Source organism: Microcaecilia unicolor, chromosome 7 (genome assembly GCF_901765095.1).
Source record: "Microcaecilia unicolor chromosome 7, aMicUni1.1, whole genome shotgun sequence".
Classification (NCBI taxonomy): domain Eukaryota; kingdom Metazoa; phylum Chordata; class Amphibia; order Gymnophiona; family Siphonopidae; genus Microcaecilia; species Microcaecilia unicolor.
The window spans coordinates 24,994,603-25,138,781 of record NC_044037.1 but is presented as its reverse complement, the minus strand read 5'-3'; the positions used below and the strand labels follow the sequence as shown (position 1 = coordinate 25,138,781).

The window sequence follows — 144,179 nt, the reverse complement described above, 5'->3', positions numbered from 1 at the left end:
GTGGTTAATGCCTGGAATGCCCTCTCGTGGGAGGTGGTGGAGAAGGGATCTGTGGCGGAATTCAAAGGTGGCGTGGGATGAACACAGAGGATCCCTTATTAGAAAATGAATGGTATAAAAAACAAAGCTTAAAGATTTGCATATGTGTTTGAGTGTCAAATGGTGCTTAGATGGGAACTCTGGCTATATCAACTAAGGCCGGTGCTGGGCTGGCTTGTATGCTCTGAGTCACGCATATAGCAATCCAGCTTAGGATGGGCTGTAGAGAGCTTCGACAAACTCCAGTAATTTGAAACGTGAGGACGGTACCGGGCAGACTTTTACCTTCTGTGTCCTGCAAATGAAAAGATGAATTTGAATAGGGTTTGATGGCAACTCCTGTAGTTGGAACATAACGACTTCTACGGTCTGTGTCCCTGAAACAACAAAGACCATAATGAAGTATATAATATCATGTTCATTGTTGATTTATTTATTTATTGCATTTGTATCCCACATTTTCCCACCTCTTTGCAGGCTCAATGTGGCTTACAATACATCATGTGTAGTGGGAATATGCTAAAAAAAAATAGACATTTAGTGTTACAGAAGGATATTGGGCAACATGATAATGATAAAACATGAAAATAATGTAACAATCAGATATTGTAAGACAGTTCTAATATGTGTAGGAGTTGTGTATAATCACATTGGTTGGTCTTTGAGGTATGCCTTGTTAAAGAGATGGGTCTTCAGTAGTTTGCGGAAGTTCGTTAGTTCGTGGATCGCTTTTAAGTTGCGCGGCAGTGCGTTCCATAGCTGTGTGCTCAGGTAGTTAAAGCTTGACGCGTGCATTAGTGTTTATTTTAGACCTTTACAGAATTAATGAGAGACTGTTGAGCAGATTGGATGGACCGTTCAGATCTTTATCTGCTGTCCCTAGTTACTGGATAGTGTAAAGTTACCAAAGAAAGTAAAAATTCAAAAATGTAAAAATCTTAGGAGATAAATATAAAAACATCTAAAGAGCTTTCTAGATGCCTCAATTGTAATTGTTTCCTAAATAATTTATGGGAGGATATCCATTCATTGGTTTTGGGGGGGCGGGGGGAGTGAATGTATAACTCCACTATCAATGTTTTGAAAATTAAAAGGATGATAATGGGCTGTTTACTAAAGTGTGGTAAGTTTTTGCATTTTTTGTTTCTTAGCAGCAAATATTAATATGCAGTAAATGCAGAAGCTTGTGAGTAATTTGTTGAGGACGTGAGAGGGTGGTTGGTTGTTTGGGGTCCAAGTGGTGAGGTGTGTATGTGTGTGAGTTGTTGAGGTGTGTGGGTGTGTGTGTGTGTTTCGGCTCCCTTGTACCAAAAGGTCAGTGACGGGAGGCACAAATTTGCCGTTACTCTACCACCTTGGGTAGGATTGTGGGGCTTCCGTTTGCAGCTCTCTAGTATTCCTTATTCAGTTTACTCAGCTGCCCGGTTGTGTATGTTTTCTAATGTTTGTTTCTGCACTTGTTCATTGCAATAAAATTAATATTAAAAAAGGAAATGTTCTTTAATGCACGTTAGGACTGTTCGAAATTACTACTACTACTACTATTTAGCATTTATATAGCGCTACAAAGCGTACGCAGCGCTGAACAAACATAGAAGAAAGACAGTTCCTGCTCAAAGAGCTTTACAATCTAATAGACAAAAATAAAGCAAGCAAATCAATTAATGTGTAGAGGAAAGAGGAGAGGAGGGTAGGTGGGGCGAGTGGTTACAAGTCAAAAGCAATGTTAAAGAGGTGGGCTTTAAATCTAGATTTAAAGATGGTCAAGGATGGGGCAAGATGTAGGGGCTCAGGAAGTTTATTCCAGGTGTAGGATGCAGCGAGACAGAAGGAGCGAAGTCTGGAGTTGGCAGTAGTGGAGAAGGGAACAGATAAGAAGGATTTACCCATAGATCAGAGCGCACGAGAAGGGGAGTAGGGAAGGACGAGTGTGGAGAGATACTGGGGAGCAGCAGAGTGAATACATTTTATAGGTTAGTAGAAGAAGTTTAAACAGGATGCGAAAACAGATAGGAAGCCAGTGAAGCAATTAGCAAGGGTGCCCCAAACGCAAGCAGCCATGCTAACTGTAGAAATAACAGTGAATGCTAATTGTTGTACATTAACTGCAATGTGCGGACCATGTCCATTCTTTGCCCATAACCTGTCCCATTTCCACCACCAACACAGCATGTTGGACAGCAGTGGAGGAGGATTGCTGCCACCCAGGACTATCGTTCCATCAATACTAATTTCTGGGGGGGGGGGGGGGTAGGACTCTGAAAGGGCAGTATTTTCTGTCAGGGGGGTGGGGCTTCTTGAAGGGGGGAGTGGTTGATGGTTTGGGGGTTTTGGGGGTCTGATCATGAGCTCAGCAGTTTGGGAGGCTGCCTGCTGCACCTCCTTTGACAGGACTCTGCACTACCAAACTACCAGTAGCTCATCTGCACTTAACGTCTCCTCTTGAGGTGGTGCTAAATTCAGCTGCGTTTTTGGCAGTTATGTCAACTAGTAAGCAGCAGTAGCAATCCATGCACTAGCTGTCACAACTGATCACACCTCCACGTCCATCTCCCATCTGTCTTCCACGTTAGGCAGCTAACGTCGTGGGATCTGTATCACCAAAGCTGCCTTTTTAGTGCAGTAGACATTAGTGCAGCTTCGTAAAAGGGCCTATAATTTTTGCAGTAGCCATTTGCCTTATATTCTCATGAAAAACTTGCATGTGGCATTTTCTGTTCAATAATGTCAAGCAGTAATTTAGTTAATCTCAACTCTAGTCATCCGTTAAGGCCCAGACCATCAAAATACACCTGCAAGTGGACTGTTTCATCTTATTTAGAGAGATGAATGTTTTTTGTTTTTTTTTTGTCTGTATGATGTACTTAACTTCTTATCTTAATTTTGGCTGGCAGGTCATTTGCCTGCTTGGATCATTGCCCTGAGCCTTTCGCAAAAAGGGATACTTCATTAGGCCAATTACTCACATTTAATACTTCATTAAAATGAACCATTTGGGCACAATGGCTACGAGGCAAGAAAATATCATTATGTTGACTGGGCAGGGAAGCATTATTAATTGTTTTTAATTGGCTGGTATTTAAAACGTTCAATTGTGTTAGGTGTCCCTGTGGAGCTGGCAAGGGAATGACAAGCCAAAATCTGTAGAAGTATTAACACAGCACTATTACAACTTGAAATAAGAGGGTTCTTTAATTGCTGTAGCTGTTTCCCAATCTTAAAATAATTTCTCGCTAGTATTATCATGTGTTTCACTCTCTTTTCTCTCTGGCACATGCATTATTTGGACAGCTAATTCACTCTCAGTAGTTTGTTCCTCTTAAATCATTAGCTGTTTGTGTTCACCAAGCATAAACAGCGCATTCACCTCTGCTCTTCTGAGGAATCTTGTCAGAAAGACATTACTTGCAGGAAGTGTTGTCCAGGAATTCAAGAATACTGGGGTCCATCGGTGCCAGCTCTGCGGGTGCTGCAGGACACCCAATATTGGGCAAATGCCATCACATTGTCCAAGGAGGGGTAATTTGTAATGGGTTTAATACCCCCTGATCATTCTAAAAAGTTGGCTTCTCTGCCCAGGCCGATGGAATTTTTACAACTTTCGTACCTATTCCTTGTTTTCGTAGTCCGGGCAGATAATTCCATATTTCAGCACATATAGGGGGTGGTTTTATAATATGGAGCCTAAAAAAAAATGGCGCTGAAGTCAGTGCCAACCAAGCGTATTCTACAATCGGCACTTAGATTTAGGCGCCAATTATAGAATGCACTTAGTTGATATTTCAGCGCCTAAATCTACGAGCATCCATTTACACCAATGAAAATGTGGCGTAAATCCTGGCATGTAGATTTAGGCACACTGGGCCATATTCTATAAGTAGGTGTGTAAATTCAGAGCACCCATGAAACGCCTATTTCCCCACCTATAACCATGCCCCTTTTGACCAGTTGTGCACCTAAATTCTAATCAGTGCCAATTAGTGCTCATTATTGCTTGTTATGTGCTGTCATCAGCTCTTATTAGAATCCACGCCGATTTCAGGGGTGGATCTCTAGGTGCTCTATATAGAATCTAGGGGATAACGTGCACATTGCATGTCTATGTAAAAATAAACTTGTATAATGCACATACATATATGTGCTATACCAGTTTTTTTTCCTAAACGTGGACGGGCATTATCGAATGGGAACGACCATCTCTAAGGACGCCCATCTCTGAGGACGTCTCCGTGAATGGGTGGGGCATCCCATATTATCGAAACAAGGTGGGTGTCCATCTTTCGTTTCGATAATATGGTCGGGGACGCCCAAATCTCAACATTTAGGTCGACCTTAGAGATGGTCGACCTCAGTTTTCGCCGATAATGGAAACCGAGGACGCACATCTCAAAAACAACCCAATCCAAGGCATTTGGTTGTGGGAGGAGCCAGCATTCGTAGTGCACTGGTCCCTCTCACATGCCAGGACACCAACCGGGCACCCTAGGGGGCACTGCAGTGGACTTCAGAAATTGCTCCCAGGTGCAAAAAAAAGTCCAAGTGCAGAATGCACAAAATCAAGCCATTGGGATGTAGGAGGAGCCAGCATTTTTAGTAGACTTGTCCCCTAGACATCCCAGAAAAGCAATATAGCACCCTAGGGGGCACTGCAGTGGACTTTATAAAATGATCCCAGGAACACATCACAGCATTGCTCCCTTTTTTTTTTGGGGGGGGGGGGGGTTAGTGACCATTGGGGGAGTAAGGGGAGGTCATCCCTGATTCCCTCCAGTGGTCATCTGGTCATTTAGGGCACCTTTTTGTGCCTTATTCTTTGTAAAAACAGGTCTAGGTCAAAATGTCTTAATTTTAGTCCTGGTCAGTTTTGTTCCATTATGGCTAAAATGCCCAGATCCTGCCCTTAATACACCCCTGACACTCACCCCTTATGATTTGAACACACTCCTGATGGACTTAATCGAAAAAAACGTCTAAAAATTGGTTTTGAAATTACCAATTTGGATATTTTGAGAGAAAAATGTCCAAATGCGCCTCAATGGGTGGTGGTAAGTGCTCCCCCCCCCCCATGAAATGGGCACAAAGCAAGTGGTTCACCTGCCGCATGGCCATTTCTTGAAGAAAAGGGAAACCTTACTTTTACCTGCTGCAATAAAAGGGGACCTCGGCCTGCATCAAAAACCGGCCCTCTTTTGCCGCAGCTTTGTTCCTTAATTCATTCTTCTTCAGTGGCGTTCTGACCCTAGCTGACACCTGGGGCGGATCACCGATGCGCCCCCCCCCCCCGGGTGCAGCGCGACCCCCCCCCCCCTGCGAAATGACCCCCCCCCCGGACCGCCCCCACCGCCCCCCCCCCCCCTTGGTACGCCACTGTTTTTCTTGGTCATCTAGTTTTATAAATTCTGACACTGGCATGTAGGTTGCAAAGTTCATTGCTAACATGTGCCAATGCACTTGCAGAGTCCCCAGGGATGCCACTCTTGCTCTGAACATTTGATTAGTAAAGTAGATGTCATCGCTGAATGTGCCTGCACTTAGATGCATATTTCCCTGTGTCCTTATATTACCAAAGGCTCTACATTTCCCTATCACAACTGTACAATAGATTTCCCTAAATCCCAGTTGCTCAGTTGCTCCAAAAAAGGGATGATGCTGCAGAGCAAAGTTTTGATGTACAGTATGGAAATGTTGGAATGCACCATGCAAAGACAAAAATCACAAAAAGAAAGATGTGAAGATGAGATATCCCACCTCCCCTGCACACTAACACTATACAGGACATGGAGCAACTACTGATCACAATAGCTCAAAGGCAAGGCAAAAATACATAAAACACACAAGACCAGAACACAAGACTCCATCACAAAGAACAAAGTCCTATCATGCACCCTATCAAACACAGCCCACTAGCAGCCCAAAGTGAATTGACACCATAATGAATACCGCCAATCTACTCCTAATCTCTGATCCACCTAACACTTACCACCTTACTCGCAGAAAGTAACATCATACCCATACTGCATAATCATCAAAAACTGATTAGACATACCACACCTTCTCAAACAGACAACAACCAAAACAAAGGAAGAACACTAACATGCAGACAACCTCAACAGAAGGGAAAGAAAGGCCATAATAAACTAACAAAGAACTGACAACAATCCACAAAACACCAAACACAGAAGACCCATACCAAAAAATTCAAGTGGGTTACATCAATGCCAGATCCGTAGTAAACAAAACAACAATAATAGCAGACTGGATTATGTCAGAAAACCTTGATCTACTTTTCATCAATGAAACCTGGATCCATGATCAAGTGGACCCAATAATCCTAAACCTATGCCCTCCAGGATGCAAAATCACTCACTGGACTAGAAAGGAAAAGAGAGGTAGAGGTATAGCACTAATCTATCGATCCTACTATACCACCGAAACCACTGCTGAGTCCATAACATCCCAACTTGAAATTGCCTCAATCAGAATCCACCACAAAACCCTGCTTGATCACCTAAACTGTGTCTTGTTTTATACACCACCTGGTAACTGGAACGTAAGCCAGTCAAACTTCATGGACTTCATCTTAAATGGCCATATATGCAAGCAACCCATGTCAAAGGGCACACACTCGACCTCATCTCACACAAACTGTCCACAGACCAGAACCTAATAATAACAGAAATCAAATGGACAGAAACACCATGGACGGACCACTACAAGCTAAACCTATCCCTAAAATGGCGGAAAAAGGGTTCACACCTTATATAAGAACACACAACCTACAGTACAAGAGGCCAAATAGACTCGGGAACATTCTGGCAACAGATATATAATAACGATTGGACAGCACAAACGGACTCCATATACTACCTCTCAGAATGGGATAAAAGATGCAGAAGCATACTGGATGAAATAGCACCCTTTCGAACAAGAACCTCACGTAGGCATAACTCAATACCGTGGTTCAACGAAGAACTGAAAAAAAAACACAATCCAGGAAACTCGAACGTGCTTGGAAAAAAAAAAAAGACGAACACACACTCAACGCATGGAAACAAATACAAATACGCAATAAGACAGACCAAAAGGTCATACTACAAAACTAAAATAGGGCCAGATTACAAAGACATGAAGAAATTATACCAACTCGTGAACAAACTACTAGACATCACCTTGGTCACCACAACCAATACAGACATTCCATCTGCAGACAACCTTGCTAAATACTTCAATGAAAAAATTGTAAACCTACATAACACTCTACCGCAGGACAACACCAATATCAAAAATTTCATCACTGGCTTGGACCCAACCCCTGGTGAATACCCAGCGGACCGAACCTGGTCAAACTTCGCTCTCCTCACCGCCGAAACAGTCACCCAGGCGATTAATAGGTTCTCCAACTCTCACTGTAAACTGGATACCTCCCCCAGCAACCTATTAAAATCCGCCCCCCCCCCCCCCACTGCTTCATAGCAGACCTCACATCCCACTTAAACTACATGCTTCAACAAGGTCTCTTCCCTAAGGAAAATGGCAACATCCTACTCACCCCAATACCAAAATATCCCAAGAAAAAACAAACAAAATCACTAACTACCGCCCAGTAGCATCAATCCCACTGGTGGTAAAACTGATGGAAAGCATGGTAACCAAACAACTTACTGATTATATAAACAAATTCACAATACTACTTGAATCACAATCAGGATTTCGCCCCCTCCATAGCACTGAAACAGTACTAATTACCCTCCTAGCCAAATTCAAGCAGGAAATAGCAACAGGTAAAAGCATACTTCTCCTCCAATTCGGCATGTCTAGCGCGTTCGACATGGTAAACCATAAAATACTACTAAGACTCCTAGATTACTTTGGGATTGGCGGACACATACTTAGTTGGATCAAGGGTTTCATAACCACTAGAACATATCAAGTGAAATCAAGCTCAAACATATCATCACCATGGAAAGCAGAATGCAGAGTACCTCAAGGATCACCACTATCACTGATCCTTTTCAACCTAATGATGACCCAACTAGCCAAGTCCTTATCCAACCAAGGCCTTAATCCTTTCATCTATGCAAATGATGTTACAATATAAATTCCTTACAAACATGATCTGAAAGAAATCACCAACGAAATCAAGCTCAGCTTGAATATCATGAACTCATGGGCAAATGCATTTCAACTAAAACTCCACAGAAAAAAACACATTGTCTCATTCTCTCATCCCAATACAATACGAACAAACCCACAAATATAAACACCCCAGCCTATACCCTCCCTATCTCAGACAGCCTGAAAATTCTCGGTGTTACAATCGACCGTAACCTCACACTAGAGAACCAAGTGATATCTACAACAAAGAAAATGTTCCACTCAATGTGGAAACTCAAATGCATGAAACCATTCTTCCTGAGGGAAACATTTCGCAACTTGATACAATCAATGGTACTAAGCCATGTAGACTACTGCAATGGAATTTGTGGGATGCAAAGGACAAATTATAAAGAAACTTCAGACCGTTCAAAACACGGCAGCCAGGCTTATATTTGGAAAAACACGATTCGAAAGCGCTAAACCCCTCTGAGAAAAACTGCACTGGCTCCCAATCAAAGAACGTATTGCTTTCAAAATCTGCAACCTTGTTCATAAAATTATCTACGGCAAAGCCCCGGGATACATGACAGACCTCATAGACCTACCAACCAGAAACACAACAGGATCAACACGAACATACCTAAATCTCCACTACCCAAGCTGCAAAGGACTCAAATACAAATCAACTTATGCATCCAACTTTTCCTACATAAGCACACAACTATGGAACGCATTACCAAAAACTGTGAAAACAACGTATGATCACCTAAACTTCCAGAAATCATTAAAAACTAACCTGTTCAAAAAGGTATACCCCACCGACCCAACTTAAATGCCTGGACCTTGCAACACAACGAAACCAAGGCTTGTAATGGACATATAATAACTCTTCCTCTCTCTGATTCTCTTCCGCTCTACGATTCCCCAATGTGTCTGTTACACATGAACCTTATTCTACCACAACATTACTGTAATTGTTCATATTGGAATTGGCGAACACCTCTACGGTACTATGTAAGCCACATTGCGCCTGCAAATAGGTGGGAACATGTGGGATACAAAGGTAACAAATAAATAAATAGCCAAGCCTCAGCACTTGAGAAATTTAACATTCTGTCTGCTGCTTATTTATCTATTTTTTGCTTATGGTGTTCCCTTACTTTCAGTTTGAAGTACCTGTACAGGTTTTGCATGGAATGGCAGAAAAATTTGTTTCTCATACAAATTCATTGGGGTCAATATTTAAATTGTGTAGTCAGCAGCTGGCTGCTGGTTTAATGTATTCACATATATATAGGGCCGCTATGGACTAAATTCAGTAAATGGTACCTAAATTTGGGTGCTGAAAAAAAATGTGAGCTTTGCGCTATTTTATAAATGGTTTGTAGAGTACTTCGTAGGTTGGGATCCGCGTACGTTTGTAGAGTACTGTGTAAGTTGAGATCCACGCCCAACTTTTAAGCGTGAGGATTTATACCAGCTGAACCCTGGTGAAAATCCCCATGCCTAAATTAGGCATGGATCTTTAGTGAACGCCCCAACCTACTCATGCCCCTCCCATTGCCACACCTCTTTCCAGTTGCGCTCTAAAGGATTTACCAGTGCATCCTTATAGAATAGAGCTAGCAAGATGAGCACGTAAATCCAAATTGTTATCCTTTAGTGCCAATAATTGATTGTTGGCACCCAATTCTATTTTATTCTATCGAAGTCTCGTATATCGCTATAATCCAATTGAATTCAAAGCGGTTAGCAAATTAAGCGGTACTTCAAAAATAATGAAGGAAGAAAAACAAATATAAGAACAATTATTAGCATAATTAAAATCACTGTTCAAACAGGTAAGTTTTTTAGTGGCGATAAGAAGGTACTTGCCTTACATTAAGAGGAAGTTTGTTCCATAGTCTGACTCCTGAAAAAGGAAAAGAGGCTTCTAAAGAGGGATTTAAGCCAAACATTTTGCAAAGAGGGGAAACCTAGGCTACAAGTCACAAGGAAACCTAAGGTAATACCCATCGAAGGGAAAACCAATAACTCAGACCCTTGGAATTTAAACCACTTAATGATTTAAAAATCAAACAAAGCGCCTTAAAGTTAACATGCTTATTCACTGTCAACCAATGACAATTATTAGCACAAACAGGCTTGTTAATTAAATTGGGCTTGCTTCCATTTTTGGGCACGCAATTTATAGAATTCCCCTGTACAAGTATTTTCATTAGCACTGAATACACTTATGAGAGCTGAGCTAAGTATAGCAACAACAGTCCAATATCATCCATAGAGCTAGGTGGTCGAAGTTAAGACAGCCTTTTTGCTGGCCTAAATTAAACACTTTAGCTATGCAAGTAGCATCTGAATATCAACAGCTATCTGTATAGCTGGTTGGAATGACTATGAATTACAGAAATACGGTATAGTAAGTAAAAGAATCTATAGATTTTGGGACAACTGAAAGAGGAATTCTTGGAATTTTAATCTGGCCGATGTTGAATTCTGGTGGTCAGTTTTTAGGCAAAACTCCAGCTGTTGTGATTAAAATGAAAACAGATATTCAGCTTGGTGCCTGGCTGTCAGCCGCCGCTGAATATCAGGTTTCAGTGCCAAACCTGGAAGTGCTGATCACATAGCCAAAGGGATAATTACAGGTGCTGTTCCAACTTAACTGGTTAGTGATCTGAATATGGCCACTGACCGGATAACCTCTGGCTCTACTCAAGCTCTGCCCTTTGGATTTATTTTTTTATTAATTTAATTTTTGTTACATTTGTACCCCGCACTTTCCCACTCATGGCAGGCTCAATGCGGCTTACATATTGTATACAGGTACTTATTTGTACCTGGGGCAATGGAGGGTTAAGTGACTTGCCCAGAGTCACAAGGAGCTGCCTGTGCCTGAAGTGGGAATCGAACTCAGTTCCTCAGGACCAAAGTCCACCACTCTAACCACTAGGCCACTCCTCCACTGTTGCTACTATTTGAGATTCTACATGGAATGTTGCTATTCCACTAGCAACATTCCATGTAGAAGTCGGCCTTTGCAGATCACCAATGTGGCCGCGCAGGCTTCTGCGAGTCTGACGTCCTGCACGTCAGATTCACAGAAACAGAAGCCTGCGCAGCTTTCTACATGGAATGTTGTTGCTAGTGGAATAGCAACATTCCATGTAGAATCTCCAATAGTAGCAACATTTCATGTAGAATCTCCAATAGTATCTATTTTATTTTTGTTACATTTGTACCCTGCGCTTTCCCACTCATGGCAGGCTCAATGCGGCTTACATGGGGCCATGGAGGGTTAAGTGACTTGCCCAGAGTCACAAGGAGCTGCCTGTGCCTGAAGTGGGAATCAAACTCAGTTCCTCAGTTCCCCAGGATCAAAGTCCACCACCCTAACCACTAGATCACTCCTCCATTTCCCTGGCACTGTCCAGATAATGCTGAGGCGGTCAGAGGAAATATTCAGTGGCACCATCTGGTTAATGTTGCTTAATATCCCTCTCACTAGCACTTATCCAGCTGTTAGTTAAAAAAAAGGAGAATGTTTCCGGATATTGGGACTGAATAGCCTTTGAGAAGGTTTTGGGGTAAGTGGCTCTTTTAAGACTTGGAGGTGGTGCTGATGACGTTTTGGATGTTATTAGATGGGCGAAAGTGGATGAATAAGCAGGGTTGGCAAGTTCGATGATATAGGTTATGAATTATGCTGATGTTGGTAAAAGTGATATCGTTGGATAACCTGATATAAACTGGGCTTAAGGATGTGGAAACACATATTGTGATTTTTTAATGTCTTTTATTGTTTTAATTAGGCTCACATTTCTGAAGTGGGCTGTAAAAAAACTCTAAGGCTTTATATAGCTATTCTGCATGCTGATTAGATACTTCAATTTGTAATTTTTCAGTTTGTATTCTGTATTTCTTTTTGTTACTTTTTATTCTTTAATTTTTAAGGCTACATTTTGATTAAAAAATTGTAATGTTTATTTTTTCCTATGGCAGCTCTTTGTGACTCTGGGCAATGGAAGGTTAAGTGACTTGCCCAGAGTAACAAGGACCTGCAGCAGGACAAAAACCCATACCTTTAACTGCGATTAAAATTTAAATCAAAATGCAGCCCTTTTTATAATTTGTTTTGATTGTAATTTATATTTTACATTTGTGAGCCATTTTGATTTTATGACAAAAACATCTTACTGGTAAATATATTTTCCATCCTCATTCTGCCCTGACATTTGAATTTGAATTTATTATTTCTAATCTGCCCTTATTGAGGGCAGATTATAAAAATACATACATAAAACAGCTTAACAAAAACATAATAATATACAATCACAAAAAAGAGCATCCAGCAAAGTGCAAACAAAAAAAGATCTTTCAAACTTTTCTTAGATGTAAACAAACAGGTTTCATTTTTATGCCGCAGTGGTAGGCTATACCACTCATTATCCATAATACTGTGAACAATTCGTGAATAGGACTAACCAAACAGAGGAAACTATAATCTCCAGAAGATATCAAGCAGTCCACAAGAAGCAGAAGACACGTCTTCTAGTGTTGGAAAAGCTTTTATTCCAATCAGTCTGGAATATACAACGCCCGACAAGTTTCACCTCCTAGAGTTTGCATCAGGGACTTGGACTAAACATCAAAACATAAGGAAAATTAAAAATCAAAAACATGTCAAACATACATACAAATCATATGTAAGCATAACCTATATATATTAGAAACCTAATTGTAAAAGCATAACTATAGAAACTGTTAGTCATTAAAACACATATAAATAATGAGTTAATACTTAGAATGGAATGGATCTAATTATACTACTCAGTGTATTTGAAGTAATATTTATGTTCTAAGTATTAACTCATTATTTATGTGTTTTAATAACTAACAGTTTCTATAGTTATGCTTTTACAATTATGTTTCTAATATATATAGGTTTTGCTTTCATATGATTTTTATTTATGTATGTTCAATATGGTTTTGATTTTTAATTTGCTTTATTTATTTATTGCATTTGTATCCCACATTTTCCCACCTCTTTGCAGGCTCAACCCTCCCCCTCCGTTGCTCGCCTACCTTCGCTGGCGGGGGACCCCAACCCCCGCCAGCCGAGGTCCGCGTCCTCCTGCCGCTGCCGGCTGCCTTTAAAGAATTCCGTCAGCTGGCGGGGGACCCCCAACCCCCGCCAGCCAAGCCGAGGTCCTTTCATTTTTCCACTGAAGCTGGCGCCGACGAAAGTTTCTTTTGAGTCTGATGTCGCTGCACGTTGTACGTGCAGGACGTCAGACTCAGAAACAGCTTCATTCTGTTTCTGAGTCTGACATCCTGCACGTACAACGTGCAGCAACGTCAGACTCAAAAGAAACTTTCATCGGCGCCAGCTTCAGTGGAAAAATGAAAGGACCTCGGCTTGGCTGGCGGGGGTTGGGGGTCCCCCGCCAGCTGACGGAATTCTTTTAAAGGCAGCGGCAGGAGGACACGGACCTCGGCTGGCGGGGGTTGGGGTCCCCCGCCAGCGAAGGTAGGCGAGCAACGGAGGGGGAGGGTTGGCAATGGCAGCGGCTGGGGGGAGGGGGATCGGCAATGGCGGGGGGGGGCTATAATGTGCCCCCTCACTCTGGCCCTGGCCCCCCCTACCGCCGCAGTTCAGATACGCCCCTGGCTTACATGTTTTGGTGTTTAGTCTAAGCCCTTTTCACAGCCTCTAGGAGACGAAACAATGTTCCAAACTGATTAGAATAAAAGCTTTTTCCACACTAGAAGATGTGTCTTCTGTTTCTTGTGGAATGCTTAAATTCATGGATAGGACACTTATCTATATACTGGTAACCACTAAGGGGGAGATTCTATATGTGGTGTCTAAAAAAAATCAGTGTGAATATCAGTGCAGACTAAGCATATTCTAAAAGTGGCACCTAGAGTTAGCACGGTATATAGAATACCCTTAGTTGGGATCCTAGTGTGCCTAAAACTATGTGCATCCATTTACACCAACGGAAATGTGGCATAAATCCTGGTGCATAGATTTAGGCACACTGGGCCATATTCTATAACTGTGTGTGTAAGCTTCAAAACACCCACTAAACGCCCACTTCCCCGCCCCTAACCACACCTCTTTTTTCCCTGTGTACATTAGAAATTAGGCGCACTACATTACAGAATATGCTTAGTGAGTTGTGCGCGTAAATTCTAATTAGTGCCAATTAGTGCTCATTATTGCTTGTTAAGTGCCGTGTTTCGCCCACAGAGGGCTGCGTCAGGGGCTAAAATGTGTCCTCCCGAAAAGAACAACTAAAATGTATCCTCCCAAAAGCACAAAGCAGTACTCCGTCACTGAAGCTGTGGGCGAAACACGGCCTGTGTCGGGCAACTTTCTTATATACAATATCTCTAATAAAATCCTTTGGTTGTTACTTTGATCTGCTCATTTATTCTCCACGTTGGATCTTGCAGATCGCTTGCCTTGTTGTTTTTTTGGGACCCCCGTAAGTGTCTAATAGTCAGCCTGCGGAGGTAAAAGGCTTGTAAGTCATTCCCAGCCATTGTCTGAATTAACCTCAGATATTCAATTCATTTTTGCTACCCTAACTTTATCTGCTTACTTTTAACCAGTTAGTGCACTGAACGTCACTGCTAACCAGCTAAGGTAGTGACTCTTCTCTAACTCTGTCCCCAGGACTATCCCTAACCCTAGCCAGTTAGAAAATGGCACTTACAGTGGGGGAAATAAGTATTTGATCCCTTGCTGATTTTGTAAGTGTGCCCACTGACAAAGACATGAGCAGCCCATAATTGAAGGGTAGGTTATTGGTAACAGTGAGAGATAGCACATCACAAATTAAATCCGGAAAATCACATTGTGGAAAGTATATGAATTTATTTGCATTCTGCAGAGGGAAATAAGTATTTGATCCCCCACCAACCAGTAAGAGATCTGGCCCCTACAGACCAGGTAGATGCTCCAAATCAACTCGTTACCTGCATGACAGACAGCTGTCGGCAATGGTCACCTGTATGAAAGACACCTGTCCACAGACTCAGTGAATCAGTCAGACTCTAACCTCTACAAAATGGCCAAGAGCAAGGAGCTGTCTAAGGATGTCAGGGACAAGATCATACACCTGCACAAGGCTGGAATGGGCTACAAAACCATCAGTAAGACGCTGGGCGAGAAGGAGACAACTGTTGGTGCCATAGTAAGAAAATGGAAGAAGTACAAAATGACTGTCAATCGACAAAGATCTGGGGCTCCACGCAAAATCTCACCTCGTGGGGTATCCTTGATCATGAGGAAGGTTAGAAATCAGCCTACAACTACAAGGGGGGAACTTGTCAATGATCTCAAGGCAGCTTGGGACCACTGTCACCACGAAAACCATTGGTAACACATTACGACATAACGGATTGCAATCCTGCAGTGCCCGCAAGGTCCCCCTGCTCCGGAAGGCACATGTGACGGCCCGTCTGAAGTTTGCCAGTGAACACCTGGATGATGCCGAGAGTGATTGGGAGAAGGTGCTGTGGTCAGATGAGACAAAAATTGAGCTCTTTGGCATGAACTCAACTCGCCGTGTTTGGAGGAAGAGAAATGCTGCCTATGACCCAAAGAACACCGTCCCCACTGTCAAGCATGGAGGTGGAAATGTTATGTTTTGGGGGTGTTTCTCTGCTAAGGGCACAGGACTACTTCACCGCATCAATGGGAGAATGGATGGGGCCATGTACCGTACAATTCTGAGTGATAACCTCCTTCCCTCCGCCAGGGCCTTAAAAATGGGTCGTGGCTGGGTCTTCCAGCACGACAATGACCCAAAACATACAGCCAAGGCAACAAAGGAGTGGCTCAGGAAGAAGCACATTAGGGTCATGGAGTGGCCTAGCCAGTCACCAGACCTTAATCCCATTGAAAACTTATGGAGGGAGCTGAAGCTGCGAGTTGCCAAGCGACAGCCCAGAACTCTTAATGATTTAGAGATGATCTGCAAAGAGGAGTGGACCAAAATTCCTCCTGACATGTGTGCAAACCTCATCATCAACTACAGAAGACGTCTGACCGCTGTGCTTGCCAACAAGGGTTTTGCCACCAAGTATTAGGTCTTGTTTGCCAGAGGGATTAAATACTTATTTCCCTCTGCAGAATGCAAATAAATTCATATACTTTCCACAATGTGATTTTCCGGATTTAATTTGTGATGTGCTATCTCTCACTGTTACCAATAACCTACCCTTCAATTATGGGCTGCTCATGTCTTTGTCAGTGGGCACACTTACAAAATCAGCAAGGGATCAAATACTTATTTCCCCCACTGTAAATGCCGCTGAATATCAGTGGCTGACTAGCTCAGCGGGGTTTAACCATGCAGGAGGCGCTCCTGTCCTCTGGAAGATAGTTAAATATTGATCCCTAAGGCAGCAATTCTCTATAGGGTGCCCTAAATTAGACACTAATGAGAGGCACCCAACTGTAGGCATGCAAATAGGAGATAATGGCAGTTGAGTACCAAAATGGGGTTAAAACGTCTGTACACTTAGGTCCTATTCTGTAACTGGGCACCTAAGGGTTCTCGCATGTTGCTGCAAAGAGGAGATCCCATGGGCAGATCGTAGACATTCCAACTGTTTTAGCACACGCTTTATTTGCATGTACAACTGCAGCAGTTAGGCGTGCCCTTTTACACCAGCCATAGGCATGGCACAAGTGGTCGCGCCTCAAGTTGGGCGCCTAAATGTTGACTTATGCTACTGTTCTCTAACAGATTCTTTGCCCTGATATGCCAATTATAGACTGCTAGCTGAGAGCCCTAATTTTAGATGCCCTTTATTCAATTGACCCCTAAGCCCTGAATTCTATAAAAAGCACAAAAAAATTACGCATCCACAATTTTATTGAATAACAATCCAATTAGCACCGATAATCAAGACCTTAGCAAGCAATTATTGGTGCTAACTGGAATTAAAATTTACGCACAGGATCTGCATGTAGACGCGCAGGGGCATGTCCATGGGTGGATCAGGGGTGTTCTTTTAATTAATTTATTTGTTACAATTGTAACCCACATTTTCCCACCTGTTTGTAGGCTCAATTTACATGCATTGTTATAGAATAAAGGGAATCCACACCTAATTTAGGAATGGGGATTTACACCAAGGTTTTGTCGGTGTAAATGGTCATGCCTAAACGTAGTCGCCATTCTAAGCTCTAAGCGTGTTCTAAAAATGGTGCCATTTATAGAATAGTGCTTAACCGCTATTTTTTTCATCGCCAATATTTCGGTGTCATTTATAGAATTTAGTCCTAAATATAAAAGTGCTTTTGAATATTTGCCAAGTGGCTTGTAGGTGATGAAAAGCGTTAAGGGTAAGTGTTTTAGTGAATGGGGAGAAAAGGACAATTCAATGGGGTCATGCTGTGATGTATAGTCTCCTAGAGACCTTGAATCCTGTGCAGAAGGAATGGATCCTCAGGAGCTTAGCTGAAATTGGGTGGCGGAGCCGGTGGGGGGGAGGAAGGGTTGGTGGTTGGGAGGCGGGGCTAGTGCTGGGCAGACTTCTACGGTCTGTGCCAGAGCCGGTGGTTGGGAGGCAGGGATAGTGCTGGGCAGACTTATGAAGAGAGGCTGAGAAGGCTAGGGCTTTTCAGCTTGGAGAAGAGACGGCTGAGGGGAGATATGATAGAAGTGTATAAAATAATGAGTGGAATGGATCGGGTGGATGTGACGCGACTGTTCACGCTATCCAAAAATACTAGGACTAGAGGGCATGAGTTGAAGCTACAGTGTGGTAAATTTAAAACGAATCGGAGAAAAGTTTTCTTCACCCAACGTGTAATTAGACTCTGGAATTCGTTGCCGGAGAACGTGGTACGGGCGGTTAGCTTGATGGAGTTTAAAAAGGGGTTAGATAGATTCCTAAAGGACAAGTCCATAGACCGCTATTAAATGGACTTGGAAAAATTCCGCATTTTTAGGTATAACTTGTCTGGAATGTTTTTACGTTTAGGGAGCGTGCCAGGTGCCCTTGACCTGGATTGGCCACTGTCGGTGACAGGATGCTGGGCTAGATGGACCTTTGGTCTTTCCCAGTATGGCACTACTTATGTACTTATGTACTTATAAAATGACAGATACAAATCAAGGTAAGGTATACACAAAAAGTGGCACATGTGATTTTGTGTTGTTGGGCTGACTGGATGGACCGTGCAGGTCTTTTTCTGCCGTCATCTACTATGTTACTATGTAGAGAAGAAATCATTATGCTTTATTTCTATAGGAAACCATTCACATGCATAGATTCGTAGATGCTCAGTTTCTTATTTTCCATTTGGACTGACTTAATTTTACTTCGTGCAAGAGGTGTGACATTTTGTCAGTAAGCTGCAACACTTGGTTTTCACAGACTATTCAGTCAACATAGAGGTGTCCTTTGTGGGATTCCACACACAATGTAACTGTTGGACACTTGTTGTAGACATGCTAAAAAACCACAGAATGGGTGAAGCAAACAAAAGTCAAAACAGCACAAGAAAATGGAAAGAAGGCGAGGGCCATTCTTAACCTGAGAGATCTTCTTTTTCTGACCTGGGTGTTGGATTTTGATTTGAAGACAGATGGACTGTATGGTTTCATCCTCCTTATCTGTGCCATTCCCATTTTTTTTTTTCCATGGCATCCTTGCAAAGGTTTGGTTGTGTTACTTGAACTGTGCAGTTAAAAAAATGCTGTTAGAAGAATTATTAAACACAGTTTCTTCAAACTAAGAATGCAATATTCTGTATGTTGTCTGTTCGTAAAGGCTGCCCTATCGATTGTCATCCACTCACTCGTAACGTCAAGTGCTGCAATAGGCTTCTACATGGTGCAAGAATTACCGATATCAGACGCCTGCAAATAAGTGGCCTAGTGGTTAGGGTGGTGGACTTTGGTCCTGAGGAACTGAGTTCGATTCCCGGCACAGGCAGCTCCTTGTGACTCTGGGCAAGTCACTTAACCCTCCATTGCCCCATGTAAGCCGCATTGAGCCTGCCATGAGTGGGAAAGTGCGGGGTACAAATGTAACAAAAAAAAAAAAAAAATTCAAAATAGTGACAGAGTTGAGAAAATATGATCATGTGACCTTCCTCCCCCTTGGGCAAAAACACTGGTTGCTGGTAATCCGTCGGATTCCTTTTAAAATCTTGTCACTTGTACACAAGGTACACTACTCTACTTCTCCCCTGTAACTTCTCTCATCTGTTAATTCCCTGCTCTCTACCTAGAACCCTTAGGTATTCCCAATCACACTGTCTTGCAGTACCATCAATCAGATACATTTGTTTTATTACTTATAGCACCCCTTTATCCAAGGTGGGGTAACAATAACATAGTAACATAGTAGATGACGGCAGAAAACGTCCTGCATGGTCCATCCAGTCTGCCCAACAAGACAACTCATGTGTGCTACTTTTATGTATACCCTACTTTGATTTGTACCTGTGCTCTTCAGGGCACAGACCGTATAAGTCTGCCCAGCACTAGCCCCGCCTCCCAACCACCAGCCCCGCCTCCCAACCACCGGCTCTGGCACAGACCATATAAGTCTGCCCAGCGCTTTATTTAAATGATCGATTTAAATGATGCAACACCCTATTATGATTTCAGCGCTAAGGACAGCTTGTTCCACTTTGAAAGGCTGGATACAGAGGACGTACCAGTTCTTATGATACCCCAGGTGCAAATTTAACTTCAACATGGCAAGTGTGCAGGCGCTTTCTGAACGCAGTAACCTATATCAGTGGTTCCCAAACCTGGTCCTGGAGGGCACCCCAGCCAGTCAGGTTTTCAGGATGCTTCCAATGAATGCATGCAGATCTATCTCATGAATATTCATTGTGGATATACTGAAAACCTGACTGGCTGGGGTGCCCTCCAGGGCCAGGTTTGGAAACCACTAACCTAGCTGGTACTTATCGTTGCAAGACACTACGTAGGTAAAAAGAAGAATCCTGATATAACCTCAAATGAATGAGCAACAGCAATTTAAATTTGATTCTCTGCACCACAGGAAGCCAGCATAACTGTTGCAGCAAAGGTGACACACGTTCAAATTTGTTACATTTGTATCCCACATTTTCCCACCTATTTGTAGGCTCGATGTGGCTTGCATCGTACCAGAGAGGCTTTTGCAGACTCTGGTGTAAACCAGGGGCGTATCTGCTATGGGGCCACAGGGGCCTGGCCCCCGCAGATTTGCCCCTGGACCCCCTTACCAATGACACTCTCAACCCCCCTCCTCCTGCCGTCACTCCGCTGTTGCACCTCACCTCCCTTTGCTGGCGGGGGACCACAACCCCCGCCAGCCGAAGTCTCCGTCCTTCCTTCCTTCCTTTGTTTGAGATTGGTGGTTTCTGACGTCCTGCACGCACGCACGTACAACGTGCAGCGTGCAGGACGTCAGAAACCACCAAACCCAAACAAAGGAAGGACGGAGACTTCAGCTGGCGGGGGTTGGGGTCCCCCACCAGCAAAGGGAAGTGAGGCATGACGGCAGAGTGACGGAAGGAAGGACGGAGACTTCGGCTGGCGGGCCAGCCCCCGCCAGCAAAGGGAGGTGAGGCACGACGGCGGGAGGAGGGGGGGTTCAAAGTACATAAGTACATAAGTAGTGCCATACTGGGAAAGACCAAAGGTCCATCTAGCCCAGCATCCTGTCACCGACAGTGGCCAATCCAGGTCAAGGGCACCTGGCACGCTCCCCAAACGTAAAAACATTCCAGACAAGTTATACCTAAAAATGCGGAATTTTTCCAAGTCCATTTAATAGCGGTCTATGGACTTGTCCTTTAGGAATCTATCTAACCCCTTTTTAAACTCCGTCAAGCTAACCGCCCGTACCACGTTCTCCGGCAACGAATTCCAGAGTCTAATTACACGTTGGGTGAAGAAAAATTTTCTCCGATTCGTTTTAAATTTACCACACTGTAGCTTCAACTCATGCCCTCTAGTCCTAGTATTTTTGGATAGCGTGAACAGTCGCTTCACATCCACCCGATCCATTCCACTCATTATTTTATACACTTCTATCATATCTCCCCTCAGCCGTCTCTTCTCCAAGCTGAAAAGCCCTAGCCTTCTCAGCCTCTCTTCATAGGAAAGTCGTCCCATCCCCACTATCATTTTCGTCGCCCTTCGCTGTACCTTTTCCAATTCTACTATATCTTTTTTGAGATACGGAGACCAGTATTGAACACAATACTCCAGGTGCGGTCGCACCATGGAGCGATACAACGGCATTATAATATCCGCACACCTGGACTCCATACCCTTCCTAATAACACCCAACATTCTATTCGCTTTCCTAGCCGCAGCAGCACACTGAGCAGAAGGTTTCAGCGTATCATCAACGACGACACCCAGATCCCTTTCTTGATCCGTAACTCCTAACGTGTAACCTTGCAAGACGTAGCTATAATTCGGGTTCCTCTTACCCACATGCATCACTTTGCACTTGTCAACATTGAACTTCATCTGCCACTTGCACGCCCATTCTCCCAGTCTCGCAAGGTCCTCCTGTAATCGTTCACATTCCTCCTGCGACTTGACGACCCTGAATAATTTTGTGTCATCGGCGAATTTAATTACCTCACTAGTTATTCCCATCTCTAGGTCATTTATAAATACATTAAAAAGCAACGGACCCAGCACAGACCCCTGCGGGACCCCACTAACTACCCTCCTCCACTGAGAATACTGGCCACGCAATCCTACTCTCTGCTTCCTATCTTTCAACCAGTTCTTAATCCATAATAGTACCCTACCTCCGATTCCATGACTCTGCAATTTCTTCAGGAGTCTTTCGTGCGGCACTTTGTCAAACGCCTTCTGAAAATCCAGATATACAATATCAACCGGCTCCCCATTGTCCACATGTTTGCTTACCCCCTCAAAAAAATGCATTAGATTGGTGAGGCAAGACTTCCCTTCACTAAATCCGTGCTGACTTTGTCTCATCAGTCCATGTTTTTGTATATGCTCTGCAATTTTATTCTTAATAATAGCCTCCACCATCTTGCCCGGCACCGACGTCAGACTCACCGGTCTATAATTTCCCGGATCTCCTCTGGAACCCTTCTTAAAAATCGGAGTAACATTGGCTACCCTCCAGTCTTCCGGTACTACACTCGATTTTAGGGACAGATTGCATATTTCTAACAGTAGCTCCGCAAGTTCATTTTTAGTTCTATTAATACTCTGGGATGAATACCATCAGGTCCCGGTGATTTACTACTCTTCAGCTTGCTGAACTGACCCATTACATCCTCCAAGGTTACAGAGAATTTGTTTAGTTTCTCCGACTCCCCCGCTTCAAATATTCTTTCCGGCACCGGTGTCCCCCCCAAATCCTCCTCGGTGAAGACCGAAGCAAAGAATTCATTTAATTTCTCCGCTACGGCTTTGTCCTCCTTGATCGCCCCTTTAACACCATTTTCGTCCAGCGGCCCAACCGACTCTTTGGCCGGTTTCCTGCTTTTAATGTATCTAAAAAATTTTTACTATGTATTTTTGCTTCCAACGCTAATTTCTTCTCAAAGTCCTTTTTTGCCCTCCTTATCTCCGCTTTGCATTTGGCTTGGCATTCCTTATGATCTATCCTGTTACTTTCAGTTGGTTCTCTTCTCCACTTTCTGAAGGATTGTTTTTTGGCTCTAATGATTTCCTTTATCTTACTGTTTAGCCACGCCGGCTGACGTTTAGTCTTTTTTCCCTTTTTTCTAATACGTGGAATATATTTGTCCTGAACCTCCAGGATGGTGTTTTTAAACAGCATCCACGCCTGATGCAAGTTTTTTACTCTGCGAGCTGCTCCTTTCAGTCTTTTTTTCACCATTTTTCTCATTTTGTCGTAATCACCTTTTCTATAGTTAAACGCTAGCGTACTTGATTTCCTAGTTTCACTTCCTTCAATGCCAATATCAAAACCGATCATATTATGATCACTGTTATCAAGCGGCCCTCGTATCGTTACCCCCTGCACTAGATCATGAGCACCACTAAGGACTAAGTCTAGTATTTTTCCTTCTCTTGTCGGCTCCTGAACTAGCTGTTCCATGAAGCTGTCCTTGATTTCATCAAGAAATCTTATGTCCCTTGCGTGTACAGATGTTACATTAACCCAGTCTATATGCGGGTAATTGAAATCCCCCATTATTATTGTGTTGCCCAGTTTGTTTGCGTCCCTGATTTCCTTTAACATTTCCGCATCCGTCTGTTCGTCCTGGCCAGGCGGACGGTAGTACACTCCTATCACTATCCTTTTCCCCTTTGCACATGGAATTTCAATCCACAGTGATTCCAAGGAGTGTTTTGTTTCCTGCAGAATTTTCAATCTATTTGATTCAAGGCTCTCGTTAATATACAATGCTACCCCTCCACCAATCCGATTCACCCTATCACTACGATATAATTTGTACCCCGGTATGACAGTGTCCCACTGGTTATCCTCCTTCCACCAGGTCTCAGAGATGCCTATTATATCTAATTTTTCATTTAGTGCAATATATTCTAACTCCCCCATCTTATTTCTTAGGCTCCTGGCATTCGCGTATAGACATTTCAAACTATGTTTGTTGTTCCTAAGTACATCATGCTTAGTACTTGACAGTATTAATTGGCAATCTTTTGTCTGATTTTTATTGTTATTTAAAGATACCCGATCTACTACAATCTCTTTTGCAACCTCACTATCAGGATACTCTATCTTCCCTGTTATGGTGATATCTTTGAAAGATACCTTATCCCGAACCATGCTCTTTTGAGCGACTGTCGGCCTCCCCCCATTTCTAGTTTAAAAGCTGCTCTATCTCCTTCTTAAACGCCGATGCCAGCAGCCTGGTCCCACTCTGGTTAAGATGGAGCCCATCCTTTCGGAATAGGCTCCCCCTTCCCCAGAATGTTGCCCAGTTCCTAACAAATCTAAAGCCCTCCTCCCTGCACCATCGTCTCATCCACGCATTGAGACTCTGGAGCTCTGCCTGTCTCTTGGGCCCTGCGCGTGGCACAGGTAGCATTTCAGAAAATGCTACCCTGGAGGATCTGGATTTCAGCTTTCTACCTAAGAGCCTAAATTTTGCTTCCAGAACCTCTCTCCCACATTTTCCTATGTCATTAGTACCCACATGTACCAAGACAGCCGTCTCCTCCCCAGCACTATCTAAAATCCTATCTAGGTGTCGCGTGAGGTCCGCCACCTTCGCACCAGGCAGGCAAGTCACCAGGCGATCCTCACGTCCACCAGCCACCCAGCTATCTATATTCCTAATGATTGAATCACCAAGTACAACAGCTGTCCTAACCTTTCCCTCCCAGGCAACATTTGGAGATATATCCTCGGTGCGAAAGGATAATACATCCCCTGGTGGGCAGGTCCTGGCTACAGGAGTACTTCCTACTTCACCAGGGTGATGCTCTCCTTCTAGGAGACCTCCCTCCTCCAAGGTAGCACAGGGGCTACCTGACTGGAGGTGGGACTTCTCTACAACATCCCTGTAGGTCTCCTCTATGTACCTCTCTGTCTCCCTCAGCTCCATCAAGTCTGCTACTCTAGCCTCAAGAGAACGGACACGTTCTCTGAGAGCTAGGAGCTCTTTGCATCGGAGCTGTCTTCCGCGAGAGGGGGGGTTTAAAGTAGTCAGGCGGGGGGGGGAGTGGTGGCGTCTTCGTCTTCGTCTTCAGCGAGGGGGGGGTCAGTGCCGCCGGGGGGGGGGCCTAAAATGTGCCCCCTCTCCTCGGCTCTGGCCCCCCCTACCGTTGAAGTTCAGATACGCCCCTGGTGTAAACAAATACAAAGTGATGATGTGGTAAGATAAAGTTCATGTGGTACAGCCACATTAGGGAATCGAACAACAGAAGAGTTGTCTTATGTCCATTACGTACTTTAGTTTTGTTGTGTTGCAGAGATCAGGCATTTACGTTGGATGGGTAGGGTATGCCTTTTTAAACAGGTTAGTGTTTTTTTTCCGGAAGTTTAGGTGGTCGTACGTAGTTTTCAAGGCATTTGGTAATGCGTTCCACAGTTTTACCAAAGTCCAAACAACAAATGTATGGCAGAATTCTGTACCGTCTGCAGCACCTGTATACAACAAACTGGTAAGCCCAAATACACAATGTCACAATAATCCAAAGTGCTGAAAATAATATCACCCCTAGTTAGCATGTGCCGTAACTTACTCAATAGTTATAACTTAGAGTAGGAATTTTTTAATCACTGCTTGGATCTGGGATCCAAAGAACAAGATTGAGTCCAAAAGGACTCCTAGGTTCTGAACTTCACGAGAGACAGCAACGGAAATTCCAGCCAGGGAAATAGTTGGGGGGGGGGGGGGGGAATCTGAAGCAGAATCAGAAGAAATGAATAACATCTCTGTTTTACTCACATTCAACTGCAAGTGGTTGTCCGTCATCCACTCCAGTATCCCCTCAAATACCTTCTCTAATTTTGCTATAATAGTTGCCATTGATGACATTAATGGACCAAAAGCTGAATATCATCTGCATAGACTCAATAGGACACTCCAAATGACTTCAGCAGTTTACCTAGGGGGGGGGGGGGGGGGGGGACATAGGTACAGACTGAACAATACAGCCAAGAGTGCGGAGGCCTGAAACATTCCAGTCTATAACGCATGAACCTGAGACAAACGGTCCTCAATATGGGACCACCTGTGTTCTTCCTACAAGAAATGACTGGAAACCACTGTAGCATGGTTCCCACAAGGCCACATTCTTGCAAATGTTGGAACAAAAATTTTTAGCTTTGTAGGCCCTTCATTATGGAAGGCTCCCCCTACCTTACAACAATCCACTTTAATCCACATCATCATTACTGAACATTATACCTTGTCTTACCCCCACTCACATATTCCGAATTACTTACTCATTACTTTTAATTTACCTGTTTTTCTTTGTACCTTATTTGCAACAGTGTTTTGTATTCTGCTAATGATGTCCGCCTTTGCGACATAATGTAAGCCACATTGAACCTGCAAATAGGTGGGAAAATGTGGGATACAAATGCAGCAAATAAATAAATAATCCTTTGATTAATTCAAAGTTGGTCTAAACACATTTCTCTTTTCAGATGTGTTCGCTCAGTGTATTTTGGGCCCAGACTCAGAAGATCTGGGGGAGAATAGTTGGCGAACTGTCCTATAGCAATGCTGTTAGTTTCATGTCGTCAGAATGCATGCTTACAAGCTCCCCCCCCCCCCAGACACAGGGCACAAGGGGGATGGAGGTCCTTGCCCCCCCCCCCCGGACAAGTTTCCCTGGTAGCCAAGTGGTGCGCTACTCCCTTCTAAAGGTACAGGGGGAAGTTTGGGGGGCACTAGGCCACCAGAATGGTTGGGGGGGGGGGGTTGGGATAGGGTTGCCCACTGGGCCACCATGGACAGTTTTTTGGTGTCAGGGAGGGGTAGGGGGGCTAGAGATCCACAGGACCTCCAGCCCCCTTGTATCCTCGTGTCAGGGGTTGGGGGGAAGGAGAAGGCCACTGGGCCATCAGGGAAACTTGTCCAGGGAGGGGACTCCAGCCCCTTGCATGCAGGGGGTGCGACACCTCCTGTATGATAGGTCTTTTTTTTTTTTTGACAGGCCAGACCTGTCAAACAACTTCTACAGGAGGATTGTGCCTTGGGGGCATGCCCAGGCACAATCCCCCCCCCCCCCCCCCACCATGATCAAAACTAATAGTGTGCATAAATTTGCATGCTATTAGTTTTGATCATCGGGGCTTTAATTCCCTGTGCTGTTTCAGCGCTAATTTTTCAGTGCTGTTCAGAACAGTGTGGGGAATTTGATCATCGGCCCCACTGAGACTGGCTTCTGTGGTCTGCCAACATAAGCGATAACCAACCACTAAGTGAACTGGTGATCTTGTCAAAGGGAACTGATAATCCTGTCTGCTCCCACAGCAGGAGGGAGGGATATAGAGAACTGTGTTTGATCTGTAGGAATTGGGAGTCCTCACATAACCCCCAGCTCCTCTCCAGCACCGCCCCCAGTGCCCCCCTTGACCTGCCCACTGTGGGGATGCTCGATGGCACTGTCTGGTTAGATGCCGTTGAATATCACCACTTAGGTAGAGGTTAAGCGATTTAAGCAGGCAAGAGAGGATCCTGCCCAGTTCAAGCTCCTTGAATATTGGCTGGTGTATTTCCACATTTATTTATTTATTTGTTACATTTGTATCCCACATTATCCCACCTTTTTGCAGGCTCAATGTGGCTTACATGATTCCGTAATGGCGATCACCATTTCCGGAGTGAGAAATACAAAGTAATGTTACAATAAAGTTCATAAATGTGAAAAGTAAATTATAAAGTAGTGTGTCGGGGACTAACTCTTCCCAGAGCTCGCTAGAATATTTTGTCTTTCCAAGATTTGCTGTTATTGCTATTGGAATATTTGCAGCACAATTTCTGCCTGGCATAGGAGGGATTCATTCTATTCATCTTACAGTAGCTATGGGATCAGATGCATAGTCAGGCTGTGACATCAGGGGGAGGAGACGGTGCCAGCGTCAGTAGGTTTTTAAACCCACATAGGTGCCGTTTTCATCGGAAGTATGTTTGGGGCAGTGGCGTAGCCACAGGTGGGCCTGGGTGGGCCAGGGCCCACCCATTTAGTGCTCAGGCCTGCCCAACAGTAGCACACGTTTAGCGATAGCTGGTGGAGATCCCAAGCTCTACCAGCTGAAGACTTCCCCCTGATGGTAACAAAAACGCTACTCTCCACGATACTGGCACCTGCACACGCTCAGTTTTCAGCGCATGCCTGCTGCATACTGCCAAGGTGGAAAGAAGCATTTTCCAGCCAGCTGAAATATTTTTTTTTTGGTGGTGGTTGGGAGGAGGGAGAGCACATGGTTCCCACCCACCTCTTGCCTAGGCCCACCCAAAATTTGTTGTCTGGCTACACCCCTGGTTTGGGGGAGCAGCCACTCCCCTTGCGCCCCCCCCCAGCTACGCCTCTGTATGTGATGCCTGCAAGCTCTGGATCCAGGGGCAGGAGCTGGAGGAACATGCCTGCGTCCACATCACTGCAAACTGTTCAGGCATGAGTGTGTTTAGAATTATAAAGAGAGCATCACCTAACCAAAGGTGGGATTTACCTTCTCCTCACCATCTGAGAGTCTTTTCTTGTCTCTTGGACTGAAAGCAACACACATCTGATCCATGACCTTCTCTTTTATATTTAAACCTGAAACTTGAAAAGAAAAACCTTTCCTTAAAGAGCTCCAGGGCTGTTTGGCAGCTGGTAATTACTTAGGTGACTTGGCATCTGCAAAGCTGAATTTCTGCTAAATGGAGCTCTAAGAGATCACGGTGGAATGATTTGTAATGTATTTCAATAGGACAGGAAAATCATCCTTTATTCAGTCTATTCCTCACAATTTGCCATTTAGTTTAGTGTACTGTATACTTTGTCCCAAAAGAACTTTCGTCTTAGATACTGTGACATTTGAAATTTGGAGGTGTGTAAAATAATAAACCATCAAAGTCAAGTTTCAGAATACTGAGCTGTGCATTCATTTAAAATGCCTCAAATACCAATTTTTACTGCATGACTAGAAATAATACTATTGGCCCCATCATTTTTACTGCCTGATTTTTCAGCTGCCGCAATTAATCTGGATAGAGAGGAGAGCACCACCAAATGGTGGCGATGCTGAGACCACTAGCTAGTTAAAGTCAAGACAGCTGTTTTTCTGAATATGGCCGCTCGCTGGATAAATTCCAGCTCTGCCTTCACTCTGTCCATACGCCACTCCAGCACTAGCCAGAGAGTGACAAAGTGCTCTAAAAATATTCAGAGGCACTGAAATATCAAGGAATCATTAAAAACCATTAATCTGGATAATGGGCCCTTAGAGTTTTCTTTCTTTGGTGATAGCACATCCTGATTGTAGACAGAGGGGCCCTTTTACCAAGCTGCGGTAAAAAGGGTCCTGTGGTAAGGGCGGCAGCCGTTTTTGCCACATGCCAGGGTCCTTTTTACCGCTGCAGGTAATAAAAAATGCTGAAAATCGACATGGCCATGCAGTAAAATTGTATTTATCTCATGGCCATTCGGGGGGGGGGGGGGGGGGGGGGAACACGTACTGCCACTCACTGAGGTGGCGGTAAGGGCTCCCGCAGTAACCCGGCGGTAACTGATTACTGCTGGATTAGCGCCGTGTTAATAATTGCGGAAAAAATTTCCATAGTGCCAGAAATGGTGCACGCTTGAGGCGGAACTACTGCCAGAAGCTACGTTAAGCTGGCCGTGGTTCCCGGTTGCCTTGCGGCAAATACTTTAGTAAAAGGGCCTCAAAGAGAGTTAACGCGATGGCACGTTTCCCAGATCAGCTTGATTAACTTCCCTCTAGGTAATCAAACCCTCAATTATATGATAATATGCTCATCCCTTTACTTTCCGTTGTTGATCTTCATTGGATAAACCCTACTGTAGTCTTTCCTGTGCCCATATTTGGGAGAACCTAACGGGATCCAATTTATGTATTGTTTCTTTAAGGTTTTGAATAGGTTCTGAGATGTCCTTTTACTCTGCTACGATTAAGGAGCTAAGTGTGGGTTTTACTGCACAGTAGTCATGAATGTGAATCCATGCTAATGGCTACCACATGTTAAAAACAGCCAGCGCAGTATTAAAACTTGCGCTAGTTGCTTAATACAGGTAGGAGCAGGTCTTAGATATGGCATGTCCTAACTACCAACAATGTGTTTACATTTAATATCACCTCAAGAGGTGGCATTAAGTGTAATAACACTACCAGCAGTCTGGTAGTATGACCACATCCCTGGGAAGACTAACTCCCAACAGCCCTCCCAATCTACCTCAACCCCAGTCACATCCCCCCTGATCAACCTCCAACCCTGGTTACACTCCTGCTCACCCCCCAAACCTGATTAACCCCCCTTGGATTATACCCCCACCCCAATCAAGGCGCTTCTGCTATGTTCCCTTGACTGGGTACCCCTATTACCAAGCCCTGTCCTTGTTGTCAAGCCCCATCCCTTTAGCCAGTGACCTCAGTGACACCCCCTCCTCTGTGCATACCATGCGACTACCACTAGAGTTCAGATCTGCTTTTTTGAATCTGAAGCTCAGCTGGAGCAGGAATGGATGGGAACTGCTCCTGCCCCGTAAACTGGACATCAGAAAATGTGTGGGTAAGTGGTTGGGGTGGGGGGAGGTAATTCAGAGTGTACGTTAGCGTCACTGGCTTTAGGGATGGGTGTGCTCCCATATGTTTTAAGTTTTGAGCTTCAATAATGGCTCAGGCGTTGGTTTGGAGACAATGGTTCCAGGTCAGAACCTTGGCAGTAAAACCACCACCCAGAGTTCAGCATTTCCTGGTTCGGATTCCAGGTCATTGTATTTTTTGGTGGTAACTGTTTTTTTTGCCACATATTCAAGCTACAGAATGTAATAAATAGCCCACTCTGATGATGTCTATGAATTGTGCTGAATAATCTTGGGCAGTTGAAGCTGAGCTGCACCTTGTGGCCTAGTTACAAAGGAAGGCTTATGGTGCTAAAGGCCAACAGAACTGGAAGTTAAGATGACAGAAATGCGAGAACACTGCTGAATCAAAAGAAAAAGATAAAAGGATTCATAAGAAAAAACACGAAACTTAGATAACCAAATACCTAATGATTAGTACAGTGAGCTGAGAACCTGGGGAACTGGGTTCAATTCCTGCTGCAGCTCCTTGTGATCTTGGGCAAGTCACTTAATCCTCCATTGCCCCAGGTACAAAACTTAGATTGTGAGCCCATTAGGGACAGAGAAAGTACCTGAATATAATATGTAAACCTCACATATTTTTTTGGTCATTCAGTCTACGAACCCTTATTTTTCATGTAATAACATAGTCAAAAACCATCAATATGGACACAATTCAGATCATAAAAGTAACCACAATCCTTAATAGTAACATAGTAGATGACGGCAGAAAAAGGCCTGCACGGTCCATCCAGTCTGCCCAACAAGATAACTCGTATGTGCTACTTTGATTTGTACCTGTGCTCTTCAGGGCACAGACCGTATAAGTCTGTCCAGCACTATGCCTGACTCCCAACCACCGGCTCTGGCACAGACCGTACAAGTCTGCCCAGCACTATCCTCACCTCCCAACCACCAGCTCTGGCACAGAAAGTACAAGTCTGCCCAGCACTATCCCCGCCTCCCAACCCCCAGTCCCGCTTCCCACCACCGGCTCTGGCACAGACCGTATAAGTCTTCCCAGCACTATCCTCACCTCCCAACCACCAGCTCTGGCACAGAAAGTACAAGTCTGCCCAGCACTATCCCCGCCTCCCAACCCCCAGTCCCGCTTCCCTCCACCGGCTCTGGCACAGACCGTATAAGTCTGCCCAGCACTATCCCCGCCTCCCAACCACCAGCCCCGCTTCCCACCACCGGCTCTGGCACAGAAAGTATAAGTCTGCCCAGCACTATCCCTGCCTCCCAACCACCAGCCCCGCTTCCCACCACCGGCTCTGGCACAGAAAGTATAAGTCTGCCCAGCACTATCCCCGTCTCCCAACCCCCAGTCCCGCTTCCCACCACCGGCTCTGGCACAGACCGTATAAGTCTGCCCAGCACTATCCTCACCTCCCAACCACCAGTCCCGCTTCCCTCCACCGGCTCTGGCACAGAAAGTACAAGTCTGCCCAGCACTATCCCCGCCTCTCAACTCCCAGTCCCGCTTCCCACCACCGGCTCTGGCACAGACCGTATAAGTCTGCCCAGCACTATCCCTGCCTCCCAACCACCAGTCCCGCTTCCCACCACCGGCTCTGGTACAGACCGTATAAGTCTGTCCAGCACTATCCCCGCCTCCCAACCACCAGCCCCACCTCCCGATCTTGACTAAGCTCCTGAGGATCCATTCCTTCGGTACAGGATTCCTTTATGCTTATCCCACGCATGTTTGAATTCCGTTACCGTTTTCATTTCCACCACCTCTCGCGGGAGGGCATTCCAAGCATCCACTACTCTCTCCGTGAAAAAAATGCTTCCTGACATTTTTCTTGAGTCTGCCCCCCTTCAATCTCATTTCATGTCCTCTCGTTCTACATGAAATGAGATTGAAGGGGGGCAGACTCAAGAAAAATGTCAGGAAGTATTTTTTCATTAATTCAGAATCAACAACAACAAAAAACCCCCATAAACATTGTGCCTCCTATTTTCTGTTAAAAAATGTAGTACTGGGTATTTTACATGGTAAGCCCACCTAGATAGGTTGCGTATACCTACTACATCCTATCAACCCCCAAAGGAAGCTCTTTTTGGTACAATGCAAGTACAACAGCAAGCATGAGCGGTAAATTCAAGAGACTGAGATTATACTCCACATACCCTGGCTTAGGAGTGAGGTTCATTACTGTTGGAGTGTAGGCAAAATTAACCCATTTGGAGATGTTGACCGCAGTATTCTATCCAGAACCAAATTACTATTCATTTTTTAAAAGGGGGGGGGGGGGTACATTGAACTTGAGTAGGCACCCTACTCTTCCAGCTCCCCTTTCTGCTTCCCTTACTCCCCCAAATTGCCTTAGCTGATGGGGATTCCTAAGTCCTGCAATCTGAAGAAATCCAGAGCTGCCCCAATCAACTATAGTGTGGCTGTCAGTGGTTCAAAATGCCTCCACTGAAGCAGCCATCATGAGCATGCTCAGTTCATGTGTGAGAACTGAAAATGTTTACAGTGCTGGATCAGCGCTGATAGGAGTGGCTCTGGGGATTTCTTTAGCTGGTGGGGTGAAGTGATTAAATTTGCAGATGACACAAAACTATTCAAAGTTATTAAAACACACGCAGATTGTGAAAAATTGCAGGGAGACCTTAGGAAGTTGGAAGACTGGGCATCCAATAGGCTGATGAGATTTAATGCGGACAGGTGCAAAGTGATGCACATTGGGAAGAATAATCCAAATCACAGTTATTTGATGTTAGGTTTCACTTTAGGAGTCAGCAACTAAGAAAAAGATCTAGGTGTCATTATTATTATTAGCATTTGTATAGCGCTATCTGACGCACGCAGCGCTGAACACCTGATACAAAGAGACAGTCCCTGCTCAAAAGAGCTTACAGTCTAAATAATACAGACAGACAAGACAGTTACGGGTGAGAGAAGTAATGGGTGAGATACATAGTAACATAGTCGATGACGGCAGAAAAAGACCTGCATGGTCCACCCAGTCTGCCCAACAAGATAAACTCACATGTGCCATTTTTTGTGTATACCTTACCTTGATTTGTACCTGTCTTTTTCAGGGCACAGACCGTATAAGTCTGCCCAGCACTATCCCTGCCTCCCAACCACCAGCCCCGCCTCCCACCACCGGCTCTGGCACAGACCGTATAAGTCTGCCCAGCACTATCCCCGCCTCCCACCACCGGCTCTGGCACAGACCGTATAAGTCTGCCCAGCACTATCCCCACCTCCCAACCACCAGCCCTGCCTCCCACCACTGGCTCTGGCACAGACCTTATAAGTCTGCCCAGCACTATCCCCGCCTCCTAACCACCAGTCCCGCCTCCCACCACTGGCTCTGGCACAGACCGTATAAGTCTGCCCAGCACTATCCCTGCCTCCCACCAGAAGGAAGGAAGGAACAAGGGGAGGGCAATTGAGTAGTGGCTAGGAGTTAAAAAGCAGCAGTGAAAAGGTGGGTTTTCAGCATAGATTTGAAAACAGGTAGAGATGGAGCTAGACGTATCATGGAGAATACATTGTAATCTGCACAGTGTGTTGGTGGTCAAAAAAAAATCAAACAATGCTAGGAATTATTAGGAAAGAGAGAGAAAATAAGACAAAGAATATTTTAATGCGTCTGTATCGTTCAATGGTGCGACCACGCCTTGAGTATTGTGTGCAATTCTGATCACCGTATCTTTAAAAAGATATAGCAGAATTAAAAAAGGGTCAAAGAAGGGTGACCAAAATGATTAAGGGGACGGAACTCCTCTCATATGAGGAAAGGCTTAAGAAGTTAGGACTCTTCAGCTTGGAAATGAGATGGATGAGGCGGGATAATGATAGAGGTCTACAAAATACTGAGTGGTATAGAATGGCTAAACATAAATCAATTTTTTACTCTTTCACAAAGCACGAGGAGTGGCCTAGTGGTTAGGGTGGTGGACTTTGGTCCTGAGGAACTGAGTTCAATTCCCACTTCAGGCACAGGCAGCTCCTTGTGACTCTGGGCAAGTCACTTAACCCTCCATTGCCCCATGTAAGCCGCACTGAGCCTGCCATGAGTGGGAAAGCGCGGGGTACAAATGAAACAAAGACTAGGGGACACTCAAGGATGGTACTACTTTTAAACTGAACCGGAGGAAATATTTTTTGCTCAATGAATAATTAAACTCTGGAACCTGTTGTCAGAGGATGTGATATCAGCGGTTAGAATATCTAGATTTGGACAAGTTCCTGGAGGAAAAATCCATAGTCTGCTATTGAGATAGACATGGGGAAGCCACTGTTTGTCCCTTGGGATCAGTAGCATGAACCCAGCTACTGTTTGGGATTCTGTCAGGTAATTGTGCCCTGGATTGGCAACTGTTGGAAGCAGGTTACTGGGCTAGATGGACCATTGGTCTGACCCAGTATGGCTATTCTTATGTTTTTAAATGTATAAACCGTAGAGAAAATGAAGAGAGAGAGTGATCACCTGGGACATTCCTTCATGCCTCTTTAAGGACTAGTTTAAATGTATTGCTTTAAAGAAGGGAAAGACCCCAGAAGTTCTTAAAGCCACTTCTGTGAGTTAAAATAGACTTCCGAATTGGTCATCAGTTTAAACAGTCTCCTTATATCAAATTTCAGTGCTGCTTCTTGCAACTGCCATCTGCTTCTTTTTATTGCTTTTTTCTTCTCTTTAAAATTTCCAAATGTCATATATGGACTAATGAAGGAGTGTTGTGAGCCAGGGGCGTAGCCAGACCTTTCATTTTGGGTGGGCCCAGACTTTGGATGGGTGGGCCTTCCAAAATCCCCCCTCCGTTGTCGTGCATCTTTCTCTCTCTCCTCCACTCCCAGATCCTGCATTCCCCCCTCCTCGAGGCCCAGCATCTCCCCCTCTCTGAACCTACCCTCATATACCTCAGTACTTTCGACAACAGCAATGTACATCCACTGCCTGGCCAGCCCCGCAGGCTTCCCTCTGCCGCGTCCTAACAGGTAGGGAAGTGAGGGAAGGGCAAAAGAAAGCATCTAAATGTGACAGAAACATACATCGTGGCGGCTGCTGAGGAAGAACAGAGAAGGCAGATGCTGTGGAGTTGCAAGCGGGAAGCAAATGCCAGATCCGGGGGCGGAGGAGAGGAAGAGAGGGGACTGAGGCAGCCACTGCTGAACTATTTTGGAGACCAGACAAGGTGGGCCTGAGCAAAGAGTGGGTGGGCATGTGCCCACCCAGGCCCACCTGTAGCTACGCCACTGTTGTGAGCCCGATTCATGCTAACATATTCCTAGAACACCGGCTCACAAATGGAACAAACTGGAATGTGTAAAGAAAGACTGACATATGTAGGATCTTGGGATGTCAACTTTCCTACTGCCAACAACATTCAAAAGACTTGCTGTGAAAGAGTAGCCTGAGAGCCACTGACCCTTCTTCTGATCTGGGGCAAGTCACTTAACCTTCCAATGCCTTAACTATTGCCCCTTGTGTTTTTCTTAATTGTGTTTGCCTTCTGGATTAGCTAAAAAAACACACACATACGTGCACAAACACACATACAGAACTTATTTTTCCAGTAACGTCGCAATGAATGTTATTTTGCTTACCTTTGCTATTAGCTTATCGGTAATCTGCTGAAGTTGTTTTGAACGCTGTATGTCAAAAGCTAATACTAAAAATGAAAGTTAATGCTATGTAAATTACATAGAAAATTGATACAGGCTTCTCTTTCATGTGGGTTTGCAGACTGATTAAAATAAGAAGCGATGGGAATTTTTATTTTTTTTCAATTTTCGAAAAACCTGCATTTGTCGTTTCAGAAGTAGACTGTTTTGCACCTATAACCCAACATTTTGTTTTTTTTCAATCAGAGGAACTCGAATGTGCACAGATTTGCCCTACTTTACTGTTCATACAATATGTTCTTGAAACTCACTGAGCGGTGACATTAGTTTCAGTAAGATTCTAAAGGTCACCATAGCGAGAAGTTTTGCTATCTTTTAAATTTGGTACTGTGGCTGGATATATAGAAATAAAGGTCAGTAAACAAGATCTAGGTGAAGGTTTCTTTTTTTTTTAATATTGGACTAAGTTTACAGTATACATTTGTTACTAAAAATTTTTAACATCTGGACTCCAGTGCAGAATCTGTGCTATCTTTCAAGCATGATTTGGACTGTCCATGTTGGCAAAGTAGAAATGGTTCTGGAAGGTTTAGAGAGCTAAACCACATACCTATAAAAGCACAAAATCAATCGGTTGGATCTGTTACCGGAGGATTTGGTCAAGGCGGTCAATAAAGTAGGATTTAACAGAGGATTGGGCAAGTTCCTGGAGGAAAAGTCCATAAAAAGTATTAGCCTGGTAGACTTTGGGTTTTTTTTTTTGTTACATTTGTACCCCGCGCTTTCCCACTCATGGCAGGCTCAATGCGGCTTACATGGGGCAATGGAGGGTTAAGTGACTTGCCCAGAGTCACAAGGAGCTGCCTGTGCCTGAAGTGGGAATCAAACTCAGTTCCTCAGGACCAAAGTCCACCACCCTAACCACTAGGCCACTCCTCCTCCTATGTTGCTACTGTTTGAGATTCTACATGGAATGTTGCTAGTGGAATAGCAACATTCCATGTAGAATCTCCAATAGTAGCAACATTCCATGTAGAATCTCCAATAGTATCTATTTTATTTTTGTTACATTTGTACCCTGCGCTTTCCCACTCATGGCAGGCTCAATGTGGCTTACATGGGGCAATGGAGGGTTAAGTGACTTGCCCAGAGCCACAAGGAGCTGCCTGTGCCTGAAGTGGGAATCGAACTCAGTTCCTCAGTTTCCCATGTAGAAGGAAGTCGGCCCTTGCAGATCACTAATGTGGCCGCGCAGGCTTCTGCTTCTGTGAGTCTGACGTCCTGCACGTACGTGCAGGACGTCAGACTCACAGAAACAGAAGCCTGCGCAGCCTTCTACATGGAATGTTGCTAGTGGAATAGCAACATTCCATGTAGAATCTCCCATAGTAGCAACATTCCATGTAGAATCTCCAATAGTGTCTATTTTATTTTGTTACATTTGTATCCTGCGCGTTCCCACTCATGGCAGGCTCAATGCGGCTTACATGGGGCAATGGAGGGTTAAGTGACTTGCCCAGAGCCACAAGGAGCTGCCTGTGCCGGGAATTGAACTCAGTTCCTCAGGACCAAAGTCTACCACCCTAACCACTAGGCCACTCCTCCACTTGGGAGAGCCATTGATTATCTCTGGATATTAACTGTGGGAATTCACATTGGTAGCGGACAGATACTTGAAACCTGGATTGGCTTCTGTAGAAAGCAGATGTTGGGCTTCAAGGCTCTTGATCTGATTCAACATGGCTTTTGTTATGTTTTTCATAAATTCAGTCCTTGTGCATGGGAGCCGGTAGGTTCGTGCTCTTTAGCTCTATATGGGGTCAATGATAAAACTGTTGCATCTGTGTATCTCCTATAAACTTTACAAGGGGGTTGAATCACCAGAGAGAGAGAGAGAGAGAGTACAAATGCTCTCTGAGCACGGGCCAAGCTCTAAATCCTGGAGAAAATAACTTTTAACAGAAAGGTGATTTTCACTCTTTCATATTATATGCTGCAAAATGTTAACACGGGGAGTAATTTTATAAACATTTTCCACATGTAAAACCCTGTTTTATATGCATGTAGGGGGGGATTTTATAAAATTACCCCCACTTGGTATTCTTGTAAAAGAATATGTGATGTCAAGTAGGTGAGTGTTCTTATGTTCACATGTGTAGCCATGCTACTACTAATCATTTCTATAGGGTTAGTACATGTATGCAGCGCTGTACACATTATATGCAGGTACTATCTCTGTCCCTAGAGGGCTCACAATCTAAGTTTTTGTACCTGGGGCCAGTGGCGTAGCTATGTGGTGCCATGGGGGCCTTGGCCCCCCCTAAATTTCCTCTGGGTCCCTGGGTTTGCTGGTGTGGGGGGTCCCTAACCCCTGCCAGCTGAAGCATTGCTCAGTGTCGGTCTCTGGCACCGCTGCATTGCCTGCCCTGTCTTCCCCTAACGTCCTTTTAGTGAAACTGAGCGGGGGGGGGGGGGCAGTGGTGGTGGGGTGGCAGGGTGGCAGATCAAAATGTGCCCCCCACCTCTGGTTCTGGCCCCCTCCCACTATGAGATCTGGCTATGCCCCTGCCTGGGTCAATGGAGGATTAAGTGACTTGCCCAAGGTCACGAGGAGGTGCAGTGATTCTGGGGCAGAGTCATGATTTAAACACGCAGTTTATAAAGTATGCGTGTGCTTTATATGTTGACATTTATACCTGCATCAATATCAGTAGCTTCAGTTTAATCATGATTTCTGTTGTCTTGCCTCTAGTATTTTAGAAAAGCACAGAGGTTCCTCTGTGTGTCTTATAAAATTGACTAAAAATAAGACACCACCTCAACCTCCAAATTTAGGTGATCTAAAATGTCGTCTTCAGCTCAATGCACAGGGTAAGTCTGGTCGCATCTCTCAGCTGCTGAGAGATGCGACCAGAGACTTACCCTGTGCATTGAGCTGAAGACGACATTTTATAAGCTCCATTGTCTGTCAGTATATATTCTGTGCAACCACTGATCGACCCCTGATGAAGGCTTTTTTAAAAGCCGAAACACGGACCGTGTAGGGTCCCTAATAAGGCTTTCCTGGAGCATCTCACCCCTTGACTCGGATTGATCTCTTGAAGTTGTGTTTTTCCACTTTTTTCTTTTTTGTTTTACAAAGCATCTGCACCAGCCTCAATAGATTCAGAATGTTGGAGAAGGACTAACAGAAGGTTGTAAGTAACGTGATCACAATCTCACCATTTTTGCAAAAACTTCACTGGCTAACAGAATAATAGAAGACTCGATTTAACATTCCTTGCCTGTTCTTCAAGGATTTTAATGGAAATGGGCCAGAATACTTGAAAAACAGGATCTTTCTCTACATACCTCCAAGGTCACTAAGGGGTCCTTTTACTAAGGTGCACTGAAAAATGGCCTGCGGTAGTGTAGGCGTGGGTTTTGGGCGCGTGCAGAATAATTTTTCAGCACACCTGTAAAAAAGGCCTTTTTTGAAATTTTTTTCGCCGAAAACGGACATGTGGCAAAAATCAAAATTGCCACGCGTCCATTTTGGGTTTGAGACCTTACCGCCAGCCATTGACCTAGCGATAAAGTCTCACGCGGTAACCAGACAGTAATGACCTACGTATGTCAAATGCCACTTGGCGCATGTCCGATACACACAGCAGAAAATAAAAATTATTCAACGCGCGCCAAAAATGAAATTAGCACAAGAGCCACACGATAGCTGCATAGTAACTCCATTTTGGCGCATGTTGGGCGCTCGTACCCGCTTACATGGCTTAGTAAAAGGTCCCCTGAGGTCCTCTCAGGGAGTATCCCTAATCATACCCTCTTCAAAGGACATCACGTGATGTGATACCTACCAATGAGCCTTCACCAGAGTAGCCCCCACTCTGGAATGTACTCCCTGAAAGGCTCTGCTTAGCACAAGACTATCTCCACTTCAGGAATCAGGTGAAAGCTTGGTTCTTCTCCCAATAAAAGAAGCAACTAACTTGCTAGTCACACACACACAAGGAGTAGCACTGGCTTCACATACCGTAGCAGTACTTGCTTATCCACTCCTTCCCAGGCTGAGATTATGTTCATGCACCTTTCTGACTTCATGTGCAACTTTCTTTAAGCTGGTTCCCTTATTTTCTGTGTAACTCCTGTTACAGTATCTTATCTGTCTACACGGTGTCAGGGGAAAAATAGGACCCCTTATGTAGTTTCAAAATACTTTGCAATTGTTTAAACATGTGGTGGGGCATTTTCAATATGATGTCAAAACCTGATTTTGGACGTTTTGCAAAAAACATCCAAGAATCCAGTGCCAAACAAGGTCATTTTCGAACCAGAAAAACATCTATCTTTTTGGTTTGAAAATCACGGCCATTTTCAAACAAAAAATGTCCAAGGGAAAACACACACAAAAACAAGCCATCGGGATGTCTGGGGGCCAGCAGTCTTACTAGACTGGCATACAGACATCCCAGCAGAGCAGTGGGGCAGCCTAAGAGTCACTGCAGTGAACATCGCATAAAAGGTTCCAGATACACATCACATCACATTACAACCCCCATATATTCTATGGTGAGTCCTCTAGGAATAGCAAAAAATGTACTGCCTACAGATGTCACCTATATGTGGGTTCAGTAGGTATTTTGTTGTTTTTGGGGTGCTCATGTTTTCCACCACAAGTGTACTAGCTAGAGTGGGTTATGGACCTGGGTCCCTTTCTCTGCAGTCCACTGCACTGATCACTTGGCTACTCCAGGGACCTACTTGCTGCTCTAAGAGAAATGGCTGCCATAGAGCCTGGTGTGTATTGTCACGTTCACCTCTTTGGGGGGGGGGGGGGGGAAGGGGGTCAGTGACCACTGGGGGATTAAGAGGGGGGGTCTGAAGATGTAAATAAATACAGTAGGGCTTTTGTGTACTGTAGGGTCCTAGTTCTTCTGTTGATGTGTATCTTTTAAGATGTTTAATTCTGTATTTTGTTATACTGTGCTATAATATGTACTGTTATTTGAATATTGTTTCTGCTGAAGTTGTTTCTTGCTCTTACTGTACATTGCCTTGGTTGAATTTCTTCAAAAAGGCAGTCAATAAATAAAAACAATTATAAAACTACTTTCCACTTGCTCAAAGCTAGCATTTTACCTGGCTACACAACATTTTTGAGTTACTTTTAATTTCTTTTTATTTTTTTTTTAATCCATTTACAGTATATATTAGCTAGAATGGTGCTGGGCTTCTCCTTGGATAGAAAATATAATAGTAATATCTAAATTATCATTTATATATAGAGAGGGAAGGATGATGTTAAATAAATGTGTCTGACAGAAGAAAAGAGCAAAATGTGTAAATCAGTGCTGGTTTTTCAACATTTCAGAATTTGAAGATTCTTAAAACATTGCTATGAATCACTTTTGGAGCAACATGAAAAAGTGACACTGGCTTGGACGGTGTGTGCATCCCCTTTCAGGAGAATCACTTGGTTTAGTTCGTCCCTGGCTGTAATTAGCATTGTTTTGGTGAAGAAAGCTGCCATGTCAGCGCATTGGAGCCGACTCTGTGGGTGCTTGAGTACCCCCAATATTGAGAAAATTGCTTGTAGGGGTCCAGTGAGGGGTTATTTCCATTGGGCGTAGCACCCCCAATAATTTTGAAAAGTTGGCTCCTATGTGTCAGCGGGTGGTTGTCTTTTTTCAGGTAAAAGCCATGGTCCATGTATTACTAGTAGAGACATCAGCCTTTTTTGTCGAGAGACACGAAATCCTCCACAAACAGTGAACTAAAAGAAATAATAGGATATTCTTGGTCAGGTTTTGACAGAAGCTAGTTGAAATAGTTTTTGAAAATCTATTGGATTTTCCAGTTCTCATCAGAAAAAGGAGTCTAAGTGAGGCGGGAACCAACAAAAGACCTGGCATGGTTGTATTTTTACAAACTCTTGAGTAATGCAAGGTATTCATTACTATTCACTGCTCCCCCTACCTAAGTTCAAAGCTCCCCCAAATCTGATCCATTCCCACCCTAGACCAAAGGCCCACCTCCCAATCCAATCCTCTCCCTACCCCTCCCCAAAGGCTTATAACCCCAATATAGCCCTTTCACACTCTGTAGGCTGCCCCAAGCCTATGGGTCACCAGGGCATGAACGTGTCACCCTTGATCCTGCCCATTGTGGCTACGTAGGCAAAATGGCAGCCTGCCGCAACCTTTAGTGGCAACCTCGCGGTACTTGCTGGTATCAAAAGACTGTCATTAGAGGTTGTGGCAGCCATTTTGCCTATGAAGCTGTGACAGGAAAGAGTGAGAGGGGATCATGCCTGCCCTGATGACCCCTAGGCCGCCATGAATGTTAAAGGTAGGCCTGGGAGGAGGGCCTAAGGGGTGTGAAGTGGGTCTATGTTGGGGATTAAAAGTCTTTTGGAGAAGGAAAGTGAGGAGAATCAGATCAGGGGGTAAGCCTTTGGCTTGGAGGGCGGGCAGGGGAGTGAATGTGGGGGGGATTGGATTTGGGTGAATATCAGCCAAGACCCACATAAGTTCTGGTGGCTAGCTTCAGTCTGGCCAGGCCTGGAAATTTAATGCATTGAATATCTGGGGCTAATTTAGCCAGGTACAGTCAGTGCTTTAAAAAAAACGCTGACTGCCACTGACTGAAAATTGACTGGTTATGTTTGTAGAAAAAAAATATATCGATATATATACACATACATAGTATAAAATGTGTGACTGTCTCTGGAAAACGTGATTAAAGTAGCTGATCCAAGATGTTGAGAGTGGCTAATTTTTCATGTCAGTCTGAAAAAAGTAACACGTTTGAACCTCTGTTGTTTTTTTTTCTTTAAGAAAAGAGTGAGGTTTATACTATTGTATTACAAATTGTTTGCTCTAACAGAATTCATAAAAACCTCATTCTTTTGTTTCAGGTAAATATATTTATTTATAGTATTTATACCCCACATTATCCCAAACAAGTTCAGGTTCAACGTGGCTTACTTCAAATTTTAAAGCAAAGTACAATAGGATTAAACAAAAGTAAAAGACAATAAGAGGTATATAACATCATAGTACCAGAATGACTCATTTGAAAATGACAAACTAGCTCAGAGAATCACAGTGGTTAACAGTGGCAAGGAATTCACTAAGGGGGGCTTTTACTAAAGCTTAGCTCGAGTTATCTGCAGCAGGGCCCATAGGAATAAAATGGGCCCTGCTTCGGATAACTCGAGCTAATCTTTAGTTAAAGACTCCCTAAATAAAGACGCTTTTTCAACAATTTACGAAATTTTAATTAAATGAGAAAAATAGAACTCTTTAATATAAATCCTACGCATATAGAATCTAATTTATTAAAAATGCTTTAAATTGCAGTGCCTTAACTAACTTTAAATACTTTACCCTGTTCTGTTTTCAAAAGTAAATAAGGGTGTAACAGGGTTGAATTAAAGACTAAAATTGGCTCTGGTGTTGATATTTTTCTGATCTAACCTTGTGAGAGACCTACCATATATTCGTAATTTAGGTTTGACTCAGCTTCTCCTGTATTGGATTCCAGTTAAGGCTCGTATTGTTTTTAGACTGTGTACCATGACCTTTCAAATCATCCATGGTTTCTCTCCAGAGAATCTAGTTAGCCTTGTACGATATTTGGCAACTAAGGTTTAATCCCCCCAAAATGCAGGGTCATGCACTTGGGTCGCAAAAATCCGAGGGAACGGTACAGTATAGGGGGTGTAGTGCTTCAGTGTGTGAAGGAAGAGCAGGACTTGGGGGTGATTGTATCTGAAGACCTTAAAGCTTTCAAACAGGTAGAAAAAGCGATGGCCAAAGCCAGAAGGATGCTTGGGTGCATAAAGAGAGGCATGACCAGCAGGAAAAAGGAGGTGATAGTGCTGTTGTATGTCTCTGGTGAGGCCTCATTTGGAGTACTGCGTGCAGTTCTGGAGACTGCACCTATGGAAAGATATAAACAGGATGGAGTCGGTCTAGAGGGCGGCTACGAAGTTAGTAAGTGGTCTTGAATGCAAAAATTATAGGGACAGGCTTATGAACCTCAACGCTGGAAGAGAGGAGGGAGAGAGGAGACATGATAGAAACGTTTAAATATCTCAAGGAAATTTATGTACAGGAAGAAAGCCTTTTTCAAATGAAGGAGAGCTCTGGAATGAGGGGGCATACGTCTAAATTGAGAAGGAATAGGCTTAGGAGCAACCTGAGGAAGTATTATTTCACAGAAAGGGTGGTGGAGGTGTGGAATGGCCTCCCGGTGGAGGTGGTGGAGTCGAGGACTGTTCCAGAGTTTAAAAAGGCATTGGATAAGCATGTGGGATCGCTTAGGAACAGGAAGAATTATAGATTACAGAGGACCGGCAGACTGGATGGGTCATATGGCCTTTATCTGCCGTCATGTTTCTATGTTTCTATCTCACTTACAAGAACAGGGCTCTTTCAGACAGGTTTCCTTTATTATTGCAAAATCCAAGTCCAGAACGTGTAGTCTATAGGAAAGTATTCAATGGTATGTTTTCATTCCAGTCCACCTATTGGTGGAATTTTTTGCCATTTAGTATCAGGAAACTTACTCATTATAATTCCTTTAAAAGGGCTCTCAAAACTTACCTGTTTTATCAAATTATTTCAATAATGTATTTTAAATATATAATTATTAGATTTAATTGTATTTTTCCTGGGAATGCCCAGCTTCTTTGACTTGTAGACCACATAGAACTCTTTGGGAACTTGCGGGGTAGAAGTATTTACTGTATTGTACTACACCATAGATACAGAGAATGTGATAACAGATAAAAGACCATCCAGCTTATAATCGAACGAGAAAAACGCCCAAGTTCCGACCTAAATCGGGAGATGGGCGTTTATCTCACAAAAACGAATAACGCGGTATAATCAAAAGCCGAATTTGGGACGCTTTCAACTGCACTCCGTCGCGGATGCGGACAAAGTGGACGGGGGCGTGTCGAAGGCGTGTCAAAGGCGGAACTGGGGCGTGGTTATCACCCGAACAGAGATGGGCGCCCTTCGCCGATAATGGATGCGTTTGTAGCTAGAATTTAGGGCACTTTTCCTGGACCCTGTTTTTTCACGAATAAGGCCCCAAAAAGTGCCCTAAATGACCAGATTACCCCCAGAGGGAATCGGGGATGACCTCCCCTGACTCCCCCAGTGGTCACTAACCCCCTCCCACCACAAAAAAATGATGTTTCACAACTTTTTATTTTCACCCTCAAATGTCATACCCACCTCCCTGGCAGCAGTATGCAGGTCCCTGGAGCAGTTGTTAGGGGGTGCAGTGGACTTCAGGCAGGTGGACCCAGGCCCATCCCCCCCTACCTGTTACAATTGTGCTGCTTAATGCTTATTAGTCGTCCAACCCCCCCAAACCCACTGTACCCACATGTAGGTGCCCCTCTTCACCCCTTAGGGCTATAGTAATGGTGTAGACTTGTGGGCAGTGGGTTTTGAGGGGGATTTGGGGGGCTCAACACCCAAGGGAAGGGTGCTATGCACCTGGGAGCTCTTTTACCTTTTTTTTTGTTTTTGTAAAAGTGCCCCCTAGGGTGCCCGGTTGGTGTCCTGGCATGTGAGGGGGACCAGTGCACTACGAATCCTGGCCCCTCCCACGAACAAATGCCTTGGATGTATTCGTTTTTGAGCTGGGCGCTTTCATTTTCCATTATCGCTGAAAAACAAAAACGCCCAGCTCACACATTGGCGAATAAAACATGGGCGTCTATTTTTTATCGATAATACGGTTCGGTCCGCCCCTTCACGGACCCGTTCTCGGAGATTAACGCCCATGGAGATAGGCGTTTCTGTTCCATTATGCCCCTCCACATCATTCATCTGCTCAGTTTCATTCCTGGTTATTATTTATTATTATTTATTGCATTTGTACCCCACATTTTCCCACCTTTTTGCAGGCTCAATGTGGCTTACAGAGTGTTATTATGATGTGGTCATTACATGGTCTTAAATACAGTTCAGTGCCATGGACCCTAGTTAATATGCGACTTTTCCCTCAGTTCATCACCAGTAGGGTTCTTTCTTTGTATTTTGGGCTTTCTTACTGTATATGCCACTGGAAACTGCACTGGAACAAAAGGAAGATTTAGGGCTGTGGTTCTCAACCAGTGTGGCCCCAAGAGGTGGGAGGTGTCACAAAAAATTTGGTGTACACAGGATCAGTACCCGCAAGCTGGGGAGACCAGCAATCTTGAGAGTCAGGTTCTTAAAATTCTCACAACTGGCCCCTATTCCTGCTTCCCCACTACCCCCAATAATAACTACTGCCTCCAGCTCCAACGGAAAACGTTGTAGGCCTGCTGTCCATAGGTTCTGTTTGCTACATAGTTTCTGAGTGGCATATTTGCAGGTTTTTGTGTTGCTTTACAGTATCTGGCAGCGAAGGGATTTTGTGTTGCTGTTACTGAGGTGTCACCAGAATTTGAATACATACCGTATTTTTGCGAATATAACCCGCCGGTTATGCAAGTTTTTACTTATCGTGACTACCTCGGATTAAACAAGGGTGCGGGTTATGCAAGTCATTACATTTAAAGGTCAGTGTGGAGGAGGCATTCTTTATATAGAAAAAAAAAACCACAACTCCTGAAATGATTGCAAAAAAAATACTTTTATTACAAGAAGCATTTAGTAAGTCCTCATAGGTACTTTTGGTAAACAAAACCCCAAAATATAACTTCCAAATGGTTAGCATAAAACAATTCTTATTAAAAGATAGAAGTTTATGTCATCAATACTTCATAGTGTCTCAAACATGATCTTGTTCATCGCTAGAAGGAAAACCTTCAAAGTCTGTATCATCATCGTCATCATCGATGTTGTTGGAATGTTCTGCAGGAAATGCCTCCACTTCGTATCATTGTTCCTCCTCATCAGTAGAATCATGCAAAGTCTGTTCTCCAAGTAAACCCTGCTTTTTGAAATCCGTTGATAATCAAATGTGGTTTCACTGCCTGCCATGTGGTGTCAATCCAGCAGCCCAGACGTCTACATAGGTAGCACGTTTCTGTTTCCCTGAAGGAGTAAATGAGTGTGTGTCCTCGTGCATCCATTTATTATATTCCTTTCTCATTTAAATGCACGGTTAACAGCTATGTCAAGAGGTTGTAGCTTGCACATTAGTCCACCAGGGATTAATGCAATATGGGCTCCAGCAGCAATCAACATTTTTTTAACTGAGTCCATCATGGAATTGAATATTAACAATGATTTCTTGTTGAAAAACCCACCTGAGCAAGCACGAAAGCATGCATTTATCCAGTCCTTCAAAATATCCTCATTCATCCATCCCGCTTTGTTGCATGAACAACAACGGCCTTTGGGAATCGTTCCCATGGCATAGTTATGCGTTTGACGGTAACAAGCAGTTTCAACTTGTTTCCATGATGGCACAACTATGAAACTTGTCCTTAATTGAGCGTGCATGGGGAATACAGGGGTGTGGGCTATACAAAACCTTTTTTTTACTTGGTTCCTTCTTTTCCGTAGGATATACATGGGTGCAGGTTATACTTGTGTGCACAAAAATACAGTATTTGGGTTTTTTTTTGTATAAGTAACAAATCTGGAAATGATATGTTGCATACATATCATAAATGATATCTAAGCATACAGTTTTTTTTAATATGGGGTAGGCAAATTCATAGTAAACTTACAGTCAAACAATGAAATATTTAGGTGTGATTTCTTCAGCTGTGAATTTTAGTGTTCCGTGTGGCTCGTATACGAACATGTTCGGTGTATCATTGTCTGTCAGGTGTGTCACACCAGAAGAAAGGTTGAGAGCCACTGACTTAGAGTATAGCTTGTAAGTCACAGGAGTTTTGCTTGACCAGAATGGCTAGGCAGCCTTCCCGTTGCTGAGGATTTACATACTCCATGCAACCAGTTTTGATTGGGCTCCAGCCAGCTCGGACAGAACTCAGTTTGCAAGTAAAGGAGCAGTGACACCCTCTAACTTAGACCAGTTCCCCTATCTTATTCAACTATACCGATGAATGTTTAATTTGCCTTCAGTTTAGCCACCCATTGTGGCTTTGCAACTAACCATTTTGTCCCCATTGTACATATCTCAACTGCACTTGTTACTTCACTGTAGTTAGCATCATTTGAATGCTTTTTGAATGTTCTAATGTGTGAGTATTAAGTATTTCTTATCTGTGTTATTTAGTTGTTCTTCCTTGCTGTCTATTATGGTATCTATTTGTATTGTACCAGCATTCAGCATATTTATGTTATATGATTGTTCTATAATGCTATTAAATGTTTATATTTCTAATATTGTATCACGTTAGTCCTATTAATAGGTTTCAGTTGGCTACTTTCAAGTTTATTTCATTGATTGTATTTTATACTTATGTTTGGTTATTGTACTATAGTTACTCTGTTAACAAAATTGTAAGCTTTGTATTAAACTCAGGGCTTTTTTTTGAAGGGGTACTTGGGGGTACTGAGTACCGGCACTGTTTCCATTGTCTGCTAAAATTCACCCATGGTCCCCACGTTTTAATGAAAGAGCTCAGGCTCTACACACCAATTCTGCCTTGTCATAAATTCTGTGACTGGTTGCAGGGGGCCTGGCTGTTGTGGGGTGTGTCCCTCAGTGATCACCCCACCCTTGAAGGGTGGCCTGTCATTTGAGTACCGGCACCTTTTTCACTAGAAAAAATGCACTGATTAAATTATGCCTGCTGTTCACTGCCTGGAGTGAAATTCTTCATAAAGGTGATTAATAAATCCCAATTAAAAAAAAAAAAACAGAGAGAGAGAGAGAGAGACAAACAGACAGACATCAACCAAAGCAAATCCCAGCAAATAGTCTATTCAATTCCAATTGTGATTGTATCTCAGATGTAATGACCCAACATGACTATGTTTCAGCTAAATGCCTGCCCTGGGGTCCAAAAAGTTGATGAAATATAGCCAACAAAGATAGATATCTAAGCATGCCAAATAACTTAAAAAGCGTACTGTTTCAGACGCTGTACCAGCTTCCTAAATGCTGTCAGACTTCTTAATTAGGCCCTTTATTTAAATATTTATGTATTTCCAAAGGGGTCCTTTTATTAAGGTGCACTGAAAAATGGCCAGTGGTAATATAGGCACGTGTTTTGGGCACACGCAGATCCATTTTTCAGTGCACCTGCAAAAAAAATGCCTTTTTAAAATTTTTGCCGAAAATGGACGGGTGGCAAAATTAAAATTGGCACGTGTCCATTTTGGGTCTGAGACCTTACCCACCAGCCATTGACCTAGTGGTAAAGTCTCACGCAGTAACCGGGTGGTAATGACCTACGCTTGTCAAATGCCATTTGGCGCGTGCCCGATACGTGCGACTGAAAATAGAAAAATTATTTTTGGACAGGCGTATTGGATGCGCACCAAAAATTAAATTAACACAACAGCCACGTGGTAATCGGGTGGTAACTCCATTTTGGCACGAGTTGGGCGTGTGTAGACGCATACGCGGCTTAGTAAAAGGGCCCCTTAGGCTGCAATCATAATGTGATATTTGATTTCAGATTTTCTTGTTCTCATTCACTTTCAGGGACCCCCCCCCCCCCCCCCCCATCTGTGGTCTGACTGGACATTTTCAGCTTTGCTGCCTTTAGAATTGGCTGATTTTATATTTTTGTTTGTGGTTTGTCATATTTCTGTTGGCCTTTCTAAAATTTGTAAATGCATAATAAAAAAGTTAGATTTATGAACTGCTCATCTGAATAAATATTTGCTCCCAGCAGTATACAAAATAGCATAGAAATGGCAATGACAGAAGAAAAACAAATCACAGGAAAAAATTGGTGCTAAGCACAATTTTATAACTCGGTGTTATGCACACACTCTATAGAGAATCGCGCATGGCACCAATTCCCGCACCAGACTTACGCCTGCTGAAATCTGGTGTAAATGCTCTGCTCAAGTCAGGCATGCTGAGGCCATATTCTAAAAGCCTGCGTACAACTTTTCGGAACACCCCTTCACGTGCCCATGGCCACGCCCTCTTTTGAATGATTTATGCATATATTTATTTATTTATGTAGCAGATTTATGTTCTGCTCCATCCACCGTTCTGGGCGGGTTACAGAAGATACATACACTATAATTAAAAGTAACATCACATACAATAACAGCATAAATAAAACAAACACAGATTTTTCAATACCATACTAGTCACAACAGATACCTTGATTATCTATGTTTGTGCAGCGCTGTGTATGCTTTGTAGCACTATAGAAATGGTAAATAGTAGTAGTAGTAGTAGTAATAAATCGCAATACCACAGGCCTCTTGAAAAATGTTAATAACTTTCCTAGTCCATAGGTTTTTGTCACAATCTGATTACAAAATGGTGATATATGAAAGGTGTTCCAATTGTACTATTGCTTTTACTTTGAAACGCATTATATTTTTTGATGCTTTTTCTTAGGATTGTAAGACAACACTGAAGTAATAGACACCATGCCTTATAGAATAGCGTACAGCTAGATCTGCATGCAAGTTTTAATGAGCACCAATTAACATCAATAACTGCTTGTTAGCACCCAATTATTGGGGTTAATTGGCTCATTAATTTGCATTCACATTTTGGGTATACATTCAAATTTGGGTGTGCAATTTTGGCTGCTATATATAGAATCCGGGGGTTAGTGCTGAAAAACAATAGAGGGTCTTTTACAAAGGTGTGCTAGCATTTTTAGTGCGCACTGATTAGCGCACGCTAAACGCTAGAGATGCCCATAGGAATATATGGGCATCTCTAGCATTTAGTGCATGCTTATTTTTAGCATGTGCTAAAAACGCTAGTGCGCCTTTGTAAAAGTGGCACTCAGTGCGTAACTGCAAGGGGGGGCATGCGATCTAGAATACTGTTAGTTATGCACGTAACTACATTTATATACAGTCATTGACAATGCCCTTACTGCCACCTCAATGGGTGGTGGTAAGGCAGTGGCGTACCTAGGGTAGTTGACACCCGGGGCCGGTCATTTTTTAACACCCCCCCCCCCCCCCCAAATCCAGTACTAGGCATGCCGAGAATACAAAACACTCAGGACCTATAGAGCAATTCTACCATACCATAAGCAGTCATTTCTACGAGTCACACAAGGAAAAGGAAGGCATCTTAAACACTACAGTGAGCACTAGAACATCAATTCACCTATTGTAAAACGAAACCAGACAGAATAGTACAGATCGTAGATCCTGCACAGTCAATGCCAACTGAAAGCCATGTCTTTTTCACAAACACAGATACACCCTAATCCACTATAGAATAAGTAATCATAAACTTTCTATTTAGACAAAAATTAAACTGAACCCCCAATGCCAGACTCTGCATACAATGCAACACCACAGAAACAGAAACTGTCCCCTAGTACTGTGCAAAATATAAAGACAGCAGATGTAAATTTGAAAAAAACTAACAAGTACCAATCACCACTTTACAAATTAACAAATAAAAATAAAACAAATATAGAAAGTAAAATAATACCATTTTATTGGACTAATACATTTAGCTTTCAGAGGCCAAAACCTCTGTCCTCGGGTCAGTACAGTATAGTGCTGTTACAGTATCTTATCCTGACCTGAGGAAGGGGGTTTTGTTCTCCGAAAGTTAGTCAAAATGTATTAAAATTAGTCCAATAAAAAGATTACCTTATTTACATGTTCTATTATAAACATTTAACACATCTACAATACTTTATCCTAAAGCAAAAAAAATAAAAAAATATATTTTATTACCAGTTTGTTGTCTCTGGTTTCTGCTTTCCTCATCTTCTTTTCACCGTCTTCCTTCCATCCAGCATCTGTCTTCACTCTCTCTCTCTCTCTCTGCCATCCAGTGTCTGCCCTCTCTGCCGTCCCTTCCATCCACTGACTGCCCTTTCTCTCTGCCCCTTCAATCCACCATTTGCCCTCCCTCTCCCATCAATCCAGGGTCTGCCCTCCCTCTCGCTCCCCCTTCCATCTAGGATCTGTCCCCTCTCTCTCTCTGCCCCTTTTTTCAGCCCCCAGTTCCAGACCCCTTCTCCCCTCTGAACACCCCCACCCCAGTCCCCTTCTCCCCTCCCCTGTGAGACCCCCACCCCAGTCCCCTTCTCTCCTCTGAACACCCCCACCCCAGTCCCCTTCTCCCCTCCCCTTCCCTTCTCCCCTCTGAGATCCCCACCCGTCCCCTTCTCCCCTCCCCTTTTCCCCTCTGAACACCCCCACCCCAGTCCCCTTCTCCCCTCTGAGATCCCCACCCCAGTCCCCTTCTCCCCTCCCCTGTCTGAGATCCCCACCCCAGTCCCCTTCTCCCCTCTGAAGACCCCCACCCCAGTCCCCTTCTCCCCTCCCCTTTTCCCCTCTGAACACCCCCACCCCAGTCCCCTTCTCCCCTCCCCTTCCCTTCTCCCCTGTCTGAGATCCCCACCCCAGTCCCCTTCTCCCCTCCCCTGTCTGAGACCCCCACCCCAGTCCCCTTCTCCCCTCTGAACACCCCCACCTGAGTCCCTTTTGCCCCTCTCCTTCCCCACCTCAGTCCCGTTAAAACCGGCGAAGCAGCGTCGCAGGCAGCGCCTCGTGCCGTGCTTGTAAAAAAAAAATCAAATTACCTTCCTTCTCCTCGTCTTGACGTCGACTCGGGCCTTCCAATCAAATTGATTGGAAGGCCCGAGTCGACGTCAAGACGAGGAGGAGAAGGAAGGAGATTAGATTTTTTTTTTTTTTACAAGCAGGGCGCGAGGCGCTGCCTGCGACGCTGCTTCGCCGGTTTTTTTTAATGTGCGGCACCGCGGGAACGGCCATGGGAGGCGGCGGGAGCGGAGCACCCCCCACCCACTGGCACCCGGGGCGGACCGCCCCCACCGCCCCCCCCTTGGTACGCCACTGCGGTAAGGGCTCCCCCGGAAATGCTTTACTTGCCGCCCGGCCATTTCCTGTAGGAAAGCGAGACTTCCCTTTTACCAGATGCGTAAAAGGGTGCCTCGATGCTCATGTAAAACTCACACCGGCCCCCTTTTGCTGCAGCTTGGTAAAAGGGGTCGTAGGTGAGGTTGAAAACCAGTCTCTAAATAGAAGATCTCTTGACTACCAATATAACCAGGGCGTCTGTGGATAACTCCCAAGTCTTCTGCCTCAGGCTTAAAAGTCAAAAGAATTTCATGTAATTGTAACTGTAAATTAGGCTTTAACCCTGCTTCCTTTGAGCTGTCCCAGGTTTGAACCCTGCAGGTGCTTTCCCCTGACGACATTTCTTTATCCACTTCCTTTCTGTGCACCATCTTTCTTTTGCACTTATGCTTCCTCTTTCTCTATACACTTCTTCCATTTTTTTTCTCTGTCCTCCTTTCTTTGCTTTTTCCTTTCTCTCTCTCCTTCATCATTTTTCTCTTTTATAAACTTGTTATTGCAGTTGCAAAACATTACATAAATATAACTGAGGAGAACACAATAGCTTTTGTTTCGCATTTATTTTATTCTTCTTCAGTTTGCACTATTCTCCCAATCCATTCTTTCCCAAATTTTTCATCCTTCTCTCTTCTACAGTTTTGTCTCTGTCCAATTTTCATTCTCTATGTTTTAGCTTAGTTTCTCTCTTTCTCCTTTTTCCTACCATTCCTTCTTTGCTTAAGCCTTTTTGGACTTTGTCTATTTCCAATTCTCACAGCTCTGTCTTTTCTACCTTGCTTTTTCTCTGTATTTTTTCCTCTTTATCTCCCCATTTTTGCTTCTTTTTCCTCAGTCATCTTTTGGTTTCTCCTTTTTTTCCCCTCTTCCTGCTTGTGTACAGTATTCCTCTAGTTTTATAAACTTGAACGCCCAACTTTATGCTTTAGTGTGCAAAGTTGCATACACAATTTACAGAATAAGGTCAGTTGTGCATACTGTGAAGAATAAGAGGTGGTCCTATCCTGGGCAGGCCCCTAGATGGTGCTGTTCCCCTAAAAATGTCCAGGATGTCCGGGTGAGCCACTAGGGGCCGGGATAGGTGGAGGTTGCTAGGACCGGGGAGAGTCCTGGGATGGCTACAGGTGCAGGCGGTTATGGGCTGGGTCCTGTTTAGCTATTAACCACTTTTATACCCTACCTGAGTTGTGAAAGGAAGAAAAGGGAGCTGGTAGCTGAAGAAAGAGAATCTCCCTGGAAAGAACTGGCTGAACCCTATGGACTTCTGGTGGACTGTGTGCTTAAGGAAGAAAAACAGGCTGGGGTAAGAAGTCCCTAAAGCATTAGTGTTGGACTATGTAGCCTCAATACTTAGAGGAACTGTGTGTTCACAGAAAGGACTATGTGTCCAAAGAAGGAAGGACTGGGTGTCCAGGACTGTGTGTCCGAAGAAGAAGTAGAACTGTGTGTTCCAAGGAAGGACTGTGTGTGTCAAGCAGTGGCGTAGCTACGTGGGGCCTGAGGGGGCCGGGGCCCCCGCAGATTCACCCCAGGACCCCCCTCCCGGCGAACCCGCCCCCGCCGCCGCCTACCTTTACTTTTGCTGGCGGGGGATCCCACTCCCCGCCAGCCGACGTCTTCTCAGTCCTTCCTGCACTTCAATTTGTTTGCTGACGTCCTGCACGTAATTATACGTGCAAGACGTCAGACTCAGAGAACAGTTCTGTTCTCTGAGTCTGACGTCCTGCACGTACAACGTGCAGGACGTCAGCAAACAAATTGAAGAGCGGGAAGCGACTAAGAAGAAGACGTCGGCTGGCGGGGAGTGGGATCCCCCGCCAGCAAAAGTAAAGGTAGGCTGCAGCGGCGGCGGGTTCGCGGCGGGAGGGGGGGCGGCAATGTCGGCGGTGGGGGGGGCGGCGCCGGGGGGAGGGCTAAAATGTGCCCCCTCCCCCCGGGCTCGGACCCCTCTCCCACGGAAGGCTGGCTACGCCCCTGGTGTCAAGTACTGAGAAGCAGGCTGCAAAGCCTGGGGTTTGAAGTCCCCAAAGTATTGGAGTTAGTACTGAGCCCAGGTATCTGTGTGGGGAGGCTCAGTGTGAAGATATGGGAATGTATAAAAGATTTAAGCTAGAAGAAGTGTGCCCAGGGGCTGGAATAAAGAATGGGCTGAGGAATATGCTGTTGTTGAGACCTGTTTAATTTTTGCCTCTGGAGAACCAGGTCACCCTGAGCGAGAAAGGGTAACATGCGATCTGCATACAATTTGCATACTGAGAATCAGCTCACTGTGAGTGAACAAGGGGCCCAGGAGCTTGAGGTGAGATTGCTCAGGATGCTGGTTAGGAAGAGACTGATTGGAGTTCTGTTCAGAGGCCACAGGCCAGTGAGGCCTGCTGAAAAGCGGGAACAGAAACCTCATCTTCATAGTACAACCTAATTCAATAATTGCCTGTTGATTGGAGTTAACAGTGAATTATTGTCTATAAATGACTCTAATTGGTGCTAATTGGCATGAATTAGCAGTTACATGTGCAGCTGCCTTTGTCACTATTCTATGAGTTGCATACTGAAATTCAAGGGGAAAGAATCAGGTAGTTAAGCACGCAGGTTATAGAATACTATCAATTATGTGTCTAATAATTGCCTACCAGTAGGCGTGACCGCTTGCACCAACCTTTGACCTGGCATAAGTACTACCACATATGCACTTATACTAGTATTGCTATTACAGCAGTTTTGTGTCGAACTATCATTATAAAACTCGCGCTCAGTGCACATTTTTATTTTTTTTAATTTTTATTTTGTTACATTTGTACCCCGCACTTCCCACTCATGGCAGCTCAATGCGGCTTACATATTGTATACAGGTACTTCATCATCCCATTAACACATTTCTTTTGGCATGTCTTTGCCGTTCTCTTCCAGTGGTGTAGCTAGGGTTGGGCCTTTATGGGCACAGGCCCACCCAGTTTAGTGGCCCCCAAAACACCTCATTGGTGGTGCCTCATCCTCTCTCTTTCTCTTCTCCGCTGGAGGCATGGCATCTGCCCATCTCTCTTTGAACCTTCCGCCCCCCCAGTCTACATTCAAGCCATCGCCTGCAGCGATTCCTGTAAGTAACCTGCGCTGGCCCTGCAGGCTTCTCTCTACCACGACCCGCCCTCAATGATATCACTTCCTGTTTCTTCACTAGTGAGGATGCAGTAGACAAAGGCCTGCAGGGCTGGCGCAGGTTGCCTACAAGAATAGGTGCCAGCAACAGCTTGGAGGTAAATCATCCTGGGGGGGGGGGGTCAGAGAGAGAGAGAGAGACGGGTAGATGCTGGACCGGGGGAGAGGCAGATGCCGGGATGTGGAGGAGAAAGATGATGATATGTGAGAAGGAGCAGAGGGGGTGGATGGGAAGAAAGAGAGGGAGATGGGACGCAGGGGCAGAGGAAAAAGTTAAAAAAATGTATGTAAGCACGGAGGTGGGAAGGGCCACCCGAAATGGTAGGTCTGGCTACACTCCTGTTCTGTTCCTTTCAATCCTTCCCAATTTGTCAGTTACCCAAATTCAGTTCATTTTTCCTTTCTTCTCTTTCTACGTTGTTTCTTTATGAAGGGGTCTAAATGTTTCCACAGAGACACATAGCTATGAAGTCAGAGAGCTGATGGTAATAGTGAGACACATGCCAATGAGAGGGATCTTATGATGTTGGTAGTATTTAGTTCATGTCTTTTCATTGGTAGCTCAAGGTGAGCTGCATTTCAGTTACTGTAGGTATTTTCCTGTCCCCAGAGGACTTTAGACTGCTACTCCACTCCAAGAAGAGAGAGAGAGAGAGCACATAAGGACCACATGGCCTGTCAATTATGCCCAGTTCGCTGTTTTTCTCATAGCCCCTGCTTTTTTGTCTGAGTCCTCAGTGCTTCTCCCATGGCCTCTTAAACTCTGTTAAAAATATTTGATGAAAAATTAATTTAAGCATCCAAATATGTTAGGAGTAGATCCCTTCTGTTTCTTTGACTGTAGTCAAATTTACTTAATTCGTGATTCTAAAAGAGGTAGTCAGCCTGAAAAACAGTGGGTGGCATAATTACATAGCACACTCTATTATTAACTAAAAAAAAGGAACTAGCCAAAAAAATAGTAGAAGCTGTAATTATCCGGTAATAATTTACAGTTCTTTTACATTTTTAATGATTTTTATTCCTATGTATACAATGTACAACTGCAGAAAACTTTTTAAAGAGATATTTCAGCATATTTCACTCAAAGTATTTGCCAGAAGAAATGCTTACTGCAGTTCTACAATGTTAAAAAAAAAGTGTGATAATCTTTTAAACTGAAAAGTTAATTTTTCTGTGACTTTGGCACATAAGGAGAACAATCAGTTTATACCTGATCCTTGCAGGGAATTGCCAGTAGCTAGAAATGAAATTCATACACATTCTCCGCTATTCCCCTGTTCTCTGGGTGCCATTTTTTTTTGTTTTACTCAAGTAGCTTTATTCCTTGCAGAGGGGGGAGTAAAACTAAATCAAGCAAAACAGATCAGAATATTTTGTAAATGCCTGGGAGCTGCAGGGGCAGCCTGAGGAAAAAACACCTAAACAGGGTGTAAGGGTAAAGTGGGGAGGGGTATTGGGACCCATATCTTTCAGGCAGGGTGTTGCAGGACTGAGCCAATGCCTCACCCAGTGGACGCTAAAAAGTGTGACTGGGGACAGTGGAGTCATGCTTAACTAGGTCCGGTCCAGGGACTGGGTAACCTGGGAGCAACTGTTAGGCTCAACCTCACTGTATGGCCTCGGCCAGCAGAGCAGGGAGCTCACCAAGGGACCAGGAGCACCAGTCTGAACACCCTACCATCTGCTGAGGTAGAGAAAAATGCTGGAGATTTCTATTGAGCATTATGAGGTTATACCGGTGAAGATCAGTTTTTTTTCTCTACCTCCATCTGCTGGTAGGAAGGGATAACACTCACTTATTCAGAATGGTGCAGCCAGACAATAAGGAAATGCCAACTATTCTGCTATGAGTTATTCTATAAATACACAGGTATCTTCAATAGCGTGTACTTTGCAGGTGGGCATTCACATGGGCAGAGTCTGAGTAGCATGTAAGTGGGGATATGAATAGCTGATAGAATACTATATATGGATAAAAAAAAATTGGTGCAAAAAAAAAAAGCAATATTCAATAAACTGCACTTAACGCTAGGCGCAGTTTATAGAATAGCGCTTACGCCCAGGGGTCATGCATAAATATAGGCGCTGCCATTTGCACCAACAAAAACATGGTGCAAATGTCCATATCTAATTTTATACGTGCAGCACCCATATTTTATAACTATGCATGCAACTCAAAACCACATTCCTGATCCACGCCATAACACCCATGACTCTCCCATTTCTGCACCCCAATTTTGGGCCACACTTAAAATTTAGGTGTGTACCCATCAATTAACTCTAATTAGTGCCAATAATGGCTTGTAAAAGTGCTAATTATTGGTGCTAATTAGCTTCTTATTCAATTAAAATGCATGTGCAAATTGGCATTTGCCCACATTTGTGCGCAAGTTTTACAGAATTAGGGGATATGTGCGTATATCCCGAATCTAAGCATGATTATTTACACCAGCTCTGTGGCTGGTAAAAGTGCTCGCACCTAGCCGCATGCGTGCATATATATCTGGTTATCCTAGTATTCTTTAAAGGACAGTATATATAAAAGGTCCACATAGACATTCGTCATAGAATTGCTCTCCATGAATTTTTATTTGCAACAACTTAAGAATTTCTGCATTTGTATATCACCTCAAATTTACTTTAGTCCATTCAGTGAAGCAACATTTCTTGGACAGGAGCCATACCCCAGGCCCTTTCCAGAGCCCTGCAATTATGGATCCTAAATCCAGCTACCAGGGGTTGCTATCACATTATCACAGCATTCCCAATCCTGGTTAACTTCAGCAGTGTAAGACATGAGCCAAGAATTGAATCCAGGTCCCTCTGCGTGGCAGCATGCAACTCTGCTGTTGAGCCACCAGGCTGGCCTCAATACAATGACTTTTTGAACAGCAGAAGTACATAAGCACTGCCATACTGGGACAGACCAAAGGTCCATCAAGCCCGGTATCCTGTTTCCAACAGTGGCTAATGCAGGTTAAAGGTACCTGGTAAGACCCCAAAAGAGTGAAATAATTTGTGCTGCTTGCCCCAGGAGCGAGTAGTGGAATTTCTCAAGTCCACCGTAATAAGGATTTATGCACATTTCTTTTCGGAACTTGCTAACCACTTTTGCCATATTTCTGGCAATAATTACAGAGCTTATTTACTCTTTGAGTGAAGAAATATTTTCTCTAATTTGTTTTAAATATATTACATAGAAGATTCATTGCATATCTCCTAGTCCTAGTATTTTTTGAAAGAGTAAACAAGCGATTCACGTCTACCCATTGCACTCCTCTCAGGATTTTATAGATGTCTATCCTCTCAGCCATCTCTTCTCCAAGCTGAAGAACCTTAGCTTCTTTAGCCTTTCCTCATAGTGAAGTCATCCCATCCCCTTCATCATTTTTCTTGCAATTTTGGGTGGGTGTGAGGATTCCAGGGTAATAGGTGAGGAAGTTGCCAGGGAAAGTAGCAGGAAGGGAAAATGTCTCCCTGAAAACTTAAAAAACTACAAATCCCAGGTTCCCTGGGGTAGATGTCCTGCCCCTCCTCAGGGATACAAGCAGCTTATTTCCTCTGAGATTGAGGAAGACTACAGTTCCCAAGAGCCTCTGGATAAAACTCCAGATCCTATTAGGAAGAGAAGCAAGAACTACAGGTCTCAGGCTCCTGGTGAGGAGGGAGGGGACTGGTTCAGAGATGCTAATCAGGAGGATTTGGGACAGCTGGGAGATACCCAAGGAGAAGAGCTGATGGACTGGCAGCCAGGGGCAGGAGTTGAGTCGTCCCAAGGGGGAGAAACGGCTGGGATTGAACCTAAGGATATCTCTGCCCTGGCTCAGGTACAAGGGAAAAGGCTAAAAGGGTTTATAACAACCCTATTTTCTAGCTTGGGTGGGAAGTGGAAGAGTGCTTGATAGCAGGAACTCTGGACGTGTGAAAAGGGAAGTCTTGGTGAAGCTCTCTCTACAGAAGCTGGTATTTGTGCTGAGCAGCTGAAACCTGGCCCATGTGTGTGGAATACAGGTGCTAGAAGCTGGTAGTAAGGGAGGGGGGTCCCTTCAACCTCTGTATGAAGGAGAGGTGACGGAAAAGAGGTTTGAGCTTGAAACAGTGAACTGTGGTATTTAAAAAACAATCTCCAGAAGAACTGCATTCTGTGGGAATCAATGAGATTTGGGGCCCATGGGGGGGGGGGGGGGGGTTGCTTAAATTCCTAAAAACTGAAAAGCAAATTAGACCCAGTAGGCCGTAGGGAAGGGGTTTTTTGTGCTTGCTGGGTGCGGCCCAGAGGGAGTCAGTAACACCTGACTCAAGATCTGGAGGGACATTACTGAGCTATAAGAAAGAAGATGCATTTTGGAAACTAGGGGAATTGCAGCCCCCATAAACTATTTGTGTTTGGAGATGGACCATACCTTGGCGTTACTAAAGAGAATCTCACCAAGCCAGGTGTGCTGGAGTTGAGTTGCGGAATCGTCCAGGACAAAGCGGAGGTGACATCGGCCCCGGGAGGGAGGCATGATGACAGTGGGTCCTTGAGCCCAGGATTTCTTTGTTCCTTATTTTCAGCCAAATTATAAGCCTAAATCAAAGGTTAGAATTCTAAAAAGTTATGCTCCTAAATTTAGGCCTGCCATTTGTTTCCCTACATTTAGGAGCCTAATTTGGGGGGTGGGGGATAATTACTAAAGTGCAGTAAATGTTGGTCTTTTACTCTACTTTAGTTTACTTTAGGAGTCACTAAGATGTGTTATTCATCCTGCTTGGAAGCCTGATGCATCCAGGCGGCATCTTAAAAGGGTCCGAGTAGACCTTGTTTCCCTCTTTCCCCATTCCTTACATGGCAGCTTGATACCTAGAGGTAGTACCGTGAGACTGCTGCTAGGGGTCACCAGTGGCATTTTGAACCTGGCACTCACAGGGGCAGAACTGATTAAGAACTAACTACTCTGCCCTGGAACTGCCAAGACCACCAGAGATTAGGAGTAGGTCAGGGGGAGGGGGGCTCTACAGAGGGGTGTTTCATAGGAAGATCTTTGGGGGAGAGGTCTCTTCAGAAGAGGAGAACAAGGTCTACTGCATCCCTTTACGATGCTACTTAGGAGCACTCGGCTATGGGTTAGTGGCCTGATGCTTCCAGGCAGTAAAAGTACAAAGAATAACTCCAGCTGTATTTATTTTATTTTTGTTACATTTGTACCCCGTGTTTTCCCACTCATGGCAGGCTCAATGCAGCTTACCTGGGGTAATGGAGGGTTAAGTGACTTGCCCAGAGTCACAAGGAGCTGCCTGTGCCTGAAGTGGGAATCGAACTCAGTTCCTCAGTTCCCCAGGACCAAAGTCCACCACCCTAACCACTAGGCCACTCCTCCACTGTTCCGAGGTTCTACATGGAATGCTGCTATTCCACTAGCAACATTCCATGTAGAAGTCGGCCCTTGCAGATCACCAATGTGGCCGCGCAGGCTTCTGTTTCTGTGAGTCTGACGTCCTGCACATATGTGCAGGACGTCAGACTCACAGAAACAGAAGCCTGCACAGCTAGTGGAATAGCAACATTCCATGTAGAATCTCCAATAGTATCTATTTTATTTTTGTTACATTTGTACCCTGCGCTTTCCCACTCATGGCAGGCTCAATGTGGCTTACATGGGGCAATGGAGGGTTAAGTGACTTGCCCAGAGTCACAAGGAGCTGCCTGTGCCTGAAGTGGGAATCGAACTCAGTTCCTCAGTTCCCCAGGACCAAAGTCCACCACCCTAACCGCTAGGCCACTCCTCCACATAAAATACAGACAGAGCAGGCACTGCAACATTAATATAACACAAATACAACTATGTGCTTCCCACTGTCTGTTATTGTCCAAAATTTTCCTCCTTCCCCCCCCCCCCCCACCCAACCGACCCAACCTCTACCTCCCCCACCCGATGCCTCGCAAATATTTAACCTGTTATAGCTGACTTACTTTACAACAAATTCCAAACTAACTTCTAGATATGTACAAGAGTAATGTTATTTTATGCAAACTGTATGTCTATTAACACCCCTCGTCTACCTATCCCCCTGGTCTGATCCCCCCTCTTCAACTTCAGACCCTTGTTATATGCCTCCCTCCCTGACTCCAGCTGTATTATTTGATTTACATAATAATGAGCAGTTGCATGCTTTGCATTCATTATTAATTTCATGTGGTAACCTAAACTATTGCGCATGATGTTAATATAACACACATTATTGCCATTTAATGTAGGTTAATGAGCAAATAACATGTTTGATTACCTTAAGTAGCCACTTCCCTAATTTATTTGCCTACTCCCCAGATTCTATATAATACAACTTAAGTGGCGCGCACAAATCCGATCCTATTCTGGATTTGTGTGCACAACTTAATTGGTTAACAAGTCAATCAATGCTGATAATTGCCTAATTAACAAGCAATTATTGACACTAATGCATCCACTCTATGACCCCTCGTTACCTCTCCTCTCTCAGCTCTCCCTACATTCCTCCCCGTGAACTCCGCTCTCTGAGCAAGTCTCTCTTGTTGTCCCCCTTCTCCTCCACCGCTAACTCCAGACTTCGTTCCTTTTATGTTGCTGCACCTTATGCCTGGAATCGTCTTCCCGAGCCCATACGTCTAGCTCCATCTCTACCTGTTTTTAAGTCTAAGCTGAAGGCTCACCTTTTCACTGCTGCCTTTGGCTCCTAACCCTACTCATTTGCCCTCCTCCTCCCCTGTTCCTCTTTACTCTGTGATTCCCTTGCCCGCAATGTCTTGTCTGTCTGTTTTACCTAGATTGTAAGCTCTTTGAGCAGGGACTGTCTCTCTATGTCAAATGCTCAGCACTATGTGCGTCTGGTAGCGCTATATAAATGCTATTAGTAGTAGTAATTGGCATTCATTAAAATTTACATGCAGAACTGTCTAAGCATATTCTATAACATGAGCTGCGTAAATTGTAAGTCGCCTAGTTGAAAAGTGGGTGTGGCCACGGGCAGGGCGTGGGCATTTCTAAAATCTAAGCGCGTCATTATAGAATACGCCCAGTCCGCGCCTAATTTAAGCACCAGCATTTACACCAAGCTTTTAGTCATGCAGACGGGCGCTCAGCGTATTCTATAAACCGCATGCATAAGTGTATTTTGTTTCAGCGCTGACTTTTTAGGCCGTGATATATAGATTCTCGTCCCTACTGCTTAAAATCAGCAGCAAATACCTATCTTTTTTTCACGGCCTTAAATCTGCCCTTGTTGCAACCCTCTTTCTAGGCTCCTAAGTTTAGGTGCTTAGTGAAACCAAAAGCATAAATTTAGGAACACTCAGCCCTTCCAAATGAAAGCCTAACTCTCAGTTGTGAGCCTAAACCCTTTGAATAGTACAATTAGCTTCAACATTTTCTAAAGCTCAAATACAGGTCATTATTCTTTTTGACTTCATTGGACTACAATGGCACAAAATCCAGAAACAAACAGCAACCTTATCCATCTAGACGTGGAAATATTTAGTAATCGGTGTTCTGACCTTAATCCTTGCAGCGCTAGATGACAATCAAAGTTTCGTGTTCTGTTTCCTCACTGACTGCCAATACTTCAGAGAATTACACATTCATGCATTTCTACAGCTCCTACCAGTAAAGGCTGTCACATTTATGCTTTGTAAGATAGGTGTCGTGTAAAGGCTATGCATTCTTGGTGTGAAGCAGTTCCTGTTTGCTCCTCTGTGTGAGATATCCTGTTAAATCAGCCTGTTTTGATTTTATGTGCAGCTTCTCTCCTGAGCTATTCTCAGTTTGAGGGCTCCAGCCTTGAGTCATCCTGGCTTTGGCCCAGCGTGCAACATTGGGTTGTTCTGTTTAGAAATGGAGTCCATATCAGTTTACCATGGGAAGGTCAGCCGGGAAGCTGTGGAGAAGGTATTGACAGATGCAGGGAAGGATGGCAGCTATTTACTTCGAGACAGCGAGAGTATCCCAGGAGTCTACTGCCTGTGTGTGCTGTAAGTATACAGGTCAGATCCTGGGACTGCCACTTACATTGACTTAAACCGTGTTAAATTTCATGATTAAACTTAAGCTTTCCTAGCAACGGGCACAACCGTTCTGATGATATCTTCCAGAAGCAGGAAGTTTACATGCAATTTCTCAGCCTGGCTGTTCACCACAGGCAACATGATCAGTTTTTTTTTTAGAGAGAGACTGATCAGATTTCACAGCTGAGATGGATTGGTTGTGATGTTAATGTGGCAGAAAAGTGCACTATATGAATTGATGATTGGGAAGTTCGTTTAGAATTAGAGTTTTGGCGTGCACAGCTGGAAGGTCTAGGAGGTACATAAGTACATAAGTATTGCCATACTGGGAAAGACCAAAGGTCCATCAAGCCCAGCATCCTGTTTCCAACAGTGGCCAATCCAGATCACATATACCTGGCAAGATCCCCAAAAAGTACAAAACATTTTATACTGCTTATCCCAGAAATAGTGGATTTTCCCCAAGTCCATTTAATAATGGTCTATGGACTTTTCCTTTAGGAAGCTGTCCAAACCTTTTTAAAACTCCGCTAAGCTAACCGCCTTTACCACATTCTCTGGCAACGAATTCCAGAGTTTAATTACACATTGAGTGAAGAAACATTTTCTCCGATTCGTTTTAAATTTACTACATTGTAGCTTCATCGCATGCCCCCTAGTCCTAGTATTTTTGGAAAGCGTAAACAGACGCTTCACATCTGCCCGTTAAACTCCACTCATTATTTTATAGACCTCTATCATATCTCCCCTCAGCCGCCTTTTCTCCAAGCTGAAAGGCCCTGACCACTTCAGCCTTTCCCATCTCCTTTATAATTTTTGTCGTCCTTCTCTGTACCTCTTCTAATTCCATTATATCTTTTTTGAGATGCGGCGACCAGAATTGCACACAGTATTCAAGATGCGGTCGCACCATTATAACATCCTCATTTTTATTTTCCATTCCTTTCCTAATAATACCTAACATTCTATTTGCTTTCTTTGCTACTGCTGCACACTGAGCAGAGGGGTTCATTGTATCATCAGCGATGACTCCTAGATCCTTTTCCTGATCGGTGACTCCTAATGTGGAACCTTGCATCACTTAACTATAGTTCAGGTTCCTCTTTCCCACATGCATCACTTTGCACTTGCTCACATTAAACGTCATCTGCCATTTGGCTGCCCAGTCTCAAAAGGTCCTCTTGTAATTTTTCAACTTTGAATAACTTTGTGTCATCAGCAAGTTTAATTACCTCACTAGTTACTCCCATGTCTAGATCATTTATAAATATATTAAGCAGCAATCCCAGCACAGACCCCTGGGGAACCCCACTATCTACCCTTCTCCGCTGGAAATACTGGCCATTTAACCCTACTCTGTTTTCTATATTTTAACCAGTTTTTAATCCACAATAGAACACTACCTCCTATCCCATGACTCTCCAAATTCCTCTAGAGTCTTTCATGAGGTACTTTGTCAAATGCCCTTTGAAAATCCAGATATACAATATTGACCGGCTCACCTTTATTCACGCTTGTTCACCCTCTTCAAAGAAATGTAGTAGATTGGTGAGGTAAGATTTCTCTTCACTAAATCCATGTTGGCTTTGTCTCATTAATCTGTGTTTACGTATATGCTCAGTAATTTTGTTCTTTATAATGGTCTCTGAAATTTTGCCCAGCACTGACGTCAGGCTCTCCGGTCTGTAATTTCCCAGATCACCTCTGGACCCCTTTTTAAAAATCGGCGTTACATTGGTCACTTTCCAATCTTCCCCTTGGGTGAACAAAGAGCGTAAGTTTGGTACACGTGCAATGTTCGTCTAGCTACACATTTTCTGGGAAGTTGCTTCAACAAGGCCAGTAGCATGCAGCTATGTTTTCAATAATGCTGCAAGCACATGTTAACGTGCAGCTCTTGAACAACAAATTCTGACAGTACGAACAGAATAAAACCTGTCGGTTCAGGGATATGACTTTAAACCTCAGGGAAGTGTTGATGCTTTCTTTCTAACCCACTTTTCATTTTTGTATTGCCTGTGGTACTCTATATGCAGTTGAGTCTCCATCTTGAATATATGCCAAACACAGGGCACTATTTACTAATTAATGTCTGTTAACAAATTAACTTGCATTAACGTGAGTTAGGTGCATAGATGGTAAAGGGTGTAGGGTCATGGATTTGATATACCGCCTTTCTGTGGTTTACATATATTATTTACAGTACTTTTTCTGTCCCTATTGGGCTCACAATCTAAGACGGTTCTAGATCAGTTCCCACCTAGGACAATTCCCACTGAACCAATTCCCACCACACCAGGAAGGACAATTCCCACCCATAACCCAAAAAATACAAAACACACAAGGCAAGTAATCTACTACTACTTAACACTTCTAAAGCGCTACTAGGGTTACGCAGCGCTGTACAGTTTAACAAAGAAGGACAGTCCCTGCTCAAAGGAGCTTACAATCTAATGGACAAAATTTGCGGTCAATCAAATTGGGGCAGTCTAGATTTTCTGAATAGAGGTAAAATGGTTAGGTGCCGAAGGCAAATTTGAAGAGAATAATTGAGCTTATGTTATTCAGGGACCTTTCCACTAAAGGGGTCCTTTTACTAAGGTGCACTGAAAAATAGCTTGCTGTAGTGTAGGTGCGGGTTTTGGGCGCTCGCAGAATCGTTTTCAAGCACATCTGTAAAAAATGCCTTTTTAAAATATTTGCCGAAAACAGACGTGTGGCAAAATCAAAATTGCTGCGCGCCCATTTTGGGCTCGCGACCTTACCACCAGCCATTGACCTAGCGGTAAAGTCTCATGCGGTAACTGGGTGGTAATGACCTACGCATGCAATTTCCATTTGGCGTGCGTCCGATACGCATGTCCGAAAATAAAAATGATTTTTTTCGGCCATGCGTATCGGACATGCACCAAAAATGAAATTACCGCAAGAGCCATATGGTAGCTGGGCAGTAACTCCATTTTGACGTACGTTGGGCGCTCATGGAACCTTACGTGGCTTAGTAAAAGGGCCGCAAAGTGCATTACGTTTTGGGCTTAATGTGCTATAATGCAGAATTTGAATGCACAGCAACAGGACCGCCGAGAGGGAGGGACAGGGGGGACAAAATTCCCTGGGCCCAGGCCTCTGGGGGGGGGGGGGGCCCGGTGGCGCTGCCACCGCAGTCCGGCCCGCCCGCCCTCCATCGCTCCCTGGCATTGAATTTAAGCGCCTCACCTTCGAAAGCGCAGCAAGCAGCGGCAGACCACTCCTTCCTTCCGTGTCCCGCCCTCACCTGATGTAACTTCTGCGAGGGCGGGACACGGAAGGAAGGAGTGGTCTGCCGCTGCTTGCTGCGCTTTCGAAGGTGAGGCGCTTAAGGTCAGTGCAGAGGGCCTGGGGGTGGAGAAAGGGCCCGGCAACCTCAGGTGGGAGGCCCCGGGGGGCGGCCTTGTCCCGGGCCTGGCCCTGTACAGCAAGCCCAAAACTAGCACATCAAGAAGTGGCATTCTCAGTATTTTGTATTGCCGGTCATGAGTTAGCATTCAGATTAAACCTAGAACTAGAGGACATGAATTGATGTTGCAGGGGGGGCCGACTCAGGAATAATATCATGAAATAACTTTTCACGGTGAGGGTGGTAGATATCTGGAATTCCCTGCTGCAGGAGGTGGTGGAGATGAAAACCGAAACGCGTGGGATAAACACAAAGGAATCCTGTATAGAAGGCATGAAACCAAACAAGATTGGCGGTTATTAGATTGCAACACCAGTAATTTGGAAACAAAGCCCGTTCTGGGCAGACTTCTATGGTCTATGCCCTGAAAATGGCAAGGACAAATCAAGATCAAGTATACATATGTAGTAACACATCATACCTTATGTTATGAATTTATGTTGTTGGGCAGACTGTATGGGCCATACAGCTCTTTATCTGCCGTCATCTACTATGTTACTTTGCTAAACCGTGGTACCCGCTCCACGTTAATGCAGAAGAACTTAGTGCTAGCTGGCTAATGCTTCCACTCCTGCTTTCGGCCCATGTCACGCCCCTTGGCAGAAAAAGTTTGAAAGATTCGTTGACACACATTTTACTGCACGGAAATAGGTAAAGTACCATAAAAGCCCTTAACACGGTTGCACAGTAGCCTGTTTCTGCACATTGACCCCAGATTCTATAAAGGTCACCCAAATCTGGGTGCAATCCTGAGATGTGCATGCAACTTAAATGGTTAGCGAGCTAATTAACAGCAATAATTGGGCGCTAACAATCAATTATTGATCATTGGCACCAAATAAGATTTGCGTACGTATCTGAGTGCTCGCTATTCTATTAGGCGGTGTGCTTAACTCCCATAGAACGTAGTTCGAAAGGTTGCGTGACTATGGGAGGAGCATGGGCATGTGAGGGGCATTCTGAAAATTTGCACATGTAGTTGTAGAATACTGGGTCAGTGCGCCTAACTTGGGTGCCAACATTTACACCAGGGTTCAGAGGTCATAATTCTGGTGTCCACAGTTAGGTGCAAGATCCAAACGTAAGCATTTTTGGCTCTTCCTGACTTATTTCACGCCTGCTTGACAGCTACTAGGGATTGTGCAATTTTTTGGCACACGCCAGTTCTTTTGAACCGGTTCATAAGTACATAAGTAATGCCATACTGGGAAAAGACCAAAGGCCCATCAAGCCCAGCATCCTGTCCCCGACAGTGGCCAATCCAGGCCAAGGGCACCTGGCAAGCTTCCCAAACGTACAAACATTCTATATATGTTATTCTCGAAATTGTGGATTGTTCCCAAGTCCATTTAGTAGCGGTCTATGGACTTGTCCTTTAGGAAACCGTCCAAACCCTTTTTAAACTCTGTCAAGCTAACCGCCTTCACCACGTTCTCCAGCAACGAATTCCAGAGTTTAATTACGCGTTGGGTGAAGAAAAAGTTTCTCCTATTTGTTTTAAATGTACTACACTGTAGTTTCATCGCATGCCCCCTAGTCCCTCTATTTTTGGAAAGCGTGAAAGCGTGAACAGACGCTTCACATCCCTTTAGAGGTGAGATGAAGAGTCTTTTTCAAAAGATTAAGATGAAGTTAAAAACATATTTTGTTTTCAAGAGGTCTTTGCACTGGGGAGCTGATCTGGGGTGGCGGCATAGGGATGTCTGTGGAGACACTAAGGTTGTGAGTTTTTATAATTATTGTTTTTAATTGTGTGCATGGAATTTGAGCGAGTCTTTCCTATTTGTGATTTGGCTTTCTTTTCCATATTTTATATTTTTGAGTATGTAAAGCACCCTGACTTTTTTTTTAGAAGGATGGGATATCAAAAGGCATATTTTCAAAGCACTTAGACTTACAATGTGACATAGAGGCATATTTTCAAAGCATTTAGACTTTTAAAAAAATGACAAAGAGGTGTATCTTCAAAGCACTTAGACTTACAAAGTTGCATTGTAAGCTATGGAACTTTATAAGTCTAATGGTCTCTTTTATCAAGCCAGGCTAGCAGTTTCTGCACAGCGATGCTGACGAAGCTGGGCTTTGTCAGCATTACTGCACCGGAGATTGCTAGTGTGGTTTGATAAAAGAGGGCCTAAGTGCTTTAAACTATTAACGTAGAAACATGACGGCAGATAAAGGCCATATGACCAATCCAGTCTGCCCATCCTCTGTAACCCCTAACTCTTCCTTTTCCTAAATGATCCCACATGCTTATCCCATGCCTTTTTAAATTCTGACACAGTCCTTGACTCCACAACCTCCACCGGGAGGCCATTCCACGCCTCCACCACCCTGTTGGGAGAATCTTTGAGTAATTTTGTAGATTTGTATTTTCAATGGAAGAGGGTATTTAGCTCGGTTTGTGTGAAGAAGTTTTTTAATCTCTATTATCACAAGAACAATTTACAAGATAAGGGATTATTTTTGTTCTTTATTCAGTTTCTCTGATTATTTTAAGGATTGATGATTATACCTTGGGGTTCAGTTATTTCCTGTGATCTTACACTGATATCCCCTCACATATGATGGTCCATATTTTCATTTAAATGGGCTTTTGTTTTTGATTTTGTAATTGTGAGGTGGAGTGGTATTTTAGATACATAAAAATTGAAGTGGGAAGAAAATTTTCACAATGCGTAGTCAAACTCAGCCTACAGCATGCAATAGTATATCAACTTAGTAATAATGGAGTCAGTATTTAGTGAGGTTTCCTACCTGGATAAGTCCCAATAGAAACATAGAAACATGACAGTAGAATCATGACAGCAGATAAAGGCCATATGACCCATCTAGTCTGCCCATCCTCTGTAACCCCTAACTCTTCCTGTTCCTAAGCAATCCCACATGCTTATCCCATGCCCTTTTAAATTCTGGAACAGTCCTCGACTCCACCACCTCCACCGGGAGGCCATTCCATGCCTCCACCACCCTTTCTGTGAAATAGTACTTCCTTAGGTTACTCCTAAGCCTATTCCCTCTTAACTTTGTCATATGCCCCCTCATTCCAGAGCTCTCCTTCATTTGAAAAAGGCTCTCTTCCTGTACATAAATGCCCTTTAGATATTTAAACATTTCTATCATGTCGCCTCTCTCCCTCCTCTCTTCCAGCGTATAGTGTGTGAACCCTTTACAGAATAGCACATAGCACTGATTTTTTCCAGCGTCTAATTTGGTGCGCCGTGTATAGAATCCAGTCCTAAGTGCTTAACGCCTTTTGGTAAAAGGGGCCCTTAACCTGTGTTAAATCACATTAACCATGTTAACATGTCTTAATGTGCCCTAACCTGTTAATATATGTTAGTAAATAGAGCCTATTAGATTGTGCCGTTCCATACATATATTGTCTATAATATTGCCAAAATGCATACAACTGTTGTTGATTTCCAGTAGGGTTTAATTATATTATGCAAGTTTATTAACAAACATTTTAGAAATGGCATGTCATGGAATTACTAGGGATTTTTCTTTCAGTACTTAATGAAGAAAACTTATGACCTATCTTTTTAACGCCACTTGAAGTGATCAAGTCGACCCTCGTTAATAAAGACAGCCTTTACTTTGCTCATCATTCTCACAGCATTCAGCCTGTTAATCTCTTTTTTTTCTCCATAACTTGCCTTCATATTGCATCACTGGGCAATGTTGTAAACCGAGCATACCACGTTGACTTGCTAGAGGACCGTGCAATGCAGTACAGTATTGAAAGACCAAACGAATCTCAAAGAATTGGAGAGGTTAAAGTAAAACACACTCTTATTAAAATTGGACAATTTTTTTGTTAAGCATCTTTATTGTCATTATGATAAAGAACAATTGCTAAGTTGATAACTAAAAGCATGGAGGGGCATTTTCGATATGATGTTCAAATAGTGAAATAAAAAAAGAGGGAGAGCGACCAAGGATACCAAAGACTGGAAGATGTATGTAGATAAAGGAGTTTATTGAAGCATGGAGACTCGACACAACGTTGTGTTTCGGCCGTTAGGCCTGCATCAGGAGTCTCTTCCGCTTCTGAAACGTGATGGTGAATAATCTTCAGAGTAGCAAAATAGTCTTTATAAAGACTGTTGTAAAAGTAGATGCTTAGGTCTGAATGGACTTCTGCACGCACTGCAAAGTATTTGTATATTTTGCTACTCTGAAGATTATTCACCATCACGTTTCAGAAGCATTCTGTGGAAGAGACTCCTGATGCAGGCATAACGGCCGAAACACAACATAGTGTCGAGTCTCCATGCTTCAATAAACTCCTTTATCTACATACATCTTCCAGTCTTTGGTATCCTTGGTCGCTCTACCACTTTTTTTTGTTGTACTGTTGTATTTACCGTGGGGCGCTCTGAGTTCTCCGTCTCTCGGCGGATTTCTTCTCAAATGGTGAAATAAACATTTACTGGAAAACATTTAAAAACACAAGTCCATAATGGAAGAAATAAATAAACGTGTTATGATATTCGAAAATACACACACAAATATCATAGATGTTCTGAGATAAACATCTCCGCCAATCTGAAATACACGTGCAATGGCGGTGCTGGTCCCCAAGTTGAGAAAAAGTCCATGGCAACAGCAGCACATTCCCTCCATATGCAAAACATTCACATATACCTCCTGCACATGGAAAAACGTTCCTCAGTGTGGCCAGTCATGTTTTTTTTTTGGAGGGAGCCTAATTTCAGGGTACCAGAGACAGAGCTCCTGGTCCTCCTGTCCTCCGGCACAGGAGAGAAAGTTTCAAGCACCTCCACTACCTGCCACCCCACAATGTCTCCATGAGGTCATGGAGATCCATTACAGGCATCCTGGAAAGGTGAGTGCGAAGCAGTGTCCCCCAGGATCACAGCACCACTCATCTAAGTACATAAGTAATGCCACACTGGGAAAAGACCAAGGATCCATCAAGCCCAGCATCCTGTCTTCGACAGCGGCCAATCCAGGCCAAGGGCACCTGGCAAGCTTCCCAAACGTACAAACATTCTATAGATGTTATTCCTGGAATTGTGGCTTTTTCCCAAGTCCATTTAGTAGCGGTTTATGGACTTGCCCTTTAGGAAACCGTCTAACCCCTTTTTAAACTCTGCTAAGCTAACTGCCTTCACCACGTTCTCCGGCAACGAATTCCAGAGTTTAATTATGCGTTGGGTGAAGAAAAAGTTTCTCCGATGCAAACACCATACATTGGCAGGGCACATACAATGAGGTCCCTTTGTTGAAATACATGTTATGTTGTTTTTTTCTTATGAAAATCAATAAAATTGGTGAAATCAGAATGCCCAGAATATCCAGTGCCAAGTAATTATGGGGCCCCCTCCACTAACCATTCAATGCTGAAATGAGGGGCTGCACTTACCAGGACTCCCGTCCCACCATTCCAGTGCCAGCACCCTGCCCCACACCTACATACTGATGGGACTGTTGGCAGCAGCTCACTAAAGTACAAAGGCTCACCTGCTTTACCCCACTGCCAATCTCCATTTCCCAGCAACAGTGCGTATGCTCTACAGAAAAGCCACCATGCCATCCTCTGTCCCCATGGCCACTTCAGCTACACAGCACCCATGCTTGTGTATTGCATACACACACACCCAGCAACCCCTCCCCCCTCAAATCTGGCTGTAGCCATCTGTGTGAGGAGGAAGGCACAATATGTTCACAAACATTTCTGTATTGACACCAAGAAGGCCCATTACCTGAACCCCGTCTGCACCAACTTCAGTGATGTTCCTTAGTCAGCTGGCACCTGGGGCAGATCCCACTGTGCACCCCCCCCCCCCCGGCGCATCACCTCAAGACAACCCCCCCCCCCCCCCGGCCCCGGGTGCATTGCCTTTTAGCTTCTGGAGTGCTGAGAGCAGCTGCGCAGCTGTAGACTCCGCTGGTTCCCTGCTCCCTCTGCCCCGGAACAGGAAGTAACATCAGAGGGAGCAGGGAACCGGCGGAGCCAACAGCCTCGTGGCTGCTCCTTACACCCCCCTGCAGCGTGCTTCCAGGGCGCACCACCCCCACCGCCCCACCCTTGGTACGTTGCTGACCAACTTGTGTTTTGTAGATGATTCAGCATCCACAGGCACCTTTTTGAGGCTTGGTGGCAAGAAGAAATGGAGCAAGTAAAGTCACCCAAGTGCTCGTCAGGGATGCCCTTATTTTTTCCCTTATCGGCCGAGGACGCCCATGTGTTAGGCACGCCCCAGTCCCGCCTTCGCTACGCTTCCGACATGCCCCCGTGAACTTTGGTCGTCCCCGTGATGGAAAGCAGTCGAGGGCGCCCAAAATCAGCTTTCGATTATGCAGATTTGGGCAACCCTGGGAGAAGGACGCCCATCTCCCGATTTGTGTCAAAAGATGGGCGCTCTTCTCTTTCGAAAATAAGCCTGAATATACCTAAGAACATATTGTGCAATGTATAATGTAATGACAGTTTTATAATATAACCCTTCCCCATCCTCCCCGCTCCCCCCCCCACCAACCATCCCGCCTGTTAAAGCAGAAAAGAGCTCCTCTGTTCAGTCCTTTGAGGACCTCTGTTCTCCACCAGTCTTTCCATTCTCACAGATGCAGAGTATTCAGAAACCCTGAGTGAACTCACATAGTTAAAGTGTTTAGATATTGAGTCCAAATTTTAATAACTTTTTCTTTGCTTTTCTGCCTTTACCATTCACTAACAGTCTCTCAATTTGCAACATCTCATGCATCTTTTTTCGCCAGTGCAGTAATATAGGTGGAGAATTCTGTGTCCCTTGAAGCATAAGGCACCTTTTAACAATCAAACAAGTTTAAAGCAAAAATAATATAGAAACTTGGACTCCCTTAACAATGTCCTTCATTATATCTAATAGACTTCATTGTGGGGTCGTGTCACACACTCGGTTATGCATATCACTCAAATCTCTACTATAATAAAAGGCACCTTCAACGTTCTGAAGCTGACTCCTTGGCTTCACTGAAGTGAAGGGTTCGTAAGGATCGTTAGGTTCGTCGCTCTGTAACCATCTCTCTCTGCCCCGCCCTCGCGCCTCTGACAGGTCCGACGTCATCACGTTTTGACGTCCGCGACGTCATCACATTTTGACATCGAGAGCGGCGGACCTATTAGAGGCGCCAGAGCAGGGCAGAGAGAGATGGTTACAGAGCGACAAACCTAATGATCCTTACGAACCCTTCACTTCAGTGAAGCCACGGAGTCAGCTTCACAACGTTGCAGGTGGGTGGCTGGAGGCGAGGGGGGGGGGGAAAGAGAGGGGGCAACTACCCTGGAACTGGGTGGGTGGGTGGGAGGGGGGACCGGATCCTGGAACTTGGAGGGGGGCCAGGCTGACCCTGAAACTGGGAGGGAGGGGGAGGGGGAAACGACCCTGGAACTGGGTGGGTGGGAGGGAGGGCGGACCCTGGAACTTGGAGGGGGGGTGGGAGGACCCTGAAACTGGGTGGGAGGGTGCCCCTGGCACACACTCTCATTCTCACACACACACCCACTCTCGCTCTCTCTGTCACACACACTCACACATTCACTCTCTCTGTATCACACACTCACTCTCACACACACTCTGTAAAACACACACACTCTGAGGAAAACCTTGCTAGCGCCCATTTCATTTGTGTCAGAAAAGGGCCTTTTTTCCTAGTATCTCCATAATTTAAGCCAAAACTGATGAATCATCAGACACTCCGAAATGCAATGCTTATTTGAAACATCCGTATGACCACATTTGGGGCAGTTCCTATCTGTGGGTAAACCTGTTTTGTTTTGTTTTTTTGCAAAATTGGGTAGTTTTAATAAAAGTGTGTTTTACTTTATCCTCTTTGATCCATTGTTTTTCTTGGCTATTACGATCTGTTTATCATGACTGCTTCTTTTGTGTTGATACCAATCAGATTTCAATATATGAGTCTATGGCTGATGTTTTGGATTTCTAGACATTCAGAACGCTTTACACATTCAAACATTTAAATATACTTCAGATTTTAAGTTGGTAGACAGATTTTAGGTTCAGTCACGTTCAGTAGATTCCTCTTTGTATATGATGGGATAATAAGGTAGTACTAATCACCAGCTACAATCAGATGACTTTCTTAACGCTAACGTCCAGGAAATGATAGACCACACTTTACTGTGGTTATTCTTTATATGTACCGGCTTGAAACCCACATGCTTATGAATTTAAAATATGGTTTACATGGCTGTGGTAAGGCATAAAAGACTTTAAAAGTCTTTAATCACTAATTTGAAGACCACACGAATTAGGGTAGTAGCTGATGCTCTTGGCTTGTAACAGGTCAAACCTTCTCAAATCTAATAAACAAAGACAAAATACATTAACTAAACTGAGATATAATGAACTTTAGGCTTAGAGTTACTAATGTGTATTACTGGTTTTGCTTGAGTCAGTCATTGGTTTAGAAACATACACATGGAAATAGCTGCATATACATACACATAGATTGCATACATATCTAAATACTGATTTCAGAAAGCTGCTAGTTATATGTAGATACCTACATCATATAGAAATTTCAAGGGGGTGGGGTTTGGGTGGAACTAAAATCTACTACTACTACTTATTTCTAAAGCGCTACTAGATGTATGCAGTGCTGTACACTTGAACATGAAGAGACAGTCCCTGCTCGACACAGCTTACAATTTAATTAGGACAGACAAACAGGACAAATAAGCGATAAGAACAAAGATTCCATGCAGAATCCCAAAGAATAGCAAGATTCCGTAATCACATAGTAGCAAGATTCTGTGTGGAATCCCAAAGAGTAGCAAGATTCTGGAATCCCAAAGACTACTACTTATCATTTCTATTGCGCTAATAGACGTACGCAGCGCTGTACACTTGAACATGAAGAGACAGTCCCTGCTCGACACAGCTTACAATTTAATTAGGACAGACAAACAGGACAAATAAGCGATAAGAACAAAGATTCCATGCAGAATCCCAAAGAATAGCAAGATTCCGTAATCCCATAGTAGCAAGATTCTGTGTGGAATCCCAAAGAGTAGCAAGATTCTGGAATCCCAAAGACTACTACTTATCATTTCTATAGCGCTAATAGACGTACGCAGCGCTGTACACTTGAACATGAAGAGACAGTCCCTGCTCGACAGAGCTTACAATCTAATTAGGACAGACAAACAGGACAAACAAGAGATAAGGGAATATTAAAGTGAGGATGATAAAATAAGGGTTCTGAACAAGTGAATAAGGGTTAGGAGTTAAAAGCAGCATCAAAAAGGTGGGCTTTTAGCTTAGATTTACAAAGGGAGTACACAGGTATGGGGAAATATTGCCATGTTCGGATTTGCTTGAAGGCACATGCAAGTTTAAAAAGGTGTTCATTTTAGCCAGGGCTTTACTTGAAGGATTAAGGCCATCATTTTCCTTAATCCTATGTAGTTTATGTCTGCCCTCAAAATGAAATCACATTAAAATTGTGTCCTCACTACTTTTTTGGCAGCATCTACACATGTAGGTTTGTAAAATGGGAAAGTTATGTGTGGAAGCGTTGGCATTCACACATGGGAGTAGAGGGGAAGAGAGATGCTAGCAGAGGGGTATTGAGTAGAAGTGGGGATGCTTGAATTCTGGAGGGGAGGGGTCATCTAATGTGTTATTACTTGATGTACCTTCTTTTCGATTGATCAGACTTGGAGAATGTAGGGCAAAGATTTTTATGTGGCCGGGCCTAAATTATGGAATGAATTACCTTTTCGGGTTTGTTCTTTACGTCTATTTTGAAATTCAAAAAGATGTTAAAGACAATTCTTTTTCAGCAAAGTTTTGGAATTGAGCCTAAAATGCATAAGACATGGATCACTGGTTTATATAGAGGTGTATTTTCAAAGCACTTAAAATTACAAAGTTACATGGAGGGGCATAATGGAACAGAAACGCCTATCTCCATGGGCGTTAATCTCCGAGAACGGGTCCGTGAAGGGGCGGAGTGAACCGTATTTTCATAAAAAAATAGACGCCCATGGTTTATTCGCCAAGGTGTGAGCTGGGCGTTTTTGCTTTTCAGCGATAATGGAAAATGAAATCGCCCAGCTCAAAAACGAATAAATCCAAGGCATTTGTTCGTGGGAGGGGCCAGGATTCATAGTGCACTGGTCCCCCTCACATGCCAGGACACCAACCGGGCACCCTAGGGGGCACTTTTACAAAAACAAAAAAACAGGTAAAAGAGCTCCCAGGTGCATAGCACCCTTCCCTTGGGTGTTGAGCCCCCCAAATCCCCCTCAAAACCCACTGCCCACAAGTCTACACCATTACTATAGCCCTAAGAGGTGAAGGGGGGCACCTACATGTGGGTACAGTGGGTTTGGGGGGGTTGGACGACTAAGCATTAAGCAGCACAATTGTAACAGGTAGGGGGGGGATGGGCCTGGGTCCACCTGCCTGACGTCCACTGCACCCCCTAACAACTGCTCCAGGGACCTGCATACTGCTGCTTGGGAGGAGGGTATGACATTTGAGGGTGAAAGTAAAAAGTTGTGAAACATCATTTTTTTGTGGTGGGAGGGGGTTAGTGACCACTGGGGGAGTCAGGGGATGACCTCCCCTGACTCCCCCTGGGGGTCATCTGGTCATTTAGGGCACTTTTTGGGGCCTTATTCGTGAAAAAACAGGGTCCAGGAAAAGTGCCCTAAATTCTAGCTACAAACGCATCCATTATCGGCGAAAGGCGCCCATCTCTGTTCGCCCGATAACCACGCCCCAGTTCCGCCTTCACCACGCCTCCGACACGCCCCCGTCCACTTTGTCCGCATCCGCGACGGAGTGCAGTTGAAAGCGTCCAAAGTTCGGCTTTCGATTATACCGCTTTATTTGTTTTTGTGAGAAAGACGCCCATCTCCCGATTTAGGTCGGAACTTGGGCGTTATTCTCGTTCGATTATAAGCTGGATAGGGGCTCATTTTCAAAAGAGAAAAAGTTTAAAAAGTGGCATAAATCTGTAGTCGGATGTTTTTCTCACAAAACATCCAAATTTGGTATTTTCAAAACCAATTTTTAGACATTTTTCTATGAAGTCCATTGGATGTGCGTTCAAATCACAAGGGGGCGTGTCAGGGGCATGTTAAGGGCGGGATCTGCCATAATGGAACAAAACAAAAACATCCAGGGCTATAAGTTGGACGTTTTGGTTTAGATCTATTTTATTAAAAAATAAACCAAAAATGTGCCCTAAATGACCACTGGAGGGAATCAGGGATGACCTCCCCTTACTCCCCCAGTCATCACTAACCGCCTCCCAGCCCCCCAAGATGTGATTAAAAACATTATTTACCAGTCTCTATGCCAGCCTCAGAAGTTATACTCAGGTCCATTAAAGCAGCATGCAGGTCCCTGGGATAGTCTAGTGGTGGGTGCAGTGCACTGCAGACAGGTGGACCCAGGCCCATACCTCCCCCTACCTGTTACACTTGTGGTGGAAACTGTGAGCCCTCAAAACTCACCTTGATGCGTAAGATTCTGCATCACCTTCCTTAATACTCAAGCTACAGTACCTTCTCCATAGCTCCCGATAGGTCTTATGTCTGCCAGACATCGAAAACGAATATTGCAGTGAAATCCATTGCTCTATTTCCTTCATTAGGGAATGCCATCTGGATAATGAAGGGGGAGCAGGATCCGCCCACTGTTGCAAAATACATTTTTTGACTAACAAGATAGCTTGTAGGATAAATCTGCATTGTGTTTCGTTAAGTCCCTCGTCCTGCAACTGCCTGTCATCACACAATAAGATAGTGCTATAGGACCATTCAAACGGACGTCTCAGGATTCCCTCAACGACCGCCAAGGACCCCTGCCACACCTGCGCAAGCAATGGGCACTCTAAAAACGAGTGGATGAGGCTGCCCACAGCTACGTGGCATTTAGTACACAAGTCATCATCCCATAAGTCTAACATTTTCCCCTTCTGTCTGCTGATATACACTCTATGCAAGATTTTTTATTGTATGACCTGAAGTGCAGCATTCACTGTAATCCTAGGTGTTATCTCAAATGCTCTTTTTAACAAGTCCTGAGAAATTGTCTCACCCAGGTCCAGGCTCCAACACGTTGCCAGTCCCTCCAAATAGGTTGCTGTCCTATGATCCCCTGTTAGGTGCCCCCACTGAGAAAGACTATTGGATGAAGCAGGCAAGCTTAAAAACAGTGTCAAGTTTAGTAAAGGCCACCCGAGATCCCACCAAGCATACCACTGAATTGTAATAATCTCTAACTTGCAGAAATTGGAAAAATTGGGAATTGGAGAGGTTCCACACCCGCTTGACCTGATCAAAGGATGGCAAACTCGACCCCCCCCCCCCCAATTCCAGCAGGTGCCCAAAATATCGACAACCTTCCCTCGCCCAACGATGAAAATTGCCCTGCCCCATACCCGCCGGGAAATCCGGATTGTTTATCAAAGATAAGAATGGATAGCCCTTCCCCGCACCCCCTACTGTGATCCTCCACCATTTCCAAGCCTTACTCAAAGCCATTACAAACTTATTCCTCCCCGCAGCCAACGTGTGTATCTCATGCACCTACTTCAACAGCGAGGTCACATTATAGAGCCTAAGGCCTGGAAGACGTATACCCCCTTTGGCTCTGTCCTGAGTCAATTTAGCAAAAGCAATTTTGCTAACTTGGCCGAGAAAATAAAGGCCAAAGAGTTGGCGTTCCTGAAATACAGAAAAACTCAAGAAGAGGAACACGGAGAGGAATACCGGATGAAACTGAAAGAAGCCAAGAGAGAGAGATACGTCTGGCGAAAGCGCAAGTGGAAGAAAAAAATGGCTAGAAATGTAAGGAGGGATGACAAAAATTTCTTCAGGTATGTTAGTGAAAGGAGGAAGACTAAAAAGGGAGTTGTGAGACTGAAAGATGCTACGAACCGCTATGTAGATAATGATGAAGAAAAAGCAAATTTGCTAAATAGATACTTTTGTTCTGTTTTCACAGAAGAAAATCCTGGAGAAGGACCGCGATGGACTGGCAAAAGTACAAATGAGAATGGAGTGGATATAGCACCATTCACGGAAGAGAGTGTGTATGAACAACTTGAAAAGCTAAAGGTGGACAAAGCCGTGGGACCGGACCGGACCAGGTCCATCCCAGGATATTGAAGGAGCTCAGAGAGGTTCTGGCGGGTCCTCTTAAAGATTTGTTTAATAAATCCTTGGAGACGGGAGAGGTTCCGTGGGATTGGAGAACGGCGGTTGTGGTCCCTCTTCACAAAAGTTGTGATAGGGAAGAAGCTGAAAACTACAGGCCGGTAGCCTCACTTCGATTATTGGAAAAGTAATGGAAGCGATGCTGAAGGAAAGGATAGTAAATTTCCTGGAAGCCAATAAGTTGCAAGATCCAAGACAACATGGTTTTACCAAGGGTAAATCATGCCAAACGAATCTCATTGAATTCTTTGGGTGACTGGAGAATTGAATCAGGGACGTGCTGTAGACGTAATCTACTTAGATTTCAGCAAAGCTTTTGACACGGTTCCCCACAGGAGGCTCTTGAATAAACTAGACAGGCTGAAGATAGGACCAGACGTGGTGAACTGGATTAGGAACTGGTTGACGGACAGGTGCCAGAGGGTGGTGGTAATTGGAATTCGTTTGGGTGAGGGAAAGGTGAGCAGTGGAGTGCCTCAGGGATCGGTGCTGGGGCCGATTCTGTTCAATATATCTGTGAGTGACATTGCCGAAGTGTTAGAAGGTAAAGTTTGCCTTTTTGCGGACGATACTAAGATTTGTAACAGAATGGATACACGGGAGGGAGTGGAAAACATGAAAAAGGATCTGCGGAAGCTAGAAGAATGGTCTACGGTTTGGCAATTAAAATTATAGAGGGTGTAAGGAGTATTTTGTGCAATCTAGTCTGGAGCGAGTACTCTGGTAATAAAATGGAAAACCTCAGGTAGAAAAGAAATTAAAATTCAATGCAAAGAAATGCAAAGTGATGCACTTAGGGAATAGAAATCCACGGGAGACATATGTGTTAGGCGGTGAGAGTCGGATATGTACGGACGGGGAGAGGGATCTTGGGGTGATAGTATCTGAGGATCTGAAGGCGACGAAACAGTGCAACAAGGTGGTGGCTGTAGCTAGAAGGTTGCTAGGCTGTATAGAGAGAGGTGTGACCAGCATGAAAGCTGCCAGGTCTATGATGATCATTTTTTCATGTCTCTGTAAAATGGCTGTCCCTACTGCAAATGCTGGCAAAGGTGCAGTGAAGGGCGACTAAAATGATAGCGGGGATGGGACGACTTCCCTATGAAGAAAGACTAAGGCGGCTAGGGCTTTTCAGCTTGGAGAAGAGAGGTATATAAAATAATGAGTGGAGTGGAACAGGTGGATGTGAAGCATCTGTTCACGCTTTCCAAAAATACTAGGACTAGGGGGCATGCGATGAAACTACAGTGTAGTAAATTTAAAACAAATCGGAGAAACTTTTTCTTCACCCAACACATAATTAAACTCTGGAATTCGTTGCTGGAGAACGTGGTGAAGGCGGTTAGCTTGGCAAAGTTTAAAAAGGGGTTAGACGGTTTCCTAAAGGACAACAAGTCCATAAACCACTACTAAATGGACTTGGGGAAAATCCACAATTCTAGGAATAACATGTATAGAATGTTTTGTACGTTTGGGAAGCTTGCCAGGTGCCCTTGGCCTGGATTGGACAGGATGCTGGGCTCGATGGACCTTTGGTCTCTTCCCAGTGTGGCATTACTTATGTACTAAATGTACATGTGTATTCCTTCAGGTATTTTAGAAAACTCTCTACACTGGGAGATCCTTTTCTAAAATCTGCTGAATCGACTTGGATGAACTTCCTCTATTAAACATGCAAAAATTGTGACAAATTCTAAACAAGTTAAAAACCCGCCTGGTTTGATTTTCAGTGTCAAATATTTCACACACCTCTAACAGTAGTAACCCACACTCATGATTTCTCAAAAGAGTTGGAACTTCCACCTTGGCGCTCTTGGATGTGAAAGAAAACTAACAGTTAGTGCAGCGGCAATGACAAAAGCTAAGAATTCTACCACATTTGTCTCAAAGAGTCTAACTTTCACCAGTCTGGCAGCACCAACAAAAGACAATTGGAAACTCCTGGTAGCTGACTGATACTCTTGAAATGCTACATATGAAACTGGGTTAAGTTGTGCAGAATTCATTAAAAAAAAAAAATTAGTTCAAACAAAGTGAAAACAGGGAAAACCCCCAAGAGACCATGAACTTCTAATGTACAGTATTTCAATGCAGACCTACTTTTCATGCTTCCAAGTTGTATGTGATTATGTATGTTTAATTTATACACTGTCCCATTTATAAATATTTTAAATAAATAAATAAAATGTGTGGTGCTGTTTTACGAGCCGACTTCTACATATTAGATGTGACTACATTTAATAGAGAGAATAAATGATGTGCAGTTGGGTAATTTTCCATTTCATTTGATTAACATTGGCTTTAGTTTAGAACAAAATCACACTGCCCCTGAAGCATAGGACAGAATTCATGATCAATTACAGAAACCCATGTATTTTCAAAGCTCCTAAGGCAACATGATTTATCTGTTTAAAAAATAAGGTGCTCTTGGCTTATTCCATTAGCACAGCTGTATTTTGTTGTCCTTATGCCTACAGTTGTTTTTGAGTTGACGTTCATACCTACTTTTCTTTGGTATTCAGTTTGTTAACAAAAGACGCTGCTAACACATATTGAAGTGAACCTGCCAATAACTGACTTTTTATCTGAAGTTCTGTGAAGAGGCATGCTCTTTAGCAGAAAGTGAAGCGGGAATCTGATAACATCTTGTTTACTTTCAACACCTGAAGTCAGGATGCCAAACCACTCTCCCCGACAAAAGTCATTGCAACTTTATGGTTTTGCAAGATGAACGTGGGGAGAACCATTGCTAGGTTACCATGTTAACTATGTCTTGATGGACTCATTTTACCATTTTACCTTCCTAGATAGAAATGTTGAAACATTGCAAGTTTAAGGTGGATGATTTTGTAACAGGCCATCTACCCCCTAATTGTATAAAAAGCGCTAAAAAATGTGCATGCAAATTTGGGCACATCTCCAATTTGTGCGGACGTTTAATTGAATAATAAGCTAATCAGTTCCAATAATTGGCTTTTTAGCAAGCGATTTTTTTCCCTTTATTTATAGATTTCAAAAATATACATTCACGTAAAAATAAATGTAGGAAAATCAGGTAATACATCCACAGGAAAAATATTATCCATCCTTTACGTATTCAAGGATTCAGAAAATAACATAGTTACTTAGTCCACAACATAGTGATCAAGATACAAAGTAATGATAATAGCAAGCGATTATTGGCACTAATTAGATTCAATTAACATGTATGTGCGTAAATCTATGTGTGGGATCTGCACGAGTTGGACAAGGGGATGCAGAAATGGGAGGCTCATGGGCAGATTGAGGGGGCCCACCCCAAAATATAGGCACAGGCATTTGCAACTTGTTTAGGTGTGGTTTATAGAATACTGCTCTGCGCTTTTTTTCAGTGCCGATTTTTTACACGCCATTTATAGAAATTCCCTTCCTAATGTGCATGAAATATGTTTGTAAGCTACGCCAGTTTTCCACAGGAACAAGGCTCACCCAAGGGTATCTAATGCCCCCCCATAGTTAAACATATCCACTTCCCTTCACTACCCCCCTGCTAGCATCTCCCTTTCCCCTCTACCCCCCCCCCCCCATTGGCCAATTTCTCATCTCTACTTCCCTACCTCCCCCACAGCAAGCATCCCCCCCATCTTTCTTCACTGTTCCACCTACCACTGCCTTCCCTTAGCCCCTCTCAGGCTGCCCAGAAGATTAAAGAAGCATCAGTACCACACAGGCCCTGTAAGCATAGACTCGCGTTGAAGCCCTGCTTTGTCCCGCCCCTCTCCAACAGAAAGTCTGCCTCAGAGGGGGCCGGGACAAAGCAACCCTTTAGTGCAAGTCTGTGCTTATAGGGCCCCCCACAGTGCTGTTGTTTCTTTAATTTTCTGGTAGGTCTGGGAGGATGCAACAGTGGAAGGCCTAGCAGCAAGAGGGAAGGCTGTCACACACAACAGAGCTACGCCATTGCCTCCCCCTCCTAACCTGATGCCTAGTCCTGCTGGTGGTTGGGCTCTCCTTCCACAGGAAAGGATAAAAAACACAAGAACTGCCATGCTAGGTCAGCCAAAGGTACATCAAGCCCTGTTTCCAGCAGTGGCCAATCCAGGTCACAAGTTGCTGGCAGGATTCCCCAAAGTAGCAAAATTCCATGCTGTTTACCTCTATGCAGGGCCATGCCAAGGGTCTCTGGCGCCCCCCTGCAGACTACCAGTTGGCAGCGCCGCCGCCCCCCCCCCCGCACCTGCCTGGCTCCAAGGCGATTCCCCTCTCTCCCTGAGCCCTACCCTCCCACCCTGCCCTCCCATCTATGCTCCTCTCTCCCGTGCCCTCCCGCTCCCATGTAGGAACTGCCCGCCCTCTTCTCCCCCCCAAGATCCCTTTCCTTTTTTTTTTCTTTTAAATTTACCTTCCTCCGGCAGCGCAGCGTCAGTGAAGGAGGCGGCGCTCCCACTCCCGAAGTCTCTAGCCTTCCATTGGTTCGCTCAGTGTTCCGCCTTCTTCTGATGTCAAGGATGACGTCAGAAGAAGGCGGGACACTGAGCGAACCAATGGAAGGCTAGAGACGTCTGGACTGGGAGCGCCGCCTCCTTCACTGACGCTGCGCTGCCGGAGGAAGGTAAATTTAAAAGAAAAAAAAAAGGAAAGGGATCTTGGGGGGGAGAAGAGGGCGGGCAGTTCCTACATGGGAGCGGGAGGGGCAAGGTAAGCACGCAGCGGCGGCGCCCCCCAGAGGATGGTGCCCCCCTGCGGTGCTTACCCCGCTTACCGCATTGGCACGGCCCTGCCTCTACGGATGTATTGTTCAAGGAAAGGAAATAGTGTGGTAGCTGGGTAACAGCTTCTTGGGGGTTTTTTTTCATATGGGATGTCTTCATTGCCCAGTGAAGCACTTTAAAGCAACACCTTGGGCAAGGTCAGAGGGAAGAGGAACTCATCTCCTAACATATTTGGATGAAACTGATTAGTGGTCAGCTATAGCCCATATAGAAAATCAATGATTGCAGATAAGCTTCTTGTTTTGGGAGATTCACATGTTTCACACGTTTGGAGTTACTGAAGATTAAGGAGGAATACATAAGTGGTACATGTGACTGCCGTCAACAGTTAGGATGCTCCTTAGATTTTGAGTAACTTTGTGAAAATTTGGAAATTTTCTTCAAATTCCAGGGGACCTTTATATTATTGCTGGTAGGTGTCCCATTTACATAGAGAAATTGAAACATAATGACGGATAAAGGCCAGATGGCTCATCCTGTCTGCCCACCCACAGCATGAGAACATAAGAATAGCCATACTGGGTCAGACCAATGGTCCATCTAGCCCAGTATCCTGCTTCCACAGTGGCCAGTCCAGGTCACAAGTACCTGGCAGAAACCCAAGTAGTAGCAACATTTTATGCTACCAATCCCAGGGTAAGCTGTGGCTTCCCCCATGTCCTCCATCTCAACAACAGGCTATGGACATTTCCTCAGGAACTTGTCCAAACTTTTTTTTAAACTCAGATACACTAACTGCTGTTACTACATCCTCTGGCAAAGAGTTCCAGAGCTTAATATTTCCTCTCATTTGTTTTAAAAGTATTTTCATATAAGTTCATTGACTGTCGTCCCCTAGTCTTTGTACTTTTTGAAAGAGTAAAAAATTGATTCACTTTTACTCCACTCAGGATTTTACAGACCTCAATCATCTCTCCCTTCAGCCATCTCTTTTCCAAGCTGAAGTGCCCTAACCCAGTGCCGTAGCGAAGGCTAATGACACCCGGGGCGGGTCGCCGCTGTGCACCCCCCCGGGTGCAGCACGGCGCGACGCCCCCCTCTGCGGCGCACCCCCCCTCCGGAGCGAACCCCCCCCCGGAGCGCACACCCCCCGGACCGCATTCTTACCTGCGGGAGGGCCGATCCGCCCCGAGTGCACGTCACTCGGAGCTGCGTCGGCCCCGCTGGTTCCCTGCTCTCTCTGCCCCGGAACAGGAAGTAACCTGTTCTGGGGCAGAGGGAGCAGGGAACCAGTGGGGCCGGCACCCCCCGAGCACGTGCACCCGGGGCGGACCGCCCCTCCCGCCCCCTCCCTTCCTACGCCACTGCCCTAACCTATTTAGCCTTTCTTATAACAGAGGAGTTCCATCCCTTTTATCATATTGGTCGCTCTTCTTTGAACTAATTCCTCTATATCTTTTTTGAGATATGGTGACCAGAATTGAACTCAATACTCAAGGTGAGGTTGCACCATGGAGCGATACAGAGGCATTATATTATTCTTGGTCTTATTTACTTTCCTTTTTCTAATAATTCCTAGCATCCTGTTTGCTTTTTTGGCTGCCACTGCGCACTGGGCAGAAGATTTCAGCATTTTGTCTATGGCACCTAGATCTTTTCTTGGGTGCTGACCCCAAGGTTGACCCTAGCATCAGGTAGCTATGATTCAGATTATTCTTCCCAATGTGCATCACTTTGCATTTGTTCACATTAAATTTAATCTGCCATTTGGTTGCCCAGTCTTCCAATTTCCTAAGGTCTTCCTGCAATTTTTCACAATCTGCATGTGTCATCTGCAAATTTATAACCTCACTTATTGTTCTAATTTCCATATCATTTGTAAATATGTTAAATAGTACCAGTCCCAGTATAGAACCCTGCAGCACTCCACTATTCACCTTCCTTCATTGATAGAAATGGCCAATCAACCCTACCCTCTGTTTTCTGTCCAATATCCAGTTCCTAATCCACAGAAGACTTTCAGCCTTATTTTCGAAAGTGTTGGGCGCCCATATTTTGACCCAAATCAGGAGATGGGCGCCCATCTCGCAAAGGCGCCCAAATCGGTATAATCGAAAGCCGATTTTGGGCATCTTCAACTGCAATCTGTCGCGGAAACGGGCAAAGTTGATGGGGGCGTGTCAGAGGCGTGGTGAAGGCGGTACTGGGGCATATTTATCGGCCGAGGAGAGATGGGCGCCTTTGGCCAATAATTGAAAAAAGAAAGGCGTTTTTAGCACGAATTTGGGTCATTTTTTGGACCCTTTTTTTCCCACAAACAAGTCCCAAAAAAGTACCCTAAATGACCAGATGACCACCAGGGGGATGACCACCCCTGACTCCCCCAGTGGTCATTAACCCCCTCCCACCAAAAAAAGAGAACTTTAAAAACTTTTTTTGCCAGCCTGTATGCCAGCCTTAAATGTCATACCCAGCTCCATCACAGCAGTATGCAGGTCCCTGGAGCAGTTGTTAGTGGGTGCAGTGGACTTCAGGCGGGTGGACCCAGGCCCATCCCCCCACCTGTTACACTTGTGGTGGTAAATGGGAGCCCTCCAAACCGCCCCCAAAACCCACTGTACCCACATGTAGGTGTTCCCCTTCAGCCATAAGGGCTATGGTAATGGTGTAGAGCTGTGGGCAGTGGGTTTTTGGGGGGGTGGGGTTGAGGGGCTCAGCACCCAAGGGATGGGAGCTATGGACTTGGGAGGTATTTAACTTTTTAAAAAATTGTTACAAGTGCCCCTTAGGGTGCCCGGTTGGTGTCCTGGCATGTGAGGGGAACCAGTGCACTATGAATCCTGGCCCCTCCCACGACCCAATGCCTTGGATTTGTTCATTTTTGAGCTGGGCGCCTTTGGTTTCCATTATCGCTGAAAAACGAAACCGCCCAGCTCATATCGCACAAATCCGATGCATTTGCATGGCACAAACCATATTATCGAAAAAAGGTGGCCACCCATTTTTTTTGAAAATACCGTCTGTCCCGCCCCTTCACGTACCCGTTCTCGGACATAGACGCACATGGAGATAGGCGTTCGCATTCGATTATGCCCCTCATTGTCTCCTATCCCATGACTCTTTAATTTTCTCAGGAGTCTCTCATGAAGAACTTTGTCAAAAGCTTTCTGAAAATCTAGATACACTACACCAACCAGCTCACCTTTATCCACATGTTTATTCACGCCTTCAAAGAAATGAAGCAAATTGGTGAGGCAAGACTTCTCTTGGCTGAAACCATGCTGACTCTGTCCCATTAAAGCATACTTATGTGTTCCATAATTTTATTCTTTATAATATTTTCCATTATTTTACCCAGGTTTTGATGTCAGGAGGAGCAAACCTTTTGTACAATAGGCATTAGTGTGAAGCTGAAGGACTGATGCGCACAGGTGCCATTTTATTCAAAATCCGTTTGGGGTGGTGACTGCTCCCCCTTGAACCCCACCTAGATACCCCTCTGATGCCTGTCCCATGCTTTCTCAAATTCAGACACAGTCTCTCTCTCCACCACCTCCATCGGGGGTTGGTCCACATCCACCACCTTTTCTGTAAAAAAGTATTTCCTTAGATTACTCTTGAGCCTACGGTCTGTTAATTTCATCCTATGCCCTCTCATTCAAGAGTTTACCTTTATTTGAAATAGACTCACCTCCTGTGCATTAATACCATGGAAATATTTAAATGTCTCTATCATATCCCATTTCTCCTGCTTTTCTTCCGGAGTGTACATATTGAGGATGAACAATGATGACAAGGGAATAATTAATTGTCAATTTGTGGATATTCAAGATTTTCAAGACTGATGTATCAATTATATTATACTGGGTATAACTTTTACTGAACTTAATGCCTATGGACTAATTATGTTGACAACTAATGTTTAACAAAACAAACAAAAAAGTGGGCACAAAACCAGGAGTCCCAGAGACTGGATCACAGTAAAGCTAAAACCAAATTTTATTAATTAGTATATTTGACTCGACACAACCGTTGTGTTTCGGCCAAAGGGCCTGCATCAGGAGTCTAAATACTAAGGTAGACAGCTAATGATGATCCAGAATAAGAAATACTGGCGAATAGTGTATAAATGGTCTTAAAAAAGACCTTTGTATTGAATTGTGGAACGGATCACTTGTGTAACTATAGTTTGGCTTATTCTTTAAGTGGGCCTTTTATAAAAGCATGTGTACGTTTTATAGTGCACAGTAAACATAAGCCTGTGCTAAACGCAAGAGACACCCATAGGAATATATAGGTTATAAAAGCATGCGTACGTTTTATAGTGCACAGTAAACATAAGCATGTGCTAAGCGCAAGAGACACCCATAGGAATATATAGGTGTCTCTAGCATTTAGCGTGCGCTAAAAGCGCTACCACACCTTTCTAAAAGACCCCCTATATGCATTACTTTGTGCTTGTCCACAGGAAATTTCATCTGCTGGTCTCCCAAAGTCCTCTTCCTATTTATCCCAATCTGCTTGTTGATTTAACAAGTTTGAATAATTTTGTGTCATCTGCAAGCTTGATGATCTCACTCATTCCCATTTCCAGATCATTTAGAAATATATTTAAAAAAAAAAACCTAAACAAAACCCACCAGCCCCAATACAGATCCCTGGGACACTCCACTCTTCACTTTTCCCCATGGAGAAAATTGATCATTTAGCCCTGCTCGGTTTTCTCTCTCTTAATCATCACTCATTTTTATCATTCCCACCTTAGTAATTCCCTTATCACTTATTTGTCCTATTTGTCTGTACTTGTTAGATTGTAGGCTCTTTCGAGCAGGAACTGTCTCTTCATTTCCAGTGCACAGCGCTGTGTCTAGTAGCACTATAGAAATGATAAGTAGTATTAGTAATCAGCTTCCAATCCATAGTAGGCCATTGCTTCCTGTCCCATTACTGTTTCATTTCCTCTGGAGCCTCTCAGGAGAGCCTGTGTCAAACAACTTCTGAAAATCCAGATTCACTACATGTATGGCTCACCTTTATCTACGTTTATTCATGGCTTCAAAAAAATATGACAGGTTGATGAGGCAAGTTTTCCCTTGGCTGAATCAATGTTGGCTTGCTCCCATTGACTCATGACTATCTATACGTTCAGTAATTTTGTTTTATATAATAGTTTCTACCATTTTGCCCAGCTCCGACATCAGATTCATTGGTATGTAGTTTCCTGGCTTATCCTAGAAATCCTTTATAGAAATTAATTTTACTTTGACCACTCTCCAGTCTTTAGGTATCATAAATGATTCTAATGATAGGCTACAAATTACTAATGGGAAATATGAAATTTCATTTTTTAGTTCTTTGATTACTCTAGGGTGTATACCATCTGGTCAATTTGCCTATTACATCTTCCAAATTCATTGCAATTTATTTCATGTCCTCTGAATCATCACTATTCAAAACCATTTTTGGCCTGGTTATCTAGATAGCATTTTCTTTGATAAAAACTTAAACAAAGAACTCATTTAAGGGTTCTTTTACTAGTAAATGAAATAAATGAAATGACGGCAGATAAAGACCTGAACGGTCCATCCAATCTGCCTAACAAGATAAACTCATTTTACATGGTATGTGATACTTTATATGTATACCCGAGTTTTATTTGTCCTTGCCATTCATAGTTGGTAATGGACTTAGCACATGCTAAATGCCGTGCAGCCCATTGTATACCTATGGGCTTCATGACCCTTAATGCACACATTCATTAGTGCTCACTAAATCCGTAAGTTCACCTTAGTAAAAGAACCCCTTAGTCTCTCCACTATGGCCTTGTCCACCCTGAAGGCCCTTTTTTACCCCTTCATCATCCAGTGGTCCAACTCTCACTCCTTCAGTGTTCTTGCTTTGAATATACCTAAAAATTTTCCTCCACTTTAAGTTTCTTTTCAAAATTTCTTGCCTGCTTTATCAATTCTTTTCATCTAACTTGCCAGTGCTTATGCTTTTTTTCTGTTTTCTTCATTTGAATCCATTTTCCATTTTTTTCATAGACATTCTTTTCGATATGATGTTATCTTTTTACCTCCCTTTTTAGCCATGCTAGCAATTGTTTGAACTTCCTTTTGCTTTTTTTTAATGCAAAGAATAAATTTGGTCTGGGCTTCCAAGATGGTACTTTTAAACAATGTTCTAAATCAGAAAAAATACTATGGATAGCAAAATATATAACACTTCACAAAATTCACACTATTTTGCTAATGCACCCTTTGGGAAGGAGCTGAAATATAAACAGATCTAACAAACTATAATTAGAGAAATGAAGCCTCAACTGTCCAGGGAAAGTCGTAGACTTTTTAACAAACCCTTAGATGGACTTCTATCACTGGCTTTTATTGAGTTTGAAAAAGCAGTGGTGAAAAAACTCCCATAGGTGAAAAAAAACAACTACTTCAAACAACATACTTGGTATAGGGTACAAACGAGTTTCTACGGAGTTGGGTGAAAATTCAAAGTTAGGGAGTATCCCCATAAGATAATTAAATAAGCATATAAGAAAGCATTATACAATCATAAGGAATGGTTATTGGAGGATAAAAAAAGAAGACATATTGGATTCTACAATATCCTGTATATTACAATATACTGATTTTTCTTCAAAAATAGCATGGGTCATTAAAAAACATTGGCCAATTTTATCTATTCATTAAATCTTTAGAAGTACTCATTGTATGGTGTCATATTGAAGAAATAAAAATCTAGCGGATGTTTTAAGTAAATCAGATGTGTGGTTGGGTTATCAAGCATAGGACATGGGACATTAAAAATGTGGACATTGTATGGTATGCATTATAATGGAGGAAAAATCTGAATTTAGGTGGGACAGAATTTAACGTATGTTTCATCTGCGACAATCTACTTCCTGCACTTCTAAAGGTGTAGTGTATAAAATTTCATTTGCTTGTGGTTTGGCCTATTTAGGTCAAACCAAGTGCATGATAAAAACTAGATTGGCAGAATATAAACATTGCATCACACATAAAAAGTTGGAAGCTTCGATGGTTCGTCACTATGTAGAGTTAAATCATTGTTTTGAAGATTTAAAATGCATTGTTTTAGACCAGCTCTTTAATAACAGAAGAGGAGATATCTCCAGACTTTTACATCAGTGAGAAGAAATATGGATAAATATGGATATATATATTACAGACTGTAGCTCCTGGTGGATTGAATGGTCCATGGAATGGTAGGCGTTTTATTAAAGGGGTTGGCTTATTCCGAAAGGAGTTTTCATCTGGTCTTTTTTTTAATTTAAGAGCTTTCCCATAAAATTTTTCAGTTGTTGGTTGGCTGAGGGGCCTCTTAGCGTTGTGTTAACCATGAGTGCCATTTTGAATGCATTTTCCATGATAAACATTCCTCCTTCTGAAGCAGTTCATTGAAACAAGGGGGGCCTTTAGCCCTTGTTGAGGTTGAAATGTTTGAGAAGCTTGGAACAGGTTGTAGTAAATTATTAACTCTAGGAGCGGACTATGAACATTTTCAGATAAGTTATGTTTTTGTATTTCATTCCAAGTGCACGTTTTTTTTGTTGTTGTTTGTATTTTGATTTTTTCTTCAATCTTAACATCTGTATGGAATAGAGCAGAAGCATTGTATATATTGATTAAAATTTGTGACTGAGTATGGTTTTTGAAGTAGAAACCAGTAATAGGAGTCCATTTAAGGATCTGTTAAAAGTCTATGACTTTCCCTGGACTCTATAATGAGTTTATTAGATCTGTTTATATTTCAGCTCTTTCTCAAAGGGTGCATTAGCAAAATAGTGTGAATTTTGTGAATTTTTAAACAATGGGCATGCCTAATATAAACTCTTTGAAGCTGCTTCTTTTAGTTTGTTTTTCTAATCATTTCTCTCATTTTATCATAGTCTCAGTTTTGAAAGTGAAGGTATGTCTTCTCTCCAGTTATTAAACCAAATTTTATCATGTTATGATCAGGAAGTTTGATGGTCTCCGCCTAGGCGGAGGAACACAGAGATCCCGCGAGAAGAATGCAGAGAGACAAAAGGAGTGGGAAATAGACCAGACTGACCAGGGACAAGCAAGGAGATGTTCAAATGTTGGAAAGACATTTATTGGTAAAAGACTCGACACAGCACCGTGTTTCGGCAGAAAGCCTGCTTCAGGAGTCTTTGTATGATATGTGTAAGACCATCAAAGGATAAATAACGTAGGTACAAGCAGATGTAGAAATCTTGTATTTAGAAAGACCTTTGTTAGAAAACTGCAAATCCGGCGTGGGATAAGCTGTCACTGCTCCAGTGCTGTGTCAAGCCTTTTACCAATAAACGTCTTTCCAACATTTGAATGTCTCCTTGTTTGTCCCTGGTCAGCCTGGTCTATTTCCCACTCCTTTCATCTCTCATGATCAAACTTCTTGCCAGGCAACTTTGAGCTATATGCGAGTCCTCCACTGCATTCCTGCATGCGAGAGAAAGGTGCTAGGATATTACACTTTCAATTGTGACTTCCCTGTTTCTTGTGGTTAAAAGCGTGATATCGTAGCATCTTTCTCTATCAATAGGAATGCTGGTGGAGGACTCTCGTGCAACTTGAAGCTGCTTAGCAGGGACTTTGGTTATGATCATTACTTCTAAGTGATCCCAAAGATGTTAGGTCTCACACCAACCCTCTGTTCCACTAAGCACTAAATTGAAAATAGTTCCCCCTCTTGACATTTCCTGAACCAGCTGTTCCATGGAGTAGTCATTTATTTTTTCTAGAAATTCCATCTCCCTAGCATTTGTCTAGTTAATATTGGGGCAACTGAAATCTAAAACACCACCAACTGACACTTGAAGAAGAGCAAACAAAGAAACCAAGTCTTAAACAAATACATTATAGGGGTTAAAAGGTCTCTCAGGGGTCCTTTTACTAAGGTGTGCTGAAAAATGGCATGTGCTGGTGTAGATGCGTGTATTGGATGCGCGTAGGTCCATTTTTCAGTGCACCTGCAAAAAAGGCCTTTTTTGGGCCGAAAATGGACGTGCGGCAAAATAAAAATTGGCGTGCGTCCATTTTGGACCTGAGACCTTACTGCCACCTATTGACTTAGTAGTAAAGTCTTACGCATTAACTGGTGGTAATCATCAGCGTGTGTACACTGCCGAATACCACCCAGTTAGTGCCATGCGCCAGAAATTTTCCATCGCGTGTAGTAGACACGTGTAAAAAAATGAAATTACCACCCGGACCTCATGGTAGTCAGGCGGTAGTTCCAAATTGGCACGTGTTGGACGTGTGTAGGGACTTACACGGCTTAGTAAAAGGGCCCTGTAGTATTCAAGCATTTTTACTCAGTAATATGACTGATTGATGATAACGAACAAGAGCAATCGAGCAATCATTGAGACCTACACCTCCAAAATTATCAAGTGGAGAAAAAGCACAACCATGGCAAAAAAAAAAAAACCCTCCACTAGATCAAAGTAAATTAAGGGGCCCTTTCACTAAGCCATGTAGGCACCTACTAGCACCCAACGTGCGCAAAATTGGAGTTGCTACCCTGTTACCGCATGGCCCTTAAGGTAATTCCAATTTTTGCGCTTGTTTGCTACGCGTGCCCGAAAAATATTTTTTATTTTCTGGCGCATGGGAGCTACGCACGTCAAGTGGCATTTGACACGTAGACCTTTACCGCCTGGTTACCTCATGAAACCTTACCACTAGGTCAGTGGCTTACGGTAAGGTCTCAGACCCAAAATGTACACGCGGCAATTTTCATTTTGCATGTCCATTTTCAGCAAAAATAAAAAAGACATTTTTTGTAGGTGCACTGGAAAATAATTCTGCGCTCGCCCAAAACACGTATCTACACTACCGCAGGCCATTTGTCAGCACACCTTAGTAAAAGGACCCCTAAATAACACTGGTAGCAATATAGAAATACACCATCAAAATCATAATTCGTCACATTCAGTTTCTCAACAGAAATGCCTCTGTACACTGTGGGAAAAAGTATGCACAAGACTGGATAACACACAAACTTCTACATACATGGAAGGTGGAGGAGTGGCCTAGTGGTTAGGGTGGTGGACTTTGGTCCTGAGGAACTGAGTTCAATTCCCACTTCAAGCACAGGCAGCTCCTTGTGACTCTGGGCATGTCACTTAACCCTCCATTGCCCCATGTAAGCCACATTGAGCCTGCCATGAGTGGGAAAGCACAGGGTACAAATGTAACAAAAAAAAAATTCAATAAGGTGGTGTCTAGATTTCCACACTAGGAAAATGTTTATTTGAATCCTTTTCTATAAAGGAAAATAGGTACCTGCTTTTTTTATTTTAAATTGAAAACCAGGATAGGTGGCTGAAACATGCTTTTATTTAAGGTGTGAACACGTGGAGGGGCATAATCGAACGGAGACAGCCATCTCTAAGGGCACCCATCTCTAAGGACGTCCTGACGAAGGGGCGGGGAAACCTGTATTATCGAAACAAGATAGGCGTTCATCTTTCGTTTCGATAATACAGTCGGGGATGCCCAAATCTCAACATTTAGGTCAACCTTAGGGATGGTCGACCTAAATGTTAAGATGGTTGACCTTAGAGATGGTCGTCCCCGGTTTTCATCCATAAAGGAAACTGAAGACGCCCATCTCAAAAACGACCAAATCCAAGCCCTTTGGTCATGGGAGGAGCCAGCATTTGTAGTGCATTGGTCCCCCTGACATGCCAGGACACCAACCGGTCATCCTAGGGGGCACTGTGGACTTCACAAATTGCTTCCAGCTACATAGCTCCCTTACATTTGGTGCTGAGCTCCCCTAACCCCCCAAAAACCCACTCCCCACAACTGTACACCACTACCATTGCCCTAAGGGGTGAAGGGGGGCACCTACATGTGGGTACAGTGGGTTTTGGGTGGGATTTGAAGGGCTCACATTTACCAGCACAAGTGTAATAGGTAGGGGGGATGAGCCTGGGTCCACCTGCCTGAAGTGCACTGCACCCACTCAAACTGCTCCAGGGATCTGCATACTGCTGTCATGGAGCTGGGTATGACATTTGAGGCTGGCATAGAGGCTGGCAAAAAATGTAAAAAAAAATTTTTTTTAGGGTGGGAGGGGTTAGTGACCACTGGAGGAGTAAGGGGAGGTCATCTCCGATTCCCTCCAGTGGTCAGTTTGGGCACCTTTTTGAGGCTTGGTCGTGAAAAAAAATGGACCAACTAAAGTCGACCAAATGCTTGTCAGGGATGCCCTTCTTCTTTCCATTATCGGCCGAGGATGCCCATCTCTTAAGCACGCCCCAGCCCCGCCTTCGCTATGCCTCCGACACGCCCCCGTGAACTTTGGCCATCCCCGCGATAGACTGCAGTTGAGGGTGCCCAAAATCAACTTTCGATTATGCCGATTTGGGCGAGCCTGAGAGAAGGACGCCAATCTCCCGATTTGTGTCGAAAGATGGGCGCTCTTCTCTTTCGAAAATGCCCCTGCAAGCCAGCCACAGAGCTGGTATAACTGCTCACACCTAGATTGCAAAAGACTGAATGTAGATTATGTTCCTCACCCAAGTTCTGCACTTGTGAACGTCCACCCACAAAGTACATGCCTTTGCATCTACGTGTACTTGCATAGAATGCTGCTTAGCCAGAAACTGCTCATTTATGTGCATACGTGTTCACATACATGTGTACATAGCTAGAATACTGGCTTGTATGTGCATTTTTGCTACCTGAATCTAGGCAGTTCCTTATAGAAATACCCCCCCCAAAGACTGGGCAATTTTATAGCAAGCATTTCCATATATAAACCGCTGTTTTATGCATGGGAATGGCTTTGAAAATAATCTTTTTAATTGCATACGCAGTCTCCAGAACTCAGGGTTACATTATAAAAGGGAGAAAATATGTAGGAATTATTTTGTCATGATATGTTTTTTATGCTCCATTTTGTTATGCATAGCAATTTATTAATGCTGTATCATTTTGTTATGTGGTGTAATTTTTTCTGATACATTATAATGCAGGTCGAGTAGGTGTTTCAGGGCCTCTTTCAGGCATGAACTAGATGAGAGGCACTGGCTTAGGATGCCGAAGCTCATGGACACCAAAAGCCTGCCTCACTGGCTCTTCCTTCACATTTGCAAGAGTGTGTTTTGTTCTCACCACTGTGTTTTGTTCTCACCACTGTGCTTTCTTCTCCACATGGCTGCTGGCACTGCTGCAGGTTTAAATGCAAAGCAGCATGCTCTTAGCACTGTTTAATTATTATTAAACTGTTTAAAGGACTGATGCCAGTGGGCAGACATGGGGAAGGTGCCGCAAATCAAAGGTTTGTTGCAATGGTGAAGATGGCACTGCAAAGCCAAAGTTGGTTGCAGGGTGGTGGGGGTGCATTGCGCACAGTAAGGACCAAATTCTGGGGTCCTTTTACTAAGGCACGCCGAAAAATGGCCTGCGCTAGTGTAGGTGTGTGTTTTGGACGCGCGCAGGTCCATTTTCAGCGCGCCTGTAAAAAAGATCTTTTTTTTTTTTTTGCTGAAAATGGACATGCGGCAAAATAAAAATTGTCTCGCATCCATTTTGGGCCTGAGACCGGTAAGGTCTCAAGCGGTAGTCATCAGCGAACACTGCCGATTACCGCCCAGTTAGCGCTGTGTGCCAGAAAATAAAAAATATTTTCTGACATGCATATCGGACATGCATAAAAATTTGAATTACCGCCCGTGTCAAGCGGTAGCCGGGCGGTAGCTCCAAGCTGACGCACGAAGGGCACACATAGTAAAAGGACCCCTTAAAAAAACTATACTGCAATTCTGGATAAGTGATGAGCCTGTACCCTTTTCATGTTGGTTGGCAAAAGCAACGGAAGCCGCGCAACATGAATGCTTGATTTATAGGCGATCTCCAAATATAGTCAATAGGCAATATGTAGTGCTATGGCAGAGATTTCGTGAGATGGTATCGTCCCAAGATACTTAAAAAAATCAAAGGTCTGTAGCAGGGGGGGAAGGGGGATGGAGGGATGGGGGTAGGGATTTGGAGTGTGCAAGGTGATGTGTTGATTGGGGGTTTTGATATTACTGGATGTGGAAGATTTTATTCTACTTGGGGGGATTGATTGAATGGTTTTGTATGGGGGGGGGAAACAAAAAATGAGTTAATATGAGACTGCTGTACATGAAAAGTACCCTTTTCTATAGCATATGAGGAAATGTGGATATACATTGTATTGTTGGTCATTGTAGCCATTTGGCGAAGTAAAGACCTGTCTTGTATTGATGTTAACAAAAAAAAAAAAGGACCCCTCTATAAATAGCGCTGAAAAACCCCATGCTTAGTGCCATTCTATAAGAGGCACTGAAAGTTAGGTGCCGGTTATCTTGATACCTTGGTAATCCCTTATACACCTTCTTGTACTCTTTGCTTTTTAAATGATAATAGATTGGTTCTTGCCCACCCCTCAAGAGCAAGATGGGAATCTACTAGACCGAGTGCATTCTACTTCTTGCCCCCTGCCCTTTGGAATTCCCTACCTCAGCAACTCCGCCTTGAAACACCTTACACCTCTTTCTGTGCTCTTTTGAAAACGTGACTCTTCCAACAGGCTTTCTCTATATAAGTACAGTTGATCGTGCAACGAGAGATCAGGAATAATGGATGGGAAGTATATGACGGGTTATTCATTGAATTAATTTAAACATTTGTAGCTGTATGTATGTTTTTATTTCTCTTGTGTAAGTGATTGATAGTTAGTTTTTTCCTGTCATAATCTGGCATTCCTTTCTTTTTTTAATTGTACTCATTGTTTTTAGTGTAAACCCCTTTTATTTATTCGCAACTAAGCGGTATTGCAAATTTAAAACCCTGTTTACTAAGCTGTGCTCTAGGCGCGCTAACGTTTTTAGTGCACGCTAAAAATAAGCACACACTAACACTAGATATATAGGTGTCTTTAGCATTAGAGCGCGCTGATTTTAGCATGCTCTAAAAACACTAGCATGCCTTAGTAAACAGGGCCCTTAATAAACAATAAATGATAAACTTTTTTTATTTTTATTTATTTTTTTATTTATAGCTTTTGAAAATAATACATTCATATCACTATAAATGCAAGGTTTAAGATTAATTGAACAATATTGTCATATCAAAGGAAAATAAAGTCATATACATAATGACCACCATATTTGGGAAAACAAGATATCAGAAAAATAGAAAGGAAATAAATTTAATCAATCAAGGTGGAGAGCGTTATCCACACACAAGCAGGCATTAACAGTATCTTTTCCTATGTTGTCATTCAGGGTAGAACCTTCCCCTCTTCCTTGGCTTTTATAAATACAGCCAGTTTTTGAGGGTCTAAGAAAACATAGCTAACATTTTCAAGTGTAACCAAGCATCTGCAGGGATACTTCAGCATATATAATCCGCCTAAGGCAATAATCCTTGGCTTTAAAATTAAAAAATCACGACGTCTTTTCTGAGTATCCCTGTTGAGGTCTGGATAAATCTGAATTTTATCCCCCATAAATTTGGCTTGCATATGCTTAAAATACAAACGAAAAATATTGTTTCTATCTACTTCAAAAGAAAAAGAAACTATAAGAGTCAATCTTTGTGTCACTATATCTAAAGAGTTCTCCAAAAAAGCTGATATATTTAAGTCAGGTGAGGCTTCTGGTAAGGCCAATTTAACTCCAAAAATATACTGCGCCTTGGCAACCGATAAATGATAAACTTTTGATGCTGCGGATCCCCTGTATTCTAAAACGGCATGCATAAATTGTAGGAATGACCCATGGCCGTCCCCCTTTTTGGAGCCACATGTAAAATTTACGCATGGATCCCCACGACTAAAAATGGGTGATAAATTTTAATTAATGCCTATTAGCACCAACAATTGATCATTAGCATTCAATTACCGTCACTAGTTGGCTAGTTCAGTTAACTTGCGCATACAAATTGGTCGCATGTCTAAATATGTACATGCAATTTTAAGCACCATTTACAGAATTTGTGGGTAAATATTGGATGTGGGCTAGTGGTGGCCGTGCTTCAAAGGAAAAGATGGCTGTGATGGGGTGTGGGTGTATTTATTTGCTGAGTCTACACGAATAGGTTTTACCCATGGAAAGGCATGATCCAACCAAACATTTTCGAGAAATTTGGAACTGCAAAAGAGTTAAAATAATAATTAAGTCAAAACTTCAGGTTAAAAACAATTTCATAATTAAAAATAGATGCATAATGTGTACTTTGGTTTGATTCTTTCACAGGTATCAAGGTTTGGTTTACACTTACAGAGTGCATCAGACAGACTCAGGTTCCTGGACTGCTGAGGTAAGCATTACTTTTCTTTAAGAATGTAAACATCGAGTGTTCTTGTGTTGCCAGTTAATGTCCATTGAAAAATGTTGCTTCTGCTGGACTAACACTTGACTCATGTTCCAGTTTTTTTTTCATTCCAGCAAACGAAAAAGTTAGAAACTATGTACAGAAGCTGGAGTACTAGCTTTCCAGGATGACCAGGTTTCTGGTCACAGTTTCGTGTCTCTTTTCTTCCCTGCTTTCTTTGCATGGTTCTTTTAATCATATGCTTGATTCTGCTACATAAGAATAACTACCACACTGTGAAATCCCCTAGAAAACCCCTAGCTTTATCTGCCATCATTTACTATGTTGCTGTATTAATGTACTTAGTCGACCGTAATATTTTCTTGAATGTACTTTGTCAATATGGGATTGGTGACTCACTTAAAAACTGGTTTCAAGGATTTTTGAGGAACCGAACATATCAGGTTAAAATGAATCAGACCTATTCTGCTTCATGGGTTCCAAGCTGTTGAGTCCCTCGGGGCTCCCCGATTTCTCCAATACTATTCAACATTCTAATGGCCTCACTGGATAAAAGATTAGCTGACATGGGATTTTGCCCATTTATATATGTTGATGACATTATGATATATACTAGTAAAAAAGGCCCGTTTCTGGCACAAATGAAACGGGCACTAGCAAGATTTTCCTCGGAGTGCGTATGTTTGAAAGAGTGTGTGTGAGAGTGACTGTGAGAGAGAGAGAGAGAGAGAAAGAGAGAGTGAATATGCGAGTGTGTGTGTGTGACAGAGAGAGAGTGAGACTGGGTGCAAGTGTGTCTGTGAGAGAGAGAGTGTGTGTGTGAGAATGAGAGTGTGTGCCAGGGCCCCCCCTCCCTGTCCCAGGGTCGTCCCCCCTCCCTCCCTCCGAGTTCCAGGGTCATCCCCTCCCTCCCCCCTCCCGTCCTCCAAGTTTCAGGGTCTCCCTCCCTCCCTCTGAGTTTCAGGGTCCCTCCCTCCGAGTTTCAGGGTCATCCCCTCCCTCCCTCCCAGTTCCAGGGTCGTCCCCCCCCTCCCTCCGAGTTCCAGGGTCAACCCCTCCCTCCCTCCCTCCCCCCTCCCTTCCTCTGAGTTTCAGAGTCTCCCTCCCTCCCTCTGAGTTTCAGGGTCCCTCCCTCTGAGTTTCAGGGTCGTCCCCTGCCTCTCTCTGAGTTTCAGGGTCCCTCCCTCCCTCTCTCCCTCCCTCTCTTCCTCCGAGTGTTCTTCCCACTGCGCTACGGGCGCCTGATGAGCTGGCGGCGGGTGCGGCTCCTGATCGCCGTGACCTGGCTGCTGCCGCCTGCCATGCTTTTCCCCATCGCCATCCCTGGCGGCGCCGTGTTCCGCGTCTACTTCTCCCTACTTGCTGCTGCTGATGGCGCTCATCTTCTTCCCTTGCTCGTCCATTGTCACTGAGACCAATGGGCGCCTTTTTCAAGGTGACGTCAGCCTGTGTTACAGAGCCTAGCAGACCAACTCCGAAGAAGTCATGAACACAGGCAGTAAGACCAATAGAACGTTGGAGGAGAGAATTATTATATAGGATACCTTTTGTTGGAGATTTTGCCGAAGTCCTAGCAGACATTAAGGGGGGTCTTTTAGTGTGCTAGCTTTTTTAGTGCACACTAATGATTAGCATGTGCTAAACGCTAGAGATACCCATAGGAATATATGGACGTCTCTAGCATTTAGCACACACTTATTTTGTAAAAGGACCCCAAAAAGAGGACTAGCCTTATTAGATTGCTGGGTTTCTCAGTTTAAACTGAAGCTTAATAAGGAGAAGACTAAATTTATGGTACTGAGTAGTAGTTGTAATTACTTGCCTAAGGCTGATTTTTCTTTACTAGTGTAACATGCAAGTTTTTTTTTTTTTTTTGTTACATTTGTACCCCGCGCTTTCCCACTCATGGCTGGCTCAATGCGGCAATGGAGGGTTAAGTGACTTGCCCAGAGTCACAAGGAGCTGCCTGTGCCTGAAGTGGGAATCGAACTCAGTTCTCCAGGACCAGAGTCCACCACCCTAACCACTAGGCCACTCCTAGTCTAACTTTTGAGCATATTAATTGAAACACACCTTCTTTTGAGCCACAAGTGAAAGGGATTAGAACGCTTTGGAAATTGAGGAGGATACGAGCTTATTTTGTACCTGATGTATTTCAAACATTTTGGCACACCTGGATTATTGTAATGTAATTTATGCAGGGTGTAATAAATATCTGTTGAGGAGATTGCAAATAGGTTTCAGTAGTATTATGCTGACGTTGCATTAAATCTCTGATAATTGAATTTCAATGTTGTTAAATGTGTATATTTTTTATACTGTTTCGTGTTTTAATTTGCTGTTCTCAAGTCTACCTCATTTATTGTATTTATGTTTATATTTGGTCATTTTTACTATTTTTATGCTGTTAATAACATTGTACGTTTTAATTTTATACTCTACCTGCTGTACACCACCTCGGGTGGATCTCTTCATAAAGGCGATTAATAAAGCCCAATAAATAATTATTGTAGAACAATGGCAGCCAGATTGATATGAAGGACATTTTGGGCAACTGGCATCTTACAGCCAAAGGGTTCCCCTTTCCCTCCTCCAGGTCAATGGCAGGGGACAGTCTCAACAGACTGTTAAAACCTGTCGTTTCTTTCTCTATAATATCAGCAAAATTCGCCCTTTCCTTTCTGAGCACACTACCAGAACCCTCATCCACACTCTTATCACCTCTCGCTTAGACTATTGCAACCTGCTTCTCACAGGTCTCTCACTTAGCCATCTCTCTCCTCTTCAATCTGTTCAAAATTCTGCTGCACAACTAATATTCCGCCAGTGTCGTTATGCTCATATTAGCCCTCTCCTCGTCACTTCACTGACTTCCTATCCGTTTCCGCATACAGTTCAAACTCCTCTTATTGACCTATAAGTGAATTCACTCTGCAGCTCCTCAATACCTTTCCACTCTCATCTCTCCCTACATTCCTCCCTGGGAACTCTGTTCACTGGGTAAATCTCTCTTATCTGCACCCTTCTCCTCCACTGCTAACTCCAGACTCTGTTCCTTTTATCTTGCTGCACCTTATGCCTGGAATAGACTTCCGGAGCCGGTAAGTCAAGCTCCATCTCTGGCCGTCTTCAAATCTAAGCTAAAAGCTCACCTTTTTGATGCTGCTTTTAACTCCTAACCCTTATTCACTTGTTCAGAACCCTTATTTTATCATCCTCACTTTAATATTCCCTTATCTCTTGTTTGTCCTGTTTGTCTGTCCTAATTAGATTGTAAGCTCTGTGGAGCAGGGACTGTATCTTCATGTTCATGTGTACAGCGCTGCGTATGTCTAGTAGTGCTATAGAAATGATAAGTAGTAGTAGTAGGAGTCCAAGCAGCTTAAACCTGTAGGCAACCAAAAGACCCCTCTAAAGGGCAAACACTCCACCGTATCTCCTTCCATTCACTCTTCAGTCCCAGGGCACTGTATCTTTGCATTTTATTTCAAAATTGCTCCCCTTGGGCTGGGCTTCCTGTCACCCAGGGACTCTCCTCAGAAAACTAAGGGGCCCTTTTACTAAGCTGCGTAAGCTTCTACGCGTGCCCAACACGCGCCACAATGATGTTACTGCCCGACTACCATGTGGCTCTTGCGGTAATTTCATTTTTGGCATGTGTTTGAAAAATATGTTTTATTTTCTGGCACACTTAACGGACGAGCGCCAAGTGGCATTTGGTACACGTAGATCATTACTGCCCGGTTACTATGTGAGTGAGTCTTTATCGCTAGGTCAATGGCTGGCGATAAGGTCTCAGACCCAAAATGGAGGCGCAGCAATTTTCATTTTGCCGCACGTCCATTTTCGGGAAAAATTAAAAAAGGCCTTTTGTAAAGGCGCAATAAAAAATGGATCGGCATGTGCCCAAAACCTGCGCCTACACTACCACAAGCCATTTTTCAGGGCGGCTTTGTAAAAGGACCCCTAACTCTTCTAGTAATCCACAACCTAACAGGGGATTACATTACTACATAGGTGACTTGGAAATGAACATTTAAATTAGAGCTTGTTTGATAGCCAGCTCTTGATCAGAAGACTCACTTCTCCTAGATTGCAGGAGTCTCTTTACTTGTACATAGGGTCTTCTGTTGAGGCTGCTTCCTGTCTGTGGGCTCAGAGCACTAAACCAGACCACAGTGGTAAACTGTAGAACATTTCCTCCCTTGGCATAGTAGCAAATCCATCTTCTCACTTTACATTTTTTTTCTTAGTCTTTAGATTAAGACATCTGACATGCTGCCACCACTGTCTGAAGGGTTGAATCATATATAACAAGTTACATTGCATAGGATCTTGAATGATATACACATCTTTAAATCTAGCTGACTAAAGTGTAATTAGTTTTAAGCCAGCGATCTCTATCCCTAATTTAGTGGGTCTTTTATTAACGGTTAGTCATGTTATCTGCTACAGGGCCCAATGGGCCATGCAGTAGATAACATGTACTAATTGGTAGTAAAAAACCCTCTTAGTCAATTGTGCAGTTAATGTTGGTGGAGAAAGTAGCCTAATGATTAGAACAGTGGGCTGAGAACCAGGCGAAACTAGTTCAAATCCCACTGTGGCTCATTGTGATCTTGGACAAGTCACTTAGCCCTCCATTGCCTCAGAAACCAAGTGTATTGTAAGTCATCTAGGGATAGGCAAATACCTACTGTATCTGTGTAGACCTTGAGCGACAACTGAAAAAGGTGTGAGCAAAATCCCTATCCCCGATTTAATCAGTTACCACCAGGGCTCACAATCTAAGTTTTGTGCCTGGGGCAATGAAGGGTTAAGTGACTTGCCCAGGGTCACAAGGAGCTGCACTGGGAATTGAACTCAGTTCCCTTGGTTCTCACTAACTATTAGGCCACTCCTTTACTGAGCTGTTTTTAGATGTGTGCTTCTAACACTTACGTTTTAATCTTGTATACTGCTTAGATCAGGGGCGTAGCTACGGGAGGCCACGGGGCCTGGTACCCTGCAAATTTCATCCAGGCCCCTGGTTTGGCTGGCGGGGGTCCCCAACCCTCGCCAGCCGAAGCCTTCTTCAGCACTGGTCTCTCCGGGCAGCCGCATTCGCTGCCCTGCTCTACTTTCTTCTTGCTCCTTCTGTTCACACTGATGGACCGTCAGTGTACACAGGAGTAGAAAGAAGAACAGGGCAGCAAACGCGGCTGCTCCGGAGAGACTGGTGCTGAAGAAGGCTTCGGCTGGCAGGGGTTAGGGACCCCCGCTGGCAAAGGTATTTGTTGGCAAGGCAGGCGGGCAGGCGAGGAGGTGAGGCCAGACAGGCAGGCGGGCATGGAGGCGGTGGCGGTGGGGGGGGGGGGGGGCGGCACTTAAAATGTGCCCCCAACCTTGGGCTCTGGCCCCCTCCCACTATAAGGTCTGGCTACGCCCCTGGCTTAGATATAAGCAGTTTATAAATAAACCTCAACCATTACAACTATAAGACCAGACCTTTGTCTTGTTATAAAGGGAAGGCAAGGGGATGGGACTTGATATACCACCTTTCTGTGGTTACGATCAAAGCAGTTTACACATTGTGTATAGGTCAGTGGTTCCCAAACTTGGTCCTGGAGGCACCCCAGCCAGTCAGGTTTTCAGGATACCCACAATGAATGCTCATGAGAGAGATTTTGCATGTACTGCCTCCACTGCATGCAAATCTATCTCATAAATATTCATTGCGGATATCCTGAAAACCTGACTGACTGGGGTACCTCCAGGACCAGATTTGGGAACCACTGGTATCGGTATTTATTTTGTACCTAGTGGAATGGAGCAGTGTTTCCCCAAGTCCGGTCCTGGAGTACGCCGTGCCAGTCCGGATTTCAAGATACCCACAATGAATATGCATGAACTTGATTTGCATACACTGCCTCCATTATATGCAAATCTTTTTCATGCGTATTCATTGTTGATATCCTGAAAACCTGAATGGCAAGGGGTGCTCCAGGACCGGACTTGGGGAAACACTACAATGGAGGGTTTAAGTGACTTCCCCAGAGTCACAAGGAGCTGCAGAGAGACTTGAATCTGGTTCCCCAGGTTCTCAGGCTCATGCATTAATCACTAGGCTACTCCACTCCACTCCACTCCACTCTTGCTATGTCTGTTGCTGAGATCTTCAGCAGCTGATAATAACAATATGGGATTCAGTCATTTAAAATATGAAGTTTGTCCATGGTCCAAAACCATGGCATCAGCTGAAATGTACCAGGGCATGATGGAAACTGAGAAGCATAAAAACACGGAAGCTGAAAAGTCTTCCACTTAGTCTAATGACATTTGCACAGTGTGTTTTGTTTTGGTTTTTTTTCTGCACTTGGGTTTTGGTTTATCTTCCGTAGTAAAACCTGGCCTACTTCTGTGTTAGTGGTTTCTGAGTGCACAGGTACCCACAAAAAAATAAATAAAAAATAACATTCAAGCTCATATACACTTTTGTTTTTTACTGCTTTATTTTGTATTGCTGTCTCGATATTACCTTTCTACTCTGCTGCAGCAGCAATATATTAAATTTTTAGACAATTTACTGTAGGTGCCAGTTAAATGGATAAAGTTCATAATAGTCTCCCCTTCCCTTTTATTATTCTGAATTTCATTTGAGTACATAAGTACATAAGTAATGCCACACTGGGAAAAGACCAAGGGTCCATCGAGCCCAGCATCCTGTCCACGACAGCGGCCAGGGCACCTGGCGAGCTTTCCAAACGTACAAACATTCTATACATGTTATTCCCGGAATTGTGGATTTTTCCCAAGTCCATCTAGTAGCGGTTTATGGACTTGTTCTTTAGGAAACCGTCTAACCCCTTTTTAAACTCTACTAAGCTAACCGCCTTCACCACGTTCTCCGGGAACGAATTCCGGAGTTTAATTACGCGTTGGGTGAAGAAAATTTTTCTCTGATTCATTTTAAATTTACTACACTGTAGTTTCATCGCATGCCCCCTAGTCCTAGTATTTTTGGAAAGCGTGAACAGACGCTTCACATCCACCTGTTCCACTCCACTCATTATTTTATATACCTCTATCATGTCTCCCCTCAGCCGTCTCTTCTCCAAGCTGAAAAGCCCTAGCTTCCTTAGTTTTTCTTCTTCATAGGGAAGTCGTCCCATCCCCGTTATCATTTTAGTCGCCCTTCGCTGCACCTTTTCCAATTCCACTATATCTTTCTTGAGATGCGGCGACCAGAATTGAACACAATACTCAAGGTGTGGTGGCACCATGGAGCGATATAACGGCATTATAACATCCTCACACCTGTTTTCCATACCTTTCCTAATAATACCCAACATTCTATTCGCTTTCCGATCCGCAGCAGCACACTGAGCAGAAGGTTTCAGTGTACTATCGAAGACGACACCCAGATCCCTTTCTTGGTCCATAACTCCTAGTTTTTAAAACTGTTTTCTGTGGTTTAGTGGCTAATTTTCAAAAGTATTTCTGCACACAAACCAGAGCTTTACAAACATAAATTGACTTGTATAAAGCTGCCCTCCTTGGAAGGCTGAATTTCTCCTGAACTCTCTTCCTGAAGGGCAGAAGCTGAGCACAGCCCCCTTGGCAGCTCCTCCCCTCCTTCATTGATCCTTTACCTCTATGGTCAGTATCTCATCCAGCCAACGTTACACCCTGGTCTCCTTTTTTTGAAAGGTCTCTCCCCCATCCAAGTAGGATGGAGACCCCCTCTCTCACTTCATCATTTTTTACCATTACTGTCCTGAAGCCATCCAGACCTGGCAAGTTCCTCAGTTCTGTCAATATCAAAATCTTTACGTGATAATTTAGTTTAGTTTATTGGTATTTGCTATGTTGCCTTTGCTAACTTATCAGATCAAAGTGGTGAACATGATAAAAATTCAATGAAAAGGAAAGGAATTACAATCATCCTATATAATAAAACTCACCCTCAATGTTCTGAGGACACTGACGTCACTGTCAGGTCCTCCGGGCACTTCCTTCCGGTTCGAAGCCTTCGTGGTGGTGAAGCCACTGAAAACACTGTGTTGGGGCCCCGCCCTCGCGTCAAACGTGATGACGTCGAGAGCGGAGCAATGGCGTCAGTGGCTTCATAACCAACGAAGCAGCAGATTGAAGGTGGCGTGCCAAGGTCCGCAACAATGGCGGCCAGTGCCATCAGTAGGCCGAAAAGGGTGAGTAGGGAGTGGGGGAGGTTCGGAAGGAAACTGTGCTAGCGCCCGTTTCATTAACACAAGAAACGGGCATGTTTTACTAGTATTCATATAAAAAAGAGGATACACCAGACATACAGAGGCCCTAACTAGAGATCTCCACCTGTCAGAAACTCATACTCTTTCACAAATACTTTAGGTGGTTGTAACAAATTCTTCTCTCTAATTCAGTTTCTACTTGCCTCTTCCTGTTACCTTTATTTGAACGTAGAGGAGCTTTTAGACACTTTTATTAAACTCCATGCTCCTCCCAGCGTAAGATAGATTGTTATTTGGGAGACTAGAGTGGATTGAGCCATTTCGCTATGGAGTGACCACAGGGTGTTGGTGAGGGAATCATGAGATTCTAGTCAGAATGGTTAGAAAGGTCTCTAGTTTCTCTTAAGGAGTTTGGAACTGGAGAGGGAGGAAACTTGTCTCCTGTGTTTGGTTTCCAGCAGTGGATGCTGACGACCCTATGGTAATGTCCCTGTGGTGGTGGGATGTCTCAAGTTCCACTAGTATTTTAGAACAGGAACTGTTGATGTAGAACTTGTTCTAAAATACAGTGAAGAATGGATGTTCATGCACTGGTTAATTGTGGTGGGAGCATCCGTTTTAGAACCATAAATGACTAAGGGCCAGATGCACTAAACCTAACGAGCCAGCAACGTGGTTTTTAAACCAGTTCTAGCCAGTCTAGTGAGCAAGTAGTAAAATGAGACATGCACAAAAGGGTCCTCCGAGCCATTTTTCTGTCACGGTAGCAGTTAACGAAAACGGAATAAAAATGATCTAAAAGGTATTATAATGAGCTAATTAGTATTATAATGTGCGTGCAAGGCAGATGCACAGCCATTTTCCAACCCCATGCACAAAAGCAGTCCCTACCTTTACCGTGGAAAACCTAACGGGAGGTCTGCACCTCTCGTTAATGCCTGGCTGGGGCTGCTGTGAGCTGTTGCTGGTGCAAGAAGCATAATAGGCACTTCTGTGGCAATTTATTGGAGGCTGTAGACAGCTATTATGCATGCAGCTTGTCTGCGTGTATGAAGCCGTCTTTGAGAGACAACAGGACCCTGGAAAGAGAGAGAACTGCAAAGATCTGAGGGAGACCCAGGTCTCTCTCAGCCAATCACAGCATATCTAGTTAACAGCAGTAGCAGAGATTTTTGTGCAAATGAGGGAAAAGTCTCAACTGCTACGGCTATCTTTACACATTGGTGTTCATTGTATAGCACGTAGAAAAAGTCATCACTGACTCAAAAACCCTCGATTATTTATTTATTTTTTTTTTGTTTCAATTTTTAATTACAATGTCCTTTATATTAGATCATGTAAGTGTCTCTTTAAGACTGAAAAAACAGTTCGACATATCGAAAAACATTGAACCCCTTCACTTATCTTGCTGCATTTTCTTCTCAGTTCTGCGCCAATTCCTTCTTAGTAATGCGCCGGTTCCTACGGTCCCGTTTCGAATATCTTCATCAGGGAACCTGCTCACACCTAGATTTCAGCGCCGTAAATACTAGACCAAAGCAAGAAAAATAAATCTTGTTGTTACATACTTTATCGCGTCTCATTGTGATGATCAATACAATGAAAAACTCTCCCAAGGTGTGAGCAGGTTCCCTGATGAAGATATTTGAAACGGGACCGTAGGAACCGGCGCATTACTAAGAAGGAATTGGCGCAGTACTGAGAAGAAAATGCGGCAAGATAAGTGAAGGGGTTCAATGTTTTTCGATATGTCGAACTGTTTTTTCAGTCTTAAAGAGACACTTACATGATCTAATATAAAGGACATTGTAATTAAAAATTGAAACAAAAAAAGAGGGTTTTTGAGTCAGTGATGACTTTTTCTACGTGCTATACAATGAACACCAATGTGTAAAGATAGCCGCAGCAGTTGAGACTTTTCCCTCATTTGCAAAAAAATCTCTGCTAGAGGTGTAATTAGATTATCTAGTAAATTAGCAGTGTATCTGGTGTTGGAATAGTTAACAGCAGTGACAGCTAAACGCACTGTGATTGGCAGGCACTTCTTTTTAGAGTTATGCTTCTTGCATTAAAAAAAAAAAGCAGAAGCGCCTGCCAATCACAGCACATTTAGCTGTCACTGGTGTCAGCTAAACACTCTGCAATTGGCTGAGAGAGAGACCTGGGTCTCCATCAGATCATTTAGTTCTCTCTCTTTCCAGGGTCCCGTTCTCTCCCTCTGCTGCAAAATGCCAAAGACGGCAATTTATTAGAGGTTGTAGATGGCTATTATACACGCAGCTTGTCTGCGTGCATGAAGCCGGTTTTGGCATGCACAGAGCAACCACGCATAACGCTTGGCTGCTCTGCGCATGCTCAGCTGGCTGAGTGGCTCCCCCCCCCCCCAGTAAGGAAATTGTGGGCAAATGAGCTAACAGCAAGCAGCTTATTTGCATGAGATTTCCTTCACGCATGCCCGTTTTTTTCCAAATCGCTAAGGGATCGGTAAGGGAAGGGCTTTTTCCATGGAGTTAGTGCATCTGGCCCTAAAACATTAACAGGTTCAAGAAGAGCAAATAAATTTGTCTGTGCAAGCACTTGTATAGTAACATGCATGTATATTCTGGACATCTTAGGAGTATACACTTATTTTTTTTCTGATGCTATCACAGAGCTTCTTATACCTTGCACAGTTTTGCTTTGGGGGGGGGGGGAGGGGAACCTGTCCTAATTCCTGATGTCCCAGGTAGCAGGTGTTAATCTGTTTGGACATAGATGTGCATTTCCCTTCTGAAATAGAGAATGCACATTTATATTTTAGGCTCATTTCAGTCCCATCCAAACCATTCCCAGACTACGACCCCTTGTCGTTGTGTTTTAGATGTGTATATCCCAGCTTTGTACGATTGGGATTCAGATGTGCATGCAACGCACAAATCTAAATGCCATTTTATGTATGTCTAAAATACAAGTAGAGCTTATAAAATATGTGTCATAATTCATTGGGCTTGTATCTACTAAATCATTCCATTCTAGTAAATTCGTATTGAAATGTTAGCTCCATTTGCTTTCACAAAGGTTCTCAGAGCTTTCAATTTACCCAGTTCTGGTCAGGGCACCAAGAGCATATGGTAGCACACGCTAGCACTTTTAGTGATCAGCATGCGCTAAATGCAAAATCGACCATAGGAATATATAGATGACTCAAGTGTTTAGCGTGCACTAAAAACGCTAGTGCGGCTTAGTAAACAGGGCCCCTGGCATCCTTTGTGTTTGAGTCTGACAAGAATCCGATTCTTTGTTTGTTTTTCAAAAGGGTCAAAAATTGTGGTGTTTTCCTGATGTGGGTGGAGAGAGTCTCAGCAAAAATACACAGCTTTTCTGGCCCTCTGCCCTCGAGTATTGCAATATAAGTAGTGATTTTTTTTCTCTGTTTTCCTGTAAAATGTTTGGTGAAATTTCAAAATGTGTGATGTATTTTATGACCCTATTCAGCTTAAACATTTTCTTGATAATAAATTTCCTTTGTTTCTGGTTAGTGAACCTCCTATTTAGATCCTGGATTGAAATTTGGGCAAAAGGAATAGTCAACATGTTTTGGCAATTTCCTGGATAACTATGTTTTCTTTTTTTGGTAGATTACTCTCTGGAATTATTGCTGGATCCCATTAATTGGGGACTATAAGAGGGTCATTATGATTGTTTTCTTAATGGTTGCTAGAATGTTTTATTTTTTTCTTTTTCCTGATTCTATTTTCTGATAAGCATTGTTTATCTTGTTTGTAATTTAGTGAATAATAAAAAAGAAAGTTTAAACAAATCTCCATATTTCAACCTGCTTTTAACTCCTAACCCTTATTCACTTTGTTCAGAACCATTATTTTATCATCCTCACTTTAATATTCCCTTATCTCTTGTTTGTCCTGTTTGTCTGTCCTAATTAGATTGTAAGCTCTGTCGAGCAGGGACTGTCTCTTCATGTTCAAGTGTACAGCGCTGCGTACGTCTAGTAGCGCTTTAGAGATTATAAGTAGTAGTAGTCTTTGGGATTCCGGAATCTTGCTGCTCTTTGTGATTCTGCACAGAATCTTGCTACATTGGGATTCCGGAATCTTGCTACTCTTTGTCCTTATCCCTTATTTGTCCTGTTTGTCTGTCTTGATTAGATTGTAAGCTCTGTCGAGCAGGGACTGTCTCTACATGTTCAAGTGTACAGCACTGCGTACATCTAGTAGTGCTTTAGAAATGATAAGTAGTAGTAGTAGTCCATATTTCAAACTATTATTCAGTGGTTCACGCTAGATTTGTAATTTCCATAAATCATAGGGTGGCTGCATGCTGCTCCAGTGATGTCAGTCAGCACAGAAATGTCCTACTTTTAGTATCCTTCTAACAAGAGTGATGCACTAGCTGGAGCTTTCAAAAATCTGGAAACCCTAATATTACCTTTGATCGTGAAATGCAAGTTTAAATGAAAATAGAAGAGGACATTTGTCCTGAATTTATTTGTCTACTGGATTCTGCAAAGGAAATTGCACTGCTACTAGGGCTCCTTTTACTAAAGGGCGGTAAACCCAACGCGGGCTTACCATAGGAAGTACCGCCAGGCTACCGCAGCAGGCCAGTGGCACTTCCCACCCCTAGCGTGCCGTCATTTCCAGCACTACAAAAATGTATTTACTTTTGTAGCTTCAGAGTGTACCCAGTGGTAAACGGGCAGTGCCGTGCGCTGCCTGGTTACCGCCGGGTTAACATGGGAGCCCTTACCGCCACCTCAATGGGTAGCGTTAAGGGTTCCCCACAAAATGGCCAAGCAGCAAGTGCTTAACTTGCTACCTAAAAAGCAAAACAAAAAAGTACAAGGAGCCTTCAAAAAAAGGGGGAATGAAACCTTTAATCATGTAAGGAACAGATCTTTGAATGGACCCGACATGGTCCGTGTTTCAGCGCTAAGCGCCTGCGTCAGGGGTCGCGAAGTTTGACAGAGTACGTATGGCTATATTGTAAAATTCAGTGTGTTTGTCGAAAGCAGTATGCTACTTCGCCGTGCTGTCCCTTCGCTTAAAATCAAACAGAAACAAACTCTCGAGAGCAAACTCCTCTAGTCACGAGACAGGTAGAGCAAACAGCCTACCTGTAGGAAAGCGAGACTTCCCTTTTACTAGCTGAAGTAAAAGGGGGCCTCGGCACGCATGTAAAACACATGCTGACACCAGCGCCGGCCCCCTTTTGCCATAGCTTGGTAAAAGGGGCCCCTAGTGCTTGAAGATGATCTGATGTAGTGTGTTATCATTCACAATTTGGTAAACCATTCAGAAATACTCACATGGATCATCATCTCTACAGTGCCTACAAATTGAAAAGAATGTTTAGGTCAATATTCAGCATGCAACAGTCATCTTTTATTAGCCCCATGTCTGGGCATCGTCATTGACTATCTGGTGCTCAGTCAAATTGCACAGGGTGCCAGATATTTCCGAGCCCCGGCTGATATTCAGCCAGGACCTCCATTGACTCCAAAGTACTTGCCTATTCCCCCTCTCCGATCCTGATTTCCATCCCTGTCCCTCCCTCCCTCCCTTCGAAGACAGTCCTAAATTAATCCATTTAGTTATGTAGGTACTGCAGTGGTGTACTGGAGCCGGCTCGCATAAGCAGGTTGTTAAATTTACTGGCATCTTGCGAGCCGGTTGTTGGCCCGTGCGAGCCGGCTCGCCTCTGCTCACCCGCTTGTCCATCTTCCGTCTGCCCTCTGCAGCTCTGCCAATAGTAGCCCTGGTTTCCTTCTTGTGCCGCCGCCCTGCCTTTAAAATTTTTATTTTCCCTCGAGGCGCACCAGCGTTGAAGCGAAGGCAGCAGGCTCAGCTCTAGAAATTGAAATCACCCCCCCCTCACACCTAGGAGGATAATGGTTCCAGCCTTCGTTCCGTTCCTTCACATCATGGCTCCTCCCTCGCGCAAACAGGAAATACGTCAGGTGAGGGCGTAGCCATGATGCGAAGGAACGGAACGAAGGCTGGAACCGAGCTGAGCCTGCTGCCTTGGCTTCAACGCTGGCGCGCCTCGAGGGAAAATAAAAATGCCTAAGAGCCAACCTCATCAGTGATGTCACAATGGCTTGATTGCCCTGTACTGGGCTCACTTGTATAACATATAGCAGTGATTTCAATTTCTAGAGGCATTTCTTTTTTCTTTAACTATTGGGGGGGGGGGGGGAGAATTAATGTGGGCTACTATTAAGACATGTTATCTTACTGTTAACCCCGGGTATTAATAACTAGGTCTCATTCTATAAAACAGGACCTGGGTTAAAAGAGTACAAGTTAGTGGTAAAATGATATATCTTAACAGTAGCTCATGTTGATAACTATGTCCTTAAATTACATTCTGTTACAATACAAAAATAATGGAAAAAAGGTCAAGAAATTAGGAATTTTCCCAGCAAGAAAATGCAAGTAGCTCACAAGGTGGTGGTAGAGAGCCATATGTTGTTTTTAAGAGTATGAGACAACCCTCCCCTTCCCAATAATATCCTATGTCTAATGCAGGTCTGAGGTTATAACAACCATTTATTTTAGAGATATAGATAGAATTTATCCATGTTATACTGATTAATGTTTCTCTTAATTTTTAGACTGCACCTGGGGTTCAGAGAAGACTGTTCCGTAAAGTAAAAAACCTGCTTTCTGCGTTCAAGAAACCCGACCAGGGCATTGCAACACCTCTACTTTACCCAGTAGACAGAGACTCCGTGTCAAAGAATGTACAAGGTACGTCGTGCGAAACTTCAGGACCCTAAAGCTAATGGACTTTCACTGTGCTGTATTTTCATGTACAAATGTATATTAAATGCCAGAACTTAGATGACAAATGAGATTTTTGTTCCCGTTTATAGGTTTAGGCGAGTCTTCATGTTATCCTATATCTCGTTTCTCGGTGTTTGTTCCGCATTCCAAAATCAGAAGTGGAATGTGTAGACCATTTGTTTTTATTATTGTAGTAGATCACATTATTTAGGATTGGAAAACTAGACCTTCTGACCTCCATTGTGTGAAATTTCTGACCATGCCCATGGAGTGATGAGCATGAATTAGGTTGCCAGCAGCTTATGTCTTCCTGTTACAGCAAAACTTTGTGGCCATCCTGTTACTATACTCATATTTGTAGAGATGCTGTAGACATTACAAATGGGTTGTAAGTGAGAATTTTCTGTTGGACTAACAACACCTCTGTGACTAGCTTCTAGGAGTTACTATATGTGAATAAGGGGGGGAGGGTGATAATTATCGAAAGAAAGAGTGTGCTGTTTATTTTGTTTAATGTCTGCTAATTTTCTTGGCAACAGCAAAACAATGGAGATGACCAAAAGAACAGCAACCATCCAAAAAAGCCTTCAAAAGGGTCCTTTATTGAAAACTGCTCAAATAACATTCATTGAAGAGCACATTTCTATTCAAGGGACTAGACACGGGCTGTGTTTCGCCTAAACCGCCAATCCAAAACAGGTCATAATTTGCATATCCATGAAATGGTAATATAAACCAAAGAAACCAACTACCATGCAGAAGTTGGAAAACAACTATCAGTAATCTGGAGTGAGTAGCTTTTAGAGGGGTGTTCATGGGGAAGGAGCGTGGGCGGGCCATAGACCGGACTGACATTTACACGGGCACCGTACAGAATACTGTTGTGTGCATGAATGTCACATTTAGGTGCCAACATTCATGAAAACCACTAATCTGTAGTAAATGTTCATGCCTACATTTCGGTGTGCTGATGCTGGGTTTCACCAGTGTTCTATACAGACGCTTGTACACACAAGTGGCCTCATAGAATAGGTTCACTCCCTTCGTTATTAGGCCACCTAAGTAGAGGCCTTGTTATAGAACTGCCTCCCTTATAGCAACATTTACAAGTGTAGATTTCATACATGTTCAAGGAGTGACTTTAGAAAGCCGCTGCTTATTCAAGTAGCTCATTTTTAGGGGATGTGGTTTAAGCAGTTCCCCAAAATACATGTGTAGTGCCCTCAGGTCCCTCCCAGATGGCACCCCCTTGAAATGACAGATTCCCCCTGTGCTCTTCCTTTTCCCCCAATTTCCCCACCTCCTGTAGAGCCTGCTCGGGCAAATCACTGGGGTCTGGTGAGGTTGGGGCAGGAGCAATCCCCATTCACTCCTGTCCCCACCAGGTTCAAAATGGTACTGGTGACTGTATAAGGGCAACTATGATGATCAAAAGACCATTGCATGGCTCTAAATCGATAAGTAATCAGATTGCTCTATATCATGCCTCTGCAGACAGAAGGAAAACATGATAAAACAATGTGTAAATATTGAGACAACCAATAATTTAAGCAAGATAAAAACATTGCACATATTGCTATTCGTGTGTGAAATCTAAAATATAGAGAATCGAAACAGCTAGAAACTCAAGTACACAATGGGAAACCTGCAGATTCTAGATTCCTGCACTACTTCAAAGAACATAGCAACATACTTTGATGTCAAAGCTATCTAATGTATTGATGAAAAACAAAAACATCACCTGTTTTCATAGTGAATGGCTAACTGTTCCAGTACCTCTTATCGTGCCAGTGCAGTGTAAAAAATGGATGTAGAATAGATGTGATCTGTTCTGGAGATCTGTTGTCACATGTGACAAAAGTACATTAGTACATAAGTAATGCCACACTGGGAAAAGACCAAGGGTCCATTGAGCCCAGCATCCTGTCCATGACAGCGGCCAATCCCGGCCAAGGGCACCTGGTGAGCTTCCCAAACGTACAAACATTCTATACATGTTATTCCTGGAATTGTGGATTTTTCCCAAGTCCATTTAGTAGTGGTTTATGGACTTGTCCTTTAGGAAACCGTCTAACACCCTTTTAAACTCTGCTAAGCTAACTGCCTTCACCACATTCTCCGGCAACGAATTCCAGAGTTTAATTATGCGTTGGGGGTGAAGAAAAAGTTTCTCTGATTTGTTTTAAATTTACTACATTGTAGTTTCATCACATGCCCCCTAGTCCTAGTATTTTTGGAAAGCGTGAACAGATGCTTCACATCCACCTGTTCCACTCCACTCATTATTTTATATACCTCTATCATGTCTCCCCTCAGCCGTCTCTTCTCCAAGCTGAAAAGCCCTAGCCTCCTTAGTCTTTCTTCATAGGGAAGTCGTCCCATCCCCCGCTATCATTTTAGTCGCCCTTCGCTGCACCTTTTCCAATTCTACTATATCTTTCTTGAGATACGGCGACCAGAATTGAACACAATACTCAAGGTGCGGTCGCACCATGGAGCAATACAACGGCATTATAACATCCTCACACCTGTTTTCCATACCTTTCCTAATTATACCCAACATTGTATTCGCTTTCCTAGCCACAGCAGCACACTGAGTAGAAGGTTTCAGTGTATTATCGACAATGACACCCAGATCCCTTTCTTGGTCCGTAACTCCTAACGTGGAACCTTGCATGACGTAGCTATAATTCGGGCTCTTTTTTCCCACATGCATCACCTTGCACTTGCTCACATTGAACGTCATCTGCGATTTAGCCGCCCAGTCTCACAGGCTCGTAAGGTCCTTCTGTAATTTTTCACAATCCTGTTGCGAGTTAATTACCTCGCTAGTTACTCCCATCTCTAAATCATTTATAAATAAATTAAAAAGCAGCGGTCCTAGCACAGACCTCTGAGGAACCCCACTAACTACCCTTCTCCATTGTGAATACTGCCCATTTAACCCCACTCTGTTTCCTATCTTTCGGCCAGTTTTTAATCCACAATAGGACATTTCCTCCTATCCCATGACCCTCCAATTTCCTCTGTAGCCTTTCATGAGGTACCTTGTAAAACGCCTTTTGAAAATCCAGATACACAATATCAACCGGCTCCCCTTTGTTCACATGTTTGTTTACTCCTTCAAAGAATTGAAGTAAATTGGTCAGGCAAGATTTCCCCACACAAAAGTCGTGCTGACTTGGTCTCAGTAATCCATGTCCTTGGATGTGCTCTGTAATTTTGTTTTTGATAATAGCCTCTACCAAGTCTACCAAGTCTAAAAGCAAAGATCGTGCCTATGGTATTTTGAGTACGTTGATACATGTTGAGGTCTGTGGTCACTTGCAGTAGTTAGATTCATCCTCTATAACAATCAACATATGGCTTGTTCATCATTGAGCACTATAAACCCTATAGAGGAGAACTTTGGTTTTCAAAATGCCTCCATAATAAGATGTCCTCTGACTAGGTAGCATAGCTGGTGGTCACTGTTCCCTCTAAACTGAGTGGGAGTCCTTCAACCGCATTGCTGCAGGTGGGGGATGGTGCCTCAATACTGTGTTTTCAATAGCTAAGGACAAGCAGGTTCCCTGGAGTCCTGCAGAGTTTGCCCATCCCTAGCTATTGGAAATGTGATAGTGAAATAGCACCCCCCTCCCACTAGTAGGTGGAGGACTCCCACTCAGCTTAGAGGAACCGTGGCTGAGGTCATTGAAATGGAGTGGAGCGGTAGCTTAGTGGTTCGGTCGGTGGACTGAGAACCAACAAAGTAAGGGTTCAGATTCCAATCTGATGCTCTTTAGATAAATCACTTTAACTTCTACTGATTCAGGTACACAATAGTAGGCGTATGTGCTAAGTTTGCTTTAGAGAGTACTATAGTGAATTTCACAAATTATTTTTCTAGGCATATAAAGATGCTAGACAGAAGTATGGCGCATGAGATTTTATTATAAGAATTTTTTCAAAAAAACTTAATTACAACGTTTTGATGTTTAATTTTCTTTTTTTGCCAAATTTTGGCTGTGAAGCAAATTTCATGCATAGTTTTGCGTACTCTTTAATAGTTAATCTGCTGTTTTGCATAATTTTGAATCACTCATTAAGTATGGATTTACATAAAATTTGATGTGCAGATGAAATGTTACTGTTTTTATAGGAAACTTTGCAAACCTGGCTTCATATGCCAAAACAGGGAATAGTACACACTGTTACAAATACTGCAGGCAATTTCCCATTTTGAGGTGCAAAACCATTATCCTCCTAGATTGTAGACCTTATGAGATAGGGAAATATCTACTGCCTCTGATTAAAACTCAGTTGAGGTCAGATTTGAAATGATGAATGATTACATCTCAATCTAAACCTATCAGGCCTGATGCGAGTATGCCCGTTACATTTGTGGATGGTCTATTAATTCAGCATTAAGCTTTCGGTATGTAATTTTTGTATGAATGGTCAGTTTCTAACATTTTTGTATTTTTCTTCAGGTGGAAGAGTGACTAATGATTACCTACGTACAAATCATTCCTGAACATTATGTTTCAGACCAAATACCATTAATTATTTTAAGGATCAGTTTTATATTGAATGAAAGACTTACGTTACATGTCAAAATGTACATTTTTGGGGGATTTTCTTGTCATATAGACTTGACTGAAATGAATGTGCCTTGGAAATGGAAAACAAGCATCAGCTATTGTAATAATGCACTCTACCATCCATCTTTAAAATTGTACCATTCTGAATATGTGGTATTTTTTCAGGAATCCTGTGTTCAATGTAACAGGCTTCATCTGCCAAAATCTACTTGAGAAAATGTTCTTCCATTGAATCATGTAATCCTCCTACACCAATGTTACCACTAGCCATGCACAATGGACTGCGTAATAATGCAAGGAAAGAGTTGGGGAATTCTTCTCTAGTGGGATAGAGAAGGGGAAGCCCCTCTACAAAGACCTAAAGAGGGTTAAAGTTTCCAGGTAGTAATTGAAAGCCAAATGGGATCAGTTTCATGGGCCCTGTAGACTTGATTCATCAAGGGGTTTCCCCATTCTATACTTTTAAAAAAAAACAACCCATTCTGGGCTCTCTTTGTTCAAGAGATAACAACTCAACAGTACTGAAATGTGTCAGCAACAAATGTATTGCACCTGAATTACTACTGGCATGATCTAGTTGCTGTACATTAAGTCAGGCCTCGACCAATTTTTTTGAAATCCTGAAGTCAGCCCATAAACTTTGGAGCCAGTGGCTAAGACCTCCCCCACCCGGGTCATCTCCATCTGTGTTGAAAAGCAGGGTTAGAGATCTCTCCTGAGGCCTACCAGTGCTCCTTAGGGTCTGATTTACTAAGGCTGTTTTCCCATTCTAGGTCTAAGGGGAAAGAAAGCTTAGTAAATCAATCAGGTCCTTAATGTGCTGCTGCAGGGTATGGGCAGAATTACAAAGCTAGCAGCCCCTCACCCCTCTGCCTCTCTCATCTCTCCACCCTGTTGTCACCAAGTCTTGTTCTGGCTTTCTCATGTTACAATCCAATATCGCTATTATCTCTCTCTCTTCCCCACCAATTTTCCCCCATCCAACCTCTTCATATAGCCAGCCACCTTCAGCCACTGCACCAGTTAGCCAGTCACCCCATACATCCTATCTAGCTTGCCATCCTCTCCTTAGCTAGTTCTGACCGCCCAGAAAGCTAGTCAGCTACTTCTCCAGCTAGTTAACCACCCCTCCCACTCTGAATCTCCTATTTACCATGCCTCATCACTCCTACTACTCTCACTACACAGGAAGCTAGCTCCTCAACCCTCCTCTCAACTAGTTATTCACTCTTCCCTTCCCTCCCCAACCGCTGTTCAAGCTAGCCAGTCTGTCCTCCTAACCTTGTCCCTTATCTTGTGGTTTGCTAAAGCCTGAGCTTCTATCTCCTTTACACTGCATGGCTCTAAGTGAATTTGACCTGTGCAGTACAGGCACTACTGCATTGGTCTTGGGATCTCAAAGTAGTTCCTTCATGGCGTAACTCAAAATCACTGAGAGTCACATGGTACAAAGGAGAAGGAAGCTCCAGTTCTAGACAGTGACAGAGTATATTTCTAGATGCCATGGTTACTTTGCATGCTGGACTTGTCAAGCCCTTCATTCTTAACCCTCCATTGCCTCAGGTACAAACTTATGTAAGCTCTCAGGGAGTAGGAAAATACTCACTATACTTGAAAGTCACTTGCCTTGAGCCACAAATGAAAAAAGCATGAGCTAAATCTTAAATCCCTTTCCTTCCCTTTTTTTTCTTTAACCATCAACTGTGGTGTCTAATCAGTTACCCTGTTTTAGTGGGGCTTTTTCTGCCAGCCTCTAACTGGTAGCAAGGCATGGTTTTCTAAATTTGCCCTAGGGATTCCGCAGCCAGTCAAGGTGTGAAGTTATCTCCAGTGAATATGAAGATCAATTTGCACATATAGAGTCTCCAATGTATGCAAACTTATCTCATGCATATTCATTGGGGATTACTGAAAATCAGACTGGTTGAGAAACATTGCTGTATGACAACAGGTATAAAAATAATGAGGCACCATGAGGAACTGCCCAGGTTGCAATTTTGAAGGCACCAAGTACCCACCAAGCCAGCTCCCATTTACTATAGGGCCATCTTCAAAAAAGCCCCACCATGACACTCTGGCTCAACACCCCACCCCAGCTTTCCAGTCTCCATCGGAGACTCCTTCAACTTGCTGAGCTCCAGGGCACTCCAGTCCCCCGTAGGTGCTAAAATCTTAACTCCAGTCCTAGAAATAACACGTAAAGCCCAATAATGCCATCCATACAACTACTTCTTCTTTTTAGTAACAAAGAGGTTGATAGTCAAAGTGATATAAACAGCCAAGAGAGGCCGCTGAATACCCCCTCTAATTGTCCATGCTGAAAATGGCTAGTTTGTAGGCAGTTGAGGGGTGGAGTTAAGAGTGCGGAAATCTAGCCGGTTAGCAGAGATTTTCAGTATGCTAACTGGCTGAGGAGCCGCATAAAGTTAGGACAGTTTGAATACAATAAAATCTCAAACTGTGAACATTTGTTTTATTGCTTGCTTAAGATTTCAAAATTAGCTTTAAGTTCTAATGAACTCCAAATTTCAATCTCTCAATTTATAGTGCATGTGTGCATTTTGTATTTCATGTATGGTTTGTTTGAAATTGTATATCTTAACTTTTATTGTACATTGCAGTATTGTCATTAGTTTGCAATAAAAAAAACCCTTAAAAGCTGTTTGCCTTAATAGTTTTTTTTTCCTTTTTGATTTGGTCTATATCCTTGTGATATTTATTTTATTTGGACACTAGTAAAACATGCCCGTTTCTGGAGCAAATGAAACGGGTGGGCGCTAGCAAGGTTTTCCTGCCGAACCCCCCTCCCTACCCACCCCTTTAGCGTTGTGAAGCCACTCACCGCCATTGCTCCGCACCTCATCAACGCACGCCACCTTCATCCACTGACGCCATTGCTCCGCCCTGATCTTTGACACCATTGCTCCGCCCTCGACGTCATCACGTTTGACGCGAGGGCGGGGCCCAGACACAGTGATTTCGGTGGCTTCACCACCACGAACCCTTCGAACCCGAAGGAAGTGCCCGCAGGAAGTGACACTGACGTCAGTGTCCTCAGAATGTTGAGGGTGAGTTTTATTATATAGGATACTGGGGGTAACCTTATAAGAGGCATTTTAATGTATACAGAGGCACGTATGTTTGGAAAGCCTTTATTTAATAAAAATCACCCCTATATAAAACTACACACGGTGAGAAGAATCTTTCTACTTTTATGCAACTTTGGTGTTGGTGTGTTTGGGGGTCAGAGTTTGGGCAGAACCATGATTTACATATTTTTATAAAATACAGAGGCAAAAAAAAAAAAAAGAGTGGGAACAACCAAACAAATGGAACAGGTGATCCAAATAAAACAGTCCTTTATTGTGAAATAAAGGCAATCATTGCCTTCGTCAGGAGTCCGTAGTTACTGAAAAATAAGGTGAACCTAGGAAGCAGCAATACGTGTAATATCCTCTGTGTATCTTAATGTGGGGACAAATAATATTTTATCAGGCCTTAGGAGAGGTCTAGCAAAGAGTGAGAAGCATAAAGAAACAAATTAGCGTTCTGGGATACTAGATCGACTCGCAATCTAATTCATAACAGTTCTAAATTAAAAATGCTGAGAGTAACAGACACAAGGCTCAGATGTTATTTTAAAAATAGCTGTTTATTAGACAGTACTGACAGCAATGGCAGATATATTCAGAGACAGTAGATTATGTAAGAGCAACTGAACCTGATAAGATGATGGCACTCACGACCTCTGGATCCGTAGTAGTCAGGAACTGATGATGGCCCACGATCAAGAACTCAGGCAGCAGGTAAACTCTTCCTAGCCGGGCAAGAGTAAGCAGGAAAGTGATGCCACAGATTAACGAGCCTTCATCATGTGGCCAGCTTGGAGCCAGCTGGTGGCAGTTATCTTGGCCCCATTGGATAACAGCTAGCTGATAACAGCATCAAGGAAGGGAATTTTATACCCTCTCCCTGGGTCTTGGTGCCAGGTTGACCGGAACATGATGTCATGATGTTCTCCAGTGTTGTGTAATTGGGCCTAAGAACCAGGTCCTCATTGTTCTGTATGTTCTTGTTCTGTCCCGAGTACAGTAAACACAAGTTGTTGTTGTGGACGGTTGTCTTGCCTTTGTCAGACTGGATGTCTCCGCATTGTCCAAGAGGCCTTCAGTACCAAGTTTCTGCATGAGAGCTGCTGACATTGGCCAAGTCTGGAATAGTCAGGTTTACAATGTAGAATAGTGCTTTATGCAGGGCCTTGTTTTCTACCTACATCAACACTCTTCAAAGGCAGTTCCAAAGGAGAAACCTTTTAAAACTGCTATGGCCTGCAGCTCCAGATGTGTGCTATAAACAATTTCCCTTATCAGGTGTACACATGACTTCTGCAATGTAAACATTCACCAAAAATAATGTGGTGGCCAAATCTAAAATCCTGTAAATAGCTTGTCCAGTCCCAGTATGGCAGATTCAACTAAGCTTTGTAAAGTTATTTCTAATAGTAATGATCTTTTAAATGAGTTAACATGGACTTTTTTTAAAATTAATGTTCTTGGTCCCCTCCTCTTTTCTATTTACACTTCTTCACTTGGTTCATTAATCTCATCCCATGGCTTTTCCTACCATCTCTATGCTGATGACTCCCAAATCTACCTTTCTACCCCTGATATCTCACCTTGCATCCAAACCAAAGTTTCAGCGTGCTTGTCTGACATTGCTGTCTGGATGTCTCAACGCCACCTGAAATTAAATATGTCCAAAACCGAGCTTCTCATTTTCCCCCCCAAACCCACCTCCCCGCTCCCCCCATTTTCTATTTCTGTTGATGGCTCTCTCATTCTCCCTGTCTCCTCAGCTCAAAACCTTGGGGTCATCTTTGACTCTTCTCTCTCCTTCTCTGCTCATATCCAGCAGATTGCCAAGACCTGTCGTTTCTTTCTTTACAAAATCCGTAAAATCCGCCCCTTTCTTTCCGAGCACTCTACCAAAACCCTCATCCACACCCTTGTCACCTCTCGTTTAGACTACTGCAATCTGCTTCTTGCTGGCCTCCCACTTAGTCACCTCTCCCCTCTCCAGTCGGTTCAAAACTCTGCTGCCCGTCTCATCTTCCGCCAGGGTCGCTTTACTCATACTACCCCTCTCCTCAAGACCCTTCACTGGCTCCCTATCCGTTTTCGCATCCTGTTCAAACTTCTTCTACTAACCTATAAATGTACTCACTCTGCTGCTCCCCAGTATCTCTCCACACTTGTCCTTCCCTACACCCCTTCCCGTGCACTCCGCTCCATGGATAAATCCTTCTTATCTGTTCCCTTCTCCATTACTGCCAACTCCAGACTTCGCGCCTTCTGTCTCACTGCACCCTACGCCTGGAATAAACTTCCTGAGCCCCTACGTCTTGCCCCATCCTTGGCCACCTTTAAATCTAGACTGAAAGCCCACCTCTTTAACATTGCTTTTGACTCATAACCACTTGTAACCACTCGCCTCCACCTACCCTCCTCTCTTCCTTCCCGTTCACATTAATTGATTTGATTTGCTTACTTTATTTATTTTTTGTCTATTAGATTGTAAGCTCTTTGAGCAGGGACTGTCTTTCTTCTATGTTTGTGCAGCGCTGCGTACGCCTTGTAGCGCTATAGAAATGCTAAATAGTAGTAGTAGTAGTAGTAGTAATTAGGCTGTAGAAGTAGGGTCTCTCCTACTACCATTACTACTAATCATTTCTATAGCGCTACTAGACATGCGCACTGCTGTACACATTATATGCAGGTACTTTTCTATTCCTAGAGGGCTCACAATCTAAGGCGGTCTTTTACAAAGGCACGCTAGCATTTTTAGTACGCGCTAAATGCTAGAGTCGCCCATAGGAATATATGCGTTTCTAGCGTTAAGCGTACTCTTATTTTTAGCATGCCTTTGTAAAAGGGGCCCTAAGTTTTTTTTGTACCTGGGGCAATGGAGGGTTAAGTGGGAATTGAACCCAGGTTCAAAGCCTGCTCCACTAACAATTAGGCTACTCCTATGAATGCTTTTCTGTATGGGGTGAGAGTAGGAACCCTATTAACTCTCACCCAGGCACAAGGGGTTATGGGATTTGATATACTGCCTTTCTGTGGTACAATCAAAGTGATTCACGGTTATTATATGCAGGTATTTGCCCCTAGTGGGCTCACAACCTCTGTATTTTAGCTGGTGCAATGGAGGGTTAAGTGATTTGCCCAGAGTCACCAGGAGCTGTAGTGGGAATTGAACCCAGTTCCCCATGTTCTCAACCCACTGCTACTCCTCCACTCTGGAAGTGTGCTGGCCTGGGTGCAGTGGAGTCTTCAAACGTTTCTTGGTGTCTTGGAGTGCAGTTGCCTCTTCTGCTGATGCCTGCCAGTAAGTTTTAGACACTGGATGGAAAACTCTATTATTAAGAGTTAAAGGGCTTTTACAAAGCCGCGCTATCGATTCCCGTGCAACAAATGAGAGGAAGCCCATAGGAACTGAGTGGGCTTCCTCTCATTTGCTGCGTAGAAATCACTAGCTCTCTCCACTCTCTCATTACCTCTCGCCTTGACTACTGCAACCTACTCCTCGCTGGCCTCCCACTTAGCCATCTATCCCCCCTTCAATCCGTTCAGAACTCTGGCGCACGCCTTATCTTCCGCATAGACCGTTATGCTCATATCACCCCTCTCCTCAAGTCACTTCACTGGCTTCCGATCAGGTACCGCATACAGTTCAAGCTTCTCCTACTAACCTACAAATGCACTCAATCTGCAGCCCCTCATTACCTCTCTACCCTTATCTCCCCTTACGCTCCTACCCAAAACCTCTGCTCACAGGACAAATCCCTCCTCTCTGTACCCTTCTCCACCACCGCCAACTCCAGGCTCTGCCCTTTCTGCCTCGCCTCACCCTATGCTTGGAATAAACTCCCTGAGCCCATACACCAAGCCCCCTCCCTGCCCATCTTCAAATCCTTGCTCAAAGCCCACCTCTTCAATGTCGCCTTCGGCACCTAACCATTTTACCTCTATTCAGGAAATTTAGACTGCCCCAATTTGATTGACCGCACATTTTGTCCTTTAGATTGTAAGCTCCTTTGAGCAGGGACTGTCCTTCTTTGTTAAACTGTACAGCGCTGCGTAACCCTAGTAGCGCTTTAGAAGTGTTAAGTAGTAGTAGTAGTAGATTGTAAAAGAAGCCCTAAAATTTTCGGATTCCGAAACCAATGAAGAGAAAGAAAATTAAAATAATCTTAAAATGAATGGAATCACTTTTTTTTTTTTTCCTATGTGCATGTCTATTGAAATTTTAGCCCTGTTTTCCAAATAATGCTGAAAGTGGCATGGTATTAGTAATTCAGGTACTATACATCCCTACACAAAAAACAAACAACAACAAAACATCTTACAATCAAAGGGTTTTTTTTTTTTTACTAAAAGTTAGTGCAAGTTATCTTCCACAGGACCCATTTTATTTCTATGGGCCCTGCTGCAAATAATTACATTTGTCCTAATTTTTAGTAAAAGACGCCCCATGTGGGTACCTGAAACAATGGGAGATAAAGGGATGGATATGCAGAGCTGTGAACAGGTTTGTAAATATGCCAGCAAATGTAAAAAAAAAAAAAAGACATGGCATGTAATATTTTGTGTGCAAAAATTGCATGCACTATTGGTAATGCCTTGTATGCTATTGGTTTCAAACTTCAATGATATGCTTTGATGTCCCCATGCATACTTCCTACCCACCCCCCTCCTCCCACCCTGTCAGACTGTCATAGTAATGCTTGAATGTTTTCACTTATATACACTGTCAGCTAGCACATTTGCTTATTTCCGATCTGACGAAGAAGGGCAACCTTCGAAAGCTAATCAAGAAATGTATTAAGTTATGTCCAATAAAAAAGGTATCATCTTATTTTCTTTTCCATGTTTTATTTTGTTTGATTTCTATTGATAAACTTGTTGGCAAAACTTATGAAAATTTGCTAATAAGCAGAGAAATGAATGATTTCCCATAAGTTAAATTCTGGCCAGAAAATTGCACAAATAGGCATCTGCGAACCTGAGCTACAATTCTACAATCATCTACGGCGAGGCACCGGGATACATGACAGACCTCATCGACCTACCACCCAGAAACACCATAAAATCAGCACGATCATACCTAAACCTCCATTACCCAAGCAGCAAAGGACTCAAATACAAATCCACCTATGCTTCCAGCTTTTCCTACCTGAGCGCACAATTGTGGAACGCACTACCAAAAGTAGTAAAAACCACAGTCGACAACATGAATTTCCGGAAAGCACTAAAAACAGAACTGTTCAGAAGGGCATACCCCACCGACCCAACATAAAAAACCTGGACATCTGCGGCACAACTTAACCAAAGATCGTAACGGACATATCCTAACATTTCCTTTCCCTCTCTAAGTTCTCCCCAATTGTCTTTACCATACATGTTTCTCACTCTACCATAATATCACCTTGATATTAATCACAACTTGTATTTGTTCATACCGAAATTGGTTAATGCCGATTACGGTACCATGTAAGCCACATTGAGCCTGCAAAAAGGTGGGAAAATGTGGGATACAAATGCAACAAATAAATAAGTAAATTCAGGAGGCTATAGTTATCATCTTATTTTCTTTTCTCTGTTTTGTTTTATCTTTATTTATTACCTTATACTGGGCTCTTGCTGCAAACCACACGCAAGCGTGAGCGTCCTTTTTGGCGTTTTCACAAGCAACTGGTTTATCGAGTGCTCAACAACCTTTGGTAGCCGGTAAGCATTATAAGACTGATGTATATATATATATATTTTATAAATGTATGTAGATTGAGAAAGATAGATAACATTACATTGTTGTTCATTTAGAATATATGACCCCTGAAGATGCTCTACGGAGTGAAACACGTGCGGGTAGGGTCTTGGTGTAGATATGGGTAAATCGCTACAACAACAAGAAACCAGCATGGAGTCAGTCACCATCAGTTGAAGTGGTGAAAACAGTCATGTGATCCTCGGGTCATTTATGGATTATGAAGATTTGTTAAGTTCTTGAATACTGAAGGCATTTAGATGGAAAGGATTGGTTTTATTACTCCGAGTTATGAGAACATTAAACAACAGAGTAATGCGGATTACAGATTGAAGTGAACTATTTCCGGGGAAATATGTTTCTTTAAGCGGAGAAATTACTGAACTTTATTTTTTGGAAATGACTTCTGAGGAACATGAAAGTGACAATTGTATTAGAAATTTTAGTATTTGTATTAGTATAAGAAGTGATTCTGGTAGTAGGTGTGAATGAGAGTAAGAGTGAGTTGTGATTGTTGGTTTGTGTGAAAAGTTTTAAAAAATATGTGAACGGCAATGATATCAACTAATGAGTTAAGTATCTAATAAAGATTGATAATTAAAAGATAATGGTTGTTGGAGAAAGTGTATTTTATTACCTTAGAGAAAACAGAAAATTGGCCATTTTCCACCTGCTGTAAAAATGGCCTTAGCCATTGAATGGCTAAAAACCCAACCCCTCCCCATAAAAAAAACAACCAAACAACCCCCTCCCCAAATATTTATCACTTCCATTCATTAGATCACTATCCAGCTTATTTTCGAAAGAGGAAGGCGCCCATATTTCGACCCAAATCGGGAGATGGGCGTTTTTCTCCCCTGGGCGAACAAATCGATATAATTGAAAGCTGATTTTGGTCGTCTTCAACTGCACTCTGTCGCAGGAACGAACAAAGTTGACAGGGGCGTGTCGGAGGCGTGGTGAAGGCGGGACTGGGGTGTGGTTATTGGTCGAGGAGAGATGGGCGTCTTTAGCTGATAATCGAAACAAGAAGGGCTTTTTTGACGAGAATTTGGTCCGCTTTATTTGGACCCTTTTTTTTCAGGTTCAAGTCCCCAAAAAGTGCCCCAAATGACCAGATGACCACTGGAGGGAATCAGGGATCACCTCCCCTGACTCCCCCAGTGGTCACTAACTCCCTCCCACCAAAAAAAGCCCACTTTACAAACTTCTTTTCCCAGCTTGTATGCCAGCCTCAAATGCCGTACCCACCTCCATGACAGCAGAATATGTTCTATCCTCTGACAGCCTTTCCCTGGTTCTGATGTGGCTCTCGGGTGAGTGTGACACCTTTTCTGTTATGCGCACTGCAGAGTCACGTCAGCAATGCATTGTGATGGGTGTAGGGTATTGGGCTCCGTGATTCCACTATCTTGTGTTAAATGCTTATGATGTTGGTAGTTGGTAGGCTGTACTCCCATGGTGCTCTTCCCTCTGCTTACTGGGTCAGAGTGTGCCCTGTTTTGTTTCCGGTAGTCCATGAGGTAGTGGCCATTTTTGTAAGCCAGTTTTAGCTCCCTTTCATGTGTTACCCACGTTACTGAAAGTGGGCATTGTACAGCATTCTGCCAGCTCTGACCTAATGCTAATCTCAGTACCAGGGAGACTCTTTGCCAGTGGGGCACAACCTCTGATCTGCAGTTAACTGTGAGTAAACGTACTTATTCCAATAAAGGATGTTTTTGGAGATATTAGTCTTCAGGTGTCAACTGGTGTGCCAAGGTTCTACAGCAGCAACAAGTCCTAGAGGCCTGGAGCACTTTTAGTGGGTACCGCAGTGCACTTCAGGCAGGCGGACCCAGGCCCATCCCCCTTACTTGTAACACTTGTGCTGGTAAATGGGAGGCCTCCAAAACCCACTGTACCCACATGTAGGTGCCCCCTTCACCCCTAAGAGCTATGGTAGTGTTGTATATTTATGGGTAGTGGGTTTTGGGGGAGGGGGTTGGGGGTTCAGCACCCGTGGTAAGGGAGCTATGCATGTGGGAGCTGTTTCTGAAGTCCACCGCACTGACCTCTAGGGTGCCCAGTTGGTGTCCTGGCATGTCAGGGGGGCCAGTGTACTATGAATTGTGGCCCCTTCCACGACCAAATGGCTCGGATTAGGACGTTTTTGAGCTGGCCGGTTTTAGTTTCCATTATCGCTAAAAAAAACCCCGCCCAGCTCAGAAACGAACAAATCCATGGCATTTGGTCCGTACAAACCGTATTTTCGAAACAAAACAAAGACGTCCATTTTTTTTCAAAAATACGGTCTGTCCCTCCTCTTCACGTACCCGTTTTCGGACATAAACGCCCATGGAGATAGGCGTTCGCGTTCGATTATTCCCCTCCACGGGGTCCTTTTTCCAAGGTGAGGTAGAAATTAGCCTTAGCGTGCCCTTCGGTGGATTTTTCCTGCATTAGTGTGTGTGTAATCAATAAATACTGCAATATAAATAAATCCCTTCGTATTGCACTAGCAACTGAAATTTTAAAAGGAGGATAAAGGCCTCAAAGGTCTGTCGTGCTTACTGACTAATGCCAGGAAAGGTTTTAGCACTGACACAGATTATCTTTCATTATAGGCCTGAAAAAAACCTCCTAAAACAAAATTTATTTTATTTTTTGCTTTTTAATTTTGCTTTTCATTTAATTTCTTCTTCAATAATCTGTCGCCACTTATCTGCTATTTGTCGTGCCATTCCTTATGCTGTTTCTTAATATTTTCAGTTGGATCCTTCTTCCATTTTCTTTTAACTCTAATAGCTTCCTTCACCTCACTTTTTAACCATGCCAGCTGTCGTTTGGTCTTCCTTCCTCTTTTTTTAATACATGGAAAATAACTGGCCTGGACTTCCAGGATGGTAGTTTTGAACAGCATCTATGCCTGATATAAATGTTTGACCTTCACAGCTGCTCCTTTAAATTTTTTTCTTTTTTCACCGTTCTTCTCATTTTATCATAGTCTCCTTTTTGAAAGCTAGATGCTAACATATTGGATTTCCTATGTATACTTACTCCAAAGCAGATATCAAATCTGATCATATTATGATCACTGTTATCAAGCAGCCCCAGCACCATTACCTCCTGCACCAGATCATGCATTCCACTAAGGACTAGGTCTAGAAGTTTTCCTCCTCTTGTTGGCTCCTGTACCAGCTGCTCCTCAAAGCAGTCCTTGATTTCGTCTAGGAATGCTACCTCCCTAGCATGCCCTAATGCTACATTTACCCAATCAATATTGGGGTAATTGAAATCACCCATTATTATTACATAGTGACATAGTAGATGACGGCAGAAAAAGACCTGCATGGTCCATCCAGTCTGCCCAAGACAAACTCATATGTGTATACCTTACCTTGAATTTGTACCTGTCCTTTTCAGGGCACAGACCATATAAGTCTGCCCAGCAGTATTTCCCGCCTCCCAACCACCAGTCCCGCCTCCCATCACGGGCTCTGGTACAGACCGTATAAGTCTGCCCTCCCCTATCCTCGCCTCCCAACCACCACCCCCTCTTCCCCCCAACTGCTCCGCCACCCAATTTCAGCTAAGCTTCTGAGGATCCATATTGCGTTGCCCTGTTTGTTAGCCTCCCTAATTTCTGACATTTCTACATCTGTCTGTTTATCCTGGCCAGGTGAACGTAGTACACTCCTAAAACTATCCTTTCCCCCTTTACACATGGAATTTCAATCCATAGGGATTCCAAGATGTGTTTTGTTTCCTGCAGAATTTTCAATCTATTTGATTTGAAGCCCTTCTTAACATACCATGATACCCCTCCACCCATTCGATCCACCCTATCACTAAAATATAATTTGTACCCTGGTATGACAGTGTCCCACTGGTTATCCTCCTTCCAACAAGGTCTCAGAGATGCCTATTATATCTAATTTTTCATTTAGTGCGACATATTCTAACTCTCCCTTTTTATTTCTTAGGCTTCTGGCATTTGGATATAGACATTTCAAACTATGTTTGTTGTTCCTATTTATATCTTGCTCAGCAGTTGACAGTGTTAATTTTGCAATCTTTTGTCTGCTTTTTGTTTAAAGACACCTGGAGGGGCATAATCGAAAGGGGCACCCAAGTTTTCCTGAGGATGTCCTCGCAGAACGTCCTGGTGAAGGGACGCCCAAATTGTGAAATTTAGGTCGCCTTTAGAGATGGTCGTCCCCGATTTTCGGCCATAATGGAAACCGAGGATGCCCATCTCAGAAACGACCAAATCCAAGCCATTTGATCATGGGAGGAGCCAGCATTCATAGTGCACTGGTCCTCCTGACATGCCAAGACACCAACCGGGCACCCTAGGGGGCACTGCAGTGGACTTCACAAATTGCTCCCAGGTGCATAGCTCCCTTACCTTGTGTGCTGAGCCCCCCAAACCCCCCCAATCCCCACAACTGTACACCACTACCATAGCCCTAAGGGGTGAAGGGGGCACCTACATGTGGGCACAGTGGGCTTCTGGTGGGTTTTCAAGGGCTCAAATTTACCACCACAAGTGTAACAGGTGGGGGGGGGATGGGCCTGGGTCCGCCTGCCTGAAGTGCACTGCAGTACCCACTAAAACTTCTCCAGGGACCTGCATTCTACTGTATGACATTTGAGGCTGGCAAAAAATATTTTAAAAGTTTTTTTTTTAGGGTGGGAGGGGGATAATGACCACTGGGGGAGTAAGGGGAGGTCATCCCCGATTCCCTCCGGTAGTCATCTGGTCAGTTCAGGCAACTTTTTGAGGCTTGATCGTAACAAAAAATGGACCAAGTAAAGTCGTCCAAGTGCTCATCAGGGACGTCCTTCTTTTTCCATTATCGGTCGAGGATGCCCATGTGTTAGGCACGCCCCAGTCCCACCTTCACTACACTTCCGACACGCCCCCGTGAACTTTGGTCGTCCCCGTGACGGAAAGCAGTTGAGGATGCCCAAAATCGGCTTTCAATTATGCCAATTTGGGCGACCCTGAGAGAAGGATGCCCATCTCCTGATTTGTGTCGAAAGGTGGGCGCCCTTCTCTTTCGAAAATAAGCCTGCTGGTCTACTATGATTTCTATTGCAACTCTATCAGGATACCCTATCTTCCTTGTTTTGGTGATATATTTGAAGGATACTTCGTTCTGAACCATGCGCTTTTGAATGACTGTCAGCCTTCCCCCAGGTTCTAGTTTAAAAGCTGCTCTATCTCCTTTTTAAATGCCAATGTCAGCAGATTTGTCCCATCCTTGTTAAGGTGAGCCCATCATTCTGGATTAGGCTCCCTCTTCCCCAGAATGATGCCCTGTTCCTTACATATCTAAAACCCTCCTCCCTGCACATCACCTCATTCATGCATTGAGACTCTGAAGCTCTGCCTGTCTCTTGGGCTCTGCGTGTGGAACGGAGAGCACTTCAGAAAATGCTACCCTAGAAGTTCTGGATTTGAGCTTTCTACCTAAGAGCCTAAATTTGTCTTTCAGAACCTCTCTCCCACATTTTCCTATGTCATTGGTACCCACATGTACCAAGAGAGCTGGCTGCTCCCCAGTACAATCTAACATCTTAGGTCTTACCTCTACATGTGGAACCTAAAAAAGATCATAATCATACCCCTTTGGTAGGAGTATCAACTACTTTATTGATTGGGATTTTTGTTCTGTGAAATATGCATCCATTGACCACATGGTTGATATACTTAATTTGTTGGGTCCTGGGGCTTTGATGGCTAAGGCTGATGTAGAGTCAGTTTTTAGTTTATTACCTGTCCACCCTAGTTCTTTTAATTTGCTTGGTTTGAAGTTTGATGGGCAATTTTATTTTGATATGTGCATACCCATGGTCTGCTTTGTGTTATGTGCTTATTTTGAGACATTCTCTACTTTTGTCCATAGGGTGGTCTAGCAGGTTGCAGGTGGCAGGGTCTGATATGATTGTACCCTATCTTGATTTTTTTTTGGATGTGTGGTGGATTCTTCAGCAGTGTGCCCATCTCATTGGAGTGTTTCATCAGGTAGCAATGAGTTGGGAATTCCTCTAGCTGAGGATAAATCTGAAGGTCCTTGTTTGTAGGTTGATTTTCCTTGTGATTGAATTGGATTCCATTTGTTATGGTGTCTAGGTTTCCTATGGATAAGGTGGAAGCTTTGCAGGGTACCATTGGTAAGACATGTGATCAAAAGAAGTTAACTCTGCAATAAATTCAATCCTTAGTTGGTTATTTTTGTGGCGAGGATTTTTTTCTCACCACCTTGCCTTGCTTTCTAACAGTTTAATGAAGAAACATTTTTTGACCTGTGTTCCTGGAGCAGTGAAAGCGAATGCTACATACCTGTAGAAGGTATTCTCCGAGGACAGCAGGCTGCTTGTTCTCACTGATGGGTGACGTCCACGGCAGCCCCTCCAATCGGAAACTTCACTAGCAAAGTCCTTTGCTAGTCCTCGCGCGCCCGCGCGCACCGCGCATGCGCGGCCGTCTTCCCGCCCGAAACCGGCTCGAGCCGGCCAGTCCAGTATGTAGCAAGACAATACACTTCAAGGGAAGACACAACTCCAAAGGGGAGGCGGGCGGGTTTGTGAGAACAATCAGCCTGCTGTCCTCGGAGAATACCTTCTACAGGTATGTAGCATTCGCTTTCTCCGAGGACAAGCAGGCTGCTTGTTCTCACTGATGGGGTATCCCTAGCCCCCAGGCTCACTGAAAACAACAACCATGGTCAATTGGGCCTCGCAACGGCGAGGACATAACTGAGATTGACCTAAAAAATTTACCAACTAACTGAGAGTGTAGCCTGGAACAGAACAAACAGGGCCCTCGGGGGGTGGAGTTGGATCCTAAAGCCCAAACAGGTTCTGAAGAACTGACTGCCCGAACCGACTGTCGCGTCGGGTATCCTGCTGCAGGCAGTAATGGGATGTGAATGTGTGGACAGATGACCACGTCGCAGCTTTGCAAATTTCTTCAATGGAGGCTGACTTCAAGTGGGCTACCGACGCAGCCATGGCTCGAACATTATGAGCCGTGACATGACCCTCAAGAGCCAGCCCCGCCTGGGCGTAAGTGAAGGAAATGCAATCTGCTAGCCAATTGGATATGGTGCGTTTTCCTACAGCCACTCCCCTCCTATTGGGATCAAAAGAAACAAACAATTGGGCGGACTGTCTGTGGGGCTGTGTCCGCTCCAGATAGAAGGCCAATGCTCTCTTGCAGTCCAATGTGTGCAGCTGACGCTCAGCAGGGCAGGAATGAGGACGGGGAAAGAATGTTGGCAAGACAATTGACTGGTTCAGATGGAACTCCGACACGACCTTTGGCAGAAACTTAGGGTGAGTGCGGAGGACTACTCTGTTGTGATGAAATTTGGTGTAAGGGGCCTGGGCTACCAGGGCCTGAAGCTCACTGACTCTACGAGCCGAAGTAACTGCCACCAAGAAAATGACCTTCCAGGTCAAGTACTTCGGATGGCAGGAATTCAGTGGCTCAAAAGGAGGTTTCATCAGCTGGGTGAGAACGACATTGAGATCCCATGACACTGTAGGAGGCTTGACAGGGGGCTTTGACAAAAGCAAACCTCTCATGAAGCGAACAACTAAAGGCTGTCCTGAGATCGGCTTACCTTCCACACGGTAATGGTATGCACTAATCGCACTAAGGTGAACCCTTACGGAGTTGGTCTTGAGACCAGACTCAGACAAGTGCAGAAGGTAATCAAGCAGGGTCTGTGTAGGACAAGAGCGAGGATCTAAGGCCTTGCTGTCACACCAGGCGGCAAACCTCCTCCAATGGAAGAAGTAACTCCTCTTAGTGGAATCTTTCCTGGAAGCAAGCAAGATGCGGGAGACACCCTCTGACAGACCCAAAGAGGCAAAGTCTACGCCCTCAACATCCAGGCCGTAAGAGCCAGCGACTGGAGGTTGGGATGCAGAAGAGCCCCTTCGTCCTGTGTGATGAGGGTCGGAAAACACTCCAATCTCCACGGTTCTTCGGAGGACAACTCCAGAAGAAGAGGGAACCAGATCTGACGCGGCCAAAAGGGAGCAATCAGAATCATGGTGCCTCGGTCTTGCTTGAGTTTCAACAAAGTCTTCCCCACCAGAGGGATGGGAGGATAAGCATACAGCAGGCCCTCCCCCCAATCCAGGAGGAAGGCATCCGATGCCAGTCTGCCGTGGGCCTGAAGCCTGGAACAGAACTGAGGGACTTTGTGGTTCACTCGAGATGCGAAGAGATCTACCAAGGGGGTGCCCCACGCTTGGAAGACCTGGCGCACCACTCGGGAGTTGAGCGACCACTCGTGAGGTTGCATAATCCTGCTCAACCTGTCGGCCAGACTGTTGTTTACGCCTGCCAGATATGTGGCTTGGAGCACCATGCCTTGACGGCGAGCCCAGAGCCACATGCTGACGGCTTCCTGACACAGGGGGCGAGATCCGGTGCCCCCCTGCTTGTTGACATAGTACATGGCAACCTGGTTGTCTGTCTGAATTTGGATAATTTGGTGGGACAGCCGATCTCTGAAAGCCTTCAGAGCGTTCCAGATCGCTCGTAACTCCAGAAGATTGATCTGCAGATCGCGTTCCTGGAAGGACCAGCTTCCTTGGGTGTGGAGCCCATCGACATGAGCTCCCCATCCCAGGAGGGACGCATCCGTGGTCAGCACTTTTTGTGGCTGAGGAATTTGGAAGGGACGTCCCAGAGTCAAATTGGAGCAAATCGTCCACCAATACAGGGAGTCGAGAAAACTCGTGGACAGGTGGATCACGTCCTCTAGACCTCCGGCGGCCTGATACCACTGAGAGGCCAGGGTCCATTGAGCAGATCTCATGTGAAGGCGGGCCATGGGAGTCACATGAACTGTGGAGGCCATGTGGCCCAGCAATCTCAACATCTGCCGAGCTGTGATCTGCTGGGACGCTCGCACCCGCGAGACGAGGGACAACAAGTTGTTGGCTCTCGTCTCTGGGAGATAGGCGCGAGCCGTCCGAGAATCCAGCAGAGCTCCTATGAATTCGAGTCTCTGCGCTGGGAGAAGGTGGGACTTTGGATAATTTATCACAAACCCCAGTAGCTCCAGTAGGCGAATAGTCATCTGCATGGACTGCAGGGCTCCTGCCTCTGATGTGTTCTTTACCAGCCAATCGTCGAGATATGGGAACACGTGCACCCCCAGCCTGCGGAGTGCCGCTGCTACCACAGCTAGGCACTTTGTGAACACCCTGGGCGCAGAGGCGAGCCCAAAGGGTAGCACACAGTACTGGAAGTGGCGTGTGCCCACCTGAAATCGCAGATACTGTCTGTGAGCTGGCAGTATCGGGATGTGTGTGTAGGCATCCTTCAAGTCCAGAGAGCATAGCCAATCGTTTTGCTGAATCATGGGGAGAAGGGTGCCCAGGGAAAGCATCCTGAACTTTTCTTTTTCGAGATATTTGTTCAGGGCCCTTAGGTCTAGGATGGGACGCATCCCCCCTGTTTTCTTTTCCACAAGGAAGTACCTGGAATAGAATCCCAGCCCTTCTTGCCCGGATGGCACGGGCTCGACCGCATTGGCGCTGAGAAGGGCGGAGAGTTCCTCTGCAAGTACCTTCTTGTGTTGGAAGCTGTAAGACTGAGCTCCCGGTGGACAATTTGGAGGTTTTGATGTCAAATTGAGGGTGTATCCCTGCCGGACTATTTGCAGAACCCACTGATCGGAGGTTATGAGAGGCCACCTTTGGTGAAAAGCTTTCAACCTCCCTCCGACTGGCAGGTCGCCCGGCACGGACACTTGGATGTCGGCTATGCTCTGCTGGAGCCAGTCAAAAGCTCGCCCCTTGCTTTTGCTGGGGAGCCGCGGGGCCTTGCTGAGTCGCACGCTGCTGACGAGAGCGAGCGCGCTGGGGCTTAGCCTGGGCCGCAGGCTGTCGGGAAGGAGGATTGTACCTACGCTTGCCAGAAGAGTAGGGAACAGTCTTCCTTCCCCCGAAAAATCGTCTACCTGTAGAGGTAGAGGCTGAAGGCTGCCGGCGGGCGAATTTGTCGAATGCGGTGTCCCGCTGGTGGAGAGACTCTACCACCTGTTCAACTTTTTCGCCAAAAATATTGTCCGCACGGCAAGGCGAGTCCGCAATCCGCTGCTGGAGTCTATTCTCCAGGTCGGCGGCACGCAGCCATGAGAGCCTGCGCATCACCACACCCTGAGCAGCGGCCCTGGACGCAACATCAAAAGTGTCATAAACTCCTCTGGCCAGGAATTTTCTGCACGCCTTCAGCTGCCTGACCACCTCCTGAAAAGGCTTGGCTTGCTCGGGGGGAAGAGCATCAACCAAGCCCGCCAACTGCCGCACATTGTTCCGCATGTGTATGCTCGTGTAGAGCTGGTAAGACTGGATCTTGGACACGAGCATAGAGGAATGGTAGGCCTTCCTCCCAAAGGAGTCTAAGGTTCTAGCGTCCTTGCCCGGGGGCGCCGAAGCATGTTCCCTAGAACTCTTAGCCTTCTTTAGGGCCAAATCCACAACTCCAGAGTCATGAGGCAACTGAGTGCGCATCAGCTCTGGGTCCCCATGGATCCGGTACTGGGACTCGATCTTCTTGGGAATGTGGGGATTAGTTAAGGGTTTTGTCCAGTTCGCAAGCAATGTCTTTTTTAGGACATGGTGCAAGGGAACAGTGGACGCTTCCTTAGGTGGAGAAGGATAGTCCAGGAGCTCAAACATTTCAGCCCTGGGCTCGTCCTCCACAACCACCGGGAAGGGGATGGCCGTAGACATCTCCCGGACAAAGGAAGCGAAAGACAGGCTCTCAGGAGGAGAAAGCTGCCTTTCAGGAGAGGGAGTGGGATCAGATGGAAGACCCTCAGACTCCTCGTCAGAGAAATATCTGGGGTCTTCCTCTTCCTCCCACGAGGCCTCACCCTCGGTGTCAGACACAAGTTCCCGAACCTGTGTCTGCAACCTCGCCCTGCTCGACTCAGTGGAACCACGTCCACGACGGGGGCGTCGAGAGGTAGACTCCCTCGCCCGCATCGGCGAAGCTCCCTCCGCCGACGTAGTCGGGGAGCCCTCCTGGGAGGTGGCCGCGGTCGGCACCGCACGCGGTACCAACGTCGGGGACCTCAACCTGGGCGATGGGCCAGCCGGCGCCACGCTCGACGGTACCGGAGGCGCAAGCACCGCCGGTACCGGAGGGGTAGGGCGCAACAGCTCTCCCAGAATCTCTGGGAGAACGGCCCGGAGGCTCTCGTTCAGAGTGGCTGCAGAAAAAGGCTGAGAGGTCGATGCAGGCGTCGACGTCAGAACCTGTTCCGGGCGAGGAGGCTGTTCCGGGCTGTCCAGAGTGGAGCGCATCGACACCTCTTGAACAGAGGGTGAGCGGTCCTCTCGGTGCCGATGCCTGCTGGGTGCCGAAACCCTCGGCGACCCAGAGCTCTCGGTGCCGACACGGGGAGGAGACCGGTGTCGATGCTTCTTCAATTTCTTCCGAAGCATGTCACCGGAGCTCCCCGGCACCGACGAGGAGGACGTAGAATCCATCCGTCGCTTCCTCGGGGCCGAGACCGAAGAGGGTCGATCTCGGGGGGGCTGTACCGCAGGAGCCCTCAGGGTAGGAGGAGACCCACCCGAGGGCTCACCGCCACCAGCAGGGGAATGGACAGCCCTCACCTGCACTCCACTCGATGCACCACCGTCCGACGACATCAGGAGACGAGGTCCCGGTACCACCGACGTCGATACAGCTATCCGATGTCTCGGCGCCAATGCAGAGGCCCGATGCCTCGATGCACTCGATGCAAGGGCGGCCGAGGAAGATGGTCTGGACGCTGACGACGTCGATGCACTCGAAGATCCCGGTGCCGATGCCGACGAAGAGCCCGAGAACAACACGTTCCACTGGGCTAGTCTCGCTACCTGAGTCCGCTTTTGAAGCAGGGAACACAGACTGCAGTTCTGAGGGCGGTGCTCAGCCCCCAGACACTGAAGACACGACGAGTGTCGATCAGTGAGCGAGATAACCCGGGCGCACTGGGTGCACTTCTTGAAGCCGCTGGAAGGCTTCGATGTCATGGGCGGAAAAATCACGCCGGCGAAATCAAAAGCCGAAATGGCGAAAATTGAAGCACCAAAATTTAGAGGGAGAAAAATCTCGACCGAGGCCGAAAGAGGCCTACCCCGACGACGAAAGAAAACTTATCGGGGCAAAAAGCTGGAAGTACGGGGAGGATTGACACGAAACCCGGGGAGGGTTTCCGGAGCACTTCCCGCACTAGAACAAAGCTTTTCCGAAGAAAAAACACGCTCAAAAAAACTTTGGACGCGCGAGGTCGACTTTCCGGGGCTCGACACGGCGAAAAAACGACCGTACCGAGTGCGGACAAAAGAAGACTGGCCGGCTCGAGCCGGTTTCGGGCGGGAAGATGGCCGCGCATGCGCGGTGCGCGCGGGCGCGCGAGGACTAGCAAAGGACTTTGCTAGTGAAGTTTCCGATTGGAGGGGCTGCCGTGGACGTCACCCATCAGTGAGAACAAGCAGCCTGCTTGTCCTCGGAGAAAGAACATTTGTATATTTGGGGTTTGTTTTTGGAGTCCCTTAATAGAATTAGAGTTTGAAGGTTGCCTGCTGTTTCAAACGTGGACCTTGATGTGTTCACTGATGCATCTGGGGAGCATGGGTTTGGTTTTTGTTTCTGGGGTGCTTGGAGTGGGTAGCCTTGGGATAAATGGTATGAAAGCTTGGGGGCATCACCGCCTCAAGTGCATCAGCAGGGGGCCTGGTGGCTCTGTGAGCCTCAGGGAGTGGGAGGAAAGAACTGAATGTGGGAGCTGTATTTGGTTAGATCGATACTAACTAGCTGAGAAGTTATGTTGTTATTTAACTGTGTTATTAAATCGATGGTTCACGTGTTTTGTCAGAGATTAATGAAGCTGTGCCATTGTTTTTTTGCCATCATAAGTTGTCATCTCTTGTGTTTGAGGTTGCTTGGTGCAAGGAAGTAGTGCAAATGCCTGAGTATGCAAGTAAGTAAAACAAACATAAGGTGTTTGTATTTGCAACTTTATTAAAAATGACATATTCAAAGTACTTCCTCTTTCAAATATTGACACATAATATATTAACTTTTGACTATTTACAGCATATTGTTGTGATGTTCCTTTAGAAAATGCATGCCTCTGATCTAAAAACCAGAGCAAAATGCAATAGACCATTTAACTACAGCCATATGACATGAACCCATACAGTACCCAGTCACTGTGCAACACAGGAATTAGAGCAGGAATGCAGAACTGTAATTTATTGTTTTCCTAGCAACAAGGCTGAGGCTACAATAACCCGATTTTCCTGCATGATTAGGTTTTGCCTACCTCTTCCCCCCCTCCCCTCCCCACTGCTGTTGCCATACAGAAAATGAAGATCTCACCGTGTGAACAAGTTTTCATGAGAAAGAAGGAAACCACAAGAACATTATTGTGACATTCAGGTTATGCTCCTCTTAGTTTTTTTATTGACACCTTCGTCGAAACTTGCGAGGACTTGGAGCCTACTGTACAGACTAACCATTTTTATCACCTGACACAATGGAAAAGCCCTTTAGTGCGTTAGGCTCTGAGAGATTTTATCCTGCTTCACACCAGTCAAATGTTTTCAAAAGACAGAATCTGATATACTAAAATTGCTCAAGTCCAGGACTAAATCTAACACATTTTCATTGACAATATAACATAACTGCCAAGAGAAGTCACAGCAAGATGAACCCTGCTATGCTTAATTTCTGCGTCAAAGTGGTTTTCTCGTAAGATTACACACGTCAGTGTTCTGAATATTGTAAAGAATATAACAAAAATTAAATTGTTCTATTTATGAAATAAATGTGAATTCGTGTATTGACCAACACAAATTATTCCAGACATGTTTTAATTTCAATTTTGTTTTTTTTACACAAAGCCCAAGTAAGCTTTCTTGGAAAATCTGATGTATTCTGTACTTTGGCCCCCAAATATGTTCAGTTTCATTAGACTTAATGCTTATGAAAACAAGTCAATTTGTAATTTTTTTAAGTTTTCCATTTCAGGTTTAGGGCGATCGTTTTAAATAGGTTGGGAGTAAGGGAATGTGAGTAAACTCTTTATCAAGGAATAATGAAAATATTTCAAATCTGACACAAAAATATAACACAACATTCTGTTGCCGAATATTCTTGGACTCCTTTTCTATCAACTTTCAGAAGGTAAACAGGCATTACTTTCTTTCAAGAAACAACAGGCATTGCAGGATGTGTGGTGATGATTCAGTAAGAGTCAGTAGTCGACAAATGAGGCAGCAAAATGCCAAGCAACATGCTTCTGTGGAGGATGCTGTCATTTATGTGACATGTGAAACCAAGGACCAGTCCACTCAGTGGACATAGGATATGCAATGACACTTTTCTTGATGCAGCTTGCATAACCCAGCATGCCAAAAAGTTTCCTACAGATAAAAAGCTTTCCTGTGCTGACCCTGAAGCAACGCACATTACTCTTGACAACCACCGGCATATTTGTGGGACACCTGAAACTTTCAACATCTCATATGGTGTAACCCTGAAATTAACAGGTCAGTCTTCAACAAACTTCCCCTTCAATGCATTTAAATAAAAGTTTGAAACTCAATGAAAGGTTTATTTCCAACTGGTTTGGGGAAAGTTAAATGGATTTGGAAAAAACTCTGCCCCTTTGTTTAATGTAGATACCATATATTCAAAACTGCACTATAAATAATAGTGTACATTTAAGAATACTTATGTTTCAAATTTTAACAGCTCACATGTATATACCAGTTTGTACACTCACTGTCTAGATCCATATATTTACATAGTGCAGACCACTAAAAATAGCATATTTTTTGGAAATCCAAACTTTAAACCATGTAGATTGCTCTCACAAAATTGAAGCTCTTTCCCCCGTTGAATGTGTGTTTGTGTGTATGCTAAATAAATAAATAAACAAATATTTATTTATTTATTAATGCATACATACATACATATATACATACAGAGG

At 44.1% G+C, this 144,179-nt stretch overlaps 1 protein-coding gene across 1 annotated transcript; it reads left to right on the top strand.

Moving 5' to 3' along the window:
• The first annotated feature begins 63,847 nt into the window (after positions 1-63,847).
• Positions 63,848-123,006, top strand: SH2D1A (SH2 domain containing 1A). Its single transcript, XM_030209467.1, has 4 exons — positions 63,848-64,053; positions 100,692-100,755; positions 115,591-115,726; positions 120,235-123,006. Exons 1-4 carry the CDS (start codon positions 63,917-63,919, stop codon positions 120,276-120,278), a joined length of 381 nt encoding a protein of 126 aa, XP_030065327.1. The 5' UTR covers positions 63,848-63,916; the 3' UTR covers positions 120,279-123,006.
• The last annotated feature ends 21,173 nt before the right edge of the window (positions 123,007-144,179 follow it).

Coding starts and splice junctions, on each gene's coding strand:
- SH2D1A (XM_030209467.1), top strand. CDS start 63,917: ATGGAGTCCATATCAGTTTACCATGGGAAGGTCAGCCGGGAAGCTGTG. Junction 100,756..115,590: donor CAGGTTCCTGGACTGCTGAG/GTAAGCATTACT, acceptor CTTAATTTTTAG/ACTGCACCTGGGGTTCAGAG. Junction 115,727..120,234: donor CGTGTCAAAGAATGTACAAG/GTACGTCGTGCG, acceptor ATTTTTCTTCAG/GTGGAAGAGTGACTAATGAT.